The 122,111-nt window shown below is 40.6% G+C and overlaps 4 protein-coding genes across 4 annotated transcripts; 3 read left to right on the top strand and 1 right to left on the bottom strand.

Annotated features, from left to right (window-relative positions):
* The first annotated feature begins 11,097 nt into the window (after positions 1 to 11,097).
* On the top strand, positions 11,098 to 17,105 carry smu1a (SMU1 DNA replication regulator and spliceosomal factor a). The gene is made up of 12 exons (XM_079250563.1): positions 11,098 to 11,195; positions 12,297 to 12,507; positions 12,965 to 13,117; positions 13,638 to 13,748; positions 13,819 to 13,947; positions 14,069 to 14,188; positions 15,156 to 15,272; positions 15,506 to 15,633; positions 15,730 to 15,856; positions 15,965 to 16,132; positions 16,257 to 16,409; positions 16,666 to 17,105. The coding sequence occupies exons 1-12, from the start codon at positions 11,170 to 11,172 to the stop codon at positions 16,762 to 16,764; spliced, it is 1,542 nt and encodes a 513-aa protein (XP_079106689.1). The 5' UTR covers positions 11,098 to 11,169; the 3' UTR covers positions 16,765 to 17,105.
* Positions 17,106 to 26,542: 9,437 nt separating this feature from the next.
* On the top strand, positions 26,543 to 43,408 carry LOC306763268 (putative carboxypeptidase X1; the record flags this gene model as incomplete). Its single annotated transcript, XM_079250050.1, has 15 exons — positions 26,543 to 26,609; positions 29,489 to 29,598; positions 29,681 to 29,820; positions 29,928 to 30,012; positions 34,639 to 34,798; positions 34,887 to 34,978; positions 36,384 to 36,507; positions 38,960 to 39,156; positions 39,241 to 39,420; positions 39,931 to 40,128; positions 40,219 to 40,315; positions 42,261 to 42,400; positions 42,597 to 42,699; positions 42,905 to 43,203; positions 43,367 to 43,408. The coding sequence occupies 15 exons, from the start codon at positions 26,543 to 26,545 to the stop codon at positions 43,406 to 43,408; spliced, it is 2,034 nt and encodes a 677-aa protein (XP_079106176.1).
* Positions 43,409 to 43,489: 81 nt separating this feature from the next.
* On the bottom strand, positions 43,490 to 71,828 carry elp1 (elongator acetyltransferase complex subunit 1). Its single transcript, XM_079250608.1, has 36 exons — positions 71,741 to 71,828; positions 70,625 to 70,812; positions 69,665 to 69,817; positions 69,436 to 69,517; positions 67,939 to 68,019; positions 67,709 to 67,794; positions 67,411 to 67,601; positions 67,210 to 67,333; positions 66,983 to 67,076; positions 65,368 to 65,598; positions 65,125 to 65,295; positions 60,957 to 61,035; positions 60,636 to 60,791; positions 60,400 to 60,506; positions 60,031 to 60,134; positions 59,889 to 59,942; positions 59,701 to 59,806; positions 54,016 to 54,131; positions 53,788 to 53,861; positions 52,798 to 52,876; positions 51,950 to 52,029; positions 51,726 to 51,863; positions 51,368 to 51,453; positions 51,130 to 51,278; positions 50,497 to 50,620; positions 50,222 to 50,319; positions 49,934 to 50,135; positions 49,763 to 49,824; positions 49,565 to 49,627; positions 49,353 to 49,413; positions 49,120 to 49,233; positions 47,366 to 47,465; positions 47,165 to 47,292; positions 46,574 to 46,725; positions 45,510 to 45,588; positions 43,490 to 43,624 (listed from the first exon to the last, which is right to left on the bottom strand). Exons 2-36 carry the CDS (start codon positions 70,772 to 70,774, stop codon positions 43,557 to 43,559), a joined length of 3,942 nt encoding a protein of 1,313 aa, XP_079106734.1. The 5' UTR covers positions 70,775 to 70,812; positions 71,741 to 71,828; the 3' UTR covers positions 43,490 to 43,556.
* Positions 71,829 to 73,136: 1,308 nt separating this feature from the next.
* arhgef37 (Rho guanine nucleotide exchange factor (GEF) 37) lies at positions 73,137 to 118,683 on the top strand. Its single transcript, XM_079249717.1, has 16 exons — positions 73,137 to 73,244; positions 88,302 to 88,493; positions 88,804 to 88,908; positions 94,150 to 94,646; positions 97,407 to 97,536; positions 97,944 to 98,091; positions 98,170 to 98,369; positions 98,477 to 98,607; positions 99,906 to 100,010; positions 100,957 to 101,070; positions 101,554 to 101,723; positions 104,018 to 104,165; positions 104,262 to 104,390; positions 106,981 to 107,176; positions 107,618 to 107,787; positions 116,889 to 118,683. The coding sequence occupies exons 4-16, from the start codon at positions 94,161 to 94,163 to the stop codon at positions 117,105 to 117,107; spliced, it is 2,346 nt and encodes a 781-aa protein (XP_079105843.1). The 5' UTR covers positions 73,137 to 73,244; positions 88,302 to 88,493; positions 88,804 to 88,908; positions 94,150 to 94,160; the 3' UTR covers positions 117,108 to 118,683.
* The last annotated feature ends 3,428 nt before the right edge of the window (positions 118,684 to 122,111 follow it).

Here is a 122,111-nt window from a genome sequence, read left to right as displayed (position 1 = left end):
AGAGAGGATCTTTGCTAAGAAAACGAAAACTTTCTGTTTTAAAGAACTTCGTATTTCACTCCTTTTGTTTAATCTTCCTGCATGTTAAAGAAGACTACAGACCTTTGTTTACAATAGTCTAGGTGTATCTAACCAATGAAGCGTGCTTGTGTTTTTGTTTTGAGTGTTTAGTCCTATCAACTAGCTTTGTTCCAGTCGAGCAGCAGCTGTTAATTAAACCACCATGGATGAATTTATTCTATTATTGGATTCTTTCTGCACATTGGTATCCCAAATGTGTTGGAGTGCCATGGTGGGACTGTACAATACGATGGTAATCCTTAGCAAAAGACAGGGAAATTGGGCCTGAATATGTTGCACTCCTCCCCTGTGGATGGCGTTCCCCCCAGCGGGAACCGACAGAAGATGGATTTACTTATTATTGTGTCTGTGCATGCCAATAAGTGGAGCATGTGCAATCAATAAGTCCCTGGGAAAAGTGAGAGGGCTGTTCAGCTGAATGGTCAAGCAAGCGCACAAATGAGGCAGCCGCTCCAGTAACAGTAAGCAGGAAAGCCGCAGCATCTGTATTGATTCTGTTGCATAAATGATTAGTTACAGAGAAAATTACCACCTTAATTAACTTCATACAACCTCCCTTGTTTTATGTTTAACATCACCTTGTGTTTAATAACTTCATTTCAACCTACTGGACTTGTAAAATCTGTTGAGTGGCTTTCTGAAGACAGTAATGGTCCTGTGCCCTAGAGGGCTTTACATCAAACTGAAAACACGCTTCTGTGTAGCTTAGAAACCATGATCAGCAAGGATCTGCAGACTGGTTTGGATGTACAATAATGGGAAAAATGGCAACTTTCCATCATTAGCAGATTATTGATCAGCATTGCAATAAATTAGGTGTACAAGATGATCACAGCCTCTCAGATATTAGTCAAACTGCTGTTAAACATCTACTTATTAACGACCTCCATCATTTTTTTCAGGATTAAATTGAATAATACGATCTTTCTTTAAACTGTCACTAAGTGACAGATTACCAGTTTTAATCTAAGAATAACCACACACCAGGAGGATGGAGTTCTGACTGAACCCAAGATCAGCCATGTCTGCAAATATTGATGCCAATATCCTGAGATGTCATGTTAAATGCCCAGTTAATTAGAGGTTATGAAGTTATTTTCACATGCTAAGTTCACTTTTCTCATTATCTGGAGAAATCTACCTGCGGTTTTCTCAGGTTGAACATTTGCTGAAGCTGGTTATCACAAAACAATAAGCTTTGTTTACATAAGAACAGTTTTGATAACAGATGGAGCCTAACTGGGCCAAAAAGACCATTTTGGAGTAGACCCTGTCTACTAACACATCTCAGAAGTAGTAGTGCTTCTCTTTATCAGAGTTGGCTTTTGCAGATATAATGATGTTTACATATTGTATTTGGTTCAGAGGTAAAATTACATGATTCCAAAGGGATATCCATATTCATCCTGACCGTGTTTGTTGTTTAGGCAGGCTAGAAGGTTGCTTTTTCTCCAACAGTAACCATTATTTACATGTTAACCTCACATGTTCCCTTTAATATACAAGCATCCAAACTCACTCAAGTTAAATGGATCCAACTGCATGTAAAGTTCTGTTCACAGTGATCCATTCATTTCAGCCAGGGTGGCACTGCAGCTGTTCATGGTGCTAGAGGACAGGGAGATCATTTGCATTGTTTGCATCACTGACAAATGCATTTTTTTTAAGTTAAGAAACATTAAGAAACATATGGAAAATAAGATTAGATATGATCTAAGGGGAACTATTTTAGGAGCCCCCCCTTTGGTGCATCTGAGTGTTTTCCAGGGAGTTAAATTCCCATTAAGTTCCCTGTAATTTCAAACACTTTAATTATGTGCCATGCAAAAAAGAAATCTGCTGAATTAAAGTTTATTTTGGTTCTTTTCCTGCCACATGTTTTTGTAAAGACGATGGTGACCGGGACAGACCCCAGTGTAGAACATCTGGATTTAACTTTCACTACTATCTCATGTATGATTAGTGTGTGTTGTCCCAGGTTATTTCTTTAGTTATGTTTCACATTAATCTTTCAATTATTTCAGGTTTCTGTGACAGAAAGTTTTACCCAAAGCATTTCGCCTTTTTTACCATGTAACAGCTACATCTTTATGATAGGTGTTGTGACCCAAAAGCAGCATGAAAATTCTCAAAAAGCATGTCCTTAATGCTCATACCAACTGAATGAAATCTGTTAAGTATTTCTGAAAGTCTGTGAAGCCCTTTAGTGAACTCCTAAATGACCTGACAAACACAATGCCTCGGGTTGTAGATTTACATGAGTGCAGCCAGTGGAACAGACACAGGCTGGAACAAAATAGGGCCCTTCTGTCAGTGAAAAGAGAACGCTTACCCCTCTCAAAAGCATCCACTTGTGTCAGCACTTTGTGGGTGTGTTTCTTTTTGGTAAATAGAACATGGCTGCTGGAGCTTTTCAGCAGAAAAGAGGCAGCAGTATTCACTGGGTAAGTGGATAGCCTCCATTTACATTGTCATTGGAAGACATGCCCTATGCATATCTCTCTTATCCAGACTGTTCAGGGACTGACATATATCAGTTTACATGTGAGCTGCTAGGTACACGGCCTTACAGGCACAATCCCATTTCAAGCTTGGTGCTTTATCACCTTGATGACCTGTAATTTATCGCGCCTCGATGCAAGCTCCTGCAGCATGAACAAACCCCTTACATATTCTTTGTATGGGCTTGTGCACCTCCTTTCCAACAAGCTGAGCCCTACTCTACAGATACAGCATTGCTCTTTTTTCCTGTTTTCTGTGTCAAAAAGATTGAAACTATCAATAAAGGTTTTCTAGTGAGTCCCTTTTGGCTTTCTCATGGATCTATTGAGAATAATGGACATGCCAATAGGATGGAAGCTAAGATTCCAGCAACAAACAGCCTTTGGGGTAAGATTCATCAAGATTTACTGCTTGGATGATTGCTGTCCTCCACCACCACTACTGCTACCCCTACAGTATTAGCAGTGCCTTTCATGTACACTCACAAACACAATCACTCCACCCACTCCCACTCTAGACTCAAGGGCTGATTGACTGGTGAAGAAATCCACCATTAGCGAGTAGCTTCTCAACAACAAATTAATGGACCCTTGCTCGTTGTGTTCAGCCACCAGGAACGCTCAAGGGCAAAGCTCTCAAAGAGGCATAAACAAAAGCAAACAAAGCAATGAGTCTTTTTCATCTGATTCAGATGTTTTTCATTCAGACTTGCAGTCTATGACGCTCTCAGCTGGTGACTTGAAAGACTGTGCAGGGAGCAGAGCACAGAAACACATGAAATTTTAACTCACATGCAACTTCACATTACAAACACATGACAGAAATAGGACTATGAATTAAGTATGAGGGTGGGTTGTATATGTTTGCCTTCAAGTCAAACTAATCAGGTTTTCTATCTCCGGTTCATGCTGTGATCGTAGTGGTATGCTCCATCCTGCAGAAGCTTGACTGTAGTCTTTCATCTGTCCATGTCACAAAAATCGCAGTGCAAGTGGCATGTTTCATTGCTGAAGAGGCCCTATGTGTACCTTTTACTTGAAGCAGCCTCGTTAAGGTGGGCATGGACCAAATACCTCCTCTTCAATAGGCGGAACTGGGTTAAGAAACTATAATAAAGTACTCATAAAAATGAAAGAGAACAGTCCAGTCATAATATATGGATTATATGAATGGGATGTAAATGATTCGTTGAGGGTGGCAGTGCCTCAGGAGGTAGAACCGGTTGCCCACTGGCCTGAAGGTCGATGGTTCAAATCTTCACAATGCAGCCCCAATGTGGGCACAAGCCAGTGTTCTCTAAAGGGCCAGCCCTAAGTCTGGATAAATGCAGGGGTTGTATCAGGAAGGCCATCCGGTGTACAACATGTGCCAAAGAAAACGTGCAAGTATGGCTTCCGTACCAGATTGGTATGGGAGAAGGTGATTTGCTGTGGCGACTACCTTGAGAAAAGGACAAAGCCGAAAGGAAAGGCTATGGGAGGAGGAGGTGGACATCATAAATATTAATATTTGGTTTGGAATAAAAGTAGATGTGATTGAAGATTTCAGCCTGATTGTGATGTTTCATTAAATTTCTGATCATTCACATGAATCTGTCAGAAAGTGTCTATCTATCTATCTATCTATCTATCTATCTATCTATCTATCTATCTATCTATCTATCTATCTATCTATCTATCGACCAGAGCTGTTAAAAGTACCTTAAATAAATCTTTCCCAAAATAAATAGAGCTTGACTTTGAGCCTATTGTCTGTCTTCTGCATTCATGTCGTGCATTTTACAGTACATATCTTTAAAACAGGTTGTGGATGCGTCCCCAAATGCAGAGAAATTGGAGCAGTACCATCAGAAGTGTGGGTGCAGTTTGTGCAGTTTGACAGACACATCCCTTAACGTTCATGAAGGGAGCATAAATTAGCCCTTAAGAGTACTTTGTGGTTTGTTAAAGTAACGACTGTGTTACTTTTGTTCATGTTAGTCATCTTATCCAACTGCCAACAATGAGACAAGTGTTAAAAAAACATTAGTGGACTTGTTTTAAAGTGTTATAGTTTTTTTTCATACATTGAACAGATACAAATGAAAGACTCACTTCATATTATTGCATTATTCAGATAGCACATTGAAAAACAATCCAGACTGACTTTAGATATCCAGTCTTTAATTCTAATCAAACAAGACAGCCAAACAGATTATTTAGTAAATGATGCTCAGGAGGAGGAACAGGTAGAGGTGTTGGTCAGAAACTGAAACAAATTGGAAGCATGTGCAGTGCACAGAGAATATGAGGGAGCTGAAGATGGAATCCTGAGGGACTCCTTCCATATTTAGTGTGGGTCCAAACAAATGTGTAGGAACATAAATAAGCTTAATCTCCCACAGTATGCAGATCTCACAATGCTGCCAATACAAGCTTATTATTCACAGTGCTGGAATCTGTCACAGGGTATTAGTGTCCACTAAAAATTCACATTCAGACGATCTGGCTTCTCAGTGTGAACAAAAAACTGTAATGCATTTCTTTTCTTCATGCCTGATCTGGATCATAAACCCACACATTTAATTACATTTCAAAATCTTAGCCTTTGATTTCTCTTTCCTGAAACTGCTTCTGTATTAGGGTTAGGGTTAGGTTTATGAAACCTCAACAGAGAAACAGTAAATATGCAAGAGGTTTTCTCTGTTCCAGTCTGCAGTGCGTCCTCCTCCAGCAGCCCTGCTTTTGTAATCCCCTCTTTATCTGACAAGACGCTGCAAAGATTTACTGTTATGGGTAAGTTATTCTTATCTGCATTTTCCCCCATTATAAAGTACAAAAGTGCTGCTAAATCTCAGCTGCAATGTACAGAAAGCAACTCCATTCCTACGATAATACGTTTACAACAATTTGTCGTAGCTGAAGTTCAGGCTGTAATACCTCTCTCTGAACACCCAGAATCGAATGTAAACTAATGGAAACATAAAGGCATGATAGAAATTTCTACAACACATTGGCAAGAAACAGACAAAAAAAAAATCAAGGACAGAGTAAAAATTTTAACAGGTAAAGCAGCTGTCTGATGTCAACTTTACAGTCTGGATTTTCTGTCAAATCCACATTAAACTATCCCTTTCCCATGCTGGGAAAATGGCCTGTCATAACATCTCCAACCCTGCATTGATCCCTTGATGCCCTTATTTTCCTCCACTTCATCTTCGGTCTCATCCATCTCTCCTCCCGCCTCACTCTGCAGTCTTGTCAACTATTGATTCATTCATCTATTCATCTCTACAATAAGATTCTAGGCTTTGTGAGAGCTGAGTATTCAGCGTGGCTGAGTACCCGTTTTGGTTTAGCATTTTAAACGGTTTCCATGAGAACACTAAAAGCTGCATCTGCAAAGATTGTTCCAGAAATGCTGAAATGTGTTTAATGTTTTGCGAAAATGGAATTTGAAAATAATTACATATGCACAGTGCTTGGAAAACTCCTAAGATACTCCAGCTTTCTTTATATTTTTGTAGGAAAACCTAAAATGACTGAAGCAACTTCATGAAATATGTGCAAAGATAGATAAGAATCAGGTAGAAACAGATTATGGGATGTTCTAAGCTGATAAATTGTATGAGTAGCTTTATTTTTAAACAGCATGATCTTGTAAAGAAGTTTTCTTGTAATTTCTTTCATTAGTATTCAGGAATTGTTCTCCTGCCTCTTTGGGGAGAACTTTATCAAGTTCTTTGTATGCATTTGTGCCATATTCTGTCAAGATGAGCCCACACTTAAATGACGTTCAGGATCTGTAGAGCAGTGTTTTTCAATCTGTTTTGAGCCAAGGCACACTTTTTTTTCCACCAAAAAATCACAAGGCACACCACAAACCAAAATGTTTTGTTTTTTTTTAAGTCCATATTATTAATATAAAGTCCATCTCATCAAAGCCTCTTGAATAGAAATAAGAGAAACACAAGAAGAAGGAATTTTATTATCTTTCACTGGGGCCTGTTTGGGTGAACATAGAGCTTCTTTTTAGACCAATTAAGTGAAATTGGGTCATTTTTCAGGGCACACCTGATACTCTCTCATGACATACTTGTGTGCCACGGTACAGTGGCTGAAAAACACTGCTGTAGAGGATTCGTCACTCCATCAAACTTATTGCCTCAGATTTTCAGACCAGTTCTTGTGTCACTTGGTGTACTTCTAACTTTTCTCTCCGTTGTCCTTCTGTAAGAATAGCTTCTTGTCTACCACCTCTCATGCAGACCATTTCTGAAGTTCCAGCCAACAGTGGATTGATGCCTTTCTCAAGTCCTGTCTGGTCTTTGCTGGATTTGTTTCAGTTTCTTAAGAACATTATTTTCAGGTCGATTTAGGCCATAAAGTTCTTTTTTGTGCCCACTTGTGCAGATTTCTCATATTTATTAAGGATAAAGACGTGCTTTCAGATTCTAGCTCTTGCTGGTGAAAAAATACTACTTTATGTCTGTCAAATTGTTATCTCTGGCATAACTCATTTGTTCAGTGAAAGAAATCAGAATACATTCTGTCTTTGAAACAAGGTGTCACCAGTTCATCTTTTGAGGTAATTTTTTTAAGACTGAATGATTCATAGTTGTATTCATACTGTCTGCTTGTTCCAAAATGGACAGGGACTGAACTGAAAATGAGTTTTGACATTAAAAGTAGCCAATGTCAAAATAAACTCTTTGGAAGATCTACAGAAAGCTGAGAAACAATTGTTAAGGGCAATTTCAAAGATTATAAAAAATAATGATTCCTTGGAGGCAGAACTGAAAGCAATGAGGAACTAAACAAGACATCTGACCAACTGAAAATTTGATCACTCAGTCTCGTATACGTTTGTCTTTTCAGGATGAAAACAGGACATGATGAGATGTTACATCAGGCAAAAACTGATATTCTGGCTTCATTCTAAAAAAAATAAAAGTTCTTTGAGTCCAGACAGACTGAATAAAAGTCAAGTTTTTGTTCCTTTAATTTCATTTTGTTTTATTTTTCCTGTTGATAATAAGCAGTTATAATGCTGGTAGCTTTACTGCATATTAAAACTAGCACCTCACTTAAATCCAGTCTACTTTTGTTTTTCCTACAAAGCATGGAGTGATTACATTACAGCCTTTTGTGTTGCTGTCATTCCTCCAGCATGGTGACATCTACCTCATTCGCTCTTATTCTTGAAACAGCCTATTTTCTGGCAGTCATGCCAGAAGATGGCAACAAAATAGACAGACGTCTTTCTTCTGCTTGCTTGTTAATATATTCAAAGGGAACGTTGTATTATGTTATTGTGTGAAAACACCTCTCCTCCCCTCCCCATCCTTAGCTCCTGCTCCTCATCACTTCCCAATATATTTCTCCATCTGCAAAGGGAATGAAACCAAGCAGGATTTGCTGTGTTTTTTGTTGCCAGATTCATTTCCAATGTGGATGGGGCTCACAGTGGGATTATGGCACGATTGCCCAAAACAATCAAACCCTGCAGATTGAAGTGGTGCTGCACTGTGCATCATCATAACCTTGAAAGACCTTCACTGGCAGAGAGAGGGGAGTCAGGAGGGCCTCAGTGCTATAACTGTGCAGATAGCACCCCCTGTTGATGTCTTGAGAAAAAATACCCACAAGAATAGCATCAAAGGAAACAGGGATGTGGTGTAAACACTAGTGGTTGCAAAAGCAACTGCTTGGTAGAAATAACATTGGTTTGAGAATAGCAAGGCTGTTTGTAATGTGTTTTATAAGAAAAAAAGTAAGGCACATTTAAATGCTAATCGATTTCCTCATAAAGAAAACTGTTCAGCCTTTTCATAAGATTCCTGCTGCTTTCTGAAATTTACCAACCTTCATGTTGTAAATTCATAATGTGATACCTCAGAAAAAAACAGAAGCATTATCATTGTTAATTATCTTTTTTTTTATTTCTTTTTTCTTTACATTTATTTATACGTTTTAAAAATTTGCCAAACACTGTATTCAAGATGGTTTTTTTTTATCAGTTTGATCATTTTCTGAAGTACATCTGTGCTAGCATTTTAGTCCTGCTACACATTCTGAAATTTACCTGTTGTAAAATCACAACACTTCAAAGCTATTTGGGCATAAAAGCACCAAGGCACGAAGCATTTCAGCCATTATCTAGAATCATCCTTTTTGCAAATTTTTTTTTGCATTTTTGCAAATGTGCTAATTACTAAGTCGCTAAGTAAATAATTTTATTGTGCATGAAATAATGCAAACTAACAACGTAAATCAAACTGATGAGAATAAAAATTCATACTGTGTGCAATTACTGTCGCTTTTACATGTCTGTTTTGTGTTAATCACCTCAGCGTGAAGTTTATTCAGTAGAGGTCTTTTCAAAGTTTATGAGGAAATTGAGTTTGAAACACACCGAGCTGATGAGGATGCGCTTGAAGTTATTGATTCAAAGATTAGCTGATTTTTAACTGCTGAAAACCTATTCAAGTCCTTTCTCAGCTATTTCCTATTTTTTTCATTCAATATGCAAAAGAGATGAGTAAATTTTTTTCTTTATAAACTCAGGTTCATATTCATCATTCTTCTACTTTGTCTCTGATTACTTCCGGGCTACAGACTTTAGGACTTAGAACGTGTATGATTCATTCTGTTGTCATCAAGCAGTTTGATTAGTTTGTATTCATATTCAAGATTGACGTTATGAGGAATAAATATCACTTTGAAGTTGAATAGATTCAGTTTGTTTCCAGCTGTCAGAAAAGGAACTGCTTTTGTAGCAGTTCATATGGTAATAATGGGTAATATTATAGTAATATGTCAATTTTTGCTCCATTTCACATCACTGATGCTGTGATTTCGATGTATTCAACACATTTTCATGAAATTTATCTAATACTTTGGCCAGCACACCCCTCTGCCCCCTCCATGTTAAACCCTTACAGAGAATCTGTAAACACCAACTTACTCTACAGGAGAGGTCTAAGGATGATGTACCTCCTGAGGAGACTGGCATCTTTCAGCATCTGCAACAAAACTGGGTAGATGGCCTATCTGTCAGTAGCTGCCAGTTTCCTGTTTGCTGATGTATCAGAGTTGGGGCCACACCAGGGAGAGAGAGGCTGAGCAGGTTTATCTGAAAGGCATCAGGGTGAAGCTGGACTCGGGTGTAGTAAAGAAGACGACACTGTCTCAACTACAATCAGTTCTTGACAACCCAACTCAACCTCTGCACACTGCCATCACCCAGCAGAGGGGCATTTTCACCGGCAGGTTGTTGTCACAGAGATGCTACACAAACAAACTGAAGAGATCATTTGTCCCCTGAGCCATCAGACTGCATCAACAGAAACCAGTGGAGGGAGAGAAAGCATGCCCTGGTAAACAGATGTCCAAAATCTGAGTACTTATCAATAGTTTTGATGCATTTATATCAGGAGTTCAACCACACCACCATGGTGAAACTGCCTTCATCATAGCCTAAATTGAATACATGATTTTATTGTGAGTTTTTTCCCCCGCTGCTTTTAACTACTTTTTAACCTCTTCATTACCATCAGATGGCGATATAGTGTGGTATTGAAGAGGTTAATGCTTAGGTGCACCATCTGTAATGCCGTTAATGTTTTAGGTAAAGCACTTTGAATTGTTTTGTACTGAAAATGAGCTATGCAAATAAACCGATCTTGCCTAAAAGACATTTAAACACAAATAGTGGTAGAAGTGTGATTTTAGTTATGTTAGATATCAGTACTGCTTTCGGCACAGTTGACCATATTAGACTGACTGGACAACTGGGTGGGAATCTCTGGTTCAGTTCTGAATTGGTTTGAATGTAACTTATAAGACCAGGACTACCTCTTATAGATTGGTAAACATAAATTTACTCACACCAAAATTACCAATTGGAGTTCACCAAGGCTCCATAATGGGCACATTTTTGTTCCGTCTCTATGCTCCCACTTCTATAAATCATAGCAACGAAAAAAAATTCTTAGCATGATTATGCTATCATGAGGCCTCACCGCAAGAGGTTGTTGGTTCAAGCCTCAGCTGGGGGGGAGGTTTAAACAGTGGCCTCTCTGTGTGGAGCTTGCATATTCTCCCCTTGTTTGTGTGGGTTCTCTCCAGATACTACAGCTTCCTCCCACCGTCCAAAGACATGCTTGTTAGGTTGATTAGTAACTCTAATATATAGTGAGTGGGAGCATGAATAGTTGTTGGTCTTCCTCTCTCTGCTGGTCCTGCAATGGACTGGTGGAATGTCCAGTATGTCCCCTGCCTCTCGCCCAATGATTGCTAGGATAGGCTCCAGCTCCAGCTTCCCGCCCATAAGTGGACTTACTGGTTAATAAAAATGAATAAAAGTTTTCTTTAACACTTTTAATCTGATTTCTTCTGTGTTGTCATGTCTAGTGTGTCACTGAGCAGTTGACCGTCGTAATTTCCGGTGACATGTTAAAATAATCTATTTTTTGACTATCAGAGACTTTTATTTTGAAAAATAAAACTGCATGTTTAGCTCCTCCCATTGTTTCCGGTTTCCTCTGCGTGTTTCTAACTTATGTTGCAAAAGTGTCTTTTTGCTGCTGTGTTCAGATAAATAATCATGTCTCTAGAGGTGGAATCTGCTGAGTAAGTATAACATTTAACTACTGATAAAAGCCAGTGTGTTAAATATTAGATTTAGGACTGATAAGTCCATGATATTTGACTATTTCCAAGGTGAGGCCTGTCTCATCCTTACCTTTAGCACAGTAACGTTAGCTCCGCAGCTAGCAAGCAAACGTGCATGTAAACCTCTTGAGATGTTGATTTGTGCTTTTTATCCTGTCGAAATAGGAAAAAGATTCGTGTTTAAAAGCAGGAGTGTAAATAACAACCCATCATGTCCATCAGTATTGTTTAGCCGCTGGAAAACGGAGGTTAACGACAATAGCTAAAGTTAGCATTAACCAATGATGAACATTGGTTCATTATTGGTTCGGTAGCTAACCATTGATTCTGCTCTAAATTAGTGTTTTGCAACGAAAAACAACTTAAATGTACTAAATTTAACCCATGTATCCTTAGTGTCTGCACTTATGTAGTGTTGTGCATTCATGGTTTTTCCGATCTAATTTGCTGAACTGGGTTGAAATTAGATTTACTTGGTTTTAGTTTAATTAGACTGTGTTCAGCTAGTTTCTCTTGAAACGACTATAAATTAACTTGGTATAAATTGTCAGAGCTGATGATGATGATAATAATAATAATAATAGTAATAAGCTAATTATTAAACATGTTTTTTTTTTCAACTCAGCAGCTTATCTACTAGAAGGGTTTATATGGAGATCTGCTGAGAGGTGATCATAATATCTAACATTGAGAATAAGTAAATTGTCTTATTTTATTTGCTATTTTAATGTATATGATATGTTTTGGTAATAAAATTGAACCTGTCAACCTGACATTAATTTGAAATAAACTTACATAAGTCTTTTTTTTCCTGTAGTTTCTCTTCCTTTATAAATTGACTTTCCCAATTTGTTTTTTTCTCTCTCTCAACAAGATGCAAATAATAATAATAATTATTATTATTATTATTGTTATTATTATTATTATTATTAATTATAATATTTTGATTTCTCTCCCTCACCACAAAACTATGACTTCTCAGACCACTTTTATAAGATGAATTGCTTCACCGGTTTGCAGGTTTTCTCCATCTCATCCATATGATTTGTGTTTCCTTAGCGTTATTCGTCTGATTATGCAGTACTTAAAGGAAAACAATCTGCACCGGACACTGACCACACTGCAGGAGGAAACCACAGTCTCTCTCAACACTGTGGACAGTATAGAGAGCTTTGTGGCAGACATAAACAGTGGCCACTGGGATACTGTCCTGCAAGCCATCCAGTCTCTCAAGCTGCCAGATAAAACCTTGATAGACCTTTATGAACAGGTGAGTTTCGGATAAATGTTGGTTTTAAATGAATGCTCACACAGAAAATTCTTCCTTTTTGAATTTCCATCTTCATCTTCCTGTGTTTGTCCTAATTTTCTGTTTGCTCTGTAAAGAATTTTAGGTGACTCTAGTGTTTGAACGCTGCAAGCTGAATAAAGTTGTGACTAGTTCGCTGGCCTAGATAAACCAGTTTCTTAGATTGGGAAAACAAAGCTTGAAGTATAACCCTGTGTCATCCATGTTTAGCTGAAATAATAGTCAACTATTAGAAACACATTCCTGTTGTAGGTCATTGGAAAATGTATTGGAGTTACATAAGATCAGGATGAAGTAAAAAGGACTTTTAATGCCATCCTGGTGTCCTTAGTTATTACAGCTTATCATACCCAAAGAAATGTTTTCTCCTGTCAAAGTGTGTTTTGTTTCTTTTTTGTTTTTTTTTCCTTCTGACCAGGTCGTCTTGGAGCTGATTGAACTGAGAGAGCTTGGTGCGGCCCGTTCACTCCTCAGGCAGACGGATCCCATGATTATGCTGAAGCAGACCCAGCCTGAAAGATACATCCACCTGGAGAACTTGCTAGCTCGCTCCTACTTTGATCCCAGAGAGGTGAGTCCAGAATATATCTGCAACAAGATCCAGATCAATTTCAGATAGTTTGTCTTGTGTACATGTTTGTACATAGCTATTTAAATGCAAACACACATCCAGAATTCACAGCTGAAGATAAAAATATGCATTAATACAAGTACAGACAGTGGAACATGAAATAAAGCAAGAAAAAGAACAGTTATTAATACATAAAATAGAAAACCCAACAACACTCAATGTGGGAATATCGCACATTTCCCATTCGGTTGCAGAGACCCGTTTATTAATCATCTTTATCACTTTTATTCTCCAGAATTGTACACATTTTTTTCCTCTGTATTTTATTCATAAAGTGAATTCACCTCAAAAAGAAACAAAAGATTTTTAGTCCATAACATAAGGTCACTTAGGGTCATAATAAAATAAGAAGTGAGCATTTTTTACTTCTTTTTTTAATATCGGCAAGAACATTGGATGAAGCTGTAATGGAGATATGTACTGATTTCCCTTTGACATTTATTAATGCAATTGTGTCCAGGCATACCCAGATGGCAGCAGTAAGGAGAAACGTCGGGCGGCCATCGCTCAGGCTCTGGCAGGGGAAGTCAGCGTGGTGCCTCCCTCTCGTCTCATGGCTCTGCTGGGACAGGTTCGTATGAAACATGGAAGTCAAGCCACTGTCTATGTAAGGTGATGATGATGACGACTTCCCTCCACAGGCTCTGAAGTGGCAGCAGCATCAGGGTCTCCTGCCTCCTGGTATGACCATTGACTTGTTCAGGGGTAAAGCTGCTGTCAAAGATGTGGAGGAGGAGCGTTTTCCCACCCAGCTCACCAGACATATCAAGGTACGAACTCTGTCTCACATTCAACCAACCTGATATTTATGTTTTCTACCTATGAGGAGTTTTAAATAAATGCCATAACTAAAGTGTTTTAACAGCTTTTAATTTATTCTTTCCTGCACAGTTTGGACAGAAATCTCACGTGGAGTGTTCCCGCTTCTCCCCCGATGGTCAGTATCTGGTCACTGGCTCTGTGGATGGCTTCATTGAGGTGTGGAACTTCACCACCGGCAAAATCAGAAAGGTATCCAAAGCAAGAAATAACCCCCGGCTGCAGCCTGGAGAATGGGGCGGAGTTGGATGTCAAATGGGTGTGGTTAGACGGGCAATGGGTGTTAGGGGTTAGGATTAGGGCATATACCGTATATGAAAGATGGAAAGCCTATGCGGAAGTCCATAAAACTGCAGTTCCCCCTTCATCCACTAGGGGCTGCAAAACAGAGCAAATCCCCATAGACTCCCATGTTAAAAAGACCAACTTCACGGCAGAAATAAACATGTTTACAGCCTGGTTCAACAATCCATTTTAGGTTTAATAGGTCTGGTTTAACTTCCTGACTGGGGGTAGTGAATGTTTTTTTCTAACTCGCCATTTAAAAGTAATTTAATTTCAAAGTTCGGCATATTTAGGGACGTGTCCTTTTGATTGACAGGTATCCAATCTCCCGCTTCAAGTAAGAAGAACGTAGAACAACCGCGGTTTTTAGCCCGTTAACAACGTGACTTAGCTTTAGCCCGCTTACCTCCGTTAGCTGGTTAGCTCCCGTTATCTCCGGGTTAGCCCTTTGCTACAGAAAGCTCGGAGTTTGCTCGATGTCAATCATCTACCATGTCGCTCACAGCACCCCTCTCAGCTCCACCTCTTTGCCCATATTTGTATTTTCTGGACGAGACGACATGCATGTCCCTGCCAAGATGGCGAAGGTAGGAACCGCCCACCGAGCTTCAATTTAGCTCTTCAGAAATCTATGGGTGACGTCACGGAGGCTCCGTCCATCTTTTTATATACAGTCTATGGGTTAGAGTTAGCAATGGCCACCAATCAAAATGTTGAGGGGGCGGGGTTGGTAATCCAGCCCTGCCTCATCCTGCAGTCTGCAGCCAAAACCCTCTCAAGCAACACACGGCAAATTAACTTTGTTTGGGTAAAACACCACCTTAAACTGAACTTTTCTGACTTGAACTAATTGTCTATGTGTTATGCTGCACAGGATCTGAAATATCAGGCTCAGGATAACTTCATGATGATGGATGATGCAGTGTTGTGTATGTGCTTCAGTCGGGACACAGAGATGTTGGCCACCGGAGCTCAGGATGGCAAGATCAAGGTAATTTTCCCTTTTTTTTTTTTTTTTCTTTTGCCTTTACTTGCTTCATTACTCTTTACAGCAGTTGCAGCTTCATTAGAAACCATTTGATTGCACAAATCACTAAAAGAATTAATACTAATTTGCGCTGCACCATTTTTTTAAATATACTTTTGCACAAAAAAAAAAAAACGTGTTTAAATGCTTAAAGACACCCCTGGGCTGAGTTTCAAATCTCAGCATATTATCTGTAGGTGTGGAAAATCCAGAGTGGTCAGTGTCTGAGGAGATTCGAGCGTGCACACAGCAAAGGAGTAACTTGTGTTAGTTTCTGTAAGGACAGTAGTCAGCTGCTCAGCGCCTCCTTCGATCAGATTATCAGGTAAACACGACATCGATCACCATAAACATTTCTGTTGATAAGGCTGGCTCACGATATTCCCTTGATTATTTTTTGCTTTTCTTTTTTCGATCCAAGAATCCACGGACTGAAGTCGGGTAAAACTCTGAAGGAGTTCCGTGGTCACAGTTCGTTTGTTAATGAGGCCACCTTCACTCCAGATGGCCATCACATCATTAGCGCTTCCTCTGACGGTACAGTCAAGGTAAAAGACACAAAAACAAAAAGCTTTTCCTCTCTTCTCTCTAATCTGGATCTAAAACGGCATCATGCTCCTCTTTCACGGTGTGATGTTGTATTCATTCTGCTTTAGGTGTGGAACGTGAAGACCACCGAGTGCAGCAGCACCTTTAAACCTCTCGGCACGTCAGCCGGCACAGACATCACAGTCAACAACGTCATCCTGCTGCCCAAGAATCCAGAGCACTTTGTAGTGTGTAACCGCTCCAACACAGTGGTCATCATGAACATGCAGGGACAGGTGGGCACACATCTCCACCCTAACACACGTTTAGGCAAAAACAAAGAGGGCGGCCAGAACTGGCGCATGAATCTGCTTCCTTTGATGCACATGCTTTGTGTGCGTGTGTGTGTTTGTTGTGCAGATCGTGAGGAGTTTCAGCTCCGGTAAGAGAGAAGGTGGTGACTTTGTGTGCTGTACTCTGTCGCCCCGCGGTGAGTGGATCTACTGCGTAGGTGAAGACTTTGTGCTCTACTGCTTCAGCACAGTCACCGGCAAACTGGAGAGAACACTGACGGTACATTCCAGCATCTTAAGAGTCCAAATATAACGCCGCACTTCCCCCGCATGAGTGTCTCCTTCACATTCTGACATTTTAATGCAAGTGTTCAGTTTGAGAAACACGGCTGTCTTGTCTTCTTGGTCAGAGTAAGACTGCAGGTTTATTGCAGCGCTGCTTTTCTGAATCTGTTTCTGAATAATCTGGATGAGAAGACTTTGAGTCCTGGTTTTAGTTGTTGACATTGTGAATGTTTTGCTGTGATCTTCTCCAGGTCCATGAGAAGGATGTGATTGGGATCGCCCACCACCCCCACCAGAACCTCATCGCCACATACAGCGAGGACGGTCTGCTTAAGCTCTGGAAACCTTAAAGCTTCGTGCTGAAAGAATGGACGTTCTCGCTCAGCAGCTGCTCCCCTCACTCTGGCCTTTACTCCATCCATTCTGTTTTTTGATTTGTTTTGTCATATAAAGGTTGCATCTAAACCTAAAGGTTTAGATAAAAGGGAGGTCCTTTGGTTAAACACACACTGCTTCAAAATAATAGAGTGAAATGAAAACAGAAATGCCGTGTTTGCGCAGAAAAAGTTGAACTCAACCTGTGGGATTCACTTCACACAATACCTCAAACAAATATCCATCTGTGCATATTTTTTTTTTTTTTGTATAAATGTATTCTTTGTTTCAGATCAGTTTTCTTCAATATTCAGAGGGGGGGGGGGGAGTTGGCATGTTTTGAGCTGATTTTTATAATTCCATTTTTTGTAAATAAATGTTTGTAGGCTTGTTTTTTTCTTATCAGTATTTGTTTTGTTCCAAGGAGATCTGGTTAAATGGTAAATGGCTGAAATGAAAGGTTTTCTTTTTTTTAAAAGAAAATGGCAACCTTAAATGATTCAGTTCAGCTTTAGGTCATCAGAAACATCGGTGAACTTGCGTCAAAAGATTAGATTTTATTTGGTTTGAGCTTGTCTGCTCTTCCCTCGGAAAGATCAGGAAATATCTTAAAATGAAAATGTCATGTTTTGTTTTTTTTTTCCTTGTTGCCTTTTCATTCATATGAACTTTGGCTGACATAAAAAAAAAAGTTCTTTTATTTTCATTTGTTGAATGGTCTGTAACCTGTTCAGTGTATTTTTTTTTCCATTAAAACTATTTAACCAGAAAAATAAAATGTGCTCCTAGTTGTTGTGGAAAAGATTTACACACTAAGGTACGTAGAATCTGTCTTTTTTTTAATCTAAGTCTATATTGACATGATCCCAGATCCCCAGAAGCTGTTGCACAAACACATTAAACATCTTTAGGTTGAATCCAGTTTCCACCCATCGCCTGCTTCCTCTGCTTAAAAAAAAAAAAAAAAAAGGGGGGGGGGGTGTCGTAATTCTGCTTGTGAAAAAAAAAACCTTGGAGGAATTTTATCCCTAAATAAACAAGCTGGATGATCCTTAAAGCAACAGCTCTGCAGAGACGAGTGTCAAATCTGCCAGCAGGATGTGGAGAATGTCTGCAGATCCTTCCAATCTAAAGCTAGATGACTTCCGGCTGGAAGCACAAAGGTGACGAGTGTCGTTGACCTCCCCTGATTTTCAACTACAGTCTTCTTACAGCCAAGTTTAGGTGCATTTGAGTAATTAAAGCATCATTTGTCCAGACTTCTATGATTAGTGATGGCATGTGAAAAGAGTGGCATAATTTGTACAATACAGCAGATATAACTGATTTGGCAAAGTAGTGTTTTTATGTTAACATTAATTAACAAACTTATCTCAGTTACGTGATTAATAAAAATAAATTAAAATCAATTGAAAAATCTTGTGATTTCTAAGGTAAAGACCTCAAACCATCTGCACAAATAAATTCAGCAAGTAAAAAGAAAGTGAAACAGAAATGTACAACCACTGATCTAATCTGGCTTTATTTTTTAACCTGTGTGAAAGGAAACCGTTTACACTGAAGGGAACTTGGCAGAGTCGCAGTGCAGCAGGTCAGGAAGGTTGAATGAGTGTTCAGTGTGTGTGAGGAGTTTCTACTAGCAGGAGTCACAATGGCAGGATTTCTCCACATTAACATGCTTTTCTTTTCCATTTGCAGCCTCTTTATTTTTGCTTCATGCAGACCTGCTGTGGTTTCAGATGCGACTGTTAACGTATCTGACAGTCTCTTTTCTCAAGGGAAAATAAATGCCACAAAGTTTTCCAGCACAGGATTCTCAACCAGTTACACAAAGTCAAACTCTAAAACCATCAGAGCAAGTGAACGCCTCACTGAGAGTGCAGATCAGACAGCAAAAAGATTGTCCAAAACACCAGCTGGAAAGAGGGAGGATCCTCAGAAATTAGGTGAGTGGACATTAAACTGATATTTTATCTGTAGGTTTATACTTTGTTTCATTTATGTTTATGATTGAACCAGAGACAGAAATATTGATCCCTACTAATCATCTTTAATATGGATATATTACTTTATGATTTATCTGAAGTATTCATGTTAGTTGAAATTCATTGGAGAAAAAACTTTAATGCAGGCAGTTCTAAAGTCCAATTACTATTCACATTAACAAGAACATTTTATGGGGGTAACATATTGCTCTCAGAGTTAAAAACCCTCTTGTCAGAACAAAGTAATCCAAACTTAGATGTCAGTGTGTTGGGTTTGGATGCTAAACATGGTGGTAGAAGAAACGCTGCCTTTGTCAGTGACCCTCCAAGTCATGCATATGTATAAAATACAAAAAAACTGGTTTTTGCAAACCCGCATTTGGTTTTGAGGATCTGGAGGGAGGAAAAAGAAATAAACAAATTGAGCTTTTTGTTGTTTATATTGGATAATCAAGGACACAGAGCAGTTAATGGAAATATGAGCTTCTAAAATGTTCATAAATAGCAACATCTCTTTATCTCTTAACCTCTCCATGCTGGGTAACTGTTGGCTGCCTATAAGATGTGAGGCTATAGAGTTTTTATGCTGCTTGAAGCTAATTCAGTCTCATTCTGTGAGCTTTTGTGTCTTTTTTTTATTATTGTTGTAAACAATTGTCTGCGCACCATGAGATGTTGGTGTAGCAGGAGCTCATTACCAGAGAAAGGGCAACAGTTCTCTAGACTTAGAAAATGTTTTAAGAAACTATTGTCTAATTTATAAAACATGTCTCAATGTAAATGTGAAATAGCTTTGACTTTAAATGATATATCCTGGTGTATTTGTACATAACTAGCTCTTAAGTGACGTTTCTGTGCATAAAAATGTTTTTGCTTTATTACAGCAAGAAAGTCCCCAGGAAGCCTTAAGACAGCAAAAAAGCCTAAAACTGTCATGAAGAAACCCAGTGTCATCACCAAGAAGCAAGTTGTTACGAAGAAAACAAAACCCCAGGTCAACAAAAACACCAAGCAGTCAGAGCTCACGGAGAAGGTCTCACGTATGTATCTGGATTACTTTTAAAGTATACAGGTATGTCAGTCCAGCAGATGTCAGAAATAAGTGGCAAATGTCTTTTGTTGCTTTTGCAGCTTGATTTTTCAGCTTGTTTTGCTGCTTTCATGTTGTTCTACTTTACTATAAAGCTTTCTAATGATGCTAAAAGTAGCTTGTTCTAATGCATCACCTTTTCAAAAGAAAGCTCGCTCTTGTCATTTCAGTATTTCTAAAATGAATATGGCTAAATCATTTCTTTCACCAGCTTCTTCTATATTTCTGCTGGTCTTATTCTTACACCAAGTATTGCAATGCATACTGAAGGTCTAGATAACTTATGTCTTCTATATGTTATTCCTGTCAAATAAGGCCAACAGGGGACTGATTTGGGCCAAAACTCTTCCTCAGTTCATACTAACGCTACCCCTTAACCTTGAGAATACAACCCATTCTTACCTCAAATGAACACAGTCTATAAAAGTCATTTAGTTAATCATGCATTAAATTGATCCATATCTCCATTTAGTGACAAGGTGTCCATTTGGAAAGTAAAAGACGAAACTGTCATGCATCAAGCCCCGCTTCAAATCACCTGTACGGATATTCAATGGCTCTTCTTTTATACTCACAGCTTGTAGTTATTGTCCTCGGTCTCTGTTCAGTTGGATTTGGGTTAAACTGCTCTTTACATAGTACTGATGTATCTTACTGTGCAGTATTTTCATGAGTAACCACAGAAATACAACCTACATTTGTGAAGCTACCTGCAGAAACATTTCTTCTGTGACCTGGTGTGTGCGTGAGTAGAAATGTGTACATGCAGCACACAATGTCTTCAAATGAGTTAAAATTCTTATCAGATCTATACTGTTTACACAATGGACCACCAAAAAAAGTCATTTTAATATTTCTGACTTTCCAGAAAGCACACTTCCAGTGCTGCTTTTTAATAAATCACTGTGTTGTTACTAAATCACCGTATTGTCTAAATGTATTGATTCTCTAACCTCTAACCAGTGGGGGTCTGCCTGTGAGCCATTGTGAAGATGATGACGCAGTCTTGTGCAAAGACGTTTTTTTTTTTGTTGTTTTTTTTTCAATGCATTTTATGGTCCCAGAAGAGAGGTCTCTCACAGCCCTTGTGGATAATAAACAGATACAGTGAATATACTGTATATTATTATTTTATCAGAGAAGCATTTATAGCTTCATTGATACCATAGCATTGCAATTGTACCATATTTCAATGACGGATAGTAAGGTAGGCCTGGGGGTCTGTTGTGTGCTGTAGAAAAGAAATATGAAATGTCTAACAGATTTGCAAAATTTTATTTTAGAAAATAAATAATACCGGCCCAGGCACAGAACCCTGATGGTTTAGGGCAGGGGTAGGCAACTCCGGTCCTCGAGTACCGCAGTCCTGCAGGTTTGGGTCAGTCAGTATTTAAGTCCTTCAGGTCAAATTATATCAGTTTAATCACCTGCATCAGCTCTGAGTTGTAAAAACACAAGTTCTAAATAAACCTTGCAAGTGTGGTTTTACTTTGTCTTAGAAATGCACATTCTTAACACATTCACTGTGTTAAGAGGTGTTGATAAACAAACACGATTATGTCAATAGAAAATAATGTGTCTAAATAACTTATTTTCTGCTGCAGTACCAAACCGCACTCTTAGGACTGTAGTAACAAAGACACACTTGGCATTAGCTTCAGCACGAGCATTAGCTTAGCACTAGCTAAACTGTCTGTTGCTTAGCAGCACTAACCATGAGATATCTCATATTGTCCCATGGCAGCAATCCCATTGATCTCCTTGATCTGATGAGGTCAATGTTTAGATTTACAACCTTCACTGTCTGCTGTGTGTGTGTGTCATATCTGTCCTGACATTTTCAGACCAACAGAACAGACTCTTTAACTTTTAGGTGACGGTTCAGCTGTGCCCCATAATTACTGGTTTTCAGTAACAGTTTTATAAAACATTAAATGTCCTTTGAAAAAATCCATGGACATAAATGGAAACTAAATTAGTTTTGACCATTCCCTAACATCCTCAACAATATCTTTACTGTGATATTTCTTGTTTTGATTAAGAAAAGGAGTTAAACCTGGTAAAAGTCAGTTGTTTCAGTGTTTTACATAAAACAGTAGAAAAGATAAAACGGGGTGCCGATAAAGAAGAAAAATATCTGTTCAAATAGTAAGCCTATATTGTTTTAAGATATTAAATAATCCTCACAAAGAAGCAAAGAAACTGTGAACAAGATTAGATTTGTTATTTTATTGAATTTTTTTCTTCCTGTTTGTGTTCCTATTTGTGCGTATGGGTGTGTGTATGTGTGTGTGTGTGTGTGTGTGTGTGTGTGTGAGACCAGATTTAATTTTGTCTTCTGGTCATATTGTTGGTGTTGATGCCCTGGAGTGCTCTGGTTTTGAAGTCATCTCCAAAGGGACAGGTTCTTTGCTCTGGTCGCCTCTGGCCTTGGATGCTTGTTAGAGAGACTGGTTTTGGAGGACCTTCATCAGTTTTTGGGGTGTGGTCTTGGTTGAGATGTACTGGTGTTTGGGACTCTTTAAGACATCTCCACTGAGACTGTGCCTTTGGTCTTTTAGAGTTCACATCTGATGTAAAGTCCTCCTCTAGTCCAGAGACTTCCTGAGGATGGAAGTCAACTTGCTCTGAGACCGGCTGTGGTTCTGAGTCCACTTGTGGCTCTGCTCCCAGAGCGGGACGGCCTGATTCAGACACCAGATCCAGGATGCCAGATGAGCTGCTGCCTGCCAGCTTGAGTTGGACAGTAAATTCTGCTACCTTCCACTCCATATCTTTTATCGTCTCCTCTTGATACCTCATTTTGGATGTTAGTTCTTGGTTGGACTTAATCTCCTTTTCCAAACACTTCTTTAAATTTTCCAACTCGAGGTTCCCGATCTGGGGCTCTACCTGTCTGGGTTCACTCTGCCCTTCTGGGTTTGATCCTTCGGAGGACTGCTGCAGTTCTTCAATGATGTCCTTTTGTTTCTTGAGCTCCTGCTCAAAATGCTTCCTGAGACGGCATTCCTTTTCTCGTTGCTGGTCCGCCTCTGCAAACATTTTCCAGCAGCTTTCTGATTCTTTTTCAGCTTTAATTCTCTTTTCCTTTTCCAGAGTGAGAAGCTGGTTTTTCTTCTGCAGCTTGAGCTTCAGACCATCCACCTCATTGGTTAGGTAGCACAGCTGGTTTTGGGTAGACTGAGATTATTGTTCAGCCTTAATCCTCTTTTCTTTCTCCACGGTGAGAAACTGGTTTTTCTTCTGCAGCTTGGCTCTCAGAACATCCACCTCAGTTTTCATGTAGCACAACTGGTTTTTGGTGGACTGAGATTCTTGTTCAGCTTTAATCCTCTTCTCTTTCTCCACGGTGAGAAACTGGTTTTTCTTCTGGAGTCTTGCTCTGAGATCCTCCACCTCATTTCTCAGTTTGGCCAGTTGGTTTTGGTGGCCTTGTGATCTCTGAATACTTTCTGCAAGATTTGGGAACCTATGTTCTCTCTGTGAGATGTCAGATTCACAGTCAGCAGACTTGGATTGTGTCCCATCATTCCTGGTTTCTTCTGCACAGGGTTTTGCAGGGTTACCAGAAGTTGGTGGACGAGACTGCTCCCTCTGGACACAGCCAGTTTTCCCAGTGGTGTCCTGGGAATGTGGAAATTCTTGTGTTTCTTCATGGGACTGGTAACCAACTGGCATGTCCTCTGAAGAAGGAAATGGTGCGGTCCAGGTCTCGCACTGCTCCTTATCAACAGCAACATTTTCTGTGTCGCAATTTAAGGGTTTTAGCGGGGTGATGGGCTTCATTTCTCTTTCTTCTTCACTGTTGCCAAAAATGAAGATAGATGACTCCTGAATGTCATCTTCAGGAAAGCCCAGTTCTTTCTCTACATTAGGACTCCACAGTTTTTCCTCAACAGAGGTTTCAAATGGAGTTTGAATATATATATATATATATATATATATATATATATATATATATATATATATATATATATACATATATGTATATATATATGTATATATATATATATATGTATATATATGTATATGTATATATACATATATATATATATATATATATATATATATATATAATGTACATACAATTTAATCTTACGTCTTACGTCTACATCACATTTGATATCATCCCCTGCGATGCAGTGAGGAAAATATCTGCTTGAGTCCACCCTCTGTAGGACATTTTCATAGTCTATTTAACTCTGTTGTATATAATGACTCAAGCAATGAAATGAGGACCGTCAGTGTTATGGAGATTGATGAGTCTGCAGTAATAAGTATAGTTCATTTTGACTGATATGAAGAAGGCAAATTATGTAAAAACTTAAATAACAGAAAATTGTAACAAGTGTTGGATGTGTCAAAAAGCATTTACAATTTGATCAATGAAATAATAAATGTTACCTTGATGTCCTGAAAGGATTAATTGTTGTGCAGTTTGAACTAATAGTTCCAAGAATGTTAATTCTGCTGAGAGAAATGCATCAAAGTGACTGAGAACAACTGTAATAAGCTGGAAACCAATGAACCTGGGTGTGGGGGTGAGACTGGTGGTCTAATTTGTGGAATCTGCAGACAAAAAAAAAAAAATTAAAATTAATCAGTCGGGGCAAAAGTATTTCAAAACTTTTACCTTCTCATCTGAGCCTAGCTGTGGCAGACTCTACAATCTGACGGTGAGATGAGGGTGGAAACCAGAATAAGTGGTGGTGTCGATGAGCCAGACAGGTGTAGTGAGACACACCAGTATACCAGCGCTGCATTTGGGGTATGACAGTACTTATATAAATATAATATGTATGGAAGGTCAAAGATTATCTTGTTAGGGCTTTGCTAGGAATAAATGCACAGTAAGCAAGGTGTCAAGCCACATCAGCGGCGATGCTCATTAAAACCCATTCAGGCCTGTCAGGAAGTGCTGGGATGAGATTAACAATGGAATGCCAGAATAGGCTGCAGATTTCATGTCAGAAGTGTCAGGCTTAAATAGTACCTCCTCCAATATAGTTCAGTCTTTTCAAGGTTCTCATGTGTTGCAATAAGGATCATCTCTTGGCAGAAATGCAATATATGTTGGCAAAGAGCAACCATTCTACTTTCTCCAGCTTTTCTGTTGAGTGCTTCAAGTTTTTTTTCCAATATGTCTTTAAATGCTGCATGCTGGACATGGTCACTTCATATTTTGTTTCACAGAGAAAAAGCTGCAAAAAAAGCAAGATTTTGTAGGACTTCTTGGTTTTGGATTATGCATAGAGCACATGATGTTTTAACCAACCATCCATCCATTTTCTGCTACTTATCTGAGATTGGGATGCTGGGGCAGCAGCCTTAGCACACAAGTCCAGACTTCCCTCTTCCCAGCCATATTTGCCAACTCATTGGTGGGATCTGAAGCATTTACAGGCCAGTGTGTCCTAAGTCTTCCCCAGGGTCTCCGCCTGCAGGGACGTGCCTGGAACACCTAACCAGGAGGCATACTAACCAAGTGTTTGAGCCACTTCAACTGGATGCGGAGGAGCAGTGGCTCTACTCTGAGCCCCTCCCTGATGACCAAGCTTCTCACCCTATCTCTAATGCCTCTTTTCCATTTGTATCAGCTTGTCTCAACTTGACTCGCCTCAACTCGTCTCAGCTTGGTCCTGTTTCTTTTCCATTACAGTTTAGTACCAGGCCTAAAATGGGTGGGGTTTGTGTGAAATCACTGTGACATCTGCGTTGTACACGACAAACTCTACAACACAGGACCTAGAGGCAATCTGCTACTTGGTCTGCGACTCGCCAGTTATTGTATCCATTTGTTGGAACCACTTCTGGTCTCGTCTGTTTTATCCACTCCAACCATTGTGGTCCTTGACCTGCCAATTTCAGCTTGAGCTTTTTCAGCTTTTTCAGCTTCTCTCTACAGTGCTGAAAACTCCTTTGGTACCCATAGCCATTACGTCGGAAAGCTCTTGATAGATTTTTTCATTTCTTGTCGTTCCATCTTGTTCCCTCTGTATCCTTTCCTCAGCAACCAAGCAAAGAAATGTCTCCACCTCATTGTTAGACCACAGAACAGACTTTTGTTGCTGCATTGCTTGTCATGTAATGTAAACAACTTGTGAGTTGAAGTTGCTCTTCCAGTCATGTCACTCCCCGACCCCTGATTGGCCGTGCCCCTGACCAATAGCGGCATGCAGTCTGGCGACATCACATACAACCCGACTCAGCTCGCTTAGAACTTGGGCTGTGGAGTTACACAAAAAAGTACTGGTAAATGGGTACAAAAGTTGAGTGGAAAACCCTACAAACCAAGCCGAGGCGAGTTAAGTTGAGACAAGCTGATACTAATGGAAAAGGACCATAGGAGAGAGTCTGGCCATCCTGCAGAGGACACTCATTTCTGCCACCTGCATTCGTCATCTTGTTCTTTCAGTCACTGCCCACAGCTCATGACCATAGGTGAGGGTAGGAACATAGATCGACTGATAAATTGAGAGCTTCACCTTTTTACTCAACTCCTTCATCATGACAGTCCGGGACAGAGTCAGCTTTACAGGAGAAACTGCACGGATCTGCCTGTTAATCTCGTGCTCTATCTTTCCGTCACTCCTGAACAAGACCCCAACATCTCCTCCACTTGGGGCAGAACCTCACTCTCAACCCGGAGAGGACACTCCACCTTTCCAGCTGAGGAGCATGGTCTCGGATTTGGAGGTACTGATCTTCATCCCAGCTGTTTCACACTCAGCTGTGAATCGCTTCAGTGAGAGCTGGAAATCATGACCAGATGAAGCCAACAGAACCTCATCATCTGCAAAGAGTTCCAATCCTGAGGTCACCATATTGGTTCCCTTTCAACACCTTGACTGTGCCTAGAAATTCTGTCCATAAAAATTATGACCAGAATCTGTGATAAAGGGTAGCCTTGGCGGAGTCCAGTTCATCTGGAAACAACAAAACAGTTCAGGTTATAATTTAAATAGTCCAAACAAATACAAATCAACTATGCAGCACTAGCAAAGACTGCTAGTGCTGCATAGTTTACTGCAGTCTTTTTAGCTTTGAGCAGGAAAGACTGGTGTGAAAAGGAAGAACTGATTTAGTTTTGGTAGTGATCCAGATCACCGTTTGGATCCAGGAATTTTTTAAGGGATTCTTTATCATTGTGCTTGGCAGAGGTTTGTGCTCCCCAAGTGCTTTTCTAGTTGCCAATGTTACTGAGCTGAAGTGGAGATCACCATCTGACACTTCCTGAGAGGACTTGTAAGGTTTGCCAACAGTTTGGAAATCCCAAAACACAATCCTGATGAGTTTTCTCTGCTTTTTAAATTTGCTGTGTTTACTCATGAAATCAGCTGATGTTGATGGCTGTGCTTTGTGGGAAGAGCTGGTTTGCCAGGTTTCACCGACTCAGCTTCAGTAGTTTTAGGAGAAATTTAGTTTTACTCAGGAATTCAGACGTCAGCATCAATGAGATGCATTCTGACTTACAAGCAGCTGAAAGGAGATCCTGCTGGACTACAAGGCAAAATGTTGAAAGGGTGTTTTACTTCTTTTTTCTACAGGAAATGCCAGTCTACATCTAGCATTCGTTTATGCTGCCTGTACACTGTGGCTTGACACTCGTTAGCAGCCAGGAAAGCTTCCTGACAGGAAGAGGCCAGTTGAGCAGAGCTGAAGCCTGCAGACAGTGAGAGTCTTTGAGGCAGCAGAGGATGCTGGATGGTCAAAGAAAACCTTACCGGCTGCACGTTTTGCCTTCCTCCTTCTTGCATCTTTTCTAGTCTGAGTTTGGAAATCTGTGCAGAAAGAAACATTTGGCTTAAGTTACACTAATCCATTAAAAGCAATACTTCAAAACAAGCAAAAAAAGATTGAGCACGCACTCATTTGAAGTTGTCTCCATTAGAAATAGATCTATAATATTGAAGGGTGGAGATGTGCTTTTTATAAATGATTTAATTTATTCAATATTCAATGAGTCCTGTTTTTGGAAACATCCACACATAAAGTCTGCACTCGTTTTTTAAATATCTCTCTCACACTTTGTGACAGTGATAAAAAGTTGTCTTTCTCTAAATCAGCTACATTGCGATAAAAATTAATAAGATTAGTTAAGAAAATGAGCTTCCCATTTTCTTTTCTCTTGCATGCTTTTCAGAGTTGATCCAGCTGTTTAGTCTGTTTTGACTTCAGTAACACACGTATTTGTAGGTGTGTGTTGCAGATTGTATTCTGCATATGTCAAACCCTGCAAAATTTCATTTGTTTTGCTGACTGTGATAAACTTCACATAAATAATATCACTCATCTTTTCACCCTCACTTTGGCCTGAAAGGCAGCAAATATAACAGATTATTACTTCTGACATGGAGGTGGCGGAGGTAGAAATCTAGTTTTTGCTGGTTTATTTGTCTGTCTGTTAGCAACTATACAAACTGACCAAGAATGGGTCCCGGTCAATTTAAATTCTTTTGAATTTTGGATCCAGGAATTCTTCAAAGGATTTTTCATTGCAAAATAAGGTCATTTTCAGTACATAAACATATAAGTCCACAAAAATATTAAGGTTGCTTGGCTAAAAAATACAAGAGAAGTTCCCAACAAGTTGATGATGGACATCAGAGCATGTAGATGATGATGGAACAGGCCATCTGAACCCTGATAAATCCTGGTTACTCTCCAGTGAAGGTCATCACTGGTGTGTGAATGAATGTTTGGTGGCTGTTGAGGCAGATTGGCAGCCATGTTTCCATCAATCTCCCTGGAGGCAGCTGTGGCTACTTCCAGTGTGTGACTGTAGAGTTAATAGATTCAATTTGAAGCACTTTGCCCTGATAAGTTCAAAATAAATCCAGTCCATTATTAAATTGCTGACCATGTCCATCCCTTCATGATCACAGTGTAGCATCTTCTGATGGATACTTCCAGCAGGATGATGTCCCCTGTCACAAAACTCAAATCCTTTCCAAACTTGAACTCCAGTCGCCTCCACAGTCACCAGATCTGCATCCAATAGAGCACGTTGGGATGTGGTGGAACGGGAGATTCTAATCATGGATGTGCAGCCAATTCAACACCTTGCAGACTCAATGCCACAGAAACCAGTTTGTTGTTGAATCCAGGAGCAAATAGTCAAACATCTCTCACACAAAACTTATTCAAGATTAGAATCCAGTTTAACTTTTTACCTTGCATAACTGCTGCCCTATACGTCATTAATTTGAGCTCTTCTTGGTGTCGTAGTGGCTCACACTGCAGCTTCAGAGCAAGCATGTTGCTGGTTCAAGCCTTGGCCAAGGGGAGGGTAGAACTGTGGTCTTTGTGTGAAGTTTGCATGCTCTTCCCATGTGTGTGTGGGTTCTCTCTGGATACTCTGGCTTCCTCCCACCCATAAGACGCATGTTAGGGTAATTAAATACTTCTCACATGTAAGTTGCTTTGGATAAAAGTGAGTGCCAAATGATAATAGAATAGAATTAAAGATTACTGTGTACTATATGATTGTAAACATAGTAGTCAGTCATAATTAAACTGAAAACTTCTTATCGGCTGTCAGTTAATAGACTGATCCCACGCTGCTGTTATACTAGTTCAGATGTAATTTATGCCCAAATAATAGAAACCTGTTGACTGTATCAGAATGTCCTCCACTGGGGCTGGAATCACTGAGGGTAAAAGACACTCAGCTGAGGGCTTCATCCTACAAGCGCAGAGGCCTGGGACCTCACCGCGGACGACTAAACATCCAGGTGATTGTACAAACTATCACCAAACTAAAAAACAGGATCTATCAAAGCATTGCTTTTCTAGTGTGTGGCTCATGGGTTGCAGTCTGGAACACATGATGGAGACATCTATGATGGGGCCTGGTGCGCTCGTTACAAAGATAAGAAGCAGTGGCTGGAAGTCGATGCTAAGCGACTGACCCGCTTCACTGGTGTCATCTTACAGGGACGCAACTCCATCTGGAGGTCAGTGCTGATGGAGTTGTCCAGAGAAGATTTAAATAGGACAAATGCATGCATACAACAGAGATGATAGTTACTATAGAAACATGTGTGTCTGCTCTCTCTCACAGCTGGGACATGGTGCACACCTATAAGGTTCAGTTCAGTAACGACACATTGGTCTGGACGCCATGCATGAACGGGAGCAAAGAGGCTGTGAGTGAACATTTCAGTTCCTTATTTGCACATTGTGCATTGGAAACACTTTATGGCAATATAACCATATGAACCTCTCCCTGAGCTGTCACCTTATCGTGGTGGAGGGGTTTGTGCATCCCGAAGATCCTAGCAGCTATGTTGTCGGGGGCTTTATGCCCCTGGTAGGGTCACCCATGGCAAACAGGTGTCTAGGGGAGGGACCAGACCAAGCACGGCTCATAGACCCCTATGATGACGACCAACCTGGGCATGAATGTTTCCTTGCCCGGACGCGGGTTACCGGGACCCCCCTCTGGAGCCAGGCCTGGAGGCGGGGTACGAGAGCGAGCGTCTGGTGGCCGGGCCTTCGCCCATGGGGCCCGGTCGGCCTCAGCCCGAAAGGGTTACATGGGCCCCACCTCCCGTGGGCTCACCATCTGCGGGAGGAGCCGTAGGGCTCGGGTGCAATGTGAGCTGGGCGGCAGCAAGGGGCGGGGACCCTGGCGGTCCGATCCCCGGCTGCAGAAGCTGGCTCTAGGGACGTGGAACGTCACCTCTCTGGTGGGGAAGGAGCCTGAGCTTGTGCGCGAGGTTGAGCGGTTCCGACTAGATATAGTTGGACTCACCTCGACGCATGGCTTGGGCTCTGGAACCAGTACCCTCGGGAGGGGCTGGACCTTCTTCCACTCTGGAGTTACTCATGGTGAGAGGCGCTGAGCAGGTGTGGGCATTCTCATCAGCCACCAGCTTGGTGCCTGTACATTGGGGTTTACCCCGGTGGATGAAAGGGTAGTTTCCCTCCGCCTCCGGGTGGGGGGACGGGTCCTGACTGTTGTCTGTGCTTATGCACCGAACAGCAGTTCAGAGTACCCACCCTTTATGGGGTCCTTGGAGGGAGTGCTGGAGGGTGCTCCTTCTGGGGACTCCATTGTTCTGCTGGGGGACTTCAATGCTCACGTGGGCAATGACAGTGAGACCTGGAGGGGAGTGATTGGGAGGCATGGTCCCCCCCCTCTGAACCCAAATGGTGTTTTGTTATTGGACTTCTGTGCTCGTCATGGATTGTCTATAACGAACACCATGTTCCAGCATAAGAGTGTCCATATGTACACCTGGCATCAGGATTCCCTGGGCCGCAGTTCAATGATCGACTTTGTAGTCGTATCATCGGACCTGCGGCCACATGCCTTGGACACTCGGGTGAAGAGGGGGCGGAGCTGTCAACTGATCACCACCTGGTGGTGAGTTGGCTCAGATGGTGGGGGAGGAAGCCGGTCAGAGCTGGCAGGCCCAAACGTGTTGTGAGGGTCTGCTGGGAACGTCTGGCTGAGTCTCCTGTCAGAGCGAGCTTCAACTCCCACCTTCAGCAGAGCTTCGAACATGTCCCGGGTGAGGCGGGGGACATTGAGTCCGAATGGGCTGTGTTCCGTGCCTCTATTGCTGAGGCGGCCAGCCGGAGCTGTGGCTGCAAGGTCGTTGGTGCCTGTCATGGCGGTAATCCCAGGACTCGTTGGTGGACACCAGCAGTGAGGGATGCCGTCAAGCTGAAGAAGGAGTCCTATCGGGCCTTCTTGGCCTGTGGGACTCTGGAGGCAGCTGATGGGTACCGGCGGGCTAAGCGGCATGCGGCTTCGGCCGTTGCCGAGGCAAAAACTCGGGCATGGGAGGAGTTCGGCGAGGCCATGGAGAAAGACTTCCGGACGGCTTCGAGGAGATTCTGGTCCACCATCCGGCGGCTCAGGGGGGGGAAGCAGTGCTCCATCAATACTGTGTACAGTGGAGATGGGGTGCTGCTGACCTCAACTCGGGACGTTGTGGGTCGGTGGAGGGAATACTTCGAAGACCTCCTCAATCCTACCAACACGTCTTCCCATGAGGGAGCAGAGCTGGTGGACTCAGGGGTGGACTCTCCTATCTCTGGGGCTGAAGTTGCTGAGGTGGTCAAAAAGCTCCTTGGCGGCAAGGCCCCGGGGGTGGATGAGATCTGCCCGGAGTTCCTTAAGGCTCTGGATGCTATGGGGCTGTCCTGGCTGACACGCCTCTGCAGCATCGCGTGGACATCGGGGGCAGTACCGCTGGATTGGCAGACTGGGGTGGTGGTCCCCCTTTTTAAGAAGGGGGACCGGAGGGTGTGTTCCAATTACAGGGGAATCACACTCCTCAGCCTCCCTGGTAAGGTCTATTCAGGGGTCCTGGAAAGGAGGATCCGCCGGATAGTCGAATCCCGGATTGAGGAGGAGCAGTGTGGTTTTCGTCCTGGTCGCGGAACAGTGGACCAGCTCTATACCCTCTCTGGGGTCCTGGGGGGGGCATGGGAGTTTGCCCAACCAGTCTACATGTGCTTTGTGGACCTGGAGAAGGCATTCGACCGTGTCCCCCGGGGGCTCCTGTGGGGGGTACTCCGGGAGTATGGGGTACCGGACCCCCTTGTACGAGCTGTCCGGTCCCTGTACGACAGGTGTCAGAGCTTGGTCCGCATTGCCGGTAGTAAGTCGGGTTCGTTTCCGGTGAGGGTTGTACTCCGCCAAGGCTGCCCTTTATCACTGATTCTGTTCATAACTTATATGGACAGAATTTCTAGGCGCAGCCGAGGGGTTGAGGGGATCCGACTTGGTGGCCTCAGGATTGGGTCCCTGCTTTTTGCGGATGACGTGGTCCTCTTGGCTTCATCTGGTCGTGATCTCCAGCTCTCGCTTGAGCGATTCGCGGCCGAGTGTGAAGCGGCTGGGATGAGAATCAGCACCTCAAAATCTGAGACCATGGTCCTCAGCCGGAATAGGGTGGATTGCCCTCTCCGGGTCGGGAGTCAGGTCCTGCCTCAAGTGGAGGAGTTTAAATATCTCGGGGTCTTGTTCACGAGTGAGGGAAGGATGGAGCGTGAGATCGACAGACGGATCGGTGCGGCGTCTGCAGTAATGCGGGCTCTGCGCCGGTCTGTTGTGGTGAAGAAGGAGCTGAGCCAGAAGGCGAAGCTCTCGATTTACCAGTCGATCTACGTTCCTACCCTCACCTATGGTCATGAGCTGTGGGTCGTGACCGAAAGAACGAGATCTCGTATACAGGCGGCTGAAATGAGTTTCCTCCGCAGGGTGGCCGGGCTCTCCCTTAGAGATAGGGTGAGGAGCTCAGTCATCCGGGAGGGGCTCAGAGTAGAGCCGCTGCTCCTTCGCATCGAGAGGAACCAGTTGAGGTAACTCGGCCATCTGGTCAGGATGCCTCCTGGACGCCTCCCTGGTGAGGTGTTCCAGGCACGTCCCTCTGGGAGGAGACCCCGGGGAAGACCCAGGACACGCTGGAGGGATTACATCTCTCGGCTGGCCTGGGAACGCCTCGGGATCCCCCCCGCAGAGTTGGCAAATGTGGCTGGGGAGAGGGAAGTCTGGGCTTCCCTGCTTAGGCTGCTGCCCCTGCGGCCCGACCCCGGATAAGCGGCAGAAGATGGATGGATGGATGGATGGATAACCATATGAAACTTCTGAATAATAATAATAAAAAAGGATTATAAACATTGTTCTGATTCTGTGAAAGGAAACCTGTGAATTAATTGTTGGTAATGTATGAATTTGGCTCTTTATTAACACCTCCAAAATAGATGTTAAAGTTAATTTTGGTGAGTGTAAATTAATATTTACTGGTATGGCAAGCAAGGAATGATGGAAATCATTAGTTACATGTCTTGTTATATGTCAGTGCTATCACTATATTTCCTATGAACAATGGTCAATGATATGACTTATATCCATCAGCTGCAAGCTGACTTACGCACGCATTTCAAATGAAGTGAGGTGAAAAAAAAAAAAAAAAAAAGAATCACAGTTCAAATTTGTTAAAAGCAAAAGTTATTTTGATCCTTGCAGGAAAAGATACATTGTTGTTTGATAGCTTCCTGGAAAAAAAGAGAAAACAGTTAAAGAAACGAATAATTAAATGCATTCAGTTGCATAAAATGAATTGGTTTGTTGTCCTGGAAAAAAATGGCTTGCAGAAATACTCCCTCATTATCTGAACCGTTTAATCTGATCAAGGGTCGCGGTGGAGCTGGAGCCTATCCCAGAAGCCTTCAGGTGAGAGGAGGGGTACACTGCGGACAGGTCGCCAGTTCAACGCAGGGCTCGCAGGAATAGCTAATTATTATTTTTGTTTTCAGTTTTAGACATAAGTTTTAGTGTTTGACATGTAGGAGGCTTTTTTTTGGCTTTCTGGTATCTTTTTTTTTTTAAATTATTAAATTCTACTATTATAACCTTTTCCACGTCTTACTTTTTAAATCAATGTTTCATATTTAGTCCTGTAGCTGATATTTAATTTAAAAAAAAACAAAAACAAAAAAAACAGGAAATACATACTCAGAAGTGATTAACATCATGCCAACAAGGTTCTGTAATGATTTAATTAAATAAACCAATATGTTGGGAAAACAAACATTATAGAAATGTTTTTTTTTTCATTTAATGTATCCTCTGAAAGCAATGTCCAGCTTTGGTTAAATTAGTTTGTTTTTCTAGTGTATATGCTACAGCTCACCATGACGGCCTGTCATCCTTTTCCCAACATTCCCAAAAATATTGTGGTTGCTGAGTTTAGTTATCTTTAGTTATTAAATCCCTTTATTTATAATTCTCACCATTTCTGTATGATCTGCAGGTATTTGAAGGAAACCAAGACGCAGAGACACCTGTCCTTGCCCTGTTCAACACTTCCATAGTGGCCCGATACATTCGGATCAACCCACAGACCTGGTATCAGAACGGGACCGAAGGGGACATCTGCCTCAGAGCCGAGGTGTTGGGATGTGCACTTCCAGGTTCAGGAAGCCAATAACTGGAAACACTTACAATATGCATATTTTATGCTTCTTGGCCACCTTACCACAGAACTTTTCCATCGTACAGATCCCAGTACAATGTATGCATGGCAGACAGAGCCCACGGGGTCCAAAGACAACTTGGACTTCAGGCACCACAACTATGAAGAGATGAGAAAGGTAAAACAAGGTGTGGTTGCTGTACTGAGAATTTAGTCATTTTATGAAGCAATTTAAAAGAAAAGGCTTTTTCTTTTCAAGGTGAATTTTTACAAACACCTTTTTTACAAGTGTTAACAAATCTGCATGTTTGTGGTTTTGTATACGTACTCAAAAACGTTCCACACTACACGTGTGTGTGGTCTCAGTCTGCCCAGAAATAATAAATAGATTTGGAAAAATTCACAGACCTCCATGTGTTACAGCTATGAGGAGTTGGTTTGGAGGCTCAGTCCTGAATCTGATCCTAGAAACAACAAACAAACATGAAACACAGAACAGAGACATAAGGGGACAGACACAAGTCAACTTTAGTGCAATAGTGGGAGGTTTTAAAATTTATCTTCAGTCACAAACCCGTAATCATGGAAATCTTTCTCAATTTAGACTTTACTTCTTCCAACTTTTAGGTTTCTCCTCAGTAATTTATCATCAAACCATACATCATCAGAAACTGCGTGTAAAATGCAGCTGTGGCGTGTTCTTCCTCATGATTGAGGAAACCGATCAGATATCATGATGTGAAGTTACGATGCTCTTGTCAGTGTTACTGATGATAATGTTGTGTTTTGCTATTTTACTGGATTACTGCTGGTTCTTTAGCAAAATGTTGTTTGCATTTTAAAAATTTTAAATTGGGTTGTGATTATTTTGTAATTGAATAAATTTTTACAATCATTTTGAAAAGATTTATTTTGAACATAACTCATACATTTTTCTAATTGATATAATTGAAAATCTTTAAGCTTTTATTTGATGTATTTAGTTTTATTTACATTTCATATTGCTCTTGCTATAAAGATAATAATGCACACTGTAAAATTCTGTGATTTTCCCTTTTAAGGGCAAAAAGTATTGCTATTAATATCAATGAAAAAGTACCATAAACCACTGGTATCTTATCAAAAGGAAAATATACCATCCATCCCTGTGATATGCTAACTTTGTCTCATAGCCTAGAGAAGAAGGTGGACTTAGCTTGTTATTTTAAATGAATACACTTTGCAGGCCCCTCCCCTCCCTCTCTGTTGTGCTTTAGCTCCGCCTTCATGGCGGTCATCATGTACGGAAAATTTCTATATCCATGGTAGTGATTTACACCACTAAGATAATATTCTGGCTTTGATTTTATTTAAAAACTATCAGATTCTTCTTGGTGGATTCTTACAATTTGCTTCTTGTTTATTATTTTTATGTAAATAAAAGTCATTTTTTTTCTTCAGTAACAGTAAAAACTGGTCAGAAATGAATGTAAATTAAAATGATGAAGTTTTGATTCACAGACTGAGACTGGAGCTGATCTTGATAAATGAAAGTTAAAATACGTCCAAATTTATGTTCCAGTGAAATTTCTTTGTTTTCACAGCTGATGAAAAGCGTGAATGAAGAGTGTCCGAATATCACCCGCATATACAGCATCGGGAAGAGCTACACTGGTCTCAAGCTTTACGTCATGGAGATCTCAGACAACCCAGGAAAACATGAACTGGGTGAGTTTACATGTCTTTGATCTTTCTTCTCTTGCTGTTCTTTCGTGTTTTATTAAAATCCAAACTTTTCTCAGAGCTTTTCTACAGTTTTCAAAACAGAAGGGAGCTTTTTTAATGCATTCTTTTTTTCATTTCTATTAAACTAATACATCATTTAATTTGTTTTTTTCAATATTGTAAATTCTGGACATGTCTTTTATGATGGCATGATAATCCTTTTTGCTTCTTCTTTCATTAAACCTGCAGTTTTGCACTTTCTGCTCCAGGCTAATGAGAGAAAAGTGTCATGGAGGAATACACACTTGCATTCGCGCAGCATTAAGGGGTCAGAGGGTTAGAGGGGACTCATACAGTACTTGTCACTGTATTTCCTGAACAGACAGTCCAGTACTGAGAGAAACACAAAGCCGTACAGAGAAGGTTCCATCTTGTTTGCTCTGTAGTTAACATGTTTTCTTTGGCTTCATCAGCTTGGCCCACATGACAGCAGGGTGGAGAGTTTTTTTCCCCACCAAAAAGCATGGCAGTAAAGGCAGCACAAGATGAGTGAAGGGAGACAACAGTTTTAGAGTAAAATTACACATGCTGTCATATGTTATTTAATTTTTTAATGATGTTTAAATGCACTCAAAACACAAAGATTTTTCTAACAATACATTCCAGAAGTATTTCATGTGAAGACTGCAGTAATTGGTAATGTTAAAGGAGAAAAAAAGATGTGTTTTCCCTCCAATCTGTTAATTCCAGTCGGAAGTTGTTTTCTGGTATTTATTATGTCCGTGATTATAGTGTCAACACACATATTCCTTTTCCTCTTATGTTATATGTTAAATGTTCTTTAACTTTAGCTTGAACTGCTGATTTGGATGTTTTGGTCACAGTGTGAATTTAAATGAATAAGGCTTTCAAAAATGAACATGAGTATGACAAGCTAAGAAAAACAGTGTTTAGCAACCGTGTTTGTAGTAAAAACAGCACACTTGCTGGCTTCAACTTCTACACTTTTGTTTTTCTTTTGACTCAAAACTTATCAAAGTTTTCCGGAAGTCAGTTTTCACCAACCAGGCACCAAATATGCTTCAGTCTGGTGGACTGTAGCTCAGTAGGAAGAGCAGTTATCTTGCAACGAGAAGGTGGATTGATTCCAGGCTCCCCAAAAAAATCCTTAGGTGTCGTTGAGCAAGACACGATATCCTGCATTAACCGCTGAGTGTAAAACTCTTTGATTGGTCAACATGACTGGAAAAGTGATGTAAGTTGAAGTCCATTTAGCATTTTTTGTGGAAATATATATGACTTTTATTGTTAATGTGCAAAATATTTAAAGAGCAATGATCAGGTGATGCAGGTGTAAATGTAAAAGGATCTAATTTTTTTTAAAAATTACAGAAAAAAAAATTATGTTACAAATAGACTTTGCTTTTTTTTCAAAGTAGTAGAATGAGAACCAAAACATTTTTTATCTAAAAGACATGCATTTTATTGTTTTATTAATTTATTTCTTCAGAGCCAGTCATTTGAATATTTCTTTTATTAAGAAAAGAAAAGAAAAGAAAAAAAGTATATTTTCCTTTGTGGAGGAGTTGTGGTGGGATTGTTGCATCAATCCTTTTTTTTTTCCTTGTAAAATGCATATTTTAAGATTGAAGACAAATAAATCAAATTGATGATTGAAGCTGGAGATAACAACTTCTAATTGGTAGTTAAGGTTGCCATGGTGATTCAGACAAATGAACAAATTTAATTTAATTTAATTTCTTTTCATCTTATCTTATCTTATTCTATTCAATGAAGGAAAATGTGTCTTTGTACAATTTTTTCAGGGTTTAAAGTTTTTTTTAAAAATTTTATTATTAATTATTTCTTATTATTTTCTTACATTATTTTTTAAATTATATAGCATGTCAGGAAAAAGTTGCACCTTCAAAGGGACCTTTTTTTTTCCAAGAATACATTTATATCAATCTGGATTAAACTAGGTAAAAACATAAAAATGGGGATCAGTTTAGACCTAGATGTACGCTTACTGAGTCAGCCGCCTCTCCGACCTGCAGAGAGACTGGTTTCACTGAGCAGTGCAGCAATGGCACTGAAGTGAGCTGAAACCCCTCCTCATGAATGATTTAAGGCGGATGTGTGAAATTTCAGAGCTGCTTGCCAGTGCAGTGTATGTATGGATGTGGAGCAAACAGCACACACTCTGATCTTTGCAACAGTGCTTTAAAAACCCAGAAAGTGTGGTTAGTTAATTTGACAAGTTTCAGAACAGACTTGCCATCACATCTGTGTCTTTGTGACATTGCAAAAAAACAGATAAAATCCTGGAAATGAAATGCATCAGATGGATTATTTTTACTCTTTTATGTTCCAGCAGACTTCTGAAAGTCATACTTACATGTTAAAATAAGTATTTTAAGATTGATTCAAGTGTCTGTGGTTGCCCCCCCAACAGGAGAACCAGAGTTTCGATACGTTGCAGGGATGCATGGAAATGAGGTGCTGGGTCGAGAGCTTCTGCTCAACCTGATGCAGTACATGTGCCAAGAGTACAAACGAGGAGACCAACGGATCGTCCGCCTGGTCAAGGAGACTCGCATCCACCTTCTGCCGTCCATGAACCCTGACGGATATGAAATGGCTTTTAAGAAGGTGTCAAACACCACCATTTATTCCTTACATAGGTTTCACCTACAAATGTTAAACAATTATGATACATTATTTATTTATTGGCAGGGCTCAGAGTTATCTGGCTGGGCTCTGGGACGCTACAGCTACGAAGGCATCGACATGAACCACAATTTTGCAGATCTTAACTCAGTGATGTGGACCGCCATCGAGCTGGAGACAGACCGGTCCAAACTCATCAACCACTACGTCCCAATACCTGAAATGTACACCTCTGAAGAGGCTTTTGTAAGTGATTACTATAAATAAACTATAAAAAAAAAAAAAAAAAAAAAAAATATATATATATATATATATATATATATATATATATATATATATATATATATATATATATATATATATATATATATATATATATAAACTTGTTGAGTTATGTTACTAACAGACAGAATGCAGGATCACCGCCTTGGTGACGGTAACAAACTCCAGAGTTAAGTTGTGTCACATTTCGGACAATCTAAGTATGTCTTGGCATCACCAGCTTCTTTTATGTAGGATTGATCAGAACTGAATGCTTTTGCCTGGTTCTCCCTCCATTACTCTATACAGTCACAGAAAATTTTGTAATAATGACTTGCAGCAATAATTAAATCCAGAAGCAAATTTAAAAAATTGAATAATATATTGTTTTCTATATTTTTTTCTGTGTAAATTATTTACATTTTTATTTGTTTTGGCCTTCCATATTAATGATCCTCTAATTTGACTTTTTCTTTTTTTTGACTCCCCTATCAGGTTGCATCCGAGACCCGAGCTGTCATCAACTGGATGCAAAACGTCCCGTTTGTTCTTGGTGCTAACCTCCATGGAGGAGAACTGGTGGTCACCTACCCATATGACATGACCCGCGACTGGGCACCTCGTGAGCACACACCCACCCCTGATGAGAGCTTCTTCCGCTGGTTGGCCGTAGCGTACGCCAGCACCAATCGGGTCATCCTCTCCTCTTACTCTTAACTCAGCATCCTTTGGAAGGTAGCTTAACATTAAATTTAAAATATTTCTGTAATCTAATTGGACTAGGTGATGTCAAACCCAGACCGGCGGCCATGCCACAACAAAGACTTCCTTAGACATAACAACATCATCAATGGAGCTGACTGGCACACCGTACCAGGAAGTAAGAATATGGTATTTAAATCTATTAGACATGATTGTCATGATCATTGCTTGTATTCATGCACACTTAAGCTTAAGGAAGATGCTGGACCTGTATCAGATCGTTTTCAAAGTTCAGATGTAAGTTCTTGACCATCTAATGCTTCAGGTAAGTTTCTCTACAGCAAAGCAGATGAAAGCATGAAGACGTTTGTAAGCCTCTAACTTATTTGTGTCTTGATAGTAGTGATGTAAAATAATTTAGGATTTAGTACTGATCCAATACAAAGTAAACACAGGGCCAGTAATACTGATGCTGATTCTAATAATCAGAGTGAATGCAGAATAAAATTTCCAAATCAGGTTGAATTTTCATGACTTTTAAGTTGTTTTGTTGTTGTTATTGTTCCAACCATTTTTCCTTTGGGTTATTTATAAGTTAAAACCCAGGACTAGTTTCTTGTCAACTTCTTCACAATGACCCGCAGCCTAGTGGGCCTTGGAGACCAGAGTCTGATATCTGTGGTGTTATTGTTCAAAGGAGTCCAGTGTTGAGTGGTTTTCATCACAAAGATTACCATGACATACTGGTGAATGAAGCAAAACACTAGCTTCCAGTTAGCTTGTCTGTGTCGTTTCTGGATACTTTCTAAGTAATCGCAGTGTTGAGGCTGTCATGGTGTAGACCATGCCTCCTAGTGGGTAGGTGAACCAGAATGGTGAGTGTCCAAATACCTTTGAGCAGGTGAAATGGCATGTACCATGTGTAGAGACCTTGAAGGGGTGTTTCCTGTTCATGTTAATGTGACAGATCATTTCTGAATAATCTATTTTTAGATGTGTATATCGAGCCATGTTGGATTGTTTATAGCCTTGGCTAAATTTTACTGGCAGGTTGACGTACGTAGTAATTTTTGGATCAGGTCATTGTATTAATTGTGAAGTGAATGTCAATTAATGTTGGTTTGTCTTGTAGGAGGGGCCTCCAGTATAAACCTGGAGGAGAAGCTTCAGGCGCAACGGAGCATTTTTGTTGCGATTGAGCAGCCATTGAATATTGCTTGTCCAACTGAGAGCTGGTGCATGGCTGACTCATGGGTTTTTATTTTTGTAACTAACAAAGACAAGACAAAGTTAAAGAGCTGAGCTTCTGCAGTTTTCTCCTACCACCACAGCCAGCCTAACAGAGGCATTAAAGCGGTTATGGTTTTATTACGCCATGAGCTTTAATTAAGCCAGAAATTAGAAGAGAAATCTTCTATTAGCTTGATCATCTTTTTATATAACTTTTTTTTTTTCCCCTTTTTTATGACGTCAAGAGGAATCATAATCTTGGTTAGTTTCACAGTTTCAATGATTGAAGCAATACAAAAACTAAATGAATAAAAAAAATTTAACTCAAGAACACATCTGAAACACACACTGGTTTATAATGAACTAGTCTGACTGCCAGTGAAATCCTGATCAACACTGCTGTAGGACAACTTGGATCCTTTTTCTTGCTTTTGAGAAACTTTATCAATGATTGTGCTGCTAATTGACAAAATAAGTTGTCATTAACGCCTCCTATTTAATCTGTTTTAATAAGCTAGTATCAGGGCCGGATTAAAAGTGCAGAGACCCCTGGGCCTAGAGTGTCCCAGGGCCCCCCCTTCCCCACCACAACATGGTGAAAATTGTGAATGATACACTGTGAAATGACATTTCTAGTATCTCTCAGCCAGTGGCACCAATAGCAGTACACTAGGCACTGTGATTTAACTATCTGGCTTTATGTACATTTTGTTTCATGTCCAAACTGCTGGTGTTTGCCCTATGTGGGCCTCACATGGGCCCCATGTGCCCATTGGATCATTTGGTATGCATTTCCCTCTGCTGAAGTGTTGAGAAGAAGTAGCTTGTTATTGACTGGAGATTTTGGAGAAGACACTGTTAACCTCCGGGTTTGCTTTTATTTGCTTTTGCAGGTATGAATGATTTCAGCTACCTGCACACCAACTGCTTTGAGGTGACAGTGGAGTTGTCCTGTGATAAGTTTCCTCACACCAGTGAGCTTCCAGTTGAGTGGGAGAACAACAGAGAGTCTTTACTGGTTTTTATGGAGCAGGTCAGGCGGCACAAAAATTTATGACTATTTTTTGTCCGTTTTTAATTTTAAGCTTTTCTGTCAAATGTCAGTCTGTGGGAAAAAAAAAAGAAGTACATAATATATTTGTGATCAAAACAAAAGGTAAAATAACCATTAGTTGCACTTTTGTGATCACACAGACAGAAGAAAAGTAAAAATCTTCATTTTGCTTCAGGTCCATCGTGGAATTAAGGGTGTGATTCGAGACAGAGACACGGAGGCTGGAATAGCAGATGCCATCATCAAAGTTGAAGAGATCGATCATCACATTAGATCTGGTGCAGCTTTACCTTTTACATTCAGTTACACTGTAATAACAATGAACATAAACGTGTTTAATCCAAAAGATGCTCTAAAACTGCATTTACTGTTTCACCACACTTCTGCACGCACTCATTTTACAGCAAGCTGAAAGCACACTGCAAAGAGTTTTCCATGTAACTTCATGATCCTGAGCGCTGCTTCTGGTCTTTGCTCCGACAGTGGCTGATGGCGATTACTGGCGGCTGCTGAATCCTGGAGAGTACCGCGTGACAGTAACCGCAGAGGGCTATTTACCCTCCTCACGCACCTGCTGGGTCATGTATGACTTTTACCCCACAATCTGTGACTTCAACCTCACCAAGGTTCCCAAGCAGAGGGTAAAAGACATTCTGGCAAAGGGGGGGAAACTTCAAAAGGACCTGCAGCTCAGACTACGGCAGGTACGCATGCAGAAGCTGCGCGCCACCACCAAGGCCATCAACCAGAGGCGAGCCGCAGCTGCCAAAAGAGCGAAGAGGGTGAGATGAGGAAGGACAAGACGAGAACAAAGCAGGGCTTGGTTCAGAGACACCGGATCATTCTGGATTCAAATTAGTTTGTTTTTCTTTCTTAAAGCTGGTATCTATAAAAGCAAATATAGGAATTTTAACGAAGACATGTAACATTTGCCCTCTTGGGAAGTGGATCCTTTCATCGTCTGCTGTGGAGCAGCAGAGCAACTGAGGAAAACTGTAGATAAATAGCCGATTTGGGAAACAAATGAGCACAATATGAGAACATATTTATTAGAAGAAAACATAAAACTTTATTACATAGTATAGAATTGTAGTTTACAATGAAAACTTAAAAACAAAACTACTTTAGTTACAATTTACTTAAGAATAGTGAGCTTCCACTTGATGCCGTTTTTCATCTTTGGCGCGGCTGGGACCTCGGCATCTTCACAGAGGAAAGAAAATAACCATCATTAATAATATTTCCTCATCTACACCAAATTTCCATGGTTCAAAACCATTTCAACAACTCATATCTGAGGGTCTGCTCACGTTTACACTGACTGGCCACTTTATTAGGAACACCTGTTTAGTTGACCATTAACATAATGGTGAATTAACCAATCACCTGGCAGCAGCTCAATGCATGTAGACATGGAAACATGTAGACATGCAGACATGTAGACATGGAAGCATGTAGACATGCAGACATGCAGACATGGAAACATGCAGACATGCAGACGACATGCAGACATGTAGACATGGAAGCATGCAGACATGCAGACATGGAAACATGCAGACATGCAGACGACATGCAGACATGTAGACATGGAAGCATGTAGACATGCAGACATGTAGACATGCAGACATGCAGACATGGAAACATGCAGACGACATGCAGACATGTAGACATGGAAGCATGTAGACATGCAGACATGTAGACATGCAGACATGGAAACATGCAGACATGCAGACGACATGCAGACATGTAGACATGGAAGCATGTAGACATGCAGACATGTAGACATGCAGACATGCAGACATGGAAACATGCAGACGACATGCAGACATGTAGACATGGAAGCATGCAGACATGCAGACATGGAAACATGCAGACATGCAGACGACATGCAGACATGTAGACATGCAGACATGGAAACATGCAGACATGCAGACGACATGCAGACATGTAGACATGTAGACATGCAGACATGTAGACATGCAGACATATAGACACAGACATGCAGACATGTAGACATATAGACATGCAGACATATAGACATGCAGACATGTAGACATGCAGACATATAGACACAGACATGCAGACATGTAGACATATAGACATGCAGACATGTTGACATGCAGACGTGGAAACATGCAGACGTGGAAACATACAGACATGTAGACATGTAGACATGGAAACATGCTGACATGTAGACATGCTGACATGTAGACATGCTGACATGTAGACATGCAGACATGCAGACATGTAGACATGGAAACATGTAGACATGGAAACATGCAGACATGGAAACATACAGACATGTAGACATGTAGACATGGAAACATGCTGACATGTAGACATGCTGACATGTAGACATGCTGACATGCTGACATGTAGACATGTAGACATGTAGACATGCAGACATGTAGACATGTAGACATGCAGACATGCAGACATGCAGACATGTAGACATGTAGACATGCAGACATGCAGACATGTAGACATGGAAACATGTAGACATGGAAACATGCAGACATGGTCAAGGTGACTTTAAGCTTAAACTGAGCATCAGAATGAGAAGAAAAAAAGGGATATAAGTGACCTAACGTTGCATGGTTTTTGTTGACAGATGGGCTGGTCTGAGTATTCCAGAAACTGCTGGTGCACTGAGATTTTTTTGCACACACACATCAATCTGTGGTTTAGTGAGCTGCAGTTTTCTGAACCAAAATGCTTTGTTGATCAGAGTTGAATGGGCAGACTGGTTGGAGATGATACCACGACAACAGTAACTCAAATAACCACCTTTGGGATGTGGCAGAACGGGAGATTCTCGTCATGGATGTGCAGCCGACTAATCTGCAGCGACTGTGTGATGCTATCATGTCAACATGGAGCAAAATCTCTGAGCACTGCTTCCAACACCTTGTTGAGTCTATGCCAGAGAGAGTTAAGGCAGTTCTGAAGGGAAAGTAGGCCCAACCCGGTACTAGCAAGGTGTGCACAGTTAAGTGGTCAGTGAGCACAGGTCATATTGAAAACACGGCAATATAGCAAGTTGAGATAAAGAGGATGAAGCACTCATTTAACAGGGAATTCTACTGACCTTGTTGTAAAGCTGCAGGCCTCTGCTGCTGTTGGAAAGAAGCCATGATGCTGTTTGCAGTCGAGTTTGGCCCGGTGAGCTACAGAGTTCAACACAAAGTGACAGCAGGAAATAAATCATTTAAAAATCTCATTTCTCAGATGTAGAAAGCATCATTAAGAAACGATGATCAGTGTCTTTATCTTGGTTTTAATGCTACACTTTATACTTCAAATGCTCATATGAGGAAAACAAGGAACAGACTGTATAGAGAGGTCAGACCCTGATTTGTAGTGCTTGATGAGTGCAGTGGATGGATCTGACCAGGAACCAGATCAACCAAAGCAAAACCAAACTTGCAAACAGATGTAACAGACAATGTGTTATTGTCTCACTGACCATGGTTCTTTAAAGGCAGAGTATGTAAGATTTCAAGGCGATTCTTTCCACCACAAGGTGGCAAACACCAGGTCGTGATCAAAACCACAAAACTGCTACCTCCACAAACCACCACAAGTTGGCAGTAATGAGCAAAACTCACCCCTCACCACTCCTCCTTGCCAGCTCCAATGAGGGCAGGAATCGCTTGTGAGCTGTAGCTCAGAGCCGCTCTGCAATAAATGGGCTTATACTCCCCCTACTGGTGGAAAAAATAGTACTTTTTTTTTTTTTACTGGTCAGAAAACATTCAAGAAGGGTCTTTGTCATTAATTAAACTTGTAATTTAATAACGCATCAAATATGGACAGACTGGAGCCTACATGTTTAAAAAAAAACTATCTAATTATGATTGTAGTTATTTTTCAAGTTAATTTATTTTGAAAATATTGAAAATCTTACATACTCTACCTTTAAGGACCACTCACAGGTCAGCAATTTGGTGGATCTTTATAGAAACTGCAGTTTTTGGAGCTTAACAACCACAGGTTTAGTTTACACAAACCGCTTAGAAGGTTTCTCTGATTTATTCAGTTAATCCTCCCCCCCAGCAGACCATCTTGTGTTCAAGTTATCATCAAAACAATGTTTGAAAATTGCAGTGATAAATAATAAGACATTTTGCAGTGAAAAGGTGTTATCGTTACCGGAGCTTGGACGTTGTGCAGGTCTTCGGGCCACACTTCAGGAACAGCTGCTTCCATCATCTGCAGAGCTTCCTCATAGACCAGCTGCAGCTTCTCTGCCTGTTTGTCAAACTGGAACAGCACCAAGGCCTTCAGCAGGCTGTGGATTTCCTCTGTGGTGGATAAAATGAGGATTTTAGATAAATTTCAGCCCTTTTTTAATCCATATTAACCAACATCAGACCTCATTTCTCAGAAGTCTTTCCTGTTTACTGGTATTTCTTCCAACATTGTGTGTAAACTATCAAACTCAAAACAAAGCAAAGTTACTATAGAACTTCATGTTTTAAATGAATAAATGACGTATGTACCTCTGAAATAATGTTTTTTTAAACCTCACAAAATCTGTTTTTGTTTGTTTACCTTCTATAGCTCAGTGGTGCTGAAGCCTCTTAACAACTTTTTAATAAAACATCTTTAAAGACTTATCTTTTCTCCATCATCATTAAAAACACACAAGGGACTCTGACACATGTTTTTAAAACATCTCAACTCTCTGAAGTTCAGCTAAAAGGAATATCTAGCCAGACACGGTTTCCCTCTTGACGTCACCTCTCATCTTGTCCACCGTGGTGATGATCTCACCGAGGGCGTACATCAAGGCTCTGTCCTCCATCGGGCTTCCTTCCTTCAGACTCAGCTTCTTTCTTTCCGCTTTCCGGCGGTTCTTCGACGACCGCCTGCAAGCAGAGAAGCTAATTTAACCACAAACAGAAATTTATTTTCAATTTCCCTGTTGGGCGAGTGTCTTACGAGGAGATGCGGGAGTTGCTCTGAGAGTATTTGGAACCGGTCATCACACTGCTAGCTTCAGAATAAAGCTCAGCATCAGGGCAGTCGGGACCATCTTCATCTGATGAGGAAGATAGTGGGTTAGGGCTTTTATTTGACTAAGTAGACAAGAGGTGACATCTGTCACACATCAACCAAACGCAACATGATGGTAAGAAGACAAACTGCAGAGGCTTCTGATATTAACAAATAGTGTTTAGGTAGTTAAATAATTTTTATTTTTAGAATATTCTACACTGATGAAAACGTAGTTGGATACAAATCAATAACATTGATAACTAATGATTTGAACCATGCCAGATTACTTCTGAATGTTTCACACAAACTGGAATCATTTACATACATAGACTGTATATAAAAAGATGGACAGAGTCTCCCTGACGTCACCCACTGGTTTCCGAAGAGCTGAATTGAAGCTCGGTGGGCGGTTCCTACCGTCGCCATCTTGGCAGGGGCACACGTGTTGTTTCACCCGAAAAATACAAATATGGGCAAAGAGGTGGAGCTGAGAGGGGGGCTGTAAGGTAATGGTGGATGATTGACATAACAGGAGCTAACCAGCTAACGGAGGTAAGTGGGATAAAGCTAAGTCACGTTGTTAACCGGCTAAAAACCGCGGTTGTTCTGTGCTGTTCTTACTTGAAGCGGGAGATCGGGTACCTGTCAAATTTAGATCTGAAGAAGAAAGATTTTACACAATCTAGTCTGGCAACAATCTGCATGAAATGTGAAGAAAATGTGTTGCGTTTGTTGAAATCAAAGCATTTTGTTCACAATTCCAAAGGGTTCATATCGAGCAAATATTTAAAAAAAAAAAAAAAAGCTAATTAATTAAAACCTTAACATTACCTTAAGTGCACCATGCCAGTGGTAAAGCATGGTGGTGGCAGTATCATTATTTGGATTTGTATGTATTCAGCTAGAATTAAAACTTCAGTCAAGTTGGGGGGAATTCTGAACATTTCTAAACCTCCTGAACTTTTGATCAAAAATCAACAAAAAACGATTTCACCAGAAGAACATTAAAATTCTCAAACTGAAACCGATTTAATAGAAAATCTGGAATGACCAGAAGAGCGCACAAGAGATGTCTGGACTGAGGAGTGGGCAAATCTTGCAAAGTCACATTAAATCAAAGCCAACGGATGAAATTAAAAGGTCCTTCATAGACTATTAGTTTAAAGGTGTACACACTCATGCAACCAGCTTATTGTGCACGCTTTGATATTAACATTCAGAATGCAGGACTTTCATTGTTTAACCCAGGAGCTGAAGCTGGGCCACGGCCACTTCAGAACGGACTTCAGGATGTCCGAGGATCAGTTTGAGCTGCTTTAGCAGCTGGCTGCTCGCTTTAAGAAGCAGAGAAGAAGTAATAAAGACGTTCAGCCATGCTGAGAACAAGTTTGAATTAAAATAGCAGCTAAAGTTATATAAACTTATATAAAGTTATATGTCTGTCTGATCAGAATATTAAGAAAAATCTACCTCAGTTGGACAAAATAGATCTTGCAAAATTGCTGGACGGAATTTCATCACGGATGTCAATATTCACATCGATTTGACTTGATAAAAAAATATCACCGTGTAAATCATTCTGATGAAATATTCAGATCAGTTTTATTTTTTATTATTTTTCCAACATGACTGGCATAATAACAGAGGTGTGTACACTTTCATATCTACTGTTAAGTAAAACCTGGACTTATTCTCACCAAGCATGTCCAGTCTGGCCTTCTCTTTCTGCTCACGAACTAAAGCCAGTCGGGTCCTGTGCCGTGTGAATGTTGCTACCTGAGCGTCCAGGAAGACAGTCTGAGTGCTGACCGCTACAGAAGAACAACAAAACTTCATCACAAGACAACATACCTCAGATATTTGGCCTATAGTTGGCTTAAGATGCTGTTTTTCTTTTGATTAATCATGTTGATTATTGAGGTGTTCTCACCTTCTAACAGTGCAGGTTTCAGGTTAGTTTCTGTGATATCTTGCCTGTTGTGCATGAAAATCTGAAGCAAAAACATCAAATCTATTATAGTCGACTCCAACACATGAATATGAGGAGGTTTGATCCCACTTTTTCTACAACACAGCTTTGCATTTAAAAGAAAGTAGGGCGGTGAAAACGGAGATGTCGACTTATGTTACAATTTTACTGACCAATCGGAGTGCTTCCTCCCAGACTGCGCCGGTGATCAGAGCCAAGATGGCTTCCTCACAGTCCTGATGGGAATAAGAGAATAAATAAATAAATAGAATATTCCGACCTGACCTAGCAGCTGTGAATGAGAAGCAGTCTGATGCCACCAACATGAAGACGGCAGCAGAGGACCGGTTTGTTGCTGCGGGAGATCTTACTTTAGCGTACTGATCCAACAGCAGCGCGGCCTCCGAGTACCGCCTTTGTTCCATCAGCTTCTCTATAGGAGTGGGAAACGCAAACATTCACTGGAGCTGCATGCAACAAAGTCACACAGGGATCACACCGGATTTCTGTCTGTCAGTCTGACCGCCGGTTGTCATGGTTACCTGCCAGGTCTCTGGCGAGCAGAGATAACTGGTCCGGCGGCAGCGGTATCTGCTGTGCCACACAAATGGCGTTTCTCCAACTGGAGCTGCTGGTGAAAGCCTGCAGCGCTCTCACTGGCTCGCCGCATCGCCATAGCAACAAGCCGGCTTGCTCTGCCTGCTGCTGCTCCACCAGGTGCTCTGCATACGCACAGCTCAGGCACTGGAGATAAAAAAGGTGAAAAATCCGGAGCAGTAAGTACGTCGTCTCTGGCTGAGATGGAAGTTTTCCTGTTTGGTTGTTTCCACCTTGTACTGAGAACTTTCCGCTGCATACAGTCTCAGAGCTTCAGTGTAGAGTTTTTGCGTCTTTACGAGCTGTAGAGCTTCGGGAAAATGCTCCTCACCTGAGCTCAACAAACATCACAAGTCAGGCCAGACTAAACCACATTTATTCTCAGACTAAAACACTTTTTGTATGACTTCCAATAACACGACATCCAAGATTGATGTAAAGTGTTTTAATATTTTTTTTTTAAGCTTTGTCAACTGTGGATGATGCAAAGCCGACAGAATAAACTCACCACAGTTGCTGAGATGGACCAAAGCCTTCCTGTATCGTTTCAGGTGCTTGTCGATGGTGTAGCGTTGGTAGTTTGGCTCCAGGCTCTTCAGCATGTTTAGGAAAGGGAGGTATTCCTTGGGGTCCTAAAGACATTCAGAAGACTCATCAGAACATTTGTTTTTAAACTGCAGCTTATTTTCAACAAAATAAAAAGAACAATCCTGGTGTTTTTCATTTTAAGACAAATCAATTATAAATCAACTCTTATTTATTGAGTTTAATCTGCTTTTGTCATTATGTGGTAAGCAGCTGCAGCAGGACATAAAGGCGGATCAATTAACAGTCTTTGTTTCATAAAGCCTTCTGCAAAACTTTTTTCATCTGCGTTAAACATCTCGAACAAACCTTGTTTAAAAGATAATAGTAGGGAAAGGAGCGGTAAACTCATAAACAGCTTTTTTCCCCATTTCTGTCTAATTCCCACTTCTACTGCTGTGTACAAGGAAATTCAGCATACACAACCCTGGTAAATAATATGATTAACTACTGTTTGAACTTATGCAGTAGTAGTTTTACAAAAGCATGATGTGGGAATATTCACTTGCTGAGAAAAACAAGGTCACATGGTATATCTTCTTGAATCCTCATGTACCTTCTGGGATTTCTCAGCCACCATAAGAACAAGGTCAAAGTCGTAGGTTCCCAGAGAGTGTTCGTACAGATCGTTGACATTGACGAGGAAGAGCAGGTACTTCAAAGCCTCTTCAGCGTTCACAGCACCCGGAGTTTGTGGAGGGTTCTCTGTAAACATATGATTTCATGATGGATTAACAGAAAACCTCGTTGCCACTGTGTGTCTGTGGATGTTTAACCCGCTGAGGTGTTCTCACCTCGAAGTTCGTGGACTTTCTGCAGAGCGATCTCCAGCTCTGGAACCGTCTTCTTCACATGAGAAGTCAGTATAGACAAACAGAACCTCAACGAAAACAAAAGGAACATTTTAATATCACACTGAATGCCATCAGTTCACAGATTTCCTGCACAGCTTTGACCCAATAACTTTATCATTTCTTGATGATGTCATAAAAACTTTTGCTTTTATTTTTTGCAATAAAGAGTCAAATAAAATCCACTGAATGCATAATTTTAGTTTATAATTAAGAAGAAAACTGCTGAATAATTATAAAAGTTCAATTTATTCCATTCACCAGAATTATTAATACTGACTAAATGATCAACACCACTGACTTGTTTGGGTCCATTGACTCCATGGCGTTCCGTAATGCATCGCAAACCACATCGACCTTTTTCTGCCTGGAGGCAGACTGAGGCTGGACCGGGCTTCTCTCAGGACGGGGGTACATGCTGCTGGTTGTGTCCTCCTCTCTGGGTAGCACAGGAAAAAGCTGCTGTTAAAGGTCAGCTGTTTCTGCTGATGTAAGGAGTCAAATTTACCAGTGATCGCGTCTTACTTGAGCTCAGTGAGGAAGAGGTTAATGTGGTTAATGGAGTCGAGTTGTGTGATGAAGGTCGCTACATTTTCCAGGAAAACCTACAAGGAAGGTAGACGTCCAAAACATTCATCTTTATCCATGCAAAATATATATATATATATATATATATATATATATATATATATATATATATATATATATATATATATATATATATATATATATATATATATATATATATATATATATATATATTTTTTTTTTTTTTAGGGGTGGGAATATCGAATAATAAAAAAAAAAAAAGTCAAAAATCAGAATGTTTTTTGCTTCACAATTATAAAATTGATTTTTTTTGTTAAAAAAAACCTAATCCTTTTTTTAAACAAATAAAAATATTCCATTATAGCATTCTTGTCATTTTTATTGTTTTTATTGATCTTTTTAATTGTCTTTGTGGGCATTATAAAATAATAAAATAAGTTTTATACATTTATTTTGTTTTTAATCTACAAAAATCAGCAATATCAAAGAATTTGATTAAATCGAATTGGCACCCAAAAAAAAAACCAGAATCGAACAAAAGCATATCGTCACAGCCCTCATATATACATAATTTATTACAAGAGATGATAAAATTTTACTGCAGAAATAAATTAAGAGAAAAAAGTGAGTAACCACAGAGAAACGTTGACAAAAAAGCAAAATGCATGCATAAAATCTAAATGTTGAAAATGTCTTTGACCTAAGGCATATCAACATGACTTTTGGGGCAATACAGACATAACTTTTGTTTGTTTTACACTCCACAGGGAACACCTAAATATTTCATTTTAAATCAACTGCATTATAAAATCTTACACACTAACCTTTGGGTTGTGATCATATATTAGGTTCAGGTTGATCCTCAGCTTCCTCATACACTCAAAAGCGTCTCTGAATCTCAAACTGTCAACGACAATATGAAGCAAATAAGATGACAGCATTTTTAACTCCCAAAAAAATCATCCAACACATGCCAACATCTGTCTGAGTTGTAGTTAGAGCCATTCATCATCTAAAACTCAGATCAGCATTCATAGGAACACAACACCTGGGTTCACAAACTAAAGTAGAAAAAGGCTGCTGCACAGGTGGGAACAGCTCGCTTTCTCTTCAAAGAAAATAATCTATTTACAACTGTTATGTCTCACATGGAGGCTATGAAACCACTAGATAAGATGGGTTATATGCATGTACAGGAAGCTACAGAGCTTCATGCTCTGTAGGCTGACCTTTGCAGTACAGGCATAAATAATAGTCATTAGGGAAAGGAGCGTTGATTAGAAATGGTAGTTTAACACAACCTAGGCTGCCATGTAAAGCCATTTCTGCATGCTGACATAAATGTAAATACATTTAATTTAGCACACACAGGTTAAACCAGTTGGTTCTCAAATCCCAGTCCTTAGCACCCCCCCTGCCCTGCATGTTTTATCGGCAACCCGACTTTAACACACCTGAATTAAATAAAGGCCCGTTAACAGGCTGCAAAGAACTTGATTAGAAAGTTCACTAATCTGACTCAAGTGCTTTGGAGGAGGATCATGTCTAAAACATGCAGGGCAGGGGGGCCTGAGGAACGGAACTGAAAAACACTGGGTTAAACCAACAAGTACTGGAAAGCAAATGATTTAACTGGGTTAAAAACTGCATTGAGCTACTAATGAGGATGTGTGTGAGAACATTCTATAAGAATATCCTATTGCATTACGAGTTTAAGCATAAAAAATAAGAATGATAAGATCAGAGTTAGCTTGGATAAACAGGGTGTTCCTGAAATTAAAACCATTTTCTACTAATACCAGAAACAAATTCACCTGTCTAACCACTTCCTGAGCTGAGCCAAAACCAGCGCTCTGTGGTGTATCGTCTCCAGATTTCCACGAGGCATCTACACACAAAAATGAGAGTGATTATGTGCAGTCACCAGGAATTTTATTTAGAGAGAATGATTTGTGTTTACCACAATGGACAAACTAGCAGTGTGTGTGTGTGTGTGTGTTTGTGTGTGCATATTAGTGTAGGTGTGTGTTTAGTAAGCAGACCTGTAGAATGACTCTGGTGTCTTGAGGCACAACAGTGACGATCCTGGACCCTCTCTCCACTCGCCGAAGCGTCTCATCATTCTGACCTCCATCAGAGGCCAAAGCCGCCTGCAGCCCTGAGAGGTCAAAGGTTATTCACCCCAACTGTACACTATTCACAAAAAGTTAGGGATATTCAGCTTTTGGGTGAAATTTCACAACAAGCCTAAAATGCATTCAAACCTGTACAGGTGAACTTAATGTGATCTTCTCTAAGCTTTTAAATGCACATGTCCAACTGTTAAATGTTTCAATAAATTTTGCACAAGTTGCTGTTCTCTAACAAGGAGCTTAACGGCAAAAATCACGGCAGGTGTGTGATCCTTGAATTGACCAATAAATGTCCTGGTTCAATTAGAGCTGGTGTTTAAACAGTTGTCCTCATCATGCTGTTCACATTTTGACATCATGAGACCAAGACGACACCTAACAATGGAACAACAGTCCCTTGCCATTGCGATGCTTCAAACAGGACGTTCTCAGACAGAAGTGGCCACTGAGCTTGGAGTGTCACAGAGTGTCATCAGCAGGTTGCAACAGAGATATCGAGAGACTGGAAGAGTCACAGAAAGGCCTAGAAGTGCTGATGACCGCTACATTGTGAACACTGCCCTGAGAAACCGGATGATGAATGCCACTCAACTCCAGGCACGTTTAAGAGAGGTGAGAGGCACCCAAGTGTCACGTCAGACCATTCGAAACCGTTTCCATCAGCGTGGTCTGCGTGCTAGACGACCTGCACGGGTACCTGACCACACCACCAGGCACAGGCATCATCGTCTTGCATGGGCCAGGGAGCATTTACGCTGGACGAGGAACCAGTGGGCCTCAGTGCTGTTCTCTGATGAAAGTCGATTCACACTGAGCAGAAATGATGGCCGGCAACGATGTTGGAGACGTCAGGGAGAGCGCTATGCATCAGCCACTGTTGTCACCAGGCGAGCTTTTGGTGGTGGCGGTGTTACAGTGTGGGCAGGGGTGTCCACTTGGTACAGAACTGCCCTACACTTTGTGAATGGTACAGTGACAAGCCCATACTACCTGAATAACATCATTAATCCAGTGATTGTGCCCCTACATGAACAGCACAGGCCTAATTTCTTTTTTTTCTTTTTTTTTGTCTTGTCCAGCATTTAGGCAAGCAGAATGATGGTCTGGATGCTGTGTTCTGCTGAGCAAATTTTCTCTGCCAAGGGAAGCTTTATAGATATAATGATCCCCTTGACTTTCTGAATTTTTATTTTATTTCTATGTTTATTTTGTATTGTTGTTTGAATTGTAGAGTTTGTACTGCTGGACCAGAGAGGACAGACAAAAGACAGAAAGAGAAAGGAGAAGAAACACCTCATAAGAAAAGGGAAAGAGATAAAGGGAGAGAAAAGGGAGAGAAAAAAACAACAACTAAAAAATAACCAAAAAACAAAAAGAAAGAAAACAACCTACAGATGTATACATACACACATACAGGCACACACATACATATACACACACATACACACGCATACATACACATACATATACACACACGTATACACACATAATATATATATATACACATATATATATACATATGTACACATATACATATACATACATATACACACACACCTCTATGCACACACACACATACATTCGTACAAACATAAACGCACTCGCCAGTATTAACACATATACATACACATACTTTAGATCATAGTAACTAAACTATGAATCTAAAAAGTTAAATATAAATGAGAAACAAACAGAAATGAGAAAACTAGCTGCTGTTAGTGAATAAAACTGCGTGACGACTCGGTGACTGTGTCACATGCAGAACATGCAGAGTGGAACGTGTTCCGGAAAAGGTGATCATGCCAGTGTGACCCTTCCCACACAAAGGCAAGAGGCACGCCAGCAGTACCCCCGAGACCAGGGCCATCGGCAGCCATCCCCAGGCGCAGACCCCAACCGCCCCACCCCGGAGCCAGCCATGCACCGACCCAGGAGGAGGCAGAGGGGGGTCCCAGCCAGAGTCCCCCGCAGTCAGGGGGAACAGGCCCCAGCAGGCCCGGACCAGCGAGGACCGGCCCCGCCGGGCACCGGCCACCCAGGGCAGACAGAGTGCGGGCCCCACGGCCCCAAGAGCCCAGAAGCAACCCCCCACCCCCGCAGGCAGAGGGCCCAGCCCACACCGATGGAGGGCCGGGATCCCCAGACCGCCACCGAGCGGCAGCCAGGCCGCACCCCAGCGCACCAGCAGCGCACCAGCAGCGCTCCCCGAGCACCAAGACCCTCCACGCACCCACGCACACAAACACACACATACGCACACACATGTGCACACACACACGCACACACATGTGCACACACACACACACACACACACGCACACGCACGCACACATGCACCCACCCACCTACCCCCACCCACACCCACACGCATCCACACTTCCTCCTTAAACACACCCTATACACCCATTCTCTTACACACGCTCAAACTCACACTCTCCTACCCCCGTTCTTTATACACACACACCCCCTCACACACACATCCCTGCTCCCTCTATAATCACCCATTCTTCCATACACGCATACCCCACTCTACACACACACATACCTCCCTACACCCCTCTATCCACATTCACACTCCTCATTGTACACCCACCCCATCACTTCCCTGTACCACCAACATAACCCCACATACGCACCCCCACCCATCTGCATACACCCCCCCTTCCTCCTATCCCAGCGGCCATCCACTTTCCTAAATTCTTTCACCCTGATCCCCCCACCCCCCCTCTACCCTAACATTCAGTCACCACTTCATCCATTGGCTCATGCACGCCCTCACCTTTCTTTCCCAACGTGTCCCCTGTGAGATACCCCCGGGGGAGCAGGGGATAGGAGGGCCCCGATCAGGGCCCCACAACTACCCCCCACCCCTGTCAATGCCCCCCCACCACTCCACACATGCAGCCGATCCAGCACCACCCAGGGCCAGCAGCAGTCCCACCCGCGCCAGGCCAGCCCAGACCCAGGCCCCCTGAACAGCACCACTCCCCCGCCCAAACTCCTCCGGCACAGCCCCAGAAATAGGGGCGTGGCAGGACCCCATTGTCACCCCCCTCCCTCCCAGCTTATGAATGATTGTGAAGTGTGTGTTGTTTGCAATTAAAATTGGGAAGAAGTAACCACATCATGTTGGGAGCGGGACCACCAAAGCAGCCCCGCCCACCGCACACTGCATGGCCCGCCCCCCAAAATATGTCCATGTGTTGTCAGTGTGTGTTTTTTGTGTTATGTTGACTAAGTGTAATTAAAACTGGGAGGTGAACCGATGCTGGGTGCAGCGATCGAAACCACCTTGATGGCCTCTCTCACCATCCAGATCAACGTGTCCACCTCCCAACGCCCTGCCTGTGTGTGGTGGAAGAAGGGAAGGAGGGGGGTCCGGGGATTTAGGTCCCGAGGGAAGCGCGCCTCCCTCAAGAAGATGAGCCACCTGCGGCACGAGGCACGTCCCCCATTCCCGGGGCCCCCGAAGGCCAGGACAGGCCAAGGGCAGCTGCCCCAACAACCAGGGCCCTCAGCAACCCCAATAAAGGAGCCGCCACCGGCCCCAGAAGGCACCAACGAACCACATGCAAAAGTGGGGGGGGGGCAAAGAAGAGGAGGGGCGGGAGAAGGAGAGACAGACCAAGGGCCCACCGCCCCCACACCCCTAGGAGACGCCCCCACCCAGAGACACGTTGCATTCCCTTCTCCTTTACACACCAACACATTCACACCCCCTCACCATCAGCCTGGTATACACACACATCTACACACACACACACACACCTACAGACCCACACATACATCTATACACATACACACCCATTCTAACAGATACACGGCCAAAAGATTAGTCCACCTCCAAAACCCTACATCCCACTCACCTCCCTGCCCATCACAAAACACCCCTTCTCATTCTACCTACCCTAGAACAAACCACCACAACTCCCCACTTCTCTCACTGAAGTCCTACCCCCTTCATAATCATGACCCTTCACCCCCCTATACACCTACATACACATGCACCCCCCCACTCCCCCCTACACACGGGCCACTACCCCCCATACACATGCATCTCAATACTCCTCTATATACACACCCCTATCTCCCATGCATTTAACACCAGATTATCCACACACAAGCCCTTACCCCTTCCCACACACACACACACACACACACACACACACACACACACACACACACACACACACACACACACACACACACACACACACACACACACACCACCCACTCCCTCATTCACAACCCCAACCCCCCACACAATCATGTACTATCACACGCCCCAAAACCTCCACCCCCACACCTACATGCCCTAATACACTCCCCCTTACACACAACCCTACCCCCCACAAACTCATGCTCCACTACACTCCCCATAAACCCCCCACATATAAACCACCACACACTTCCTACACCCCACACACTCATGTACTATCACAGTCCCCTAAACCTCCACCCCAACACCCCTCACACACTCCCGCATACACACACCCCTCACCCCCTATACCTTCATGTACCGCTACAATCCTCTATACACACCCCGCATATACACCACCGCACTCCCTCATACATACACCCCCACACATACATGCCTCAACACACTCCCACATACACGCACCCCTACCCCCCATACATTCATGTACCACTACACTCCTCCATACACACCCCATATATACACAGGCACCCCCCCATCCTCAACTATCTTGGGCCCGGGTCCCTCTGCCGGGCACCAGGGCACGGACCCGCCCCCACTGCAGCGGCAGGTCCAGGTCAGCCCAACCCCCCCACGGCAGGGCCGACCACCCATCCCCGAGAAGCAGGGGACAGCCCCGGGCACCGGAGCCCAGGACCCGCACCCCGCCCACCCCACAGCGGCACGGCCACCCGTCACGGAGCCAATACCCGCCGATCCAGCCCCCGCCAGCGACCTCGCCCCACCGCCAAAAGGCAACTCCAACCATTGATCAACCCAAGGCCTCCCGCCAGGTCTGGAAACCTAGCCCCCCCAGTAATGAAGCAGCCAAGATCCCCGTCCAGGGGTCCACCCCAGACCCACAGCCACCTGAGCCACCCAGCCAGTCCCCAGCCCCGAGCGGGATGAGGTCACACTCTCCCCCCTACACTAAGTGATGGAGCTGATCACACGAGACCAGAGAGAGTGAAATTCAACTGACTGATCCTTTGAGGAGTCAGTTGAATTATATATATGTATATATATATATACATATATATATATATATATATATATACATATATACATATACATATATATACATATATACATATACATATATATATACATATATACATATATACATATATATATATATATATATATGTGTATATATTTATATATATATATATATATATATATACATATATATATATGTGTGTATATTTATATATACATATATATATATATATATATATATATATATATATATATATATATATATATATATATATATATATATATATATATGTGTGTGTGTGTGTGTGTGTGTGTGTGTGTGTGTGTATTTTGTATGTATATGCATAAGTTTTTGATCAATCTATCCATCCTCTAAGTCAGCCTTTGTTGCGTTTCACCCACCTTTGACCGTGAGTGTGCTCAGTTGGAGGCAGCGGCACATGTGAGAGTGAGTTGTGATGAGGAGAAAGTCATTGCAAACGGCAAAAGAGCAGATGTTGGAGGCAATCTGAGGAAGAAGCACACTTAAATAAACATACATGTCACTGAAAGTCTTGCTGGTTGAACAAAGTAATATGTTGACATCTCACCTCAGTGTCTCCAGCATACAGGTGGGATCTGTCTGTGAGCCCAAGCAGATGCTCCTAAAGACATAGGCATTGACAAAAAGAACGCTTTAGGTTTGTGCACATGAAGCTTATAAATAAATCAACTGCGTTGTTGTGCTCCTACTTCTCCGCTGATGCTGCAGAGAGCTGTCTGGATGCAGGGAACAGGAAAGCTTATGCTACCGCCGCTGGAGTCACGCCAGTCCTCCAATTTTGGTTCAAGACCATCTGCACGAAAATGCCAAAAACTAGATTAATTTCTGTAAACACAAAAGACATGTATATACTTCCACTGCAGGTTACTGATGTCAGCTTTGATGCATACCAAAGAAAATAAAATTAATACAGACAGACTGAAAAAAGTCTTCTTACAGAATGACGTGTTTTTGGATAAGTAACTAAATTAACTTTAGGTTGACCGTTTCCTCATGAAACATCTCCAACACTGAAAGACAGAATTTCAGAAACAGAGGAGTTTTGTTTGGTTACTGACCCCACAGCAGTTTCCTGATCTGTCCATCCTCAAGCTGCAGAGCAACAGTTCCATTCTGGGAGCAGTGAACCATGCTGACCACAATACCGTCCACTTCCACCTGAGACCTGAGCCATGAAAACAGCATTAAAAGCCTCATTTACATATCATTTTAAATAACTGAGCCACTTTATCTACTAACAAGCTTAGAAGAAAAAAGAACAAGAAGGATGAAGGATATTTTCAAAGTTGCTGACCTGACAACCAGCATGTCCTTGGTATCCTGAACAGGGTGGAGCATCAGCAGGGTGGAGGAGGTCGGCAGCAGACCGGAACTGACTGCTACAAACAGCTCATCCTGCAGCCAGAGCAGCTGCCGCAGGGCCAGAGGGTTGTCCTGAGGGACAGCCAGACTTTAGACATGGAGAGAAGAAAAAGGAGAATCCATGAGACAGAAACACCTGTTAGCTGATAAAAGAATAAAAAACACTTATTAAAAGCAACTGAGGAGTGACACAAGAGGAGACAGCGAGGAGGAGGAGTGTCAGACGGCGACGTCACAGCAGGTTTTATGTTACCTGAAGGTTTTCTGGAGGATGAGTGGATGAGACATGATCCTAAACCCATCTGTCGTTTTGTCAGCCTGCTCACCTGAACCTGTAATGATAAACAACATGCAGATTTCATTTAAAACCAGGGCCGTTTCTAGCTTTGTGGGGGCCCTAGGCACGATGCTGTTTGGGGGCCTCTAGTTTGTCAAACAGTAATGATGTGATCCCTAACCCTTCAGATGGTCTACTAAGATGCCACCATCTCTTACGCTTCCTGAGAAAAACCAGCTGCAGGTAAAAGCAAAGACCTTTGAGTTGAGTTCAAGTTAAACTGTTTTTAAAAAAAAACACTATACTTGTCTATATATCAATAAATAGAAAATATTAAGTATTTATAAAAATTTTTTTACTTCAAATAAGAAAATCCAACAAAATGACACTTAAAGTAAAGCTAAATTAGCTTAGTCTCACACTTATCAGCATAACTGCTAATAAAAACACACATTATTCAGAGTAACAGTTACAGTGTATCATCCTCAAAATGTCTGCTTCCTGGCTTTTTTCATTTTCAGTCATCAGTGATGTCCGCGTATGACAGCTGTTTGCCCGTCTCACGTTTGCACCTCCAATGCATTTATTTGTAAGGTGTTCGGCCCAACCATTACAATAAATTCACAAATTTTCTCCTGATTTTTCTCACAGTTCGGTTTGTTACAAAGGGCAGATATTGTTATGATACAGGTCACTGTCAGACATTTAAAATGGCGTGCTTTTATGCCAGGCATTCGCGTAGTTCACCTATAGCAAGAAACGTCTCTGTTTAAAACCATTTTACAAAACATCATTAAAAATAAAAAAGACAAACGTGACAAGAAAATCGTTTCAGAGCTTCATAGTTTCATTTTCAAACATCAAATCAGTTTTCTTCTACTCGTTAAGTCTGGGATGTTATTTGTATTACTATTTATCTTATTTACTATTTATTCAGTTTGCTTTATTGTTTTAATTCCGTATTTCTTGTATGACCTGTTGTTTTATTGTGTTATTTATTTGCATTTGAACAGTTTTATTCTGTTTTTATCTTGGCCGATTGTGTATAGCACTTTGTTTCAACTCTGGTTGTTTTAAAGGGTTTTATAAATAAAGCTGAGTTGAGTTATCTTGTTTTCAGTCTGGTCCCAGATTTTATTACAGACACAACTTTTCTCAGGCAGAAACGTCAAGAAAGCAAATGCATTAAGTTTATATGCTTAACACAAACTAGCGCACATTCAGTTGGTTGTAAACACAAACACCTAATTAGCCAATTTCATGGCAGCCAATCATTACATCTATAAATCCAGACATGGTCAGGACAACCTGAAGTAGTTGAAACTGAGCGTCAGAATGGGAAAGAAAGAGGATTTAAGTGACTCTGAACATAGCATGGTTGCTGAAGCCAGACAAGCTGGTCTGAGCCGCAGTTGTCTCGACCAAAAAGCTTTGTTGATGTCAGAGGTCAGAACACAATGGGAGGACTGGTTGGAGATGATAGAAAGGCAGAAACTCAAACTCAGTCTGGTATTAATGCTCAATATAAAGAAGACACATTGTAAAATATTATTATAAATATAGTTTTCTCTGTTTCCTCACTGCAGTTCAAAATATACAATGGCAAAAAAAAAAACTTTCAGCCATTCTAATTTACATAAATGTTTTTTTTCTTCTAAAATACTTGAAAACAGATCAAGACAACAAAACAAACTAGTTAAATATTTAAGATTGATTAAAAATAATTATCTTTTCAAATGTTTTTTGTCTGTAGACTACATTAATAGGCATCATTATGTGACTGTAAGCCAGGGTGCTACCTGCTGGTAGCTTAACGCAACTATAGATTTTAGTTTGGTCATGGAGCAGAGTGAGACATCTCCTCTGAATACCGCTGGGACTGCTGCCGTGTAGGACAGCGGTGTAGGACAGGGACGGGCCTGCAGCAGCACCTGCTGTTCACTGAGAAGCACTAAATGATACACGCTTTCACGTCAGTATTTAAAATCTCTGATAGCATCGGAAAAACTGGCTAATTTGTCGTTAGTTGTTCTGAAAATCTGCTAATTTGAGAACACTTTAAGCACCAGGTCCTGCTGTGTGGACGGGGCTGCCTGCTGTGGGCCTGTTGAAAATAAGCAGAGGCAGCTGGTCCTTCCTGTGCACCAGCAGACGCCAAGGTGGAATAAAAGTATTGATATTTTACTAATTAATATCTATCTGAAGACTAAATTTCCGTATCAACTGCTATCTGAAAATCAATGTTTTTACAACACTACCACAGTGTAGCATCTTCTGACGGCTACTTCCAGCAGCATAACACGCCATGACACAAAGCTCAAATCATCTCCATCTGCTTTTATGAACATGAAAATTAGTTCATTGTACCCTAACGGCCTCAACAGTCTTGTGACTTTTATGTTGATTTATTTATAAATGTACTTATATACCCTTGTTTGTTTTGGTATTTTCAGAGAAACAATAAAACAGGAATAATTAAATTTCTGCAGAAAAAATAAAAAACATTTAAATTTAAGAAAATGTAAAATAAAAAACAAAATAGAGAAATAAACACATAAAAGTTATAATAAAAAGAAACAAATGCATGGATGTAAGAAAAACCTTTAACAAAACTAATAAACTACTGAATAAACAAGTGAAATTGGCAATTAAATGTTAATTAAATTGAATTAACTCTTTCCCCGCCAGACAACTGTGAATTAGTTGCTAGCCAGCGCCAGGCATTTTGATAATATCCAGCAATCTTTGAAGGCCGGCTGAAAATGTTGTGTTTGAAGTATGTTAACACTGCATTTATCAAAAGAAAGAAGAGAATCTGACCTTTCAAATAAAGAAAAAACTATTTTTCTATCTTTATTCATTCTTGAGTTATCAACTATTGAATATTGGTCATTTTTGTTAAAAAAAAACAAAAAAACAAAACATTTTGAAAAACAATCTCAGAAAACAACTTATTTCATAAACATTTATTGTCAGTACAAAACTGATTGGCTATTTACCTTTTTTTATTTATAAATACTAAAAAAGCATCACAGTTAACCAAATGTTATAATTATAATAATAATAACATCTTTGAAAATATCCTAACATTTTTTAGAATGTTAGGGGTCACAAACACTAGAAGAAAATTTGCTTAAGTCGCAGATTATATCACAAACTTTAAATATTTCTATCAATTTCTCTTATATTACAAATAAATAAATAAATGAATAAATAAATAATTCCATCTTATTCTCTTTCTACAAGTAAGCACTGCAAAAATTGAACAAAAAAATATGAACACGTCCTCGTCCTCTGCTGATTTCAATCTATAAATAATAGGAAGGAAGAAAATCTATTTATTTATACATATTCATGTGTGTGTGTGCATATATATACATATATAAATATATATATATATATATAAAAAATGTATGTATGGATGCATGTATGTATGTATGAGAGAGATAATATATATATGTGAATGTGAATATATTTATGAGCACAACTGTCTGTCTGCCTGGCTATAGAGCACAACTAAATAAAAGCCGCACTGAGAGCAGCAGCTCTTTTTCCTTTTCCAGCAGCCACATCGATTGCCTCTTGAAGGCTGTTTTGATCATATCATATGTTTTTCATGATGAAGGTGTGTGCATGAAGCACAAAATGACTCCCTATTTCCGTAAAAATATATAAATTAGCCGCATCACTGTTTCAGCCACATAATTCAAATCAAGGTGATAGTGTTGTTTACTGTGTTGCTATATGATACCAGTTATTTGTGTTTATTTACTAAATCAGCCGCAGCCACATTTTTAACGCAAAAACACGGATTGCAGGAAGATCTCGTCATCGGCGGGGAAGCGTTGTAACGTGAATGACGGAATATCTCATCAATGGCGGAGAAAGAGTTAACACAACATTAAAGTCGATAATGATGAAAATTACAGCAGACACAAACTGTTTTCACAGGTTTTTTTAAGCATTAATCGTGTTTATTACTTATATCTTTTACTTCTAGTTTTATATTCCTGTATTAATCTTGATTTCAGAGGGTTCAGACATTTGTTGAAGTAAACTCATTAGAATGAAAGTTACAAACATTGTTTTAGTAAAACTTTACCTACAATACTGACGTTAAACTGAAAAACTGTTCATTACTTACTTTGGCTAAAGACTGAGATCTGTCCGTTTGCGGTGAATGCTGCAAGCTGATTGGTTGCCTGCGGCCGACACAGGAAAGTCACCTGGTTGACAGGAGACTTCAGCTGGAACTCGAATGAACACATTGGGGGGGGAACCACGCACTGCCGGAAGGTTGTCACCAGGATTTTTTCTGAGGAGTTGCACAGATATAAACATCATGTTGGAATAAATCTACAGTTTCTCTCATCTTATTGGTCCTTACCTCCATCAATTACAGCCACATTGGCGCCGTCGCTGCCATCCAGGCCGGGACTCCGCTCAGTCGTCCAGCCCCAGTCATAGCTTGAGCTGGTCCAGCTGCGGTTCACAACATGCAGGCGAAGGGGATGCTCAGGGTCCCAGGAGATGCACACCGGAGCTTTCTGAGGGTCTCTGCCGAAGTCCAAGCTCTGTTTCAGGTACCAGTGGTAGTTCCCAACGGTCCACAGCTGGACTGCAGAAATAAAAAGTAAATTCATGTAAACTTTCTACATCCTTTTCTTGCTTCTCATCGAGCTTAATACATGGCTCATACAGTTATGCTCATATTTATTCATACCCTTTCATTAAAGAAGGAAAACAACAGCTGCCGGTAAAATAAGCTGAAATTGACTAAAGTTAATAAATAAAAATTATATGAAAATCATCACATTATTTTCTAATTTTGGTTCAATAGAATTTTTTTTTTTGAAAAGCAAACAAATGAGATAATTTGTTACATATTACATCACTCATAAACTAATATTTTGTTGAACAATCCTTTAATGTTTCCGCTACAGTCAAGTGTTTTCTGTTCCTCTCAGTCAGACTTCTGCACCTGTTGACAGGTATTTTGTCCCACTGTTCAACAGAAAAATGCTCTAATTTGTCCAGGACCCATTTGTTTGTTTTTTCTTTCTTCAACTCAATTAAATGAAAAAACAGTGTCTTATATTACTGAATTATATTTTTGTTCATTTTTAGTTATTGTTCCTGTTTTAAGTCTCCAGTTATTTGAGTGACGGTTGTAAATTCAGTCTTTTCTTTAAAGTGGTGTTATTATGGTATTTGGAGTTTTCTGAGCCTTCTACAGTGTTACAGTGTTGAATCCTCATCAGACATGTGAACGGCACTGTTTTTTATCACCTAAACGCATGTTTGAGTTTTGAGTTTGAGGTCCAGCACTCTCTCCGTTTGGTTTCCATGGCAACGAAAAATGTGGCGTTTTAGTGAGTTTTTCTACTTGGAAATCCTTGTGACGTCCCGGGGGATAAGGTTCGGTGATTGGTTACCTTCTACTGGTTAACAAGGGCATGTACAAATACATCAGGCGGGTGGAAAACGTGGGATAAAATTATTTCCAACGATGGCTGGTGAGTTTACCAAAGAGAGACATCCTGCTGCATTTGTTGCTGTGGGTTGCTGTTTTCCACTTTGTTTTCAGGCTCTGATTCAGGTTCCAACATGTAGGGCTGTATGCTATGTGTTGACATTGTATTTAGTTTTATTGAGTTCATATTAGCCTAATCCTTCTGTTTATGAGATGTTACAATGACGGCGAAAGCAGGTGCGGTGCGCGCCCCCGATGTAGTGCAGTGGCGGGAGGCGGGGCTTAATGCGGAAGAGTCTCAATCCACTCGTTTTGCCCACAGACTGATCTGACAGCCTACGGAGAGGGTCGGTCTGAAGTAAATAAAGCGATTTGTGACAATAACTCGATCAATCCCAGCCCTTCTGGTCTCAGAAATAAAAATAAATGAGCCTGAAATGCACATAATAGTTCAACTTTAAATGAAAGGGGATGAATATATATGAGCACAACTGTAGAAACAGTAAACGTTTCTGATTTCTGGACTTACTGTAGTTGCTGATCTGACCGTCCTCCCCAGCAGTCATGTCCTCCAACCATACAGCTAAAACTGTGGAATCGTTGTTCCACAGCAGCTCCTTCACCTACACACACGCACACAGTACCATAATCTGATAACACCGTCGTCTGCGTCATAAACAGTCTGCTCTTACCTGCTAAATACAACTCTAGATTGTTAATCGAGACAAAAAGAAACATTCAAATGGGAGTGTGAACCTTGGTTTGGTCTTTACTGAATGGCAAAGTGAAGTCTCCATGCAGCAGCCCGTTCTTCTCCATGAACACTACGCTGTGTTTGTTGGGGTGACGCTGAGTGCTGGCGATCAGACTTCCCGAAGGTCTGAAACATCACGGCAAGATTTAAAAATAATCATGCTGAGCCACTTTATTTACCGGCGGTTAGGTAAAACATCTTACTTCCAGCAGAGTGCCTGCTCCAGGCCGTTGATGGGTTCGCTGGTGGCCTGCAGGACACCTTCTCTGTTCCAGACCCGAACCTTTCTGGCTCCAGTCTGAGGACAGATGGCACTGACGGCAAAGAGCTGACCATCTCCTCGCCATGTGACCCGAGGATTTCGGTCATCCCAAGCTACAGCTGGCTGCGCCTCCTGTGGAAAACATTTACACCATCCAAAATAATTTCACATTTGTGTTTTTTTTGGTTTGGTTTATTCTTTAAAAACCCTTTGTGCTGTTTGAAGGCATCATCACTGACCTGGAGCTTCCTCTGTGCCGCCTGTTTCCCCTCTGAGCCATGAAACTGAGTCTCCTTCTTCCCCCAGCCCACTGTCACAAACTTCCCTGCAAAGCAACGTGAACGAACATTTCTCTGGAGGTAATTATATATTCATTCAGCAAAATAAAAAAGCCTTTACAGCAAATTAATTTCTGTGGCTTATAAAGGGAATAAATAATGTAAAGTAAGTCCATCTGGAGGTACCGTACCTTCACCAAAATCATCCTGATGGATTCCCACCTCAGTTATTGGCTCAAAGTCTTTGGTCATCATTATAATAGTTTCCTGGCCTGTGAACACACATGGTTTGCAACACTTACACATGTTCTGCTTTAGTATTTAAACCATTTCTGCTGAGCTCAGGTGCCTCTTACTTCTCTCGCCACGCAAAAAGATGCTTCTATAAAAATAATGTGACTGTGAGTTCACATTTTTAAAAAGACGCGCGTTTGTCCATATAACGATAAAATAACGAGTCAGAAATTGGAGAAAACTGGTTTTAGAACCTGTGGAAGAGGAATATATCATTCTGTATGAATTGGCCTGAAATCATGTGTATGTAAAGTGCCCTGTGACAACATTGTTGTGAAGCGGCGCTATTCAGATAAAGCTGAATTGAATATCAAAGCACATATCTAAAAAAAAGAATAGAATAAAAACATATAAAGCAATGAATGTGCCCAAAACCAACTGCAAAGCCAAACCGGGTGACTGAAGACAAACAGGTTTTGGTCAGACTGACATCTGACAAGCTTGTAGCCACTGTCAAAAGATGCATTATTTAAGGACAGAACCTACAAATGACTTTCCATCAAAGCAGCTTTCCACCAGTCAAACCTTTAAGACAGAGAGGTCAACATGCAGGTGTCAGTTTTTCAGGACTTTATCAAAAGGCATCTATGTGTCTCCCAGATCACCCGTTTTTCGGATTTGATATAATTATGATTAAAGCTGTGATAACAATGTACTTTCGTTCCGATTCGATTTAAATTGACATTCTCATAATTCTTCGATATTGCTGATTTTTGTAGATTAATAACAAACAAATGTATAAATTATTTCTTTTGCTTGTTTTTTTTTTTTAAATTTCAAATAGGAAAAAACAACACAGTAGCCAGACCATCATTCTGCTGCTATAAGGCCCAAGAAGACCAGTATAAACATCAATGAAACCAATAAAAATAACAAATATTTTAGAAAGGATTACTTTCATTTATTTGAAAAAAAAATTGGATTTTTTCCAAAAAAAAAAAAATCTATTTTAAAATCCCGATAATTGATTTTTTGATTCAATTTTCCCACCCTTTAATAATGATGGAACAATTCTTGCATATGGAAAGGAAATCATGGATGGATGGATGGATGGATGGATGGAAAGGAAATCAGGCCCTAAGAACCCACAGCTCCAATCAAATATGCTGATAACAGATTTAGTTTGGCCCTGCGATTTGTTGTGGATTTAAGTAAACGTATCTGTGGCATTCACTTCTTTTTTCATTTTTACTTTGAGTAATAAAAAGTCATTTCCCTTACATAAAAAATAATAAAGTACTAAAACTTGATGCTGTATTTACCCAACACTGTCATTCTCCTGCTTTTGTTGTCAAGGCTTTGTGACTGTTACATACACCTAACAAGTGGTGAAAGTCTTCTTCATTTAACCTTTATCAACATATGTTTCTCATGACAAACCATGTTCCTCTTACCAGTAGTCAGAATGACAAGCTCTTCATCAGGACTCCAGCTCATCGAGGTGAGACCGCTGTCAACACTGCCGACACACTCCAACTAAGAAGAGCAGAATTTTTAAAGAGCTCTCATTCGCATAATAATTCAGCACCAATGTAATCTTTAACTATTTCAAACTCATTAGAAACAGCACTTTGCAAAATGAGGCCTAAAAATCCAACTTTCTAATGCTTCATCATCACCAACCTGGCAGGTGTTGAGGTTAAAGAGAACAACGTCACCGCCTGCTGTGGCCAAACATGCTGATTCTAGTTCAGCCAGATCCTGTAGTCCGACCACCACCCCCGTGCCATCTTCTGGGAGATAACTGTCTGCTGTCAATGAGGCTTCATTCACAACCTAATGATGAAACCGCAGGAAAGTTAATTTCATTTCATTTATTAAGATCTCCATTAGCCTGGAAAAAAGCGACTGAAATATCAGTAGCTACTCTTCCTGGTGTCTTCTCTATATTACATTACAATTTATATAAACAATTTTACACACCATGCACACCCACAATCACACATAAACATACAAACAAAACAGCTCAATAAAAAAAGAGGAAAAAAAACAACAAAGAAAAAACATTACTGATCATTCACAAAATAGCTCTAATTAAATAACTAAACATACTCCAATATTATCTACCCTAGATCATTATCATGTCTGTATTGTAAACAAAAACAGTTTAAGTTTCTTTTGAAAAATTTTTGTATTATTTTCCAGTAACAGAAATCCTGGCAATCCAATCCATGCTACCACAGCTCGATAAAACACTGCTCGCTGAAACGGATTAGTTCTGCCTAGAGGCAGCGCACACCTCGTCCTGCTTTTTTGTCTCGTGCAATAATTGTGTTGATCAGAAAAAAATTCCTGTAAATCATTTCAGGACTTTTTGTAACTAAAATATTATGAATAAATGATGATAAGGAATACTTCAATCTGTAATTCACAGTTAAGCATGCTAAATTATTGTGTATTAAAGTTACATTAGCTCTGTATGGACAACCTAATACAATCCCTTTCCCGTTAGTACCTGACCAAACAACTGATGCATAATCTAAATAAGATAACACTAAGGACTGAGCTGATCGTTTGGTAAGCTCAGTCAGTGAAATGAAAGCATGCTGCCTGCAAACACAAATAAAAAACCAAGTACTGCACCTGGCCAGTGCGGGGGTCATACTCTGTTATGGAGTATTGAGAGGCGATGAGCAGCGAACCAGTGTCTGCACGCACAGAGAAACACTGGGGGAAGCCTGGACCCTGCAGCTCTGTGCTCTGAAGGCTCTTCAGCAGCTTCAGGTTCCTCATTTCACCCCAGTGGTCTGCTTCCTAAGTCCAGAGACGACCTGTGACAGGATCAATGCAACAGGTTTCATTCTTAAAAATCTGACAGAGAAACATATTTATAACAGAGCTGTAGAGGTGCATAGTGGTCTGCCCCTCGTTGTACTAAATTAACGCATCTCTATGTCAATATATAAAGTATTACATTGCTTCACTAATGTAATACGTCCTTTTTTCACACAACTATAATGTCAAACCTTTGCGTGTACTTCAGATTACTTTAAAAAAAAAAAAAAAAAAAAGAAGAAGCTCCAAGTGATCTAAAACCAGAGGACTTTTCACATTCATATCCTCAAAAATTTTAAGATTGCTGCCAGCTGCTGTAGTTTTCAGTGATTATTTGAATTTGTATTTTGATCTCCATTAGGTATTGTGGTCACACAGTCTGTTATTATTCCTGCATTAAAAGAGGGATAGCCTTCCTCATTATGGTCTCTTACAAGCTGTCTATCCAGTGATGAGAGTGGTTACTGAACAATGGCTACTAAATGGTATTTACCATCATCAAGTCTATATTTATGACACAACAATTTAATGTGTTTGGAGATGCCTTTTTTAAAAAGAATTTTTAAAACAGACTGTTTGCTTTGATAATGTTGCTTGACAATGTGTTCCAGTTGTACATAGCTCTATAGACAACAGTACTTGATGATGATGATTATATGTCTATAAGGCTTAAAATTAACCCAACCAGAGGCAGAAAACAGTAGAAACGTATTGTATTACCGTTAAAAGCTCGTTTTAATCAGCTGTCTGTAAAACCCCGAACACACATTAATGTCAAAATGTCCAAAACTGGAACTGGACTTAGCTCGTTTACTCTTCATCTAAATGGAGCCACGTGGTATTTAGCTGCTAAATTAACTTCACCATGAAAGAAATGACGGCTGTCATATTTAATAAAATCCCCAGACCACATTAGAAACTCACCGTGTAGATTGTACGTGAAGTAATATAACTTTCTTGGTGTCCAGCATCAACAGCACAACAAAATACATGTGGCGCTGTCAGCCTCGTGACCTTCAACCTCTGACGTAATTACGTGAAGATGCGTAAGTGTTGCCCCCTACAGGCGTGGAGTGATTTTACACTGAGTAGGTTGATGTACACAATGATTCATACCAGAGCTTTGTTTCTTTCTTTCTTTATTTACTTTTAGCTACTTTTAGAATTGAACTATAATTATGGGATCAAAAAGGTGTAAGAGGACGCAGGAATTATAGGATTTCTAAGAATAAACATGAAACATAGTGAAATGCTTGTTTACAATATGTATATTCTCCAGAACTTTGACCACTTATTTACTGTTTTTGGTTAACATATTATGTTATAATCCACATCAAAACTGGAGCCTGTGGTATTTTAATGTCAAATATGAGTCACACTTTTTTCTGTATGTCTCACTGCATTCAGTCTCTATGTCTGTTCTCTATTAAACCTACTACAAGGGCAATGCAGAGTTAGGCTCTCAATTCTTTCAATACTATGTTTTACCCTTCCCCTAGCCCTAGCCCTATCCCTCGGTCCCCCAGTGGAGGGGTAAGTGTCAAGTGGTGAAAATGTTGTTCAGGGACACTTCAGCATACGGTCATAGAAAACCTGGATTGACTCAGCAACCTTCCAAATGATGACAACTGTTCTCCTGCTGAGCTACAGCCAAGTTTGAGATAATAAAAAAAAAAATAAATTAAAAAAGCTCAAAAGCAAAAGAAAAAAGAAAAAAAAAACCCACCAGTAAAAACTTCGCTCATGGACCCCTGATGATAAAAATTCTACTTCATGTTTTTGCAAATTGCTGATTTTTATGGTATGTTGAGTACTGACTTTGTTGTTTATTCATTACTGCTTTGAAAAATTAAAAAGTTAATTTTAGTTTATCCCACTATTTATTCGCTGTATAAAAATTCATTTTGACAACCTCGTGAAAGAAATTAGTGGTAACAACACCTTCATACCCTTAATTTCTTTGGCTAGGATAGCCAAATTTGTAGCATTTTTAGCCACTTTTAATGCGTAAATTTTCAATTTTTAATGTCATTTTTCAAAATGCCAGATTTTAAGATAATTTAATTTTGTTTACAATTAGGACCCGTATGACATACAGTATACTGTAAGAACCTCTCCTGGCAATAAATAAATAGATAAAAATAAAAAAAATAATAATGAAGAAAAATAAAAAATACCCCCCCCCCCCCCCCCCCCCCCCCCCCCCAAAAAAAAAAACAAAAAAAAAAACAAAAAAACCCGGATGCCACTTTTATTTTGTGAAGTCGTAACCGGAAGATTTTATTTTTCCCTTTATGGTAACTTGACAGGCTGCTCGTGCTGCTCGTGCTGCTGGTTGACAACAGGTGAAGCGGAGCTCATGTCGCTCGCGCGGACTCCCGACATGTCTGCAGGAATATAAACGTGACGAGAGGATAGTAAGAGCATGGTAATCGATTTTGTCCATTTTATCGCAAATATTTTAGGCTTTCTTTATGACAATACAGCAGATAAACCGTGATTTTTTTTTTCTCCAAACAAAACCAAATTTCGGGCTTTAGCTTTTTTTCCCCCCGAATTTGCGGTAGTTTTCTGACGACATTCTGATTTTTAAACCCCCACGAGGTTAATGTAAATGTCTAAACGTTTCTGAAGGAACTAGTTATACCATGCAAAAAACAAAATGTCATATGAATTTCCACCCCTGTAGTTTATCACTCAAAACGTAACCAGAAAGTGGAAGGTGTAATTTATTACCTGCTATCTGTGGTAAAGGGCAATCCAGCAATGACATGATTTGCAAGAAGTGGAAACATTGTTTACAGGGAAATAAAAAATATATCGCTCCTATGTTCACCTTTTTCATATATATGTTGAATGTGGACACCCACTCAATGTAAACATGAACATAGAGTGGTTTGAAGTGTTTTTATATGTTCAAGCTTTATACCAGGGGGTGTCCATGTCCTAGTCATTTAGAGCCACAATCCTGCAGTTTTGCAGTGTTTTCCTGCTCAAACACACTTGACTTAAATAGTCATTGTGCAGAACTTTATAGGCTGTTGGATCCAGTGAATTTGAGTGAGATGTGTTGAAGCAGGGACTGATTGTAAACCTGCTGGACAGCTGTTCTCTAAGACCAACTTTGGAAACAGATGCTTTATATGAATGAGACAGCTACTCTTATATGCGTCTTATCTACTGTAATACATTTCACCCTTAAATTATGCATTCTTTTACGCATTATCAATGTAATATGTCATCTGATATTGTTAATTGTGTCAATGTTTAGCTGAAAGTTGTTTGGCTCAGGAAGATAAGAAAGCAGCTATGTCTTTAAGTCTGTTTTGGCTTTAATGTAGTTAAATAACTAAAAAAAAAAGGTTACAGTTTCTCTTTTTCCTGCTGTTTTTAGTGGATGAAGATTAAATGGTAGAAAAAAAATGAAGGTAAAAGTACAACTCTGGATCCATTTATCATCATCATCATTATCCTTCTGGGTACCATATTGTATGTAGACATGTACTTAAAATTTATCCATGAGGATAACAGACAACTACTTTTTTTTTTTATCAGCTGTGAAAAGGGGTCAAAATCACTGAGGCTTCAGTGACTTTTCTTAAAAACGGTAATTCAACCGCACACGTTGCTCATTTTTATTATCCGGATATGTGAGGGGAGAAGAAATCTGCATTAAACCAGATGAGAAAACCTTAAAAGGGGTCTTGCGTTTTACATTTATGCAGGGACAGATGGTCCCCCCTTTTAGATCAATGATTAGTTGCTATCTAGTCATCTAAACGGTCCCCAGGGATCCAGCTGAAGGGCCAGATGATCCCCAAAGAATAAGGGTATCTTGTTTCTGCAAAATGGGGAGGATTGTGTGCTAATGCAGAGATGTTATCTGATCAGCTTGGCTCTATAAGCATATGATGAACCCTCACTCAAAGCAAAGAAAGCTCAGTGGGACTGAGATGCTTGTTTCTAATGTAAAGGGCAGTGAATGTGTAAACATACGTTACAGTTCCATGATATATCCGGATGGTTGAAAAACAAAAGTGCCCCCATCGGGGACCACTTGGCCGCACACACTGACATTAACGTTATTGATAAGTTCTCATGGAAGAGCTGGGCTTGATGACCTTTCTACACATTAATTCCCACATTGAGCCACGCTAAGACACACATTTCATTCTGCAAACAGAAACACATGGCTGTTTTAAAGATGTGGGACTGTTACGGACCAATGCACTTACTTGGATACTTAATGGCACATATTCATATAGAATCAGTATGATTAGGTTGTTGCTTTTACGGCAGACATTTGCATTCACACTCTCATCACTATCCCTGTGGATCGGTTTCAAAGCATGATACCTGACTGCTTAACCTAGTATTTTCCAGGAATATATCCATGATATTTAAAATATCCCAATTCTGTCCTCATTGCCAGCAATGCTGCTGCAACATGACAGTTTGACAGAAAGATTTAGTGCTGACTCAGCAGAGAGGATGCAGTCACTACTGCAATTATTTTCAGCATCGTCATCATACTTCGGCTCTTTCTTGTTTTCTGTTTCTCCCTGTCCACACCAGGAAGACGTCTTCCAGTATAGGTTTAAGCAACTCAGACAATCCCCATAATTGCTTTTATTGTATGTTTTGAAAACCATTCATTTTACCATTAGCACATGACCAAAGTCAAGCTGTCACGTTCTCATGTAAAACAGACAGTAGCTCAGAAGCGGCACAAGACTGCAATTATCCAAAATGTTGTCTCCTGCGCAGTCAGACATTGCCCTCATCCTTTTTCTGGTCATTTATTTCATCATGTGAAGTTACTTTGCTGTAGACAAAGTACAGCTGATAATCAACGCAGATAGACAAACCTAATTTGAAAGTAACAGGAGCAGACAGACCTTCAGGAAGTCTAGTAGAGCTGGTTGTTCACCCCTGACACAGAAAGATGACAGGCGTTTAGTTTACCACGTCATACCTCACTTGTCATTACTGGAATTACCTTCCTACTTCACTTCTGATATTAGTCACCCTATGTGTACATGGGAGGTACAAATGTAGAGAATATGATAGATGGTGTTATGTGCACCTGCAACTCAGGAGCAAGAGCAGTCGTCTGCCAAGTGGAAAGTCTGTATATCCAGTCCAGGCTTCCTCTGACTATGTGCTGAAGAGTCTTTGATAAGACACCGAACCTTTGAGTGGTCATCGTATGACTAGGAATGCTCTATGTAAGTACAGTCCATTTACCATTAACTTTACCATGAGTTGAAGCTAACACTTAGTTTGGTGTATTTAGAATTCAGTGACAAGTTTTAAGATGTTTTTAGAGTAGAACCTGGTTCAGAGGCCTTCTGAAGTAGGGCTGCTCGATTATGACAAAAATTATAATCACGATTATTTTGACTGAAATTGAGATCTCGATTATTTATGATTATCCAATATTTTTAAACAACGCTGCGCGTCGTGGTCTTCTTGACGGTTGAGAGGAAATAATAACATTGGTGACATTTGTGATGTTATCCAAGACACAAGGAAGAAGCATTGAACGGTCTTATTGAAGTGGGCAGGAATGATTTCCTGTAACGGTCCGTGTGACAGCAAAGCTGTCATAATGTCATATTAAAACCAACTGTCATATTATAACCGTCTAATGCACGGCTCTGAGTTGTTTAATCCGCTTATATAGGAACTATTTTACGTTGGCCTCGATGTACGTTTTATGCCAAACAACCGCTGTCAGGCTACAGCGCATTTGTCTTGTTCACCTGTTAAAAGACAGCTGATCTGAACCAGCTGCTTAACGCATTGCTATGGTAACGCCCCGTAATGGAGGGATATTACAGTGTTTAACTCGCCCAACTATGTATACAAAAATAATGCAGCCAGTTCTCACCGACAATGGTATAAACTATGTTGTAGTGAACTTCCACAACCTACTGCAGTTATTCTACATTGACCTGCAGCCGGAGCCGACTGAGACTGGCCGCCTGGGAGTGCTTTAGGACGGGAGAGGCTCCCGCTGCCCGTTCCTTACTGTAACTGCAGACAGTAATGTCAGCAAACAAATCAATATAATATTTCAAAACTTGACAAAATGTGTTAACCTTACTCCTATTTTAAGTATCAAGCAAAATACTTTTGAAACTTGGTCACAATGACCAAGCTAGTACAGTCTGCTTTCATCATAGTTAATTTTACACACCATGTCTTTAGATATCAGCATTTTCTTCATCAAATTGAAATAAAACATTTTGGTTGTTAGAAAAGTATTTATATGAATTACTGTAATTTGTATTAGAATTGTAATTTTTAAATATGGTTGTACTGAAGTTGGACCTGTAGTTAAAAAATCCATCTGTTTTCATACTGCGGGTTCCAATTAAGGGTCACAAGGTGAGGGGGCGGAGCTTATCCAAGCACACACTAGTTGAGAGACATGGTACATTTTAGACAGGACTCCATTCCATCACTGGACCGACACTAACAATCACACAATCACTCCCTGGGAGAAGGAGTAGTGAGCAGTTAACCTATCGTGCACGTCTTTGGACTGTGGGAGGTGGCTGGAGTACTCAGAGAGAACCCACGCATACATATGTAAACTCCACACAAAGGCTGAATCCCTCCCCAGCTGAGAGTCTAACCAGTGACCTTCTTGTTGGGAAGTAGCAGTGCTAACTACCACACCACCGTGCAGCCCTAGTATTGATGATATGGCTTCTCACTGACCTTATGTATGTTGTACCTGTTGTACACTACCAGTCTACAGCTGATGGACTTCGGTTTTATTATATCTGCAAAAAAGCACATTTTAGCAATATGTGATAAGCATTATCTCAATTTGTCAATACTTGTGCAACATTAGGGTTTCTGCTGAGTACTTTATTGGAACCCAGCAGTTTTCTACTTGGCAAAGCAGGTTTAGTCTGTGAGCAGAATGTCTGCTCCCGGAAGCCATTATGAAGTTATGAGTAAATGTTTTGTCTCTTCTCTAACTTTTTTTCTTTCTGTGACGCACGCCTTGAGTTGTCATCAGATTAACATAAGTCAGCTGATAAAGGAGCCTGGCAGCATTCCTCCTTGACATACCGATGTGTTGAGCCAGATTAGGCCTTCACGCCTCCTTCATTCCATACTCATCAAGTCTGACTGCTATGAATACTTTCATTGTATCGGGATGGGTACATGCTCGCATCACACGATAATTCTTTCCCCGACATCAGCAGAACACGCTATGATCAGATCAACTTGTGCTTCTGTCAGTGTCTCCTGAGACTCCAGCTCCTTGTAATTTAAAGTGCTGGCAGTAGACATGGCATATTCCACCATTTTATAATGTATAGAGAAGATACCCTGATATTGGTCAGCAACTCAAATTTAACAGATTTTACAATGAAGCTGACAATATCTGGGTATGAGTGTCAAACTCCAGTACTGAAGGGCCAGTATCTGGCTGGTTTTTGTTGTTTCCCTGCTCCCACACACCTGATTCAATTCAAATGGATCCAACAGCTTCTTGTCAGCCTATTCATTCATATTGGTCAGGTGTGTTGGAGCATGGAGACAACAAAACCTTGCACAATACTAGCCATTAAGGACTGGAGTTTAACCCCTGTGATCCAGAGAAACAGACTGAAACAGAGTTGTGTTCAAAGCAACCCTTTGAGTTGTTTCTAAAAATAGAATGAAAATAGTCATGTTTCCATTACCTGGTTTTTCAGTAAATAAACCAGCCTATGCTGTGTCATCAGAGGCTGAAGTGAAGGACTGGTTTTATGTAGCCATAATACACAAAGCAGTAGGTAGGTTAATCTATATAGTAAAGACAATTAGAAAAATTTTAGAAAAGGACAATACGGATCTCTTTTCTCAGGAGCATGTGATGGTTTTTTTTTTTAGGGTTAGTATTGTTATTTTTGTAGTTTCTAATTTTAAAGCTGGAGCAGACATATATACATGTTATCAGTTGTTCCAGCTTCTAAAACAACAGATCTTATATCCAGACATGAGAAGATTTTGGCAACAAAAACATTTAGAAAGGATGAAATGATAAAGAGTATCTGAAGTATTTCAGCTAAAACCACTGAGATAACTTTAAAAACAAACGATTAGTGAATGAGATCAAAACTTTAAAAAGAAAACATTTAATTTTTAGCACAGAGGTTGTAAATGTCCAAATGAATAACTGGTGTGTGACAAAGCTCTGCCTTGCCTTTTGGCATGGTAACAATCAGGGAGTGAAGTACTGTAGATGCTTGGTGAGGAACGATTAGAGTTTTCAGATACAGCAATGCCCATTAACTGTGACTTTAAAAACATATCTAACACCACTATACAGTCAGGAAATATTAGTTATTTAGGTATAATAATCTCTCCCAGACTAACCGAACTAATAAAGTTAAATCATGATCAGCTAATAAAAACAGTAGAGGATGACCTCTCAAGGTGGAACCGCTTGCCCATATCACTTATGGGGAGGGTTTCCACTGTTAAAATGATGGTTTTACCAAAAGTTAATTACCTTTTCTCAATGGTTCCCATCAGACCATCCTCCACTTGGTTTAAATCACTAGACTCCCACATATCCAGATTTCTCTGGAAAAACAAGCCATCCCGCATTAGTCTAAAAACTTTACAACAGACCAAAGACAGAGGTGGGTTGGACCTGCCAAATTTTAATCAATATTTCTTATGTAATAGGCTGCAATGCATCTCCAAGTGGCTTAATCCAAGTTCTTTGGATGAGCCATGGCTGGATGTTGAGCAAGCATTGTGTGAGGATTTAGTCATCTCTGATTTACCATTCATCAGCTCAACTGTCAAGTCATATAAGTGTTTTAAAAGCATTAACATCAGCTCCAGTTTAACGGCTTGGTGGGAATTCCTGAAAGTAACCAAGTCTGCGCTTATTCCATGTAAGCTCACACCCATCTGGAACAATCCTGACTTCCTGCAAAACAAAAAGATGATAAACTTCCCTCGGTGGAAGAATAAAGGAGTAAAGCAGTTGGAACATATAGTATAAATTGGAAACTTTCTGCCATTTGATGCAATTTCTTCACGGTATGAATTCAGCAGCACCAAATTCTTAGAATACCACCAACTTAAATCTATCATAAGTAAGAAATACACCACTGATCAACTAAACTTACAGTTACCTATAAGGGTTGCAGAATTCCTAAATCTTAAGGCCCCGAAGCTACTATCCAAAATATACAGATTACTATTGAAGCTAGAAGATTCCATCTCTCTCCCAACTTCTAAATGGGAAGCAGACTTATCCAGCAACTTCAATCAAAATGAATGGTCACAAATCTGCTCAAACACATTCAAAATGACTAAGAATTCAAGCATGCAATTAATACAATTCAAAATTCTACACAGAACTCATTATACGGGACACAGGATGTTCAAGATGGGTCTGTTACACTCACATATCTGTTCACACTGTACTGACAACATGATTGACAGCTACTACCATGCCTTATGGTCTTGTCCACCTGTCCAGAGATTCTGGCTCCAGGTATGTAAAGATCTGTCAGACTGGTTTAAATGTAATATCCCTGCAAACCCCAAATTGTGCCTATTGAGTCACTTAGGTGAAAATAACATAGGGTTTAATTTAGCAAAACCAGTCCTCAGCAGCCTGTGCATTGCAAAGAAAACTATCCTTGTGAACTGGAAAAGCAAACAGAATCTGTGTATCCAGCAGTTTAGAAATCTGTTATTAGATTACATCAGCATGGAAATGATGTCTGCCTCCTCAAAGGATCAGTCAGTTGAATTTCACTCTCTCTGGTCTCCTGTGATCAGTTCCATCACTTAGTGTAGGGGGGAGAGTGTGACCTCATCCCGCTCGGGGCTAGGGAGTGGCTGGGTGGCTCAGGTGGCTATGGGTCTGGGGTGGACCCCTGGACGGGGATCTTGGCTGCTTCATTACTGGGGGGGCTAAGTTTCCAGACCTGGCGGGAGGCCTTGGGTTGATCAATGGTTGGAGTTGCCTTTTGGCGGTGGGGCGAGGTCGCTGGCGGGGGCTGGATCGGCGGGTATTGGCTCCGTGACGGGTGGCCGTGCCGCTGTGGGGTGGGCGGGGTGCGGGTCCTGGGCTCCGGTGCCCGGGGCTGTCCCCTGCTTCTTGGGGATGGGGGGTCGGCCCTGCCGTCGGGGGGTTGGGCTGACCTGGACCTGCCGCTGCAGTGGGGGCGGGTCCGTGCCCTGGTGCCCGGCAGAGGGACCCGGGCCCAAGATAGTTGAGGATGGGGGGGTGCCTGTGTATATATGGGGTGTGTATGGAGGAGTGTAGTGGTACATGAATGTATGGGGGGTAGGGGTGCGTGTATGTGGGAGTGTGTTGAGGCATGTATGTGTGGGGGTGTATGTATGAGGGAGTGCGGTGGTGTATATGCGGGGTGTGTATAGAGGATTGTAGCGGTACATGAAGGTATAGGGGGTGAGGGGTGTGTGTATGCGGGAGTGTGTGAGGGGTGTTGGGGTGGAGGTTTAGGGGACTGTGATAGTACATGAGTGTGTGGGGTGTAGGAAGTGTGTGGTGGTTTATATGTGGGGGGTTTATGGGGAGTGTAGTGGAGCATGAGTTTGTGGGGGGTAGGGTTGTGTGTAAGGGGGAGTGTGTTAGGGCATGTAGGTGTGGGGGTGGAGGTTTTGGGGCGTGTGATAGTACATGATTGTGTGGGGGGTTGGGGTTGTGAATGAGGGAGTGGGTGGTGTGTGTGTGTGTGTGTGTGTGTGTGTGTGTGTGTGTGGGAAGGGGTAAGGGCTTGTGTGTGGATAATCTGGTGTTAAATGCATGGGAGATAGGGGTGTGTATATAGAGGAGTATTGAGATGCATGTGTATGGGGGGTAGTGGCCCGTGTGTAGGGGGGAGTGGGGGGGTGCATGTGTATGTAGGTGTATAGGGGGGTGAAGGGTCATGATTATGAAGGGGGTAGGACTTCAGTGAGAGAAGTGGGGAGTTGTGGTGGTTTGTTCTAGGGTAGGTAGAATGAGAAGGGGTGTTTTGTGATGGGCAGGGAGGTGAGTGGGATGTAGGGTTTTGGAGGTGGACTAATCTTTTGGCCGTGTATCTGTTAGAATGGGTGTGTATGTGTATAGATGTATGTGTGGGTCTGTAGGTGTGTGTGTGTGTGTGTGTAGATGTGTGTGTATACCAGGCTGATGGTGAGGGGGTGTGAATGTGTTGGTGTGTAAAGGAGAAGGGAATGCAACGTGTCTCTGGGTGGGGGCGTCTCCTAGGGGTGTGGGGGCGGTGGGCCCTTGGTCTGTCTCTCCTTCTCCCGCCCCTCCTCTTCTTTGCCCCCCCCCCCCCCCCCCCCCCACTTTTGCATGTGGTTCGTTGGTGCCTTCTGGGGCCGGTGGCGGCTCCTTTATTGGGGTTGCTGAGGGCCCTGGTTGTTGGGGCAGCTGCCCTTGGCCTGTCCTGGCCTTCGGGGGCCCCGGGAATGGGGGACGTGCCTCGTGCCGCAGGTGGCTCATCTTCTTGAGGGAGGCGCGCTTCCCTCGGGACCTAAATCCCCGGACCCCCCTCCTTCCCTTCTTCCACCACATACAGGCAGGGCGTTGGGAGGTGGACACGTTGATCTGGATGGTGAGAGAGGCCATCAAGGTGGTTTCGATCGCTGCACCCAGCATCGGTTCACCTCCCAGTTTTAATTACACTTAGTCAACATAACACAAAAAACACACACTGACAACACATGGACATATTTTGGGGGGCGGGCCATGCAGTGTGCGGTGGGCGGGGCTGCTTTGGTGGTCCCACTCCCAACATGATGTGGTTACTTCTTCCCAATTTTAATTGCAAACAACACACACTTCACAATCATTCATAAGCTGGGAGGGAGGGGGTGACAATGGGGTCCTGCCACGCCCCTATTTCTGGGGCTGTGCCGGAGGAGTTTGGGCGGGGGAGTGGTGCTGTTCAGGGGGCCTGGGTCTGGGCTGGCCTGGCGGGGGTGGGACTGCTGCTGGCCCTGGGTGGTGCTGGATCGGCTGCATGTGTGGAGTGGTGGGGGGGCATTGACAGGGGTGGGGGGTAGTTGTGGGGCCCTGATCGGGGCCCTCCTATCCCCTGCTCCCCCGGGGGTATCTCACAGGGGACACGTTGGGAAAGAAAGGTGAGGGCGTGCATGAGCCAATGGATGAAGTGGTGACTGAATGTTAGGGTAGAGGGGGGGTGGGGGGATCAGGGTGAAAGAATTTAGGAAAGTGGATGGCCGCTGGGATAGGAGGAAGGGGGGGTGTATGCAGATGGGTGGGGGTGCGTATGTGGGGTTATGTTGGTGGTACAGGGAAGTGATGGGGTGGGTGTACAATGAGGACTGTGAATGTGGATAGAGGGGTGTAGGGAGGTGTGTGTGTGTGTGTGTGTAGAGTGGGGTATGCGTGTATGGAAGAATGGGTGATTATAGAGGGAGCAGGGATGTGTGTGTGAGGGGGTGTGTGTGTATAAAGAACGGGGGTAGGAGAGTGTGAGTTTGAGCGTGTGTAAGAGAATGGGTGTATAGGGTGTGTTTAAGGAGGAAGTGTGGATGCGTGTGGGTGTGGGTGGGGGTAGGTGGGTGGGTGCATGTGTGCGTGTGTGTGTGCACATGTGCGTGTGTGTGTGTGCGTGCACATGTGTGTGCGTATGTGTGTGTTTGTGTGCGTGGGTGCGTGGAGGGTCTTGGTGCTCGGGGAGCGCTTCTGGTGCGCTGCTGGTGCGCTGGGGTGCGGCCTGGCTGCCGCTCGGTGGCGGTCTGGGGATCCCGGCCCTCCGTCGGTGTGGGCTGGGCCCTCTGCCTGCGGGGGTGGGGGGTTGCTTCTGGGCTCTTGGGGCCGTGGGGCCCGCGCTCTGTCTGCCCTGGGTGGCCGGTGCCTGGCGGGGCCGGTCCTCGCTGGTCCGGGCCTGCTGGGGCCTGTTCCCCCTGACTGCGGGGGACTCTGGCTGGGACCCCCCTCTGCCTCCTCCTGGGTCGGTGCATGGCTGGCTCCGGGGTGGGGTGGTTGGGGTCTGCGCCTGGGGATGGCTGCCGATGGCCCTGGTCTCGGGGGTACTCCTGGCGTGCCTCTTGCCTTTGTGTGGGAAGGGTCACACTGGCATGATCACCTTTTCCGGAACACGTTCCACTCTGCATGTTCTGCATGTGACACAGTCACCGAGTCGTCACGCAGTTTTATTCACTAACAGCAGCTAGTTTTCTCATTTCTGTTTGTTTCTCATTTATATTTAACTTTTTAGATTCATAGTTTAGTTACTATGATCTAAAGTATGTGTATGTATATGTGTTAATACTGGCGAGTGCGTTTATGTTTGTACGTATGTATGTGTGTGTGTGCATAGAGGTGTGTGTGTATATGTATGTATGTGTATATGTATATGTGTACATATGTATATATATATGTATATATATATATTATGTGTGTATACGTGTGTGTATATGTATGTGTATGTATGCGTGTGTATGTGTGTGTATATGTATGTGTGTGCCTGTATGTGTGTATGTATACATCTGTAGGTTGTTTTCTTTCTTTTTGTTTTTGGGTTATTTTTTAGTTGTTGTTTTTTTCTCTCCCTTTTCTCTCCCTTTATCTCTTTCCCTTTTCTTATGAGGTGTTTCTTCTCCTTTCTCTTTCTGTCTTTTGTCTGTCCTCTCTGGTCCAGCAGTACAAACTCTACAATTCAAACAACAATACAAAATAAACATAGAAATAAAATAAAAATTCAGAAAGTCAAGGGGATCATTATATCTATAAAGCTTCCCTTGGCAGAGAAAATTTGCTCAGCAGAACACAGCATCCAGACCATCATTCTGCTTGCCTAAATGCTGGACAAGACAAAAAAAAAGAAAAAAAAGAAATTAGGCCTGTGCTGTTCATGTAGGGGCACAATCACTGGATTAATGATGATGTTCAGGTAGTATGGGCTTGTCACTGTACCATTCACAAAGTGTAGGGCAGTTCTGTACCAAGTGGACACCCCTGCCCACACTGTAACACCACCACCACCAAAAGCTCGTCTGGTGACAACAGTGGCTGATGCATAGCGCTCTCCCTGACATCTCCAACATCGTTGCCGGCCATCATTTCTGCTCAGTGTGAATCGACTTTCATCAGAGAACAGCACTGAGGCCCACTGGTTCCTCGTCCAGCGTAAATGCTCCCTGGCCCATGCAAGACGATGATGCCTGTGCATGGTGGTGTGGTCAGGTACCCGTGCAGGTCGTGTAGCACGCAGACCACGCTGATGTAAACGGTTTCGAATGGTCTGACGTGACACTTGGGTGCCTCTCACCTCTCTTAAACGTGCCTGGAGTTGAGTGGCATTCATCATCCGGTTTCTCAGGGCAGTGTTCACAATGTAGCGGTCATCAGCACGGGATGTGGCCAAAGGACGTCCACTTCTAGGCCTTTCTGTGACTCTTCCAGTCTCTCCATATCTCTGTTGCAACCTGCTGATGACACTCTGTGACACTCCAAGCTCAGTGGCCACAAACTCTACAATTCAAACAACAATACAAAATAAACATAGAAATAAAATAAAAATTCAGAAAGTCAAGGGGATCATTATATCTATAAAGCTTTCCTTGGCAGAGAAAATTTGCTCAGCAGAACACAGCATCCAGACCATCATTCTGCTTGCCTAAATGCTGGACAAGACAAAAAAAAAAAAAAAAAAAAAAAGAGTTTTCAGATAAAAAGAGTTCACACATATTATGGCCTTGTTGCTGAATAAAAAAATAAAAAGAAACTATATTTAATTCCATATTTTACAAGGAATCAATGCAGAAACCTGAAAACAGAAGACATGTGATCCAGTCCAGTCGGTTCTTTAGCTGCAGCTCCAGCATTTTGGATCAACGTAACAAGCTTTTGGTGACTTATATGGACGCCTGACTGTCATGGTGTAGAGCAGGGATCCCCAGACCTGGTCCTCGAAGACCAGTGTCCTGAAGGTTTTTCAAGTGTTCCTGCTGGAACACACCGGACTCAGACTCAGACAAGCTCAGCACATGTCTGCGAAATACACATTGATTTGAATCAGGTGTGTTGCAGCAGGGATACTTGGAAAACCTGCAGGACACCGGTCCTCAAGGACCTGGATTGTGGGTCCCTGGTGTAGAGCATAGCAGTCAAACTCTGGCCCGTGGGCCAATTTTGTCCCACAGTGTAATTAAGTTCGGCCCACGAGGCAATAAATGACTCTTAGAGCCGGGCCCGCTGGTATTATGCAGCACATGTACTGCAAATATTACAAACCTCAGATTTCTCTGTTTGTGGTTTGGTGCGTTGAGGACAGGACCTTTTCCTCTGTTGACGGTTGTCATAGCAACTTCAAGTTACTGCAGCAGAGATGGCAAAATAAGCCCAGTCCTTCAATGAGTGAGTGTTGGTGAAAAAGTGCATGATGAAAGTCTGAGATTTGTGTGCCCAGAGAAAAAGCGATTATTTTCAAACAAGAGCCTGAGCCGGACCGCAGTAGCTGAACGTACATGTGATGCCTCCAGTCTATAAGGTTCATTGTCATATCTAGAAGGTTTTTTCAATAAATATTAATATTGGCTTGCAAGTTTGTCTTATTTTAAATTTTGGCCCTCTTTGAGTTTGACACCCGTGGTGTAGAGTTTTGGTGTGGTTATTTTGTTCCAGTTTCCGGTTTTATTTTATAGTTGTTCTCCCTGGTGTATTTGGTTTAGTTGCCCCCTTCCGGTTTATTAGTTCACCTGGTTTCATTTGTGTGTGTGTGTGTGTGTGTGTGTGTGTGTATATATATATATATATATATATATATATATATATATATATATATATATATATATATATATATACGCTACTTGCTTTCAGTTTTCATTTTTCGAGTTCATTCCATGCGTTTACATGGGAGTTTAAATTCCTGTTTACTTCCGACTAAAAGTTAATTCTGCTTTAAATTGATTAAAAACGACCAAGTAAACATTTAATTCCTAAAGTAAATTTCTATTCGGAATTAAACTTAATTCCGATGTAAGTGGCTGGTTTATTCGCATTTTAATTCCGAACTATTTAATTCATGTAAACCTTCATTCCACTCTAAGTTAATTCTGGTCGTTTTGTGCATCATTACCTTGTCCTGTCCAGATGACGCGCGTTGTTTTGCCTCCTGTGTTCGGTGGTCTGTCTTTCTTCTCCTTCTCAGTTGCTGCAACAAGTGAAGTAGTATGCTCGTGTTGAACTGGTACTTCAAATTTATAATAAAAATAACAGCAAAACTTCTACTTATTATGTAGTTTTTACAAGTTACGACTAAAAAGACGAGAAGCAGGGAGCCAACTTTGTTTATTTCCGGTATAAGTCATACATCACGTGCACCCTCTGTCCAATCAGAACCCTTCCCAACCCGCCACTTTAAAAAGGAATTAAGTCAGGACGTGTTTCATGTAAACCTCCAATTGAAATTAGTTTAATGTAAACTCGTAGGAGAATACGTTGATTCTGAATTATTTAAGTCCAAATTATTAATTCCGAAATAAAAAACATCATGTAACTGTAGCCATTATCTGTAGTTCCCTGTTTTCCTTCTGATATAGTCTTCTGGTCTTTGTTATACTAAATCATCATTACCAGTATCTTACTTGCCTACTGTCTCCGTTTGGGTCCTCTCCTCCACCACCTGGTGACGTTCACCAGACTGTCATTACCGTAGTCCAGCCGAGATGTGATAAAGACATAGAGGAGGTTATTAGTGTCATTGTAGAAAAAAGTGCTCCAAATTTTGAAAATGTTTCCCAGCTGGAAGAAAATCACTCCAGGAATCTGTTTTGATTTGCCGATAAAAGATAAAAACAGTTTCTGAAAGAAAACAGCTCCCTGTTTCTTCAGATTAACACCGAGGACTAAGCTAATGTTGTCTAAAATGAATATGTAGTTGGATAGGGATTCCTTGAAGTTTGTGGGTCAGCAAGTAACTTCTATTTTGCTTAAGTTTCAATTAGAAATGGCACTCATCCTCTAGTTCTTAATTTCTCAATCTGGCCTGTATACAAAAGAAACACATCAGGTACTGAAGCTATAGCTTCAGTACCTGATGTGTTTCTTTCATGGATAAATAAACCTGTATGACATAAACATAACAGTGGTTATGGTGATATATGTCATTGCAATCAAAAATTATTCTCAAATTTTTTAAAATATCTTTGCTTTTGGCATCACAAAACTGTCTTCCAATGTAAAGGTCACTCGTGCCTGGAGGTAACACAAAGGAAACAAAAATGACCTGAGTAGGATGAATGGAGACGTTTGGGGGGGATTTCAGGTAAATATATATATTTTTTTTTCAAAGAAGTTCAGGCCTTCTGTTTAGAAATGTACATACTTTTATTTGTTGAGGTAACCACTGAGTTACCTCATCAAACTACAAAGTGAGACTGATACTTCTTAAAGCCTTCATTTCAGGCTGACACAAAGCATTGAATGGACTGACTTAAAATCTGTGTTGTTGCCGTCCACCAGGCGATTCCTTTAGGACTGGAAGAAGATGTGCCATCCCACTGTGCCTTTGTTTTTTGTAAGAGGAAAACTTCAATCACTCCAGCTTCTCTGTCTTCATTGGTCGCCTCTGTTTCCCACGAAGCCCCTCGAGGTCTCATCTGATTGGTCCTTCAGACCGCTGTGAGGACTGGTCGGCCTATCGCCTCTGTCTGGGTAAGTACCACTTCCTCTTCCAAACAGCTGCTGCAGTCAGTCAGCTTATTCAGCAGCACAAATGTGTGTGTGTGTGTTTTTGAATGTGTGTGTGTGGCCACCTTCTCTTCCACCCTCCCCTTATTTTCCTCTTTCCTGTCCACTCCCATCCCCCATTTCCTCACACACTCACATTCAATGTTTTTCTCTCTCACACACACACTTTTAAATATACCCTCACACACTCCTGCCACATGAGTCCCAGCAGCAGTCCTCTGCCTCTGAGTCACTGGAGAAAGTTGCACCAGTGTGTTTTGTGTTTTCCATGCAGCAGTGTGTCCTCTGCAGCAGATTGGGCTTCAGTTTGCAGTCAGCCCAACAGGATAAAGAGGGGGGATCACGGTTCACTGCAGCTGAATCAGAGCTTCTGCACAAGGTAATACCAGTCCTATCACCTATAAATCCTGTTACTGGTTCTCTGTCACTCGCACACAGTCGTATTGTCTGGATAATTGATGACTTTGCATGTGTGTTGGGGGCAGCTTGTTACCAATAGATGTTTTTACCCTTCAGAGTGTTTTCTCTGATATTGGACAGTTTTATCTTTTCTTAGATTATCTGTTTTAATAAATGCTGATCTGTGATTAATACTTTCTGATAAATGTTAGACTGGTAGCATCATTTGAGCCGCTCAAACTAAATAATAACCTCTACAATCATCTTTTTTGTTTTTTATTTCAAAGTGTTCAAATTTGTCTGAACGCTACAGCCTCAAATATTACAGAGAGAAATATTTAACAAAGCAGTTTGATTGAGATTTAAATTTTGATCTACAGCGATTTTCATCTAGCTCTTTTCAACTAGCTCAAGTTGTAATTCTCAGTAACTCTGATCTTTTGGCCACCATTAGTCAGGGCTATTCACCTTGGTCCCATGAGGTCCACAGTCTGACATGTTTATGATGTATTCCTGCTTGAACACACCTAACCCAAATGAAATTAACCCAATAGCCAATGAACGACTCATTCATTTTAGTCAGGTGTGTTGTTGCAGGGATATGTTAAAAACCTGCAGCACTGCGGCCTTTATTGACCGAGTTGAGTTGCACTGGCATAAACTGAGAAACCCCTAAACCTGTTTTTGGAGGGAGGTATTAGGATTAGATCAAAGAAATGACAGCACCATGGTTTATTCAGGCAGAATGTGTGTGTCCTTTCATAGCAGTCAGGATCACATCGAATTTAAATTGAACTTTGTCAAATACTGATGTACTACTTTTGACATTTACCTCAGTCATTGTTACAGCAGGGAACCCCATACGGCCAGCTTTTTTTTTTTTAACCAATAGACTCATCTTTCAGGACTCACATAATATTGAGCTCAGGGACTACAGATATGGAGAGCCGATTTATCCAGGTGTATGTGTTGGAGCATCTTCGGGCTGTATACTTGCTGTGTGTGGATACAGGCTTGGAGTGTGCATTTTTAAAGACATTTTGACACATGCACCCGGCCAAATCAGCTTTCTATATGCAGAAATTGCAACACAGCAAAACAACGTCTTTTCACAACTTTGGCATTGAACAATTGGATTTGAAAAGACGTCTTTGGCAGCCAATGAGTTAAGTGAACATCTCAAAGCTTGCCAGCGCTTATTATCCTGTTAATTAGATCAAAACCAAACTTAAACTGCATGTTTAAATGATGGTGGGAAGAAAATTGTACAAAATCAATGCATTCAAATAAATCAACAAATGCTGATAAAGTTGTTGGAGGCTGAATTGCTCTTGCATGTTTGTCTGAGCTAGACTTAAGGGGGGATCTTTTTGAATAAAGTTAACGGCACATTTTCCAACAATGACTGAATCCAGTGCTTTATACCAGACATATCAGACCAAAAAAAAAAAAGGCAAAAAGGGCCGGAGCTCATTGATAAATTTTCAGCTTTATTCTTCAAACTTCAGGGAGACTGATGTTTTGACACCATCTGTGTTGAAGACGGTGTTGAAACTTTAGTCTCAACACTGTTTATAGTAACATCTTCTCGTGAGAAGGAAATACATGTGAAGGACAATAATTTGCATTAAAGTATGTAGAAATATTTCTAGTTCTGCTTTTTTGTGGTTGTCATAAACAAGCCTTAAATGATCTCATATGAAAAACTAGAGCACTGTTGGCTCTATGTCAGTTTAATCTGCAAAGTAGATCCAAAAATGTTTATTTTGCACACTTTATTTTTAATTTGCATAAGATCAGTTTGAATAGTAGGACCTTATATTTAAGTCAAAACAACTAGAAAAACAAGTTGTTTATATTTATGAAGTATTTCACAGTAGAGGTTAAGAATTTAACAATGCGACAGTTCATCATCTTATCAGGTAGGTGTATAAACTCAGTGTGATACTTGAACAGAACGTAACAGTGCTTGTGTAGGAAAATAAGTGTTAAAGCTAAAAATAACGTATCATGAAGGTGTTATTACGGTATCTGGATTATGATTCATGGAAGAAACTTGAGCTTTACTTCGATGTTAAATGTTGTCATGAGTAACTCCTCACAGAGACATTATAATTTAATCACTGAGTAGAAGAGAAAGTGGTCAGCAGTGTCGAACCCTTAAAGCTGCAGCATGTCATTGAGCTGAAGCATGTAATGCCTAATTGCCACAGCAGTGGCAGCATTTGTTATTCTGTAAGCAGCTTGTCGGTCTCCTGGTGGGCTAACATGTGGCACTTCAGCTCAAAGTATCCATCAGATTACCCCCACCCCTCTCTGCATGTGTGTGTAAAGCAATACAAAGCCATCCTATTTCCTGAACTTTCTTCACTGTAGTGGTTTGTGAATAACAGCAGTTAAATGATAACTGTATTTAACCCAGACTGAAGAGTTTTCTTCATATTTCTGTGGATGGAAGACAGATGTTGTTTGTATAATAATGAAGTCTTGCACAGCATGGCAGTTCTCAGCAAAGTTACATCTAAAACACGCAGCTGCATCATGCGTTAGTGTAATCTGCAGCTTTAGACGCGTGCTGTTGGGACAGTACAGCTGTGAAAACAAAAGAGATGCTGACATAAAACACACGCTCATACAGATTAGTTTTTCTTTTCTTATTTGAGTGTGTGTTACTTTCACAAAGTGGAGATAAGAAACTGGTTTTCCAGTGGACTGAAAAATCTTTTCTACTGGGGTTTCACAAGGCACAAAATCATAAACAGCTAGATGTTGATATAAGTTGAAACAAATGTGAATTTAAAGCTTCATACAAAGCTATAGGAATTGTTTTGATGAGCAAATAAAGTAAAAACAATGAGCCTGTAAAAGGGATTCATTTTCTGAGTTTATTGAACATACATCCCCCGTTAACACTGAAACACTGAAAGCAAGTCCTTTCTGCTGTTCAGGGAGAAAAACAACAGCATAACCCACTTGCCATTTAACAACTGTACTTATTGTCTTCTGGAAAGATGCTTAAAAAATTAAATAAAGTTGTTTTGATTGATGCAAAAAGGTTGAATTCTGAACCAAAACAAATCAGTAAGTGCTTGCACCAGTTAGACTTCTTTTAGGGCAGCTTAATGCGTGCCATGAACTTTCACCAGTGAAAGTTGTTTCAGTTTCCTTCATAAGTGTTTCATTGAACTGTGATCTGGACTGTCTGCTGTCTATGTCACTAAACTGCAACATATTTCAGTTCTCAGAGCAAAAATAAAAAGAAGAAAGTGTTCATGGTTTCTGTGTCCACCCTTGTGTTTTCCCCAAACACGATGATTGCAAACCACTCCGGTTACATGGCATCACTCCCGTATCGTCGCTACCCATGTTTACATGACCAAATTTCTTCAGACGGACACAGTTTTTATCAGACTTTATTGTTTACATGGTTCTGAAAAGATTTTTCCCATTATGATGAGCGTTTTTCTTGCACGGCGTGTTTGAACAGAATCATTCATTTTGGCACGTGCAGAGTTGCACTCCATTCTGACTCTCCAGAAACCACAACTAAAGAAGAAACTGATTTCTGATACTAACAAACATCACAGTGTTTGCGTATTTGCGTATTTATTACCATATTTCTCCCCCTTAATTATTATAAATCATTTTAAAATCTCCAGCAGTGTATTTGTAGCCGTACCAATCAGTTTTGTTTTGGTCCTGCCATGTCTTCCTTTACATCTTGCATGTATTTTTTTTTTTTTAAATAAACTTTCCGTAAAAACTTTCCATATAATAAAGTGTGGGATGAGTGTGGGTTGACTTACTGCTGATAAAATACGCATTCCCAGTCGGGACAATTACTCGACATTTGGAGCACATTTTTATGCACACCAATCGAAACAACGATCAGCGTTACTACTCGCCTTGATCAGGATGGATTTTTTCTGAGTGTTATCAATTTTGAAGCTTCCAATTGGTCTGTTTACATTAAGTATTTTTCTTCTGATCAGGCTTTTAAACCAAAACCTTGTGTCCATGTAAATGTGGCTACTGATGGTGAAAATCTCCTTTTTTTTTTTTTCTCCTTCATGCAGTAAATGTAGCCTTGCCCTAAACCGGTGTTTCTCAACTCCAGTTCTCAGCACCCACTGCCCTGCATGTGGCAACCCTACCTTCATAAACTCCTGAATGAAAGGAATGAATCGTTAACAGGCTGAAAGGAACTTGATGAAAGTTTGTAAAGTTTGTAAATCTGAATCAAGTTCTTTGCACTAAAGCGTCCTAAACAAAAGTTTTCGGCATTATCTGCTCGCACAATGCAGATTTGTGAATCAGCACTGAATTCCACGTCTATCCAGTCATCTGTTGCTCATGACTGCTTCTCTTCAGCTCATTGTTTTTTATTGGTTAGGTGGCTTCTCTTAATGTAAATCCCATTTCCTTTATTTGTCTTCTCATAATTCACACACAACTTCCGACTCTTCTTTCCGTCTATATAATTACCCATTTATGGTCCATTTTCCAACTTCAGGCATACAGCTTTGATTTTAATGTCCTTGATTAATGAAAATGAAATGAAAAATACTTAATTAATCCCCTTTGTTGGTCATTTCCATGATAAAACCTTCATTTTGTTCTACAAGCTATAAAATTCTGGCACAGCTGATTTAGAGCAACAAACAACTCATTTGAATAACTTTTCTGAAGAAGTTTTATGATCCATCCATTCATTTTCTTAACCTATTAGTCCTATTCAGGGTTGCAGGAATCCCAGCAATCATTGGACAGGTCGCCAGTCCAACACAGAGACAAACAATCATTCACACTCACTCCTACAGACAATTTAAATTACCCAATTTTAACATGCATGTCTTTGGATGGTGGGAGAAAGCCGGGGTACCCTGAGAGAACCCACACATACACGGGGAGGACATGCAAACTCCACACAGAAGGACCACTGTTTGAAGCTCCTGATTGCTGGTTCATACCTCAGCTGGGGACAGGAGGTTCGAACCAGCAACCTTCATGCTGTTAGGCCACAGTGCTAACCGCTGCGCCCGCACGCCGCCTGTTTTATAATCCTTTCCGCTGTTTCCACTAACAGCTTTCTCATTGAAGCCATGTTTTCTGGCAGTCGGCTGGTGCTGATACCCTCTAACCTAACAAGCACTCTTTTACCTGTAGAGTTGTTTGCTTATCAAGAGCTGGGAAAGTGTTTAACAGTATTTTTCTTTGACAGAGATCTCCATCATGGAGGTTCCCAGAAGGCCCCCGCCCTCTTCCTTCACACTGCCTCTACCAAAGCCATCGTCGTCTTCCCTGTGTTCACCAGGAGCAGCAGAAAAGAAAAATCCAGTGACTGAAAAGCTCCAGAAGAGAGCTGGAAACACGGAGGAGGAGGAGGATCAGGCCGGAGGCGAGATTTTCCTCTCAGAGGAGGAAACGGTGCAGGAATCGGTGTCACCAGCTGATTACTCAATAGGTTCTCCTGGGATACATGCAAGACTCTCATCACATGATAGTTTCTCAGAGGAGAGCGTAGCAACAGAGGAGAGGTTGGCAGAGGAAGCACAAGAGGCCAAGAAGAAGTCTGAGGAGGAGGAAGCAGCAGCTAAAGAGAGAGCGGCTCAGAGACAGCAGATGGCTGTAGAAGAGCTGGTCCAGTCGGAGAAGAATTACCTTCAAATGCTGCAAGTCAGCACTGTGACAATCAGGAGCAACCTGCAGAAACTACGGGTATGAATGAATGGTATTTTTTAATGACTAAAGTTACTCAGAAAAGGGGGTAAAAATGGTTCCTCTGACCTAAAGCCAACATTTCCCTTTAGGAACAGCAACAGGTGCCTTTCAGGCTAGTCGTGATTACAAGTCATCACTTTCTGTGAGCTGAGGGTAGCATGAGCCTCAGTCAGTGTAGGGATGATTAAAGAAGATCTGACTTCTTTTCTGGTGTCACATGACTAAAAGGCTGTAAAAATTCATCACATTATATACTGCAATTCTCATTCTGTGGTTTAGTCTTGTCTGCACACTCAGCAAGGTGCACTGATGAGTTTGTGAGCTTGTGTGTTTTACTCTAAATGCTAAATCGTTTCTGAAGTAAGGGAGGATGAAGATGTAGTACATCAAATGCATATAAATGCCATCACTAATCTAACACAGAAACAGGAGTACATCAAGAGTACATGTATTTACAGAAAAAAAAAAAAAGGTTTATGTTGAGATTTTTAAAATTTTTGACAACGCTGTCAACCAAGCAACTTGGCAACTTTTTCTGTTTATATTCTGTCTCGTGACAAATAAGTAAAAAATAAGTGAAGGTCATGAATCTTTTTTTATTATTATTTGGGGCACATTTTAAACTTAGTCTCTCCCCTTTCTGATTACCTGCTGACAGCTAGAAACCAAAACACTGGCTGGTCCGCACAGAGGCCGAGTCTTTAGATAACAGCTGATCTTTTCCAAGGTCTGTGTATTTTACTGTGACGCTCTATGTTCACCGTAACAGTAAACCGTCATGGTTTCTCAGCCTACCTGTTAGGGCTATGATAATATGCTTTTTTCCTGATTCGATTCCGAGTTTTTGGGGTGCCGATTCGATTTAAATTGCGATTCTCACGATTCTTCGATATTGCTGATTTTTGTAGATTAAAAACAAAAAAAAAAGAACAAAACTTTTATTTTCTCGTCATTTTTCTTGATTTCAATTAGGAAAAAACAACACAGTAGCCAGACCATCATTATGCTGCTATAATGCCCAAGAGGACAAGTAAAAAGATCAATAAAAACAATAAAAATGACAAAAATTTTTGATTGGATTTTCCCACCCCTGCTACATGTATCATCTGCAAACTAGGCTTACACAACATGTCTGCTTTGTACAGTTTCAGCGTGAACATAAATGAGACAGGGTGATTTGATGCACAGTTTGCACAATGTAAACATTATTATATAAGAAAAAAGGAACATGTTGCTGTTTTTAGTCGTTTAATGTCGAAGCAACTGCCGCAATCCTGATTTGCCGTGGCCTCTTTTATCATCAGCTTTTCATCATGTCTGAGGTGTTGCTTATTACTGCTAAACAATAATTCATTATCACTGTGGAAATGAAATGAGGCCTTCATAAACCATAATGGAATCAGGTTTTATGGACTGAATGAACTGATCTGTGGATGAGCACAAAAATAAAACAGCGAGGGGGAAAGAGCCGGCTGCCTGGGATGGAAGTTAATTATTATTGAATACAATATTTCAAGGTTTTGAGAAATAAACGAAATGACATATTTGCTGAGAGAAATTAAGAGCCAGCTTGAAAAAATGTGTTTATTGAACAATACAGATGAAATGTATGATGGATAGAGGACAAATGGAGACAGACCAGAGAGAGAAAGAAGGGAATGAGAAAGATTAATGCGACATGAATACTGGCATTGTGAAACCAGTCAGTCGCTGAATTGTTTTCTCTGGCAATGTGCAGATTGTTCTGTCTTCCATTGTTCCCACTATGCCCACTGTTCCCGCATAAGAATAGAATGACATGGACCGAATGCTTCATTCAGCAAAACGCAGAAAGCAGACTAAAAACATGTTTTTTTTTTTTTTGTTTTTTTTTTATTTAAATGTTTTATTATAAAGCTTCTATTAACAATGATCACATTACCATTCATATATTGCTACGTGGTTTTTATGTTTTTCCATTGTTTCTTGGCCTTTCAGCCAATATTTGATTTTACATTTTTATAAAAACATCTTTTTGATTTCTTGATGAAAAAGATGAATGAGGCGAGTGAATAATGGCTCACGTATTTCACAGCCAAAGGTGTTAATATTTCATCATTTTCTCTAATAAATAAATGACTTTGCTTAAATGTTTTATGCATAGTACAAAAGTAAGCACTATATCCCCAACGTGACACAGAGTGGTAATGTTTCAATTGAAATCTATATTATGATTTTATAAAAAATAAATATTCTTTTTTTTTATAATTTGGGCCTGAAATAAAATGTGCAATTGAAAACACCCTGCTGTTATTAATATTTAATTTCTCCATTTGTAAAAACCTGGCAGCTTACTGAGCCTGAAGGTGATGCTGAGGGGAAAAAAAAACAAATGTAACGTGAATTTTTGGGCAGTTTGCCGTGTAAAGTAACTTTAATACACACATACATGTATTCTATTTGCTTGATATTTGAGAGTACGTGAAGTTTTGCAGAATTTGTTCCTCATTTAATTTGTAACCATTTCACTACTTTTGATATAAATATCTAGATCTTCGTAGCGCTCGATTTAGAATGACTGTAGAATATGAACTCATGTAAAGTCAAGCTGGATAAATATATTTTTTTATATTACATCAATAAAAGCCTTTTAGTTTCATAATGGCGCCATATTTAACCTCCATGACCCCAGTGTGCAGGTGGGCACTACACTGCTGTAGTACAGATTTGCATTGTTGTTTTTATTTTTTCCTCTCTCTATCTGCATGCTTGCGAAAGCCTCCTCCAGCCAACCTGGACAGCATGTTTCTTTACATCGAGGAGGTGATTGACGTGTCGACTCGTCTCCTCAGCCTGTTGGACCAGAGGGAGGTTCAGCCTGGAGACCCCCAGTTCCTGGAAATGCTCTGTAAGGCATCCTGTACACATCTTTAATACCTCTGTGAAGCAGTTTTATCCCACAAACCCTGATTTGGCTGCCTTGGTTTGTCTCCGTCTCTTGATAACAAGAAGTCGTGAGACTGTTTATGGTTGTTGAAATAGTTTTTATTTCTAGTTCAAATGAACTGACTTTGCTTCCCAGCTGGAAACGTTAACGTGCTTCTTTCATAATGTGGTTGTCACACTCGTTCAGAAGGAGGTGGATGTCAATCTTTATGGTTTCACCTCTGACTTTAGTTTTTTCTTTAGACTTTAATGTCAGCTTTCCTTCTAGTGAAAGTTGCAACTTCCTGGTTGGATTAAAAATGAACTTTAATGTTTATTTACTGTTTATTTCCTTATTGTAAATGAACATAGACATTTCTCTCCTGACAGGTGATTCGTTCCTCAGCCTTTCTTCAGACATTGAAACAGTGTACAGGGAATACTTGGCCAACTACAACCAGGTTACAGTGGTGGAGAACAGCTACAAACAGAAGGAGGCACTCTGGAATGAAATTATCAAAGTCATCAAGGCCTCAGCGTAAGTTTCTATAACTTTCTTTGATCTCATAAATGGGAAATAATGCACACATGCAAACATCCATTACTTTTCCTCCAGGCCTGAAGTCAACGCCACCTCTCTGAGTTTCTTCTTAGTGATGCCGGTGCAGCGAATTGCCCGCTATCCCCTCCTCCTGCAGACCATCCAGAAACATACCGACCCCGCTCACCCAGCGTACGCACTTCTGGAGCAGACCGCTCACACCTCCGTCGCCTTAAACTGTCGCATCAATGAGTACAAACGCTTCAGAGAAGTCGGTAAGGCTGTCCACAAGTAGCATTGTGCCGTTGGAAGATTTTATTTTCTTATAATAAAAGATATGTGTTGATAGATTTGAACTCCCCTCTGCTACTTTGCTTTGTAGCTGACAAATACAAGAAGACGGAAACTCTGACCATCAAGGACAAGATCAACCGCCTCAACACCCATAGCATCGCTAAGAAGACGGCGAGGCTCAGCCAGCACATCAAACATGAGACTGGAATGGCTGCTAAGGTAGGATGCTGCTCTGTTCAGTAACCCTGACCTGTCAGTGTGCAAGATGGGGATTTGGAAGGTTGTCTTAAGTAACAAAACATCTCTGTTTGTGTACATAACGCTGCCTTCAGCTGCACCTCAGCGATTAATGATTAACATAATGCAGGCAGAGAAAATATGGCATGACCTGTTATTGAAGCGGCTGTTTGTTGTGGTCTGCTACATGACTGCTGTCCTTCACAGCACTGAGCAGACTTCATATCTGTGGACATCCTCCTGCATGTCCTGCATTTTGGTTGTTTCTCCTTTAACTTCACCTCCTGACTTTGTTGGTTTTTAGCTTGAAGCCCATTTTCTGCCAGATAAAAAGGAATCAAGTTTAACGATGCGATCACAGCCACCTTCATCATATTTGGATAGTTAAATATGAACAGGAATAAACATTTGTAAATAAATGATATTTATATGAAACAATTTACAGACAAACTAGGGGACTTTGGCAGATTTTCTCAGTATAATGCCCCATAATGACAGCTAATTCAGCATCCATCTTGCATCCTACCTGTACTGTGAGCGCTCTCTAGACATTAAAAGACAGTTTTATCTTAACTCCTATCTCTTTGCTTGATATATCACTCCCTCTTCCTCTTTTCCTTTTCTCTGACAATGTCTTACATTTCTCTGCTGAATCAGCCACAATACAGCGGCCAGTGTGTTGATGTCCATTTGTAAACATGTAAGAATAAAGAATAATCAATAGAAAATAATAAAGAGAAACTAAAGAGATGATTTGAGCACTGATTTGCAAACAAAACTTTATAACTTGTAACCAAATGTTTTTAACTGTAAGAGAAGAGAAGAGGACTTATTTTTATGCACAAAGTTGTAATTTTTGACTTACAAACATTAGTTTTTTTTTTAAGGAAACATTAGGTTTGATTGAAAACATTAGTTTTGATTAAAGCTGGAGAAGTACGCTTTCTCAAATATAGTTTTTTTAATTGGAACCTAATTTGTTTTTATCTCTACAAAAAAAAAAGATTCTCACTTTGTTTTGTTTTTTTGCTTTTAAAAATCATTTTTGGTTTCAAATCTAACTTATTTGATTGGATAGTAAAGAAACAAATTTCTTTATTATCTAAAGAGATGGACATGTTGTCATGGAAGCAAAGTCCCCTAATGTGCATAATAAATGTGTCTGCGTCTTCAAATATGTCAGGAACCAAAGTTTTAAGGTTCAGAAAGTCACACAGTGTGTGTTCTAGTGTCATTCTTTTATTATTGTGTCCATACACACTTTGTGCATTCTTTTGCAGCTGGTGGATGAGGAGTTTGATGCCCTGGAAGGTTTCTTTTCTGTTCTGGAAAACGGGATTCTGCAGCTTCATGAAAATGTTGAGACATATTTACTTCACTTGGAGGTATTTTTATTTGTTTCTTAACATAAGACTGTAAATCTTTTATCGTGTTGGGGGACATTGAGGCCTGAAATTTTAATAATCAGAGTTCTTTGTGTTATTTGTTAAGAATGTTGTTTTTTCTTGTTAAAGGTCCAAATTTAAGATTATTGCAGCCAGTTGGAAGCTGAATGTACAACATATTTCTTTGTTTAGTTTCTGACTTGTTGTCTCTTTCCTTGCTGGCACTTTTGAGGCAGACTCTTGTGACACGTGTTAGAGTAAACATTCAGATCAACTTTCTTCTTTTTATCCATTATTTGTGTCATAAATGGTAATTTCTGCAATGTTTCCGGATGTTAGATGTTAATTCAGTTCAGACATAAATAAAACACTCAATACATTGTTTTAGATTTCATGTGTATCTAAAGGTTTTCAATGAACACCACATACTTACTTCTCTATTTAGATTTTACTGGCCTGGCCATACACAGGGTCCTAAGTCTTTCCAGTCCAGCCGGTGCCCAGAGGAAGGGAAATAGTAATGAACATTTATTTCCGTGCAGTTGGTCTTATGTTTGAGTCACACTGCAAACTTCTTTCAGATCCTGAAGTCAAACATGAGTTTCTGTGTCCTGCCTGAATCTAAAATTATCCTCCAAGTTTTTTTCCCGTTTCTGATTTCAAGCAAGATGTCATGATTTTTTCAACATTTCTCCACTGCTTTTGCCTTTCTGTCCATTTCTCTCTCTTTCTTATACATTTAATTATTAGAAAATCTAGTTGTTTTTTTTGTATTTTAATCTTGAATTTATAAGAATTATTCATCTACTGTCCCATTTCTTCTTCCTTTGGAGTGGGTTCCTTTTGGGCAGACAGATTTTTTTTTTAAGTTTCAGTTCACCAAGGGCTTACTCAAATCTCTTACATAAATGAACAAGTTCAGACTTTAAAATGCTAAAATCTGTAGAGGTTCCTGGCCTGCAAGACAGAAGAGTTTGACTTGGATATGGATGGAGAGAAAGCACCCATTTGCTATAAGGAGATCTCTACTGCACTCAGACAGTGGATCCTTCCTACATTTGTGAGTTATTTATATTTAGTTTTTACTGGTAGAAGATGTACTCAGATGCTTTACTTAAAGGTGGAGTATGTAAGATTTTCAATATTTTCAAAATAAATTAACTAATAAAATAACTACAATCATAATTAGACGTTATTAAATTACAAGTTTAATTAATGACAAATGACAAAAATCACTTTTTTTTACTGGTAGGCAAACATTTAAGAAGGGTCTTTGTCATTAATTAAACTTGTAATTTAATAACGCATCAATTATGGACAGACTGGAACCTACATGTTCAAATAACTATCTAATTATGATTGTAGTTTTTTTTTTTTTTTTTTTAGTTTATTTTGAAAATATTGAAAATCTTACATACTCCACCTTTAAACACACAAACACAAAAAGCAAAAGAAATGAAAAACAACATTACAAACAACAAACTTTGCCGTTTTTCAGTGTGGCATATGATGTTTGAACTATTTTCCTCCCCCCATCCTGTAGGAGAAGAGGATGAGAACGTTGATCTACAAGCCCCTCTGTGCACTCCGCGACCTCCTGGCGGGCCCGAGGAACCTGATCAGAAAGAGACTCGACAAGCTGCTGGACTACGAAGTGATAGAAGCCAAATCGAACCTGAGCTATGAAGAACAGGCTGTGGCCAACACATACAGGTAGAAAAAGAGGCTTTAAATGTACAAGCTGAGACCTGCTGTGCACTGATGCTGTTAGGTTAACTTGGCACAACTCTGCTTGATCTGGTTTCCTTCACAGAAACGATACTGAAGGTGGATTTCTTTTTTTGTGGGAGTGGGTGTGAAGCTGCAGCGGCACAAATGCATACAGTTTCCCTGTGTGTGTTTTTTACGTCACATTGATTTAGCATTAAAACGTGTTGCTTTTAACAAAATTAACTTAGAAGCACTCATACGGGCATGACGTCATATCTCCTTGTTTTCATCAGTCTCAACAAATAAGTTGCAACACACGTTAAAATCAAAATAAAAGAAAATTTAAAAACTTTACCCATCAAATATCCAAGACCACAAGCCTAACTCTTTCACACATTTACATATATACTACATACATAAACACGTACACACACATACATAAAACACATTAACCGTTATGGACTGTAATGTGGAAACTTAAACACTGGGCATTTCGATACAAGCTGTTAAGATGAAATAAATAAAAAAAAGTAGAAAAAAAAAAAAAAAAAAAAAGCTGAAGTGAGGGATTTTTGTGTTACCAGACGCTGCTGCTTCAGGTTTGCATAGGACAAACTGTCACACAATAGCTCCTTCGTAGGAAAAAATTAGGGCAAGAATATAAGTAAAGCAGCGCTCAAGCTGCATATCTGTAGAAGATAAAAACCTTTCCATGTACTTTTACCTTATCATTAACAATGAAAAATTACATAGTAAAAGTTAAATTATTGTATTTCACCAAGTGAAAGTGCTATAAGTAACATTGAAAATTAAATGAGGATCCTGACAGCTGTTAGTTTGTTATTTTTTGTTCTAATCATTGCAATTATGAATCTGATTGAGATTACTTAGTTGTTTGAGAAGTCACATAAAGATATTGAAAAAAGGAAGTCTCAATCACTTTGTTAAAGGTTAATACTAGCTTGTTTTTATTGCTTATGGCCCTACTCTGTTAATATTTTCTATTAGTGTGTAAAATAAAATGATAAAGGTGTAGTTGGATAATCAGGGTTAAGCACCAACAAATGAGTAGAGTGAAACAATCAGACGTGCTCGGTAGCGTAGCAACCACACTATAAAAACACCAGAATGTGTACTTACAGAAGAAGAGATAAAGCAGGTTTTTTCACAAAAGGTCTGAAGCCATGCTACCTCACCGACCCACAAAGAAGTTAAAGACATCAATGCTTTTTCATGCTTTTATCTGCTCGGGTGTTTAGAAATGAATCTGAAAGATTTTGGTTGAACTGAACGGATCAGTGTTTCTACAGTTCAAAGCTTGGTGTGGGTGAGTTTAGGGACGTCTTCACTGGTAATCATTTGTATCCGTCCAATGATCTGTCTGCAGTTTCATCACTGTAATACAGATTATCTTTGTTGTATCAGTTGGCACCCTTTCGTCTCATCCCCCTGCATTCATGCTAATATGCTAACAGCTCAAACGTTCTTGATATGATCATGTCTGACGATCAAATGCTGATTAGTTAAGTTAGCTTGAGGTTGAATGTGTCAACAACAACCAGATTAAGCAGTTAAAAGATGAAAAACCATAAATAATAGATTGATAGTTTCTCAGTTCTATTCTTTAAAACATCATGCTGATCGCATGACATCAGCATGATGTCATGATGACACGCCACAAAGAGCTCTCTGCTTCCTGGGTTTCTGTATTAAACGAATCGTTTGTCTCCAAATTAAATAACCTGCAAGTATTTAGGTTGTTTAAATTACTCTATGGCAGGACAGAAGTACATTGGCAGTATTGGCTTCAACATTTTTTCTTAATTTATAAATATTTAACTCTTTCCAGTTTTGCCAAGCGGTTTGAGTTGTCTAAACTTTACACTTTGTGTGTGTGTGTAAGTCGCTTTGGATAAAAGTAGAATAGAAAAACTAAATGTATTGTATTTGATACATACAGTTTATGAAACCTTTTGCAGCACTTTTTAGTAGAAACTTTGCTCAAAACCCTGTTTTGCATGATCTGATACTTGTTCCCTGCCCCATTATGGATACCAGGAAGCAGAAAAGTACACTACAATAACTTTAAGATGTCACATGGTAAGAAATGGTTTTAAAAGACATGCCGGCAAAATAAAGACTCAAGATTAAAAAAAAAAAAAAAAAAAAACTTTTCTCCCCAGTTTTTTTCAGGTCAGGCTCTAGGCTTTAAAGGGTGAAGTAAATCTAAGTCTTATGTCGTGTAAATCTATAGTAACTAGTAAAAAGTACACATCCCACTCCGCTTCTTTTTTCAGGACAATGAACACGTTGCTCCTCAATGAACTTCCTCGGTTTAACGGCTTGGCTCTGCAGATGATCTGGAGCATGTTGGGGACATTCAGTTGTTTGCATAAAGACCTTGCTGCAGACATGGAGCAGCTTTTCCAGAGCTTTGCACAACAGGTACATCTTAAAAACCACACATGCATCAACCCTACCAACAAATTATAAATATTCATGTTCCCAGGTGGAGATCAATTTTTTCACATCTCATTGCAGCTCCCTCACAGCTCTCTTCAACCCGGTGCTTTCTGGAAATGGGCGGAGTTTGCTGTGCTCGAGGGTGCGAAGAGACTGGAGATTTTATGTCAAACTGTGGAAGACACGCTCAACGCGCCAGTTGTCCAGGTTAGAGTTGGAATTGTGTTGTTTTACTTTGTTTTTCCGAGTTTGCGAAACGAAGGAAACGTTTTCATTGTGTGATTTATTGAATAGTTTTCATACTACACCGAGCTGGTGTGTAATCCTCATACAAGAGCTAAAACACCAGAAGTACACACTCACCAGCAGACATACATAATCACAACAGTCTCCAGGTGCCACTGGACATCTTGTTTCTCATTCTTCCTTTTTTTTTTTAAACATGAACAACAAATGCTCAAGAAATCTGAGCTTTAAACCCGTTAAGACCGTTCAAGTTCTCTGAAACTATTATCAACCAACCAACATTAGCTAAACCAGGGATGCTTGAGTTCAGTCCTCGTTAGCTGCTAACCTGCAACTTTTAGATTCACCCGTTCTCTAAAGTCTGCTACATACGCCACGAGAAGCAAGTACTTTTTTCTTATCATCAAAGCCCAAAGAAGAAAGTGAAATAATTTTCTTTCTCACGGACGTGGTTGAAGACAGATGTCGACACATCGGACTGGAAGAATTTTTTTCTTGTGAAGTATCGTGTGATTGGTCGGACATTTGAGGTGAGCGCGGTTAACACAGAAAAGCATGAAGCAGACATTTGCGGCTTCCTCATTTTTGCCGATGCAGATAAAATGGATTTGTTTGATAAAACAGCCTATCAAGATGATGAGGAAGTATTACGGCAACAGTTTTATTGAACACACTGACCAGCCGCGTGCACCACCCGCCTTGCCGAAGTTTCTCTTTAAATATGAAAAGGCAGGTTCATTCCACATACAGGCAGACATCACCGACCGGACTGATCCCTTCCCCTCTGGACGAAGCTTCTTGTGGAGGAAAACTGTTTTTTTTCTTCTTGTTTTTGTGACCTTGAGAGTAAGAAAAAAATTCTCTCCTCTGGTAGAGGATGTAACAAGTGTAACACACCCTAATGTCGGGCGGACACTGTGCGATTTTAGAAATCTGACTGTCGGGGAAATGCTCCCACTGCACGACCGGGTTTGTCCCTCGTACTCTATTTGACCCTACGACATGTGTACTCATACTGTACGACTGCTTTCAGCCACGATTAATGACAACCACGACAAGTTGTCGGCGTCAGTCGGTGTGTGACGGCACGACGTGCTCGAGTGTGAACAACGAAAAACAAAGGTCCCTAGTTCCTATGACAACCACAGCGTGCCTGACAACAAGATGGCGAGCGGGCAGCAAGTTGTTGCAGTTGTGTGCGCTGTCTCGTGCACTGAAACGAATAAAAAAAGAAAACCTCGTGTTCTCTCCATAGCTCTACTAATCTCTCTTCTAGCAACTGTGTCCACCGCACACGTCTGAAGTTGGGGTTGCCCGCCATTGTTTAAAGCTCCATTGGTGTGTTCTGCACAGGTACGAATGTAGAATCGTGACGTAACACCACTCACACTGTACGAGCAACGGTGAAAATTTCTGACATGCCAGAAGTTTGATCGGGAGGTCGCAGCATTGTCGTTAGAACGTAGCAGCAATTAATCCTTCCTCGTGAGTGTTCTCACACTGTACGGCTCACGACCTCCCGACCGGACATCCTAACACTATGATGTTTCCACGATGATGCAGCGTGGTCTGCGACAGCAAAATCGTGGTGAAATCCCCTCGAAATCGCACAGTGTCCGCCCGGCATAATGAAATGGCTGAATTCCCTCATTTGCATTTCATTCAGCTCTGCAGATGTCTGATGACAAACCAGCCAATCGAGGACCAGTCAGGCAGTCCTGATTCAGGTGATATTGGTTGGTTGATGTTAGTTCCAGAGAACTTGGGAACCCCTGACCTAAACCTTTTACAGCTGAACATTTCACATTATTAAACTGACAAAAATTACAAGCTACAGCTGGACTTTTTTTCCCCCTCTCTGATGCTTCGAAAAAGTCATTATCAGATCCCCCAGTCACATCCCAAGTTTTAATTTTAATTTAACATAGCATAGATTGATGATGGCGACATTGCTCTGCCATAGATTGTCGTGAGTTTGAACAAAGGGATGGATCAACAGGTATTTACAAGGACACAAAGCAGTATATCCCTTTTTTCGGCCTTATTATTACGTGTATAATCCCTGAACTGGTATTTACACTATTCCTTTACATGCAGTCATGCTTTTGTCTTGCCAGTATTTCTTGCTTTACTACCTTTTAAAAGCCTTTAGGTGTTGCATACCTAGGAAACTTGCGGAACGACTCACATAAATACTGATAGCACTGGATGTGCCCACATCATGTAGTCTGGGTGCAAACAGGCCCGAGCCATCAGAGCAATTATGTCTTCAGCTTTATGGTTTCTTTTTTTATTACAACTTTATGGTAGATGAAAGGTTTGGAATTTCCTCCGTGCTCTGCAGCTTTCTCTTTCTCTTTCTAGTATGTTTACTCCCTCATTGATGGAAATGAATTTAAAGTGATTTGTAACATTAATGGTTTCCAAGTTAAAACAAAAATCTTTCATATTTTTTAATAATCTCAAAAGAGAGAAGTACATTGGTTCAACTTAAGCATTTCTGTTTGCGATATTCAGTCCAGCTTGAACTCAGAGGTTTTGCTTTTGACAGCCTCTCAGCCCATCCTCCCAACGCCGCCTGAAGCAGCTGACGGATAAACACGGTTCTGGAAAGATATACCAGGTGATCAGCACTGTGGTGGCAAGCCGGGACCTGGACCTGAACCTGTCTAGGGGCGAGCTGGTGGCCATCATAAGTGAGATCGACACCCGTGGAGACAAACGGAGGTGGCTGGTTGATGCAGGAGGTGAAAAATGATCACAAACTCAGCTTTGTTTGTGTTGTAGTTATCAGAAACCTTTAATTGGAATTGAAATTGAAAATAAGTCTTCTTGCTAACAAGTGTTTGAAACAGATGGAAAGAGGTTGTATTGGTGTAGATTTTCTAAAATGCAGCACTTTAGTGCCATCTTTTGGCTGAATGCCGTCATTACACTGACTCAGCAGTCGGGGTGTAATTTTTCTTCCCAAACTTAGTCTGCAAGCCAGTCTCATACTTTCAGGTTATTTATTTATTCGTTAAGATTTTTCTTTGAGATATTAGACCAGAAAAAAAAGTAGGATTTAAAAAAAAAAAAAAAAAAAAAAAAAAAAAAAAGACTGTTTACTTAAAATATTTGATCAGGGAAAATGTGTAATTTAACTCCTTCTTTGCATTTTCTGAGTCATTATACCTGTTTATCATCAGGAAAGAGAGGCTACGTTCCTTCCTCAAAGCTCATTCGCTATCACCAAGCAGCAGAGGACCCGCCCCCTTCACCACATCTCGGAGTGCCATTAGGCGGGACCGGACTCAGAAGACACTCCTACACCCCAGAGAGCCAACCCCTACATGTCACAAGCAAACAGTGTTTCCAGGTAATTCAGTGTTTGGTTTATAGTGGCTGCACCAGCATTATGTGTCGGTAACAACAATAACAACAAATCGTTTTTTCTTTTCAGCAAGTTGTAAACGAAAGTGCTTTATAGAAATAAGAGAACTTAAAAATGATTTCATAAACGTGCATGTAATTTTAAACTATTTATAAAATAAGTAATAAAGGGTTGAAAAGAAAGTTTTTAAAACCATTAAAAAGTTCTGCCTCCAATTTTTGACCTGCAAATTCTAGGAACCCCAAGTAAGTCTGAGTGAAGCGAACTTGTGGGTTTGGGGAGAACTTAATGTCTTTAATCTAAGACAGAGCTGTACCATTTAGGGCTCTATATGTTGCCAAAAAAATTTTTAATCTGTGTATTAAACATCTCTGGGAGCCAGAATAGAGGCCAGAGAGGAATTGCAGTGTGTCCGCCCCTGAAAGCAGCAGTCAGAACTACAGCTGGAGGGTTTTGGATCAGCTGAAAGGTATATAGTTAGGTATCTGAGCAACGAGCTGAACTGGCAAACTGCAGTTCAATCTGTACTTGAGAAGCGCGTATATCGGTTTCTCAGCAGCAGTTTCAGAGAGGTTGCTTCCTGTTTTGGCTTTGTTACTTAAAATGTATAAAAACTTCATATATGGCTTAAACTACAAATCTTTGTTTCAGATGACTTTAAGAAAAACTTTCCTGGGTAACTAAACGTTTGAAAGTTGGTCTCTGGGGTATTTTGGACAAGGAAGTATGACCATAGGGTTGTCATCGAGTTCAAAAGTAGAAAATTATAGATAATCCATGTTTTATATTCACAAGACAAGTGTCTTGTTTTATTATTGATTAGTTTTATAAGATAAATAAAGCTGGGCGTTATGACCATTGAAATGGAAAAGACAAAAAAAATATTGGTTTATAATGTTAAAATGTCAATTACAATTTAAACATTTTTTACAAAGTAAAATTTTGAACAGAGTAGAAAAGTAATTAGAAATGAACCTTTGGAGATTTGGTGTTTGTTTGGGAACTTTGACACCTTGATGGTCCAAATTTGACTGACATCCTTTGTTGAACCCAGTCCTGAATCTGAAGAATTGCAGCATCCTGAATGCTGCCTCGTTGATTTATTATGCGACAGCTTAAACATAAAATATACAAAAGGAAAGTGTGAAATTTGAACAAAAACATTGTAGATTCATTTTTTTCAGCTATATTATTAAAACCCTGTACAGGTGACGTAACACTGCTCACATAATGCAGGGAAAGGGTTTCAGGATCACAACAAATAGTTTGAGGTGTTTAGTAGCCTTTAAATTCCACAGACATCCATCCGTGAAGACCCCACCTCACTCTTCAGGACACCCTCAGGTGTTTCTTGTCTCAGGCCATGAATGATAACATGCAAAGGACCGACTGTACTCAACATGAGGCAGGTGGTGATAAACTTCTAGCTGATTGGTGAATACTTCAGGTTGCTGCTGTATGACCAACCATCACACTTTAAATTGTGTGTGTAATTTTCTAAATGAAACGGAACAGAGTGTGGTCTGTTGTCCAGAGTGTGGACTGATGGATGTGACAGCAGTCTGCAACAGAAGCATCAGCCTGTCACGTGTCGGACTGTGTGTGTTTGTGTCTTCGTACATCTGTCTTTGTGAAGACCAGCAGGAGTCGGTTTTTATTTCACCTTGAAGATGATGATTTTTGTATTGGTGGAGACCAAACAGTGCAAGTTACGGGAGAGCATTGACTTGTGATGGTGAATACGGCCGTGAGGCACCTGATAACGCTTTTGGTCAACGAGTGTTCTCGTAGTGATAGAAAGATGGGTGTGTGTTGAAGTGCATGTTTGTGTGTTATTAATGGAAAGGTCCATAATTAGCTGTTTAACCTTGTAAGTCGGTTACTATGTGAAGGGTTGCCAGGTAATTTATGCTATGCAGGGCTGCAGGCTGAGATAAAACTTGATAGTGTGTGTGTGTGTGTGTGTGTGTGTGTGTGTGTGTGTGTGTGTGTGTGTGTGTGTGTGTGTGCGTGTGTGTGTGTGTGTGCATGTTGCCAGATTGATTTACGTTTGTGTCCAAGAATGTGTGAGAAGAGTGTCAGGGCTAGTAAATTTATTATGGCTTATGGGAGTGTGTGCATGAGCTATTTAGTTGAATGTGTGTGTGTGTGTGTGTGTGTATGTACGTGTCGATGCAGGCACAGTCGGTGTTTTGCTCATGTTATGAGGACATGTGCCTGTGTGTGACAGAGATATGCCTTTCCTGTTAAAATGAGTGATTGCTCCAGTGACCTTACACAGGCGGTATTTCCTCCTCCTCCCCCTCGTCCGTCCACCGTGACCCTGAGTCTGCTTGTATACAAAACATACACACCCTGTGTTGTCTGTGTTATTATGTATGAAACGCTTATTTTCATCATCTTCTGTTCTTTAATCAACACTAGATTGTTGATGACAGCTGCAAAAGAACTGAAGCTATTGCTGCGAAGTGATGCTGCACAATATATAGTTGTGCTCATATGTATTCATACCCTTTCATTAAAGACGGAAAAAAAACAGCTGTCTGTAAAATAAGATTAAATCAATTAAAGTAATAATAAATAAAAATTTTATGAAAATCATTCCATTATTTTCTAATTCTGGTTCAATAGAAATATATATATATATATATATATATATATATATTTTTTTTTTTTTTTTTTTTTTTTTTTTTAAAGCAAGCAAATAAGATGATTTATTACATATTAAATCACCAATCCTTTAATGTTTCCGCTCCAGTCAGGTGTTTTCTGTTGCTCTCAGTCAGACTTCTGCACCTGTTGACAGGTATTTTGTCCCACTGTTCAACAGAAAAGTGCTCTAATTTGTCCAGGACCGATTTGTTTGGTTTTTTTCTTTCTTCAACTCAATTAAATGAAAAAACAGTGTCTTATATTACTGAATTATATTTTTGCAAATTTTTAGTTGTTCCTTTTTTAAGTCTCCAGTTGTTTGAGTGACTGTTGTAAATTCAGCCTTTTCTTTAATGAAAGGGGATGAATACATATGAGCACAACTGTATAGAAAATTTTCCCTCGTTGTGGTGTCAGCCTGTGTCGTATACACATTGCAGCAACGGCCTAAACTGCAATAAACAGACCTTATCTGCACAATATAACGAAGTGATGTGATGCTGTTCCAGACACTGCTGTGGATTCATGCCCTGTGTCCATCAATGGTGAATCAAATGAGCTCTGCCTTGATGCCCGCTCCGTGTAGATGTTGGTTTTTTTATTTTTTTTTTTATTTTGTGAGTAACTCTTTAATTACATCCACCTGGTTAGACATCTAACATGCAGCGTTGTTAGGAGGTACAGCCATTACTCAAGACAGCATACAAAGTGGTCATCAGGTTGGAATTAAACTGCCTTTAAGACAATTAATGCACGCTGAATAACAGGACCATGTCACTGGCTCTGATGACTGGAATAAATTATTGCCAGGTTTGACAGAAGACTTGATGTTATCGTACAAGAAATGAATGAATTGTTTTTCAGGCATGTTGGAGGGGTATAACAGTTTAAGTTTGGTTGCGTGTGGACTGGTCAGTCTAAGTTCACAGATCTTTTCTGTCAGTGTTTTCACCAGAGAACTCGCGCACCTTCTGTCCATTCTTGTAGAAGTGAAAGGTAGGCATGCAGGAAATTTTGCTGTGGCTGCTCACATCCTCAGCTTCGTCCACATCCACCTTCAGGAAAACTACATTCTTGTTTGCCTAATCTTCTGACAATTTAACAAACTCCGGGGCGATCCGTGTGCGGGCGATCCGTGTACCGCACCAGGTAGCTGTGAAGTCCATCACCAGCTTGTCTCCCACTTCCTTAAGGATATTATTGAAATCCTCCAAACTTTCCACCTCGCAAACCGTGGTTAAGCCTGTTTTAGGCGTGTGAACAAACGTCGAACGCTCCGTGTAGATGTTAATGGCTGTGGCGGTAGAGCACATGGAGTCAGTAGTGTGATGCTGGAAGGCGGCAAGAGGTCTGTGTGGATCCAGAACAACTCTTGGTTAAAGGTAGCAGCGGTCTGGCTGTTGGGAACTATTTTCTCTACATGACAGATGGACGCACTACAAACAGGTACTCTGTAAGACATGGCAGATACTTGTGCCAAGCACCGAGGAAGAGGCATCAAATTTGTTTGTGTTTTACACCATCTTGCAGTGGCTAACATTTAGAACAGCTATCATCATGAAAGCCTCCTGCTTTCTTACTTACATCGGGACTATTATATAATTATATTATTATATTATATTATATATTATATTATATTATATTATATTATATTATATTATATTATATTATATTATATTATATTATATAATTGTTTTGTATTGCAAAGGTCCTGAAATTTTCAGAAAATACAAATGAGGTATTATATATCCATAAGTAAACTTACTGACAAACATTTCTGGGAAAGAAATCTGAACACTGCAGCCAGCAGGTTTCACAGTTTCTGTGTTTGGTTGGTATATTAGAGTCAGAGGTTTTAATTAGAGGATTTTTTTTTATGTTACCTGCTTCACAAATCTAAAAATGCAATAATCAGGAAAACCTCCACTTTCAGCATATTAATGGAATTAACTTTTTTATAAATCAGACTTTAGATGACACATGAACAAAGCCTTCTGTACAAATTTTAAAAATCAGATCCAGTCAGCCAACGGTGGATTTGATCACATTGTTCAGGATGGAGAGAGCTTTTAAATGATGCAAGGAGCAGTTTGACACCATGGTCAGTATTAAAGCGATTCAAATGTGTGGAAAAAATCTCCTTAAATATGTGTTTTTGACATTTTCCTTTCACTAAACTAAAAGAAAACATGTTGAGAAAGGAAAAAAAAAATCTCAAGATTTACTGAGTGATGAAAAAACAGGTTTTGTCTGCCAGGACATTCATTCATTCATTCATTCATTCATTCTGTGACAACAGAATTTCCCTTGTGGATAAATAAAGTCTGTCTAAGTCTAAGTCTAAGTCTAATTATCCGAACCGTTTAGTCCAATGAAGGGTCGCGGAGAGCTGGAGCCTATCCCAGCAGTCTTTGGGTGGGAGTCGGGGGACACCCTGGACAGCTCGCCAGTCCATCGAAGCTGCCAGGACATGTTTACAAGTTTTCATGTGTTGTGGTTCAAGTATTCATTTGCATTATTGATAACCAGAGGTGGAAATTCCTGGTCCAGAAAGTGAAAGTCCTGTCCGGCAGCTGTTCCGACCAGTCACCAAACGAGCTGAATTTAATGAACAGTTATTTTCCAGGTAAACGAGCCTGTAAGTGAAAACACCTGTTCTAAATGTACAGGTAGATCCAAAAACATGGCAGGACTTTTACTTTCTAGACCAGGAATTACCTCCTCTGTTGATAATGCACTTTTAAATATTAGGATCATAATGAAGTGGTTGTATATTGTGCAACCCTAAATACCCTCAGTTGGTAACAGGAAAACAGAGCAGATGACAAGCTGTAAGAGCAACTTTCTCTGTTGGATTATAAGATATTGTTCTGTTTATAATCGACTCCACTCAGCAGGACTTAAAATTATTTTCAGCCAGCAGCATGAATGTAATCTCCTTTGTTTCTTCACAAAATGCCAATTAGTGGTTTTATGTTTTAATCCAAAAAAAAAAAAAAAAAAAAAAAAGCCCTGAAGCTCATAGGTTTTCTTAAGAAATTAAACCTGAAATCTTCTCTTTTCTTTAGTTTCTAATAACTAAACTGATAGCAGTTTAATAGCATGAAGCCGATCTTGTTATAATGTCAAAACACTGTTTTCAAAGAAAAACTTCCAAGTTGAGCAACGAATCAGCTTTTCATAGTCGGTGTGGTATTTTACTGCAGAATGACAGGACATAGGAGACCCCACAGGTGCCTCAGGTAACCTGGAATTTAGTAGAAAACTTAAATAATGACACAAACCATGAATTGATTTTAATTTTAAGGCTCTGTTAAGATAAAGACAAGCAAAGTCTGGGCATGAATGGGGAAGTCATGGCAACAAAACCATGTAACCAAACTTATTGTAAAACCACAAGATGTGGATTTCATTGTGATTTGTGAATTTGTGGTAATTATAACCGGCAGTCTCGAGCAATTTTATTATCACTCATAAAAACACTTAAAGTTTTTGTATGTAATATTTAGGGTGATTTGTTGTTTTTTTTTGTTGGTTATTATGAAAACACTTGTTTTCTCACCCATAATGACTGAAAACTGGCTCTTAGAGCTCTGCATGTTGTGCTCTTCATTAGCTTAGAGCTGGAAAGGCCACGGTGTGTGCCATGACTACCGGTCTATGTATTAAAAAACACATTTTTGTCAACGTGTGTTTGCCTGGTTCTGAAACCAGTTCAGAATTGGTTTATTTTAAGAAGCAGGGATCAGACAGTTCAGTCCTCAAGGGCCAGTTTCCTGCAGGTTTTAGATGTCTCTCTGCTGCAACACGCCTGATTTAAATAAAGTAGTGTGAAGAAGTTGACAACCTGTTTGATCCATTAGATTTGTTCAGGTGTGTTGGAGCAGGAACACATCTGACACCTGCAGGATGGCAGCTGTTCAGCACCACCCCTATATGTTACTCCTCTCTTTGTCCAGCCTTTATGGCTACACCAACCTGTCTTGACCTTTTATCAACACAAAGAGGTGCTGATTTCTCACACAGCCTTTTTTTTTTTTTCTCTCTACTTTTTTCACCTCCATCAGACGGTTGGCTTCAGCAAATATTCACCCAGCCCTCCAACATGAATCCCTCCTCCGCTGATAGCCACTGTCATGTCACCTTTCATTTCCTGCAAGCTGCTGCTTGGCCATGCTAATTAAATGCTGATTGGTGTAAACTGTCAGGCCAAAGCTAATGTCACAGCTGAGATGAAGGTTTTTGTTAACGACACCGCGCAGCTAGCTAAATTCTGCTATCGGCGCTGCTGGGGCGCTCTGTCATACCAACACAGAGCTCATTAGGAGGCCCTCATTCTGTGCATGTGTGAGTGTAGGGTGATGAGCTGGGATTTGTCAAGACATTACTATTGGGCTTAACCTTTTCAGAGAATTACACAGAGACTTGTGAGAGAGAATGTGTGTTTTTACATTTCTACTCATCTGCAGTCTCCTCATGCTTACATTTTCCTGAGATGAGTAGAAGTGTGACTTACAGCAGCTTTTGCAGAATGGTCTCCAATAGCAACGGGTTGAAAGTAGGGATAATGCTGGACCAGAGAAGAATTTCTGTCACCACTTGGGACAGACAATAAAGATTATAAAAGTAACAAAATGGTAAAAAAAAAAATTGATTTGAGGATTGTACTTCAGGAATACTTTTTGGTGTAAAACATTTTCATGGCTTTTTTTTTCTTTTTAAGTTTGTGGCATATAAATGAGAAGTATGTATCTTCTCATCAGCGGGCAGCAGCCAGTTTACTCTCAGTCTGGAGAAGTAGAAATAATGAGTGATCTTAAGATAAAAGCTAATCCGAGTGAAGCCACAGAAAACACTCAATGCATCTAAAGTAACAAAAGTTGTGTTGTGGATATTTTAAACGTCTGCATCAGACATTTGTTTATTTTCTAAGAATATCTGTGCTTGCAAGATGTCTACCTAAAATCCTACCACTAATATGCTGCGTGTCCGTGTAGCGTGTGTGTTGTGTGTTGGTAAACAGTCAACACCATGTAGACATTTGGACCTCATTATATAAACTCTGTCTGACTTTCTTATGTTGTAAAAGTCCTCAACAGGGATCAGCAACTCTGATCTCTGGGAGCTGCAGGTTTTAGGTGTTTCCCTGCTGCAACACAATATGAGGCCTTAACCAGCATGTGCAGAACTTTAGTCAGACTCTAACAAGTCATAAATTTGATACAACATATGTTTAAATAAATGATGAATGAATGAGTTTAAAGTGGAACTATAATGTACATTTCAGGCTAATTTATTTTTATTTCTGAGACCAGAAGGGCTGGGATTGATGGAGCTATTGTCACAAATAGCTTTATTTACTTCAGACCGACCCTCTCCGTAGGCTGTCAGATCAGTCTGTAGGCAAAACGAGTGGATTGAGACTTTTCTGCATTAAGCCCCGCCTCCCGCCACTGCACTACATCGGGAGCGCGCACCGCACCTGCTTTCGCCGTCATTGTAACATCTCATAAACAGAAGGATTAGGCTGATATGAACTCAATAAAAAAAAACAAAATACAATGTCAACATAGCATACAGCCCTACATGTTGGAACCTGAATCAGACCCGGAAAACAAAGTGGAAAACAGCAACCCACAGCAACGAATGCAGCAGGATGTCTCTCTTTGGTAAACTCACCAGCCATCGTTGGAAATAACTTTATCCCACGTTTTCCACCCGCCTGATGTATTTGTACATGCCCTTGTTAACCAGTAGAAGGTAACCAATCACCGAACCTTATTCCCCGGGACGTCACAAGGATTTCCAAGTAGAAAAAACTCTAAAACGACGCGTTTTTCGTCGCCATGGAAACCGAACGGAGAGAGTGCTGGAACTCAAACTCAAACGTGTTTAGGTGATAAAAAACAGTGCCGTTCACATGTCTGATGAGGATTCAGCACTGTAACACTGTAGAAAGCTCAGAAAACTTGAAATACCATAATAGCACCACTTTAAAGTGGGGTACAACATCCAGCTCACTCTGGGGGGATTTGTAGGCTGGAGCAGTTTCCTTCCCGTTAATGAAACAAACATCCACAAAAATAACATTTGAGGTTGTTTTCTTCAGCTGACTCTGGAAGAAACTTTCACACCAAGCTGAACTGAAGTTGTCAGCCTTAAACATTGTTCCCAGAACAAGCCAACATGTGAGCTGAGCCCAAGATTAAAGCTAAAGCTAACTACCTGGAGCTAAACAAACTCAACTCTGCGATGTGTTCAAATCTTCTCTTTAGAAAACATAAAAAGCTTTGATTTAAAAGGAGCAACATAACTTTTTATCCAGCACTGCTTTCATGGCATTTAATTTTCTCTTCACGTGTCGTCATGAAGACACAGCAACATTCATGATTTAATGTCTTTGACTTGACTTTTTTTTTGTTTTGGTCTTGTAGGATTTTGCAGCTTATGATTTCACTGCGAGGGGAAACCACGAAGTTTCTGTTCGGGCCGGGGAGTGCGTCCGAGTCCTGGAGCGCCACGACAAGCGAGGGAACCCCGAATGGAGCCTGGTGGAGGCTAGTGGTGGTCAGAGAGGCTACGTGCCCACCAACTACCTCCGTGTCATGCCTGTGGGGATGGGCTCACCGGTGGGTTTCTTACCCAACCTCTAGGAGGAAGCAAAGAAAGCAACTTTTTTTATTTCACTGCTTAACAAACAGCATGTTTTGACGTCTTGGCCATGAACTTTCATTTTCATAGTCTGAATGTGTTTGTGACCAGATGTCAGTGCTAGTAATGGCCACCGTGTGTGCTCATACTGAAGTCTAATAGTTGAACATTCAGATTCACATCTTTTCTTGATGCAATTTACTGTGCGAACTAGTGCAAGTAAACAGAACAATCTACTGACGTCTACCGTTTACTAAGCAGGGCTTCTCGGCTTGTTTTAGCCCACAGAGTAACACTAATCCTGCTTCTTGCAAAATCAGAAACATGGTTTTAGAATCTCTTGTAGAGGTGAAAGCAACCTTAGTTTCACATGATAATAACAATAATAATAGTAAATAATAAACATTTGGAAGACAATAGGGCCCTGCCATACTTCGTATGGCTCGGACCCTAATAATAATAATAATAACAATAATAATAATAATCGACAAACAAAATGTTTTTTTTATCTATTTCTTCCACAAGCTGCCAGTTCACCGTCAGAAAGTTGTCGGCTCATATCGCTGAGATGTGGGGAATAAAAGGCATCTGTTCAGAGCTCCTAATGTCGGTGCTTCTCCGTCTTTGTCTAACTGGCACATGTGGCACACTGGAGAAGAAGTGAAGGATGTAGCAGCTGGGGATCTGGTTGGTTCTGGTGTCTTGTTCATAGAGAGGTACAGACTCGCTGGTATCTCTTCTGCTTGTTTCCAGTCTGATCATTTCTTGATAATTAATGACTCATCCAAACTGAATGAAGGAGAAAAGTTTGGGAATGACCTTGACTCATTTTCCTCATCGGAGGAAAAGGACAATTAAACTGAAAAAGACACAACATGTTCCTGTTAGCGGGCCTGTGTGATAGTAGGATAACATCAGCACTGAGACAGAGAGAGTAAAGGGTGTGTGTGTTTGTGTGTGAGATGTTTGATATGAAACAGCGCTGACAGGTGATTTTGGGTGTATATGTGTGCTGGGTCTCCCCCACCTCCTCACCCTCACCTGGGTCCAGGAGCAGCACTGTATTGAGACTGACAGGTACAGCGTGCTGTCATCATCTCAGACTGTGGAATATGATGTTCATGTAAAATATGTCTCAGGCTGCATAGGAGAGGAATGCAGCAGGATCAGTGGGTTGGGAGATGGAGATGTAAAAAGAGAGAGATGTTCTGGTACAAGCGTGGTTTGGTTTTAGTTTTAGTTCGATCATAAACACAGACTCCATTTCATGTCCGTTTTATATTTTAATCTCCTTTCTTGTGTATTTTCTATTTTCAGACAATTGTTTGGAGTTTTTTAGTCCCGACTCTTTGGCGTGTGTCTTCGTCGTCGTTGCTCTAAATTTTCAAAGCAGCTGACATCTTCCTGAAGGGGTGTAATAATCCTTTCCTTTGTGTGAACTGGCAGCTCACTGGTAGAGGCCATGTTTCATGTCAGTCAGGTGCAGCAGCTCATTAAGGTCTGCAAGCTTTCTTCCATCTGTAGGCTCATATGAATGTTTGGACTCAAAAAAGGGGGGTATTTTATTTTATTTTTTTCTTTTTCAAACAAAACCTAAATACAGATACAGGAAACTGTATCTCTCCCTCCAGAAGTGGTGATCTGATATTTTCCTGCAGAGGTTTGTAATAAAAGGTGTGAGGAGGAAAAGTGAGCGAGGACGAGACAGCGGACAGCTGCAGCATTTCCCTGTTAGTGTGAATTTATGTCTCACTCTTTATTTTTCCCCTCATTTCCCATAAGCAGATTAGATTTGGTCCTCCCCCTCCTGCTGTGATGTTGTGTCCGAATCCTCCCAGCCCCTCGCTACACTGAAAGTGGGATCCATCAATCAGGTTCTAAATCACGGACATGAAATGGTCCAGACAGGACAGAGCCGACCTACTTCTGTTTTCATATGCACCTGATAACAGTTGTTGCCATGGAAACGGCTCAGTCAGCGCGGGTCATGTTACTTGAGCATTTCTTCAAGTTGACTGCTCCATGAAAGCGTTTAGTCACACTGTAACACAGCTCGTCCCCAGGACACATCAACCCGGACTTCCAGTGCCAAAACATTTAATATAGTTTCTTTTTTAGGTGGAAGAAGGTCAAACATGATGAAATATTTATCCTGTTACAGCTTTAAGGGATTGATTCATCAGCTCATGACTGGCTACATTTCACTGTTTTGTCAGATACATGGCAACAAATGTAAACATCCAGGCCTAAAATCTGTTTAAGGCATGTAGCTTTCAAACATTTCTGGAGATCAGTGCAGTTAGAAGGCTTTAGCAGGTTCTGATCTGGCAAAGCCCTAAACAGTGTCTGAAGAATAGAAATGGCAGCTGTTGGATTTTATAAATGGGGGGGAAAAAATCCTTCACGGAAAAGTTTCTACAAATATCAAAATGTAATGACATGCAATGACAATGCAACAATGATTGTAATTTCATCGAATCGTTCTTGTTTTAGTGACGGACACATTCCACATGGAAAGTTAACCCTTAATATCTGTGCAAGTTGTTGTTTTGTTAGTTTTGAAGAAAAATATCGTAAAGAGCAGAGAAAATTTAAAATATTTTTGTAGTGTAAAAGTTTCATCTTAAATATGCAGATGGTGTGAATGTTAAAAGCAGCAACAGGTGATGAGTTTCTACATTTTAACACCTTGTTGCTGAATTTTCTTTATATGTAGCATATTATATATAAATGGAGCTTTAAACTGCAATTTAAAGGATTTATTTAACTATAAAAATTGGAGAAAACCGTGTTGACCTTAACTCGTGCCAGCTCCATCTGTAGACCGACAAGACAACAAGCTCTGTGCTGCATCAGCTGCTGTGGATGTGGAGCAGGGAGGGAGGCAGGCTGAGCTGCTCAGCTGGAGCTTCCCATCAGTCTGAATGTCAGGATGAAGCAGAGCTGCAGGCAGGGCCGTTCTTCCAAGCCAAAATATTAAATGTCTTCAAATCACATAAATGTCCAAATGTTAGAAAGAGGAAACTGGGACGGCTTCAACCTGAGAACATTTAACTTTAATGTTTCCCTCCTTGAAAGCTACTGAGGTCACTGTTTTAATTATACATCATAAGTGCTTCTTATTTACCTCGAGAAACTCGACGAGACACTGTAAATAAGTATGGACGAGTTTATGACGTCAAAAATGTTTCCACAGTTTGACTTGGAACCGGAGAATGTCGAAGATGTTAGTAAATATTCGCAGAGGGATGGAATGCATTTGTATTTATGACCAAGAAAAGGCTGTTTTCCACATCTGCACCACTAGATGGAGGAGAAGACTTACACTGGATGTGTTTGATAACTAAGCTTTTTGTGTTTCTCTGAGTAACTGGAAAGTGTTTTAGTTTTTTATTTTTACATGGACATTATTACCTTTGTCAGTATTTTCCCTCCATGAAGAAAACAGATTCAGTACATTATGTTAATATTTCTTTTTTTATTAAACGTTTTCTTATTAACCTGCTGACAATGTGGTTTTCTGCACAGTCCATCTGTTTATTATTTATTATGTAGTATGTATTTGGTGTTATTGTAGTTTTAACGTATTTGATGCCGCAGGGATACATGTGCTGAGATGATGCATGAAGTCTTTGAAGTGTTGCCAAAGTGATGCTGAACTCACGCACCCACACATGTATTCACACTGCAGATGGGAGTTTCTGCAGTGCAGCAGCAGAAGCATCAGTCATAGCAGCTGTGATCTGACTGCATGGCTTCAATAAAACTACTCTGAAACCTGTTATGGGTCCTTGCATTATGTCACTTGAGTACATTATCTCCCTTATTAATGTTAATGTACAACGCTGATAATTATTTTGTTTGATGTTTAGACTTCAGAAGCCGTCGAAATTTCAGAAATTTGGTTTCTGAAATAAAGCAATAAAACAAAAATGAATTAAAAAAGCAGAATTTATCAAAATGTTAAACTAAAACATTTGTGGTTATACAGATCATGATATATTGATTCAGTCTTTAAATAGAAAAAAAATCAACAGATAAGTAAAATATATTCGGGAATCTTTTAATTAAATCTTGGAATTCAGTCAGAACTTTGTTTTATTTTTCTTTTGGCCTGATAATTTGTGTGATGAGGAACTCAGTGTTTGCTGCATGACCTCTTTTCCATCGAGTGTTTTCTATGAACAGGTGTCCAGACATTTAGAAGGAATCTCAACATGAATGAAGATCTATCTTTGTCCGGCGGCACCGTGACACTTCTTCTGCCATGGATTCAAGAGAGAATAGTATTTTTGTGCTGCATGGCGTATTTCCCTTTTGTCCAAATGTAAAGTAAAACGCACTTTTGGAACGTGATTTTTTTTTCTCTGCAACACGTTTTCCAGACTATTACCATTCATTGATCACCTGATGGTGGAATGGCAAAAGTTAACTTTGAAATGGATCTTTAAGTACCACTGAGTTTGTTTGTGACTTCATGCTTGAAATTTGTAATTAATCCAGCATGATCGTAAACTGAAACCAACACATAAAATGTAAAGACAAAATGTCTTTAAGTAAAACGGGCACCTGCTCACCACTAGTTTTTCACAAGTTTTATTGCAATAATAAAAATATAACGTCCATTTTGAAATTGCCAGCTTATCCTGAATAGATGCAGCCTTTGTTCAACTGGATTAGTTTATTCAGCAAAGAAATAGCCAATAGTCTCATCATCTGCTTGTATTGCTTCAGAAATTTGTCGTATTGATAAAAATGCATAAACAGAATATGGAACAGGTCGGTCTGCATCACAAAACATGCAGTTTTTGCTTTTAGACAGTTTTTAGTCTCATGTTACGATCAAAATAAAGAACTATACTATTTGCAGTAACCTAGAACACATCAGCTCTCTCTTTTAAAGGATCATCTGGGTGTTAGTGGGGTCACCTATATAAAAAATGTAAACAAAGCGATGTTCATAGGTGAAAGTAAGTTAAAGTAAGAAAGGGCAAACTTTATAGTGA

The sequence above is a fragment of the Telmatherina bonti genome, assembly GCF_933228915.1.
Source record: "Telmatherina bonti genome assembly, chromosome: 12".
NCBI lineage: Eukaryota > Metazoa > Chordata > Actinopteri > Atheriniformes > Telmatherinidae > Telmatherina > Telmatherina bonti.
Note: the sequence above shows the minus strand (reverse complement) of the source record. Positions and strands in the feature narration are given on the sequence as shown.

What these genes read in the sequence shown, in the direction of transcription:
- smu1a (XM_079250563.1), top strand. Translation starts at nt 11,170, where the DNA reads ATGTCTCTAGAGGTGGAATCTGCTGA. An exon ending in CCACCGGCAAAATCAGAAAG is followed by an intron (nt 14,189 to 15,155) that starts GTATCCAAAGCA and finishes TATGCTGCACAG; the next exon opens with GATCTGAAATATCAGGCTCA. An exon ending in CTCAGGATGGCAAGATCAAG is followed by an intron (nt 15,273 to 15,505) that starts GTAATTTTCCCT and finishes TATTATCTGTAG; the next exon opens with GTGTGGAAAATCCAGAGTGG.
- arhgef37 (XM_079249717.1), top strand. Translation starts at nt 94,161, where the DNA reads ATGGAGGTTCCCAGAAGGCCCCCGCCCTCTTCCTTCACACTGCCTCTA. An exon ending in AGACTGGAATGGCTGCTAAG is followed by an intron (nt 98,608 to 99,905) that starts GTAGGATGCTGC and finishes ATTCTTTTGCAG; the next exon opens with CTGGTGGATGAGGAGTTTGA. An exon ending in GTGGCTGGTTGATGCAGGAG is followed by an intron (nt 107,177 to 107,617) that starts GTGAAAAATGAT and finishes GTTTATCATCAG; the next exon opens with GAAAGAGAGGCTACGTTCCT.
- elp1 (XM_079250608.1), bottom strand. Translation starts at nt 70,774, where the DNA reads ATGAGGAACCTGAAGCTGCTGAAGAGCCTTCAGAGCACAGAGCTGCAG. An exon ending in GAGCAGGCACTCTGCTGGAA is followed by an intron (nt 67,334 to 67,410) that starts GTAAGATGTTTT and finishes GTGATGTTTCAG; the next exon opens with ACCTTCGGGAAGTCTGATCG. An exon ending in GAAAGTCCACGAACTTCGAG is followed by an intron (nt 51,279 to 51,367) that starts GTGAGAACACCT and finishes ATATGTTTACAG; the next exon opens with AGAACCCTCCACAAACTCCG.